The sequence below is a fragment of the Melitaea cinxia genome, chromosome Z, assembly GCF_905220565.1.
Source record: "Melitaea cinxia chromosome Z, ilMelCinx1.1, whole genome shotgun sequence".
NCBI classification, from domain to species: domain Eukaryota; kingdom Metazoa; phylum Arthropoda; class Insecta; order Lepidoptera; family Nymphalidae; genus Melitaea; species Melitaea cinxia.
In genome coordinates, this window is record NC_059424.1 from 16,424,430 (window position 1) to 16,568,608 (window position 144,179).

Consider the following 144,179-nt stretch of genomic DNA (forward strand, 5'->3'; position numbering starts at 1 on the left):
CATAATCCTGAACAACTTTGAACTTTGAGAAGTGCACAATCGACCGGTACCGGTCTCGGCATGACTTGGTGGTTAAACATAACTATTTCCAAGTTCGTACCGTGACCGACTCATCGGTATGATACATTTAGGCTGTCCGGCATTTGGCCTACGTATCCGCAAAGATGACGATATCGTCGGTGAAACGAAAGTGAAAGATGTATTCACCGTTGACGTTGATGTCTCATCCCTTCCACGATTTTAAAGAAATACATTGGTAAACAGTTTCAGTGATATTATTCCCTAGCTTATACCGCGACGAATGAAAATGGGTCTAGTTTGCTGCTCTTGGATATGGACGGTCATCATCGCCACGTCATACATAGATACATCTCAGTGTCTCGATATATCGCCAGTCGATATCACATCTCTGCAGAGAAACCTGGATAGCTCAGATCTCGACAAAGTCGAAGCCCGAATGAATGAATGTGCAATACGAAAAAGAAATGTGTGGTTTTATGAAACTACGATGCAAGTGGAACTTTATTTACATTAATACACAGATCAAAACACACAAATAACGCGGAGCACTTGCGACATGCGATAGATGAACGAAAAATTTTGGGGTGATAGTATTCTAGTTTCACTTTAAAAGTTTTTGGAATTTATGGTTTGTAAGTGTTCACTAGTTAATTTGCTAACCTGAACAATAAGACAATGACATTCGCCTATTCCATCAAAGCCAGCATGTACTAATTTTTAATAACTGTTCAGAAAAAATCGCTGATCTTATATATGTATACTATCGATTATACATATATTCGATAGACTAGCCCGTTGGCGCAGTTTGTAGTGACCCTGCTTTCTGCTCCGGGGGTTGTGGGTTCGATTCCCACCCCGAGTCTGGGTGTAATATATATACTTATTTATATATGTATTATTTATATGTAAGTTTATCGAAAAAAAAAGTAGCTATACCAGTCGGCTGTTACCTATAACACAAGCATTAAGTAGCTTTTTGTAAACATTTATTTATATAAAATTCTCGTGTCACTATGTTAGTTAAAATACTCCTCGGAAACGGCTGGACCGATTTTTATGAAAGTGTGCATATCGGGTAGGTCTGAGAATAGGCCAACATTTATTTTTCATACCCCTAAGTTTTAAGGGAGGAGGATTAAGGGGGCTTATAACATATATTAAAACAACGTCTGCGGGGTCAGCTAGTATAATATAAAAAGATCAAACAAAAAGTAGGTGTATGTGACAGCTCCGACACGCGACTGGAGTTTACTCCTTAAGAACGATTGCTATGATATTTAATAATTGAACGTGTCTTTTAAATAAATCTAAGTCTAAAAACAAAAGCAAATTAATAGTATTTATATCTTACAGCTAAAAGCGCTTTAAAATGGCACTCTCAGCGTCACAGAGCGTCAGCGTGAATTGTTTCGTATGATTTCACTCTTCATATTTTTTTCATACCACGAGTCTCTAATCGTTTTTAAGGAGTAATCTCAAAATCACACTTTTTTCAAAAGACAAAACCTTAAATAAAATTTTACTTGTTTTGGCCCATTCGGGTAAAATTAAGAACTATGTACAACTACAGTGTATTAACGTATGTTTTAACTCATCCCTTAAAAACACCCGTAAATTAAAAACTACTTAACTAAACTACTACAACCTTTTGAAACGTTCACGATTTGGTCAAATTTAGTTGGCCACTTCGATAAAATGCGACCATTTCATGAAATACTTTCTCATTTTATGATGTAACCAGTTTAACGACATGGCCACGACATAATATATAAATTTTATTTTACGTATAAAAATATTTCAAATATAAAATAAAACTTCATAATATTTCGGAACATATTTATTTTTAATTCCAATTTTTATAAAACAGAATGACTAACTTACCCACTATGTATTACGAAAGTGCATTACATGCGTTACGATGTAACTGTTATATATAATTTAGTAACAAATTGGTAGTTTAACGTTAGTAAATAAATAAATATTAAAATACTGACAACATTATACAAACTAATTTGTGTTCTCAAATAACACTGTACAAAATCAACAGGGGAAAATATATATTGATAACTTACAATGCATATGTACGTTAAATTTGGTTTTAATTTAATGTTATAAAACGGCGATTAAACTCATTTTAACTAATGTGTGTAAATGTCACGTCATTGTTTAGCGGTGGTAGTCGACAAACCTCTTATCGCACTATGATTACCCTATTTCGTTACAGGTAAATGAGAAAATATATTTTTTAAAGCGTCATCGGTATATTCATATAATTTCAGTAAGTTAAATGCTACATTTCAAAATAATTTTTAACAAGACGAACTTAAAAAGCGATGTCAAGAGACGTCATTAATTTGTGATTTTACTTTTTCATTCGTCTTTTAATTAACATGAAATGTATCTTTTAAACTTACTTTATTTTGATCACACAGTTAATGTTCAAATGCTCGATATATTAGCGACTTAATATTTTATCGATTAATTTATTGCTGGGAATTTACCTCAAAACGTGCCCCAATTATGATCTATAAAATATTGCCAATAGTGAACACAAAGAAACGGTTCAAAATCGTTACATTAAAATAATATTCTTTAACATTTGCGTCACTAGTTTGTTAGACAAAATTTAAAAGATTATTTGAAGGGGACAATAATATTGAAATGGTCTTATTTCGACCGCTCATTCCTTTAAATAGGTCTCGTAACACCTATATTGATAGAGGGGGAGGGGGGGGGGGGTTGTTATTTCTCCCTATATTTAATTCGAATGAACTCGATAGCCTGATGAGAAATAATTCATATCACTATCGCCTATTAAAGTCAAATCGATTACGGCCGCGTTGCTCGTTACCAACAACATTCATGTACACAATTATTGCTAGTCCCTAGTTTAGTATAATAATATCAGGTTGTTATATTGTTGTACTTTCACTTATCTTTTTCTTATATTTAATAGAAAATTCTTCAAAACAATAATAATTTGCACGACACACGGTACAACAATTAATTAACTTGAAGAGACAAATGACGCCAATTATTCTAAAGCATAATTATGTTCTTAACAATGTATTTAATAGTACTTTTGTATATACGTACGTGTCTGTACACGTTTGTAGAATAATACCGGCCTGGTCAATGTTCAGAGTTGATGAAATCACTTGTGTTTGAATTAACGACACTAATTTTGTGAATTTTCGAAGGTTGAATATTCATCTTAATAAAGTGTGATTGTACCTATCTTTATTTTAATGATGCTATCTCTTAAATGCTAGACTATTTACTCAGTCGTGCGTTTTCTAAACCTACAAACATTACTTACATTATCTGAGTATTTTAAATGTATTGCATTTGTTCACTTTTAAATTAGTTTATAATATAATATATTGCACACGAGCAAGGCTACTACGATTCTGTCCTGTATGAGGCCTTACATGAGGTATCTAGATTAAGCATATTTTTTTACGGCAAACTGTAACTACTTTTAAGGCCGGCTTCTATAATTAAAAACGATTCATTTTGTTCACGAATGAGACGTCTTTTGAATATAACAACAGGGTTTTCACTATATATTTAAAGGCATTCTGCATCAATATTGCTAATGTGTCATTAACATTAGTTTAGAATAACTATCATCACGATTCCTTACTTATACTATTTTGCATTAAAAATTTAATGAACTGTGTAACATTTTAAAACTTGTTTATTTGTCAACTGTAAAATGTTTATAATACAAAATAAATAAAAATTTCAGTAACACATCTGTAATTGTCTAACAGTGGCCACATGCTTATATATTTATTAAAAACCAAAATAATTTTTATCTACAAAAGTTCAGAAACACCTTCCAAGTCTCAATACATATACATATTTTTTAACTTTGTCTTATAATAAATACTCTTTATGTGTTACATGCCGTGTGGTGCCGACCGAGTAGAATAGCACCACCCCCTTTCTTCCCGTGGAGGTCGTAAAAGGCGATCGAAGGATAAACCTGACCCAAAATCATCAGGGACCTGAAGAAGGAAAACTTCATTTGAAACCCGGAAATTTCTATCAAGTATTCGTGGCATAGCTCTAAAATGCGAAAGACTCCTGCAGGCGAACTGGCTCCACACGCACATGTCGTTCCTGTAGGCCTTGCCAGTGAGGTCGAGAGGGTGGCGCAGAGCTTATTCAACTCTGCGTTTTCCTTGAAGAGTGACCTAGGCGACACAGTGTCTGTCTGACACTGTCTAAATCGTCTGTAATAGACGGACTAAGGCCAATGAGATGTGTTATAACAGTCCGTTCAGTACAAACTTTGAGTTCATCATTTTATTATGACGCGATTGCACATGTTATTTTTATTAAAATAAATAAAATGTAAGACTACCATTTTGCAGTTGACATAGTACTTAGAAAAACATTTTAAATATCATGAAAGTATTTTAGGGGTCATCCATAAATCACGTGAGGTGTTTTTTAAATTTTTTGCCCCTGATGAGTTGTCGTGAGATTTTATTCAACCCCTTCCCCATCCCCCAATCTCACGTGAGATTTTTCAAAATGTAAGTTTCTTACATATAACGCGTTGGATTGTTATTGTAAAAAGAAAAAAAAATTGCTTCGTGCTTTTATTTACGACTAGTAAGATCAGACAGTCAGTAGATGTATAACGTCGAAGAATGAACGAAATTATTTTCTTTCGAACGAATTAGTGAATGATCCTAATCGTATTACGATTACGCTTAAGATTAAATCTTAAGCATGTACAATATGGATTAAATGGACCAAAATAGTATAATTTTTTTTTGTTTCAATCAGAAAAAAAAATTGCGTGATATTTGCCGAGGCCCCCCTCTCTCAAACGTAAGATTAGATGAGATTTAACTCGACACCCTTAAACATCTCACGTATTTTATGAACGTGCCCGCATTTCTAGTGATACATTACATTTTAACATGTTTATTACTTTCATTTTAGTTACGATTGACCGCAGTCTACGTGTAACTGTATTAATAACATTAAAATGATTAACGTTATGCTTTATTAAAACACATCTAATAATATAATTACTTAGTCTTATAAATACACATGATTTGGTGTTATAAGTTACCGACAAGTAAAAATACCACGCCTTTTAAGTTCAGATCCTAAATTCAAATAATTATTCGTTTTTGACGGACCGTTAGTTTTCAATTATTTTCTAATGCGTTAAATATGTTACGGGTCGTGAGAAAAACGAATTCTTTTTTTTAATATAACATCCGAGCTTAAATTATTTAAAAATATTTATTATTATGAAATTTATACCAACGTTCATTAGTTTGTTGTTAATGAGATTAACTTCTTTACGACGTAGAATATTCATTTGGTGTATGATGAATATCTTGGTATTAAGATGTTGAAAAATATGTATAGATTAATAATTTGCATTGCATTGTATTCCAGCGTATGCGTCATATAGTATATGTATATAGCATATTAATTTCCTTGTTTCTTCAATATCCTTTAGTATATTGAGACCAAACCAAACTAACAGTACGAATTAGTATGTTTGAATGAAATTAAATTATTACCCGACTGCCAAGGAAGGGTTGTGTTTTTTTTAAATGACGTGTTAGTCTTTCGTTGATATAAATTCGTAATTATTTTTAACTTTTAATTTTTGTTATTGCTTCAATTATTATTAATCATACGATACGGTAAGATTAATATCACTTAGACATGAAACTGCTTATAACTAGAATACCTACGTTTAAAACACAGTAAATTGTTCATTTGAAGATATTTAATTTGACTTGTAAGCGTAGATGCAGCGCTGTGAATAAACCTTACCGATGCTTTAATACATATTTTACCAAACTACTTATATAGCTGCCTGCCATTTTTATTATATGATATGAAAAACAACAAAAAAAAATGTCTGTAAAGTCGGTTTACGGACGACAGTTTTACGTGATAACGTCATAAAGAAAGATTGATGAAAAATCGCATACTTTTCTCGAACTCGTTCGAGTTCGTTCGATATTCGAACTGCTAACTCTGAAGTCACGCGAGACGAGAGATAAATTGTATCACAAGCTAACGTTTCGGCCGATCGTGCCTTTCTATCGCTCGTTCCGCGCTCTCGCTTGTACGCTCAGGCTCAGGCGGAACGTGACACTTTTTCGTACGTGCAGCCGGTGTTACGTGTTCACGTCAAAAAAATTGATAATTATTATTGTGTTTTCTTAACTTTAATTATTATATTAGATGAAATTATATGTCAGTCAAAACAAAATTGAAGCCAGAATTCTGATATTAAAATTATTATTGTTGGATACGTCCCTTATGCGAACTATATTTGAACCATCGGCGTGTAATCTTCACTTTCCCTACGTCCTTAGAACAAAAAGTATTATATTCATCAATCAATCGTAAAAAATAGTAATTTACTTATCAAAACTATGACTGCTTGTATAATTGTTTCTTTTTTGAAATACTATACGAAGAGGGCTAAAGCATTATTGAAAAGTTATCAAATTTTCAAAAATTCTAGCCACAACTATTAATGTTTAAAAAAACATTTACAGTTAAGAAAATTATGAACTAGTTAGATATTAGCTCATATTTATTAAAATATTTACTGGATAATGGGCTTGTCAGTCTAACTAAGCACTTTAGTATATTCTTACTTAATCTACATATCTATAGTAAAAAATTGTTGTTATTTTAATCACTTATATCAATAGGTACAATCACTTATTACTTAAAATAGCATTCTTTATTAAAAAATTTCACCCAGAGTCGATATGTTCAACTTTAAACTTTCTTACAAATTTTAACCTTCTTTTTTATGTTCTACATGAAGTACACTTGACTGTACTCACGTTTCACCAAATCGTACAAACAACAAACAGCACAGAGAGGAAATAGATGTAGCATTATTTAATGTAAAATGAATTCCCAAACTAAATTATTAACGGTATTAGAAGCCACAGTACTATTGTAGTGTCAATTGCATTCAATAGACAAAATTTTATTTCGATAAAAAAACTCAAGTGATAACGTATTTGTTTTTAAAATATAGCCGAAGAATAAGTAGCAGATTTGAAACATTTCAATATGATGAATTTTAAGTTTATTTCAAATTTATCACGCAATGTAACAGCGCAGTATAATTCCGAAGCTAAGGATGTGATTTAATTGTATTAAAATAAATTTCGCTTAACGCTATCTTATTATTATTCTCAGTCACCATACACGTAACACAAAGTGCAACGGATCTACGAGTACACACAAGCATCACTGATAACGGAAGTCAACCGAGTCTACAATGTACACTGTATTACGCTATTTTGGCAAGAATCCTATTTGTACTCATGTGCGTAGTGCTCGGAATTACTCAGATTAATACCTTGGTGAAGACTTTGAAATCAATTCCATGTTTTTATATCGGTCGCAAAAACTTATTTTATAGATATTAGTCCTAAGATTATTATCGCTTTAAGATCCCTTCTAACACCGCGTTTTCATACAAAACTATTCATTATATTTCATAAACGCTTAACATTATCGATGTATATTTGTGCAAACTCTGGTATAAGATTACGCGCTAACAACTTCGACACATTACTTGGGTACTAAATTATTTTGTACAGGTATTATTTAGAATTGATCGCGCACATCGCTAAATGTTCGCGGCTAAAGATAAGAGCACAATGTTATCGTATTTATAGTACGGATTTTACGTTTTCTTTTTTTTTTATCGATACAAACAACTATACTATTGAACATTCACAGTTTTTCAGTGACCACAACACCACAGCGTCTAATAATGTTTCGTATGAACATAAAATAAGTAGCACCGCTACCCGGTAGGAGTTGTTATATTATAGATGTTCAATGAATTTTATTATAAAATGATCAAAACTTGTTACAGAAAAAAGTATTAAAATATCAATTTTATGTACTTTAAATTATTCTGGCCGGAATTTGAAAACAAAAGCAAGTTTAATACCACAATTATTCTTAAATTTCTTACTGCATTTGTATGAATAAACAAATTTGAATCATTTCATAATTAGAACTGTGGAAACAAAATGAAAGGCGAATCTCAGCGCAGACGCTACAATCAATCGAGGACCAGCGAACATTACATTACATTGATTACATTAATTAAGTATATTTTATATCAATTACTTATTTCACTTACAACAAACGTGATATGTATTATATTACATTACATGATCGTCGCTCGAGAACAGCAGACCACGAGTTACCAACAAATATTTATAAACATTTTAGACGTCAACAATAAAAAATAGCAATATGCCAATGAGATCTCAGAGATAAGTATTTTATATTAAAAAAAAAATATACGAATCGTTGCATGAAAGCTATTTCCACACTTCCATTATAATATAATCCTAAGTTCGATGCGATTTACATCTTTCGAAACAAAGCCTCAATGTTTGAACCACACATTGATGATTTTTATTTAATGAGTTATACCTGTTTAATTTAAGGAAATAAGAACGTATGTCACCCCCTGTAATGAAAAAGAGATTTTATCTCACATGACACAAAAACTTGAAAGCACTACTACTATACCAGGTATTAAAATTTCGAAAACAATTGGTTTTTGTTACATAGGAATGACAAGTCAAAATGTATCAAAATTATCGAACCTACGGAATGTTGTAATTTACATTAAACGACGAGTTACACATTCTCAAAGTTTACAAATCTAATAATTTGAGCAATCCATTATTGTTTCGTTCAATGGTCATAAAAATAAACAATGTGCGTTACGTCTTCAAAATGGCGTTCAAAATTAATCATCCAAATCATAATGTGTTAAAACATTATTCTATTGTAATGTTGATAAGAAATACAATGACACAAAACAGATACGGTCTTAATAATAAAATTCCAGACGAAAACAATTATAGATTTTATTGATTGAATTCGAAAATGCATCACGTGACTCCGTCGTGGAGGTAACGATTATTAGTAAGACCGATAACACATTTGATTAAACATCGAAAAAACAAAAACGATTATTAATTAATATTTTAGTTAGATTAATTTCACAATCAAATAAAGATAATTTTATATTTAATAAAGTAATAGAAGATATTTACATATGATGCACACATCCCGTAACCCGATTAGGTGGAACAATTGTTCCGTACAAATAACCATTTATACATTAAGAAATTAATGCCGTTAATATGAATTATGCGACCCAACTAAAGCTGTTACATAAATAATATTGTACATATTTATATTACTGTTATATTTAAATTCATAATCAGTTTATCTTTGGTGTGATAATAACTAATAAAGAAAGTTTCTAAATTATATAAAACAATAGTAATAATAAAAGCTTAAATTAAACCACAATCTTATTTCTACTCGTATAAGCATCATTGTCCTAACTTATAAGAATACATAAATAAAAATATAGTTCATTTTAATTATACTTGTACAAACTACAAACACAACCGAGTGAATAACAGCATCTGAAAACTGGTTAAAACACTCAATAAGCAGCCAAGTAGATTAATCACTAGTGCTTCATGGCATCCGTCATTTAAAAGTGAAACAGAATCGACGTCACCTGTCTATAATTTGTACTTTATCAAAATGAACCATACCGAAAAATGTACAAAACGACTTTCATATTCATAAAATTTACATGAAATTATAATATAAGATATACATGTACAAAATATTCACAAACACGCAAACACAGTGCCGCCTATACAGAAAATAATAATTAATGATCTACTCTACTATAAGAATTAAAATATATTTCGTTTCATTTAATGAAATTATAAATTACTTGTTAGGTATATTTAAGCCCAGTCTTATATTTGAAAAACGTATTGATTTTCCAACGAACGTTCGTTGGGAAAACTAATCGTTATTGAATATAAGAACAGAGCTTTAGTTAATATAAATACAATAAAGTACAGCGTTTAATGTCACATTGCATTCATATTATGCATTGACAAGTATTAGTCACAAACAGACGCATCAATATAGAAGTTTAGACGTACGTCCGATGTCATCTCTTTTTGATAACATGTCAAGACAATGAAATAACCTTTCTCGATAGTTACGTACGTTTCCTAATATATTAAAGTCAAAAAAATTATTAAAGTCAAAACTTTTATTAAAGACAATTATATTCAACAAAATAAAGTTATTATTTTGTTGGTTGTATTTTTAAAATATTTACTGCATTCTAAGTGCTTTGAGATTCCTTAATGAAATTAACGTCTTCAACTGGGTAACGCGTGAATGACGCGTTCAATAGTATTTAGATATTTCTTCTGATATTTTTGATCAGAATGTTGGGCAACGAAAGTGACGGACGAAAGAAGAGTGCACGCAGCCGAAATGAGAATGCTTAGATGGATGTGTGGAGTGACGAGAAAAGATCGGATTAGGAATGAGTATATAAGGGGAAGTTTGAAAGTAGCACCCGTGACAGAGAAAATGAGGAGCAATAGGTTAGCGTGGTATGGGCATGTAATGAGGAGGGATGAACGCTATATCGGTAAAAGAATGTTAGGGATGAATGTCGAAGGACGAAGAGCGATCGGCAGACCGAAAAAGCGATGGATGGATTGTGTGCGCGAGGACACGAGAAAGAAAGGAGTAAGCGCTGAAGTGACGAATAATAGAGAGGAATGGAAGAGGAAAGCATGTTGTGCCGACCCTACATAAGTGGGATAAGGGCAGAGAGATGATAATCTATATCAGTACGGCAAGAGATTGTATTTATGAATAGAGAAATTATTACGTTAGACGTTTAAAACTTATCTTCAGCCAGAATTTTGTTAAAATTTTATTTAATGTGATTATAACTTGACGTGACTAATGAAATAAGATTTAATAAAACGTATAATGTATTTATGTTATATTCTTCAAACTGAAATTGTATAAGAATATACTTTTAAATTGCTTCTACTAAAGCGAGATTAAATTTGTGCGATTGTGAATAAATATAGTTATTTTGAAAATGTAAGAAACGAAATATTAGCAGTATCAATAAGAACAGAAAAGTTCGTATAAATACATTTTATAATATCTAATTAATTTGACCTTAATAACAGAGCTGATATAGTTATTATGTATTCGGTAAAACATGTATTTTTTTTTAAATAAACCAACATTCATAACGTCTGTTTGTATCTAAAACAAATATAAATTAAACATAAAAAAATTTCATAGATTATAAGACAGCGTCTATTTGACCGTCACTGGCATATCAATGAAAGAAATATTAATTTTTAAAATGAATCAATATCGGTCTTTTCGACTTCAATTGTTTTAATTTCATGAAATATATTGCAAGTATTAAGATTAATCGACATTGATTACAATATAATACTGCTTAGTTCACACACAGCACAGCCTGTTTGTAATATAAAGATAAACCGAAGAAGGTAGACTATTAAGGTACAGACGGAATACGCAAAATTTATTGATGCCCGGTACCTTTTCTTAGCAAACTATTCGTTTGGCTTACGAAAAATTAAATTTTGAACACGCATTATTTTAACAAAACGATTCGTGAGTAAAAAGACTCGTTTTCTGAATGTAGAAATCTGTTTTCAAATAATTAATATTCTACTATTAGTCTAGATTCCTCAAATTGGACGTTAAATTAAATGGGAGAAGGATTTCGTTAATTAATAATACGTTTATATAACATACAGGAAATATACGAGTGTATATATATATATATATATGTACGTAAACATACGTACATATACATATATACAAATAAGTACATATTCATGTGTGTCAAACATGTTATACGTCATATATACATATTATAAACATTGGAGAGTTACAAAATTATGAAGGTGCCGTTTAAATACCAATAATATAATATTCTTTTTGTATTCCGTCTGTTTGTATGCAATTAGTGCTAGATGATCATTTTAATGTTTTATTGAGGTCACTATCTTATACCACTCAAGTAATATACAAGTTACAATAGACTACTACAACGACCGGTTTCTATATTAACGTTAATGGTCTGTTTCGAAATTTTCGAAAAAAATATGAAATATTCTAAATTTAACGGTTCGCAAACAAAGTGGGTCGTTTTGGAATATAGGAACCGGGCTAAAATAAACATTTTTACAGTCGTCAACGACTCGTAGTTTGTCATTTCGAGGTGTGTCGATGACGATGTTTTATTCATTAATATAGGAACCGGACATAACTCATCGATAAAGAAAATATATTGGACGTATCGTGAAAGCAGGTCTTCGACGAAGACCACGGCGTAGCAATGATTCTAAGGGGGGTGGTGGAGTGATATGAAGGGCTTTACATGATGCCAAAATTCTGAGCACAAAAATATGTTTTATAAGCTATACTTCTTCTAAGGACCTGTTTCACCGGTTGTGGACAGCGCTATTTGACGGATGACGGTACCCAACACGTAGAAGTTTTTGTAATATTATCCTTTTTTACTATCGAATCCCACTATTTTTCTGAGATATATCTCTATTCTGCCTATTCTATCTTCTGCTGTTAAATTCTATTCGTAACTTATTTGGGGATAAAAATTTTCCTCAATCGGTGAAACAGGTCCTAATATTAAAATAAACGTCACCTTGCAAATTATATATCACAAAAAGGAAAGACAAACAGAATATTGTTAAGTTTTCTAATAATTCAAGTTAGTACCGAAATGGACTTGACCACCTGTTTACCCCCCTTTGCTAAATTGACAAGACTCGTTTCGTTTACGTACGGAACACCGGTCACGCGTTAACTTAAATTTCGGCTAGAAGCTCCGAGTAGTAGTGGGTGGCGCTCAAGTAATCTAAGAGCCGCCTGGGGAGCGGCAAGCTGCTTATCAGGTCACGCCTCACGTACTTCAAAATAACAAACCTGAAACAATTTTAGTGGTCACGTTTTAATATATTCGACAAATGTATATACAAATAAATTGTAAATCTAATTTGATATTTTGATTTTGAAATTTGAAGTAACACATTGGACACTTGACACAAGGATCGAAGGACAGTCTTTCAGAGTTTGTAACTTTTACACTTTCAATTGTGTTATGTGTGTTTCAATGTGTAATAAGTCTCGTATGAATTACTCGAACAATTAAAACAGCATATTTTTTAATAAATATTGTTTTTAATTTTGAAATTGTCAAATAATCACTTTGATTGACACTTACAAATAAAACCCTTCGAAATGCAGGAAATATCGAAATGCAGCATCGAATGCAAATTCAATATTATTTCACACATAAAAATATTCGAATCGATAGTCGTCAGCTCGACACTCATTTACGAGCTGTCTTACACATCCAATGTTACTTTTTCATATTGCGGCCGATATTTCAATTTACTGCCCTGGTCATAGACCAAGAACTGACAGTAGACTATGACACACGTTTCAGAGACAATCGTTTTAAAAGAAATAACCATCAGTTGAATAGTTCCAAGTATTGGACATTGAAACGTGATGTTCAATTTAAAATCTCATTAAAATCCGTTCTGCAATCCTCTCGACTTATTAACGTTCATATGAAAGCTTTTATCGACGTTCAAGTAAACCTATCAGGATTGCAGTTGTATTAAATGTTACTGATTTTATTCGTTCGATTAATGCTTTTCATCAAAATTTTGTCAAGGGTTACTTAGCGGTGTACAGATATATTTTACACTAGCTTTCTCACGCGGCTTCACCCGCACGAAACAAGGAGGAACGTTGTTTGTACGTCTATAATGCTAGCGGGCGGTGTCTCTCTCTTGCAACATTTTTCATTTATGTATGTATAGCCTATCCTTCCTTGACGAATAGTCTATCTAACCCTATAAAACTTTTAACTGAATTGAAAAAAGGACGAAATTCTTAGAACTTTAGACAGGGTGGACCGATTGCGATTTTTTTTTTTCGAAAAGTAGTGTGTCATGTGCTCCCATGTAAATTTGATCGAGACAAGTGCTTTTTGAGTTATCTCCTAAAATGCGAATATAAACGAATGTAACAATATTATATTACTTAGTAAAATTTATTTATTTATTTGATTTGTTGTTACGAATTTTTCATTTACTTAAATTGTTTGGAATCTATGAAATTCGGTAGGATCGTAATTACCATATATTTTGAATATTTTCAGGTTTTGTATTTAAACGTAAGTAAACCGTTTGCGTTATTTATAATTTTAATGAACCCTATGTAGACGTTTTTACGTTAAAATATATTTATAAATAATTGTGTGGATGTAATAAAGTATGTGATGTCATGTGTAAACCTTGCACTTGGCTACTATTTTAATCCAAATGAAATATATTTTATTTGTGTTTATTTTTAACCGACTTCCAAAAAAGGAGGAGGTTCTCAATTCGACTGTATTTTTTTTTTTTTTTTTTTTTTTTATGTATGTTACATCAGAACTTTTGACCGGGTAGACCGATTTCGACAAATTTTGTTTTAATCGAAAGGTGGTGTGTGCCAATTGGTCCCATTTAAATTTATTTGAGGTCTAACAACTACTTTTCGAGTTATATCTAATAATGCGTTTTTACTTGACGCTTTTTTCGTCGACCTACGTTGTATTATACCGCATAACTTTCTACTGGATGTACCGATTTTGATAATTCTTTTTTTGTTCGAAAGGGAATATCCCTAGGTTGGTACCGTGATAAGGAAACCAGGATCTGATGATGGGATCCCAGAGAAATCGAGGGAAACTCTCGAAAATCCGTAATAACTTTGTACTGGGTGTACCGATTTTGATAATTTTTTATTTAATCGAAAGCTGATGTTTATCATGTGGTCACGTATAAATTTTATCGAGATCTGATAACTACTTTTTGAGTAATCTTTGATAACGCGTAATTGCTATTTTTTCGTCGATCTACGTTGTATTACTTGTCGATGTAATTGAAGTCGGTTTTTTTTTCGTTTGCGAGCAAACACAATTATTTGTATAAAATTTTATAGACGTAAACAACAATAATAATAATAATTTATTTATTAACTCCTTTTAACATAATATGTTACAACATTTCAATTATTCATACTTCGAACAAAACACATGTAGGTGGACGTTGATAGCTATAATAGTATAAACTGTAAAAATAATTGTAGTTTGTTGACATAAAGATTAGTTTATAGGGTGGCACGACCTCAGCAGTGTCAACCTACATAGAAAATTGATGTAGTCCAAACAAATGCCATTTAAGATGAATTTTATATTTAGGAATTGGACTTGTTTGATGTAATATAAGTTCGAAGGATATGAAGACATTGTATATAACATTAGTGCGTTGGTAGAACGACAGGCACGGACTTTTTTTAAATAAATTTAGTACTCCAACTTTACAAACTTATAATTGTGTTTACAAGCAAATGAAAAAAAAACGAATTCAATTATGTATATCGACAAGTAATACAACGTAGGTAGACGAAAAATTAGTCAAGTAAATACGCATTATCAAAGATTATTTCTAAAGTTGTTATCAGATTTCGATGAAATTTAAATGTGATCATACCCATAACAAAAATCGGCTTTCGATTAAATTAAAAATTATCAAAATCGGTACACCCAGTAAAAATTTATGCAGATTTTCAAGTTTCCCTCGATTTCTCTGGGATCCCATCATCAGATCATGGTTTCCTTATCATGCTACCACACCAGGGATATATATCTGGGTTCATAAACGACGAAATTATCCCCGAACATACATAAAAAATATATATTTATTTTTATACTTTATTGTATACCACAAATATGTATATTAAAAACAGAGCATAAAGATAGTTACAGACAGTGAAGTACATTGGGCGGACTTATGGCTAAATACGGTCGAATTGAGTAACCTCCTCCTTTTTTGAAGTCGGTTAAAAATGAAATTAAAGTCTCAGTAGCTCCGTTAGTTATTAAGGAAGAAAAATTTGAACATATAATATGTGATTTTAACTACCACTATATTATATAAAAATATTTATTTCTACGGTTTACCGTAATTATGTTATTATCAAACACTCGTTTCTACAATGTTCTTCCAATTGACTGAACTATACACTTGCGGCAGATACTGAGAGTAAGATAGCCGGAAGTTTTTAATTGACCACTATAGAAACGTGACACCTTGAACTAATCAACACACATACCCGTTATGGTTGACAGATTTTGATCAAATAATTTTCACTAGAGAATACATTAAGCCGTTGCTTCGAAAATTTACTTATTTAATAGTTTATTGCACATTTAAAATGACATAAGGTAAATAACAACACTCTAACTTCAAGAAAAGTGCAAGGGCGGTTAAACAAGATACTATTTATAATGATAGTTATTTTATAGAAAAACGTAGGAAAAAGGGTACAAGAAAAATTCAGTTTTTTTTACACATTTCGAAAATGTTTTTTACGGCGTCAGTTCAAGCGTTAGACCTACCTTCAATATTTAGCCTCTCGTGTGCACTATATCTCGTTTACCGGCAAACTCAATTAACTTTCACATTCGTATAAAACGCACTTTTCGTACCACGCAAAGCTGATATCGGTAACGGAGTACACAAATAAAAAAAAAAAATCAAAGATAAATGGAGTGAGAAATATCTGTTCCCGTGCACTGAGTTGTTTTATAACCAATGAGTTTAATTTAATCGAGAATGAATTCTATTAAAGCTGTTGGAATAATATTTGTTTGTAGGTTTTGATTGAGTATTTTTTTTTTTGTTGATTAGTTTTGTAAATTAAATCGAAAAATATTAAAAATTAAAAACAATTAATTCTATCACTTGAATGATTTTGAGAATGCTATGATTAAAAATCTATGTTTTTCAATGGTATCGTTGACTAAAATTAAAGTTAAAAATATTCAAATCAAACCAAGTCAATTAAATAACTTTATCGAAATAGGCTTCAAAAGCACTTTCGAAACGTCAGCTAAAAAATTAAAATTTTAAAGTGATTATTGTTTTTGAAAGTGAAACTACCACTGATTAGGAATGTAGATTCTGCAGAGAAGAATCTGCAAGAAATTTCGCAGGTACTCTTTTGAAAATAATGTATAAACTGTGTTTTAGTACAAAGTATCTTGCGTGAAATACAGCGTTACTAAGTCCACACATCTTTATCGTCTATGTAATCCTATACCGAATAGCTTTCTCTATTAATTAAAAATAAACATATTAAAACAAGTTTTACCTCAGCATTACTATCATAAGGTTGTACTTGAATAACTAATTAAAGTTGATTCTATGTATATCAGTATAATTGTGTTTCCTTGACAACGTAACTATAAATAGTTAAGTAAATGGGCATTATCATTACATAGTATAAAACAAAGTCGCTTCCTGCTGTCTATATGCTTAGATCTTTAAAACTACGCAACGGATTTTGATGCGGTTTTCTTAGGTAAATAGAGTGATTCCAGAGGAAGGTTTGTATGTATATTACATGCATAATATAGTAGAGGAACACTGATAGTGGTAAAGCTTTAGATTAGGTAAAACCGAATTTCGGGACCGTGGGGGGATGGGGGGGGAGAGGGTGGGGAACGCTACCCCTGGTACCACTGTCACACCTCGGAACCCCATGGTTATGGAGATATCCATGGTTAAAGTTTTGAGGTTAGAAGAAGAATTTCGAAAGTTAGAGGAACGCTTGGCTCCGGCGCTGCGGGAAGTGCAGCCCTTCCGCTCTTGCGTGCGAAAGCACGCTCACTCATGCTCCGTTCCGCAGCGGAGGCTGGTCGCCCTCGGCGACCAGCCTCAGCCGCTCCTCTACGTATTCGTTCGCGCGCTTTCGCACGGCGGGCGAGGGCTGCCCTCCCTCCGCGCCTCCGCGGCACAAAAAAAAACACTCTAGGGGTAGGACAGACCAAGACCACGTGGACAGTGGGGTGCTCCGATTCGGTTTTGGGTATTTTTCGAATTTCTAAACCTATATTCTAGCACGCAATGTTACTAATTTTATTAGAATATTATGTCTGACGCGTTATTTTGTTTAAAAATGTCGATTTGTCAGTCGTTAAGCGTCAGTTCGTATCGTTTGTTGATCTTGCAATCGAGATCGTTTTTACGTAAATTTGTTCGAAAATAAAATGTGAAAGTTGGTGAATGGAGCATATGAGTGCACTTCCCGCTGCACCGGAGTTAAGGTGGAGTCGGACACGGAGCTCTAAGGTATTGTAATATCTCTGAATCACGTAAAGTTAACCCCAAAACTTCAAACACGATATCTTCGAAACCACGAGGTTTACGCGAAACGCACACTACGGGGGGCTAAAAAACCCACCCTCCCCACCACCCTTTACCCTCCCACCCCCATTTCACCCCATAAATTGGAGGCCACTTAACTAACAAATGACCAATTCTTCTTCTAACCTCAAAACTTTAACCATGGATATCTCCATAACCATGGGGTTCCGAGGTGTGATAGTGGTACCAGGGGTAGTGTTCCCCACCCTCCCCTCCCCCATCCCCCCACGGTCCCGAAATTCGGTTTTACCTAATCTAGATCTTAGCCCTGATAGTTTTTGTAACCGTACGAAGCCGAAGCGGGTCGCTAGTTTTGTTTATAAAAGTGAAACGTTTTTTAAGTCGTACAGGAAAAGCTTTCCATTTTGTTTGTTACCTTTGAAACTATTAGCATTAAGACGATAGACTTTTCATATCATTATTAGTGATTCCAGTGTCGATGTTAGATTGAAACTCGCACTCTTTAATACGAGATTTTGCGATATTACAAGATTTGAAGATTTAATTACTAACTAGCTGTGCCCGCTACTTCGTCCGCGGGGAATTTAACAAAAAAGTATTCAGTTCGCAGAGTAATAAAATATATACATTTCTAAAATAAAAGTAGCCTAAGTTACTCCTTTTACATCAGCTATCTGACAGTGAAAGTCACGTCAAAATCGATCCAGCCGTTTCAGAGATTAGCCCGAATAATCAGAAAGATAGACAAACAGGCTGACAGAACGACAAAAAATTTAATAAATGTTATTTTGGTATATGTACCGTGTATACATCCATATGCATTTAGTAAAAAGCGGTTATTTTAATATTACAAACAGACACTCAAATTTAATTTATATGTATAGATTAAAATAATTGTTCGTGATGGCTCATATAGCTGCAAGTAAGATAGTTTAGATGATATAGTGATAATTAGTAATCCTAGTTAGTTTCCTTCTAACCTTGCCTCGAAGGACAGAACAAGGTATATCTCAGTTGTCATCATAAACAACTAATAGACTCCAAAAAAGGAGGAGGTTCTCAATTTGACTGTACTTTTTAATGTACCTCATAATTATTTACTGGATGTACCGATTTTGATGATTCTTTTTTTTAATCGAAAGCTGGAGCTTGTCGTTTGACCACATTTCAATTTAATCTAAATCTGACGAGTACTTTTTGTGTTAATCCTAATAATGCGCATTTTATGGACTGTTTTCTCGACTTCCTCACGTTGTGTTGCTTGTCGATGTAAATGATAGTTCAGTTTTTTTTCGTTTGCAAGAAAACAAATATATTAGGACAATTATCCTCCAAAACCGCAGCAGCGTGGTGGATGGACTAAGCCAATGTAATGAGACGAGGGCTTTTGCTCTACTGTACTGTGGTATGTTTACAGACTAGTTGAGGTTCAACTAAAATTTAAAGATTTTTATTTGAGGATATAGATTAAAAAAGAAATACTTATTTATTATGCAATTTATCATCACGTAAGATATCAGCTGATTTCAAAATTTCGACAGAAATTATAGCAACGTATATAATATCGTATATAAACTATATACGATATTGATGTATACTTTGTGACGATCATAGAAGAATTCTGTTACTTAATCATACATAGTTTTAAATATAAAAATAAGCTGTATAAATCAAACCGTGCAAAATGTAAAACAGCTAATAATTACATTAACGCAGTCTGAGTAAAAATCAATATTTTCTACGCTTTAGGGGCGAAAACTGACATAACGAAAAAAATCAAAACTTTTGTACAGACGAATTGTAAGCTGTTATACAACTTACAAAAAGATAGACGACAGTTTTCCGTTATCCGTAAAACTATATGTTATATGCAAGCAAAGATAAAATAATATTTATGCAAAATAACACACATTTTTATACGAAACATCAATTATTTTGATGTGAGTGATTTTTCCCTGTTTTAAAAATGCTAAGAAGGGTTTACGTAAAGTTTTATCACTTTTTTAAAAGGGACAGCGAAGTGATCCTTGTAATTATAGACCCATTTTAATCCTAACGTTCTTAAGTAAAACTTAAAAAAAAATATACTAAATCAACTTTTTTACATTTTAAAGTTAAGAAAATTTTCACAATGGTTTCACTTGAGGTCGCTGTACGACAGATGCTGGTGTGGCACTACTCAAACTACAGTCTACTCGAGACTCGAGCTTCATGATCATAAATGCCGCGAATAGCTCTTTTTGCAAAATAAATACAGTCTCAATATCTATAGAATTACCCCACAGTAACAGACCATAAGACACTATGGAAATAGCTAAAATATTTTAAACGTTCAGTAGCACCGTCGGTCACTTGTCGTACTTTTCTAACTACGAATGCTGCGGAGCTGAGTATACCATTCAAGGTAAGGAAGGAGTTAGGAGTTAAGTACGAAAATTTGATGTTTACACCTTCAAATTGACGATTTTTTTATCTAAACCCTATTTCATCCCTTTGAGAGTATCCACTAGTGCTGAAATGCATATTTATTGATTTTAAATCAATAGTGCAAAATTTAAGTTTCATGTTTCTAATTTAAAAAAAATATGACGGTCGGTTGGGTTGTATAACAAATAAAAATTTTAAACTCCTATTTGACGCCCTTGAGGTTTATCAAAATCTGTTCTTATTGGATGTCTCTTACAATAAATATGTAGAATTTGTAGCACGAGAACAACTTTCATACAAACTTGTACGAGCCCTTAAACCTTTGTCCAGTTCTGTCGGTAACAACAGTATATCAGATATCACGGTAATTGTAATATCTCTAGATATCACATTTTATTCAGTATGTAATTCACCTACCTAATACATAGTAAATCTATATATAGCAATATGTTCATATATAAGCAAGACAAATAAACCCTTAAGACTAGTCATCCACAATAATCCATAACAACAACATACAGTCCACAATCATCAAGATCGAATTATTAATACGATAGTTTCACTTTTTATAATTTTTTTATTTATAATTTAACTTTTTCCAATTGCGCACTGAAGCGACGAAAGGCAATTGGAAAAAGTTAAATTAGTGAAATACGTTAGGGAACGTGTTTAAATCTGTTCCACCTTAACTTTTGATGTGATTGCAAGTTCACAGCTTCTGTTTACCTCAGTGTTGATGTAACACTACAGTACATATCGTACTAATATTGTAATTACGAACGCTTCAGGTTTAATGAATGTTTACTACTCTTTCACAAAAAAAAAAAAAAACTATGTAAGTTATTTATTGTAAACAAGCTCGGAACTTAGATAACTAGAGATCTAGAACAACATCTAGGCTACTTTTTTATTAATATTTCCACGAAATTAGGCGCGTGAAACCGCGAAGCGCAACCAGTGTAATATATTTTTTTTACTCTAAGGTATTAAACAAAATTAAGTAACTCTCATGGATTCCTTTGCCTACAAATTTATGAACATACCGAAACGCAATATAGTATTCTAGCTTCCTAATTGCACCTTGAATTATTTTTTTTACACTACAAGGTCAGCAAACAAGCGTAAGGCTTCCCCTGATGGTAAACGATTACCGTAGCTTATAAACGCTTCCAAAACCAGAAGCATCGCAAGCGCGTTGCCGACCCTACACTCAATCCCCCCAAAAGCTCTGGTCCCCTACTCACTACAGGAGCACAACAATGCCTAAAAGCAGTATTATTTAGATATGATCTTCTGTAAGGTCGAGGAACTTCCCCAGTCGCGCTGATCCTGATTTTAATAAGGATATTTCCTGCTGTACTCTTCATCAGTAAATCGATAGTATCATTTCACGATCAGATACCGAATAGTACTAATTGACGTCGTTAGGCGGCTTAAGACGTCAATTTGAATGTCAAAAGCATTGTATGCATGCCATTCTATATTTAAATTCAGAGCATGCCTAAAATACACGAAAAAATGTTTGTTTTTTTGCTTTTGGATTATCTTTAAAAAAACTAGCTTCTATCCTCTCTTAGTTCGTATACTATACATATAGTGTTTTTTACATAAAAACTTGAGACGACAAACATTTGAAAATTCTGACGAACAATGTGAAAATAACAATAACGAACTTAGAAAAAACCTACAATAGTTTTGTAGATTTTACCAAACTAATTGGGTGAAGTCGTTCGGAAATTTAGTGTAAGCGTTTACGTTTCGTGGATCCATTTTTAGAAATGAAGAATAAAACTAAATAAATTAAAAAAAAAAAGAGTTTGTACGTTACAACATAGTACTCACACTGTGGAGCGGGTAAGCGGAAACGCACATCTCTGAATAAACAAACCAGCTAACCTCATTTCTGTTCGTCATTCCTCTTTTCTATCATATATAAGATTTACTTATAAATATTAAATAATGTACTTACATAAGTAGAAATAAAAATTCGTGCATACACGTTTATGTTGCTCATGGGTAATTGTTTTTATTTGTTGTACCTACATTCGAAATAATTTACAAACTAATTAGTCGTTAGGATCTAATTTATAGTATAGGAATCGGACCTTACAATAAAACAAAATCATTTCTTTTAATCAAGACTAACGTTTGTGCTTTTTATTAATAAAATTATTTTATTTTGTTTATTTACCTGAAATAAATAATCAAAAACTATGGTCTAACAAGTACATAGGCTTGTCGTTATACACAATATTGTTCTCTACGGAAATACACAACCAATATACTAAATATCATAACTCCATACACCATCTCCGGCTATCACCACAAAATTGATGATATTCTAATTTGCGTCACATACACAGAAGGCATTGCTTCTCAATTAGCGTGTCCTTTGCACATAATGCTATCTTCCAATCGTTTATACCTATTATACGTACGGAATTAGTAACAGTATAAACGAAGTCCTTTTAGTTTCAGGAAACATGACTACCTCAAAGGAATTGAATCGAATGTTCTCCTATTTTTATGACTTCAACAATTCGTTTAACGCCACTGGATTCTAGATAAACGAGAAAAATTGTTTATTTTTAGAACTGTATTGTATAACTTGGAATTTTCAGTTGTGGTATACTTATACGGTTATACCTATTGAGTTATTAAAAGTTAAATCACGACTATTAACAACTTATTTACAATGTACTTATATTATTTAACAACAGTAATATTAACAAAATTTATAAAAACTATACTTTGCGACTTCCTTAGCGGTTGTCAACTGATTTATTAAGCATATAAGATAAAGTATGTACGCCCGTTTGAGCAGAGTCGTATATTCAAAGGTTTCTCTACGTTTCAGGATTCAAGATATTTGGACAATTCGCTAATGGCTAATGTCTGTAATTTAAGCAGTGACGAAACAGTATACGCTGTTTGAAAACAGCGTATAAAATGTCTCGTGTTTTGAAAAAAAAAATATAATGAATTCAAATGGTAAAAAAGAAAAAGAAAAAAAAAAAAAGAAAAAACTAAAAAAGATTCTCTAATTAATTATATTTATAGCCTTTGATATTTAAAGGCACATGAACTACATTTATAAAATCAACAGTTACATTTTATTTGACTTTACAGAGTCGTATAAATAATACGTTTCTCATTTTTCCTTAAAGTTAAAAGAAAAAGTAGTTTGAAGACTACATGAAACGAGACATTAATCAAGCGTTAATAACAAAAGAATTTTATTGCGAAATTCAAAGCGAGCGTCGAATATTAAAAATGGTCAAAGGGACTTTATTTTATAACTTTTTTGCATCCTCAACGTAACCTGTAGAGTTTTTATCTCTGGAGTGCATATTATATTGTACTACACTTTTTGTTAAAAGTTTAAAGGTGTGTGATGAAATTTTCATAATATAGTGAATGCAGTGTCATGTGTACTTCTATACCTACTAATACTATGAAGAGATTTGCATTTTCGTTTGTTAATGGGTCAACTCAATAACTACTGGTCCGAATTTAAAACTTCTTTCACCAGTTGAATGCTAAGTTATCACTGAGTGACACTGACGTTATTTAACGGGAGTAAATTGAACAGCATAAAAATATAGTCCACGCGGACAAAGCCTCGGTAGTTATACAACTAATAAAATAATCGATATTAGATTAAGTTGTATATCTGAATCCATTTTGTTTTATTATAATATAAATCAGGCAGTCAGTCAGTCATTAAATTAAATATATAATCTTAAGGGAACTATAAGAGACAATTTGAATTAGGTATATGCCTAAACAAATAAAAAGTTGCGTTTGCTGAATGTGGAAAAGTTACATGATTTTTATTTCGTATTTAGTTCATATTTGTTTGAACGGAAAGTATAATACACTTTTTATAAAGAATTCCTCCCCATTTCAAACAATTTAAATGTGTAGTTAGTTGTTAGTTTGCTTGTTATTCGTAAAATGCAGTTCAGACACAGTCGTTTCACTTCTCATGTACTTTCCATAGACACCCTGACGTGTTAAACTTACTTTTAATTATGGGAATTTAATTGAAAAGCATGAGTAGAAAATTATACGAAAAGCGTTTGAAAATTTTAAAATAACTTTCATTAATTTATTACACTCGCAATTGTGGCGACTAAAATTTAATTTTAACCGACGTCAAAATAAGAGGGGGTTGGGTCTAATAATATTTATGACATGTAAGTAATTTAATGCAGAATTACTATAGGAAAGAAACTGCTATAATTGTTTGTACCGTTCGTCTTAGGAATTAACATTAATTAATTAAAAACTCGGTTCCCTATATTGAAATAACAATTGGTATTTCATACAGAACGTCCAATTTTGAAGATGTCGTGTTCAAACAAGAGCAGTTCGTGACCAATACGAAGGCATATAGGCATAAGGAATTGAATATGAACCGTCCTTAACTGTTGAACTGAAAATTTGATAACAGATTGTTTAAATTTATATAAAGCTAAGTTTACAATCATACAAACAATATTCACGAAAATACCAAGACATGTGATTATAATTAAATTATTTATTTTTTGGTTAAATTGATAATGTAAGTAAACGGTGTGCGTATAAATTACTTTTAATGCGTACGTTCTATTGTGTATTTAATTAAATATTATGTAACAGTTTAAAAGATAAAACAAACGGTTTCGATAATGCTTATCGTAACTATACATTGTTACATAGACAATAACTGTAACAATAGCTAAAGATAATTCTATATAATAAGCCACTTACATGCTATCACACGAGGATTAAGTGCTACCTATACACCTTAAGACTTAATAGTTCTATTCATATTGCGGCATACCTATAACGAGCAATCAATACTGCTCTTATAAGCTTTAGCAGTGAAAGTATCATTAACATGAACTTGAACTTGTACAATAATAATAAAATATAAATTTACAATCAAACTTGCAACGTTCGTACAATGGTTGTTGAAATTATTGCTGCGATCGTGAATCAAGTTACCGATGATAAATAGAAAAGCATTCCTAAATTATGTTTGTAGCAAATATTAAAAAAAAAAATATCATTCACGCAACAGCGTAAATATTTTGCAAAGATGTCTTGTCAGTAAAAGAAATATAACGTAGAATTATTTTTGACACACAATTATAACACTAAAATGATCAAATACGTTTACGCGCAACAGATTTTATCAATTGTTTCTACATACTAATTGTTTGAAAGCTTTATTTTTTTCAATAAAAAATAAAATATAATAAATAAGTTTATATAAATAAGTTTTTTTCTAAATTAAAAAATAATAACTGTGTGTTTTTATTTTTATAACTAACAAAACGTTGCTCCACAATTGACTACATTGTAGACGTTTCTTACGAATAACTACCATTTATTATTTAATATCTTTAGTAGAGGTTTGAAAAATTTATACGTTATAGAAATACACAGAATACTCATAAAGATCACAGGATCTCTGTATCGTAATGATAAATTAATTTAAGTAACTTTCTTTAAATATTTTTTATAGTTGTCTCTAATTATATTGCCAGGCCTTTAAAATTTTTTTTTAAAAATTTAATACTGAAATAGAAGAATTTTATTATATACACACAAAATAACTTTTAATTACATTTCATCAATAATGTCAACTAGATTCAAACGAGAAAAACCATGTTATACGATGGGACTGTACAGCGCTTTAGCTTTGAAACAAAACGATCTATCAAGCGAATGGGAATCCTTCATTCGTATAAAAAAACTCCTTTAATTAAAAACTTTTTGAAACATAATACTTCTCATTACATCAAAAGTATTCGTTATTTTAACCATATCCATTAGAATATCGAATTCGTTTTATGTGACAAAGTATGAACACTGAAGGATCAAACGTGACACGAACTGAAATGCAACATTCTCAACAACGATTATACTTGAATACATATGAAATAATATTGATGCTCATACGATTTGTTTTCATACCGAGATACGAGATGGATGTAGTAAATTACCTACATTCGCTTGTCCTATCTCGAAAGCGCATTTATAGCATGTTAATTATTATGCAGAGTAAAGGACGGTGACGGTAGCAGAGATTGTTTTGGTTTACATATTTTAAATTGAATGCAATTGGTTTCTAACTTGTTTATCTAAATCCAAATATCAATCGTCAAAGCCTATGTAGTGAACAAAATACTATGTAAAACAAACTGTTTTTATCACAGAATCGAAGTTTTACGAAAGAAAAATAATATATCAATATGCATGTGACGCCGCGTTGGCGCAACGGTTACAGCCATGGATTGTACCTGTTGCGCTTGGCGGTTGCGGGTTCGATCCCCGCATATGACAAACATTTGTATTAGCCATACAGGTGTTTGCCGTGGTCTGGGTGTTTGTGCAGTCCTTGTGGGTCTCCCCACCGTGCCTCGGAGAGCACGTTAAGCCGTCGGTCCCGGTTGTTATCATGTACACATGATAGCGATCGTTACTCATAGTAGGGAATATATCCGCCAACCCGCATTGGAGCAGCGTGGTGGATTAAGCTCTGATCCTTCTCCTACACGGGGAAAGAGGCCTATGCCCAGTAGTGGGATATTACAGGCTGAAGCGTATGCATGTAACATGTAATTACACCATTATATATACAAATGCGCACGACAAAATGACGCCTCGTAAACAACGACATTGAATATAATATTTGTACAAAGACTGCAATATTTATTAAAATAAAAATAAATGGCTGAAAACGTTTCAAGGTTTTACAATAATTGAGCTTTTTCGTGATTCGATGACATTATTCGAACTAATATATTAAAAGGTGCGGGATATGACACATTATACCGTACTATATACATACTATATACATATTATAATATGTATATAGTACGGGGAGTATACAACTACCAATAACAAAATTAAAATTTGAAAAATTACTTGATTAAATTAACTTTATCATTAATATAAATTATATTTATTTTATTAAAATTTTAGCCATCTGACTGTAATTAATATTTGGACGGGGGTTTTAATGGATATTTCTGTAACAAGGAGGGTCGATGTTGATAAATCTCCCAGCAGTAAACGTTTCGTCCAAGGGTTTGCCGAGGCTTTAGTTACACAAGAGTTCGAATAGCACGCTCTTTGAACGGCGCGGACTGTTTATTCAATCTTAATGGTTGAGGATTTCATTTTACTAACATGGAAATACATTTTAAAAGCTTTTACACACTTTTAAAATTCTTACTCACGATCGTACATCGATTTAATTTTGAACATATTTCCGTTTATATACCGTTTCGATTTGCGACGAAGTCTGCTTGTGGATGAGACAGAGCGGTAACGAAATTGTATTTTGAATAATGCTAATGCTCTAATTAAATATTTATTTTATAAATAGAAATTTAAAACTTATATACCTAAAAAAATATAACATCAGTAAAATAAAAATTCACCAACCCGCCTGCCCAGCGTGGTGACTATGGGCAAAACACATGAGTTCACGTTATTTTTGGCGTAAACTTGTGGAGGCCTATGTCCAGCAGTGGACTGTATAGGCTGTAATGATAAAATAAAAATTGTAATCGCATTATAAACACGTCGCAGCGATCATGATAACTCACACGGAAATGTAAAAAAATTCAAGGGTTACTTTTTAAACTGTTCAGATTAAAGAGTCAAAGCTAAAAATAAGCACGTTAAATGATAAGTTTAAACGTTTCATCCTTTAACAAGCGCTCTCGTAAAATTTATATGTTTTATAACATCACGTACCATAATATCTTATTTAGTTTATTTGTGTTTGAATAAAAATCCTTTTTCAATTGACATAAAATTCGACAACGCAGCGTTCGGTGTGAGCGTGTTGAATTTAAAAAAAATGATATAAGAGTGTAACCAGTAATTCAATACGCTGAAAACATTTTACATACATTTTTCGATAAAGAATTTGGTATAGTGTAGTAAATATTTCAATAGAAAGAAACACAAGGCACAAATTTCGCTATTTAAAAAGACTGGCAAGTTTAAATTATATTATAGTCTATATAATCTTAATATACAGTGACTCCACAAAGTATTCGTACCCTAATAAAATTTATGATATCTTTATATAGAATGAAAATTATCCGTAGCTACTAATATCATAGTGGTGTTTCAGATAAATGTAAATGAAATATACAGTTACTTAAAGTTTATTTATATTTTATTACGTGTAAAATTTTTTTTACAAAATTATTCTCACCATAAAGTATTCGTACCACGACACAAAACGAAATAATTTCACTCTAATATTTTATTAATACTTTGTAAATAATCCATTATTATCAATTACTAATTGTAAACGTCGTGGCATTGACCTAATTAAATTTTGTACATATTTACTGGATATAGTATACCATTGTGATTCCAAGTGTTGTTTCAGTTCATTTTTATTTGATATTTTAAATGTTTTAATTTTTTTGTGAAGAAATGACCACAAGTTTTCTATGGTATTTAAATCCGGCGACTAGGGTGGAGTTTTTAACTGATGTGGAACTTTGTCGCGAAGCCAGTTCTGGACAATTTGAGCAGTGTGCTTCGGATCGTTGTCTTGCTGAAAATAAAAATTGTCGCCAAGTCCCACAATTTTAGCAGATTCAAATAAATTATCTTGCAATATTTTCAGGTACATTTTTGCATTCATTATACCCTCAATGAAATGAATTTTTCCTACAGCATTGTTTCCCATGCAACCCTAAACCATGACAACACCACCTCCATATTTAACTGTTGGAATAACATTTTCTTTCAATAACGCCATAACTTTTTTTCTCCAAACTTTTCTTTTGCCACTAGAACCGAAAATTTGAAACATGCTCTCGTCTGAGAAAATAACAGATTTCCAAAATTCCAATGGCTTACTGAGATATTCTTTAGCGAAATTTAATTTTTTTTTTCTGTTAATTTCACTAATGTACGGTTTTTTAATTGCAGTTCGTCCCTGATATCCACCTTTTCTGATAACTTTCCTCACTGTCTCAGCACCGACACTCTTTCCTCTTAATATTGCGAGGTCTGTTGCAATTGTTTGTGCGGATACAAAAGGATTGGCTCTCACTTCTTTCATAATGTGTCGTTCATCTCTGGTACTTAAAACTTTTGGACGTCCTTTTCTTGGTAAATTACTAGTAGTACCAAATTTTTTCCATTTTTGTATGGCTTATTGTATAGTCAACTTACTTTTATGAAGCATTTTTACAATCTTTTCATAGCTATTGCCTCCCATGTGAAGTGAAATAATTTTTAATTTTTCATCACTAGAAAGTTCTTTGGTTTTCGCCATTATACATAAAGTATACTTACATTTTTTTTTTTTTTTTTTTTTTTTTTTATTTATTTGTAACATTAAGAAAAGCATACATCAAATTATATTTACTTGCAAAAGCCCATAAGCTTGTCCGCAAGTAACAGTCTCTCACATTTTACATAAGACTTGTAATATATTGCTATAACATTTACAATCTACAGTGGTTACAAAAAACATATTTATACTACGCTTAGATAATTTTTGCTAAACAAAGTTTTACGTCTACCCTACTTATTAAAAATAGTTTTGTTTTTATTAATTAAACAATACTATCATAGACGGTATGGTCACAAAAACGATTACAAAAAACATACGGGTGTAAGCGAGATAGTTAATTTGTTTTTATTTGCTCAGAATTAGCTAGCAGTATACAGGTTGTTATGGTAAATTAGTTACTATATTCATATATATTTTACTTCTATTTATTAATTATTCAAAAACAGATAGCAATAAAATACATATTATTCATACATAGATATATCCATTTATTAAATTTGAGTTTTTTAATATTTCTCATTTTTTTGCAGTTGTTCACAGAAATATTTTTTAAATTTGTATTTGTAATTATCTTTTGTAATATCGAAAAGTACAGTTCTGGGTATTTGGTTAATTAAAGTGGGTATCAAATATCTATTTGTGCGTTTACCGTAATAGTTACGAACTTTAGGTGTAGCGAGTTTGTTTTGTGTAATTGTTCTTGTTGTGATTTTATGGTTAATTTTAATTTGAAATTCCTTTTTGTGAAATTGTTCCATTAATAATAGCATCTGAAATTTCGTATGCACAGGTAATATTTTACAATATTTAAATATTCCATTTAGGTTGTTTTCATTGTACAATTGATTTTTAACTTTTTTGGGTATTATAATTTTTAATATTTTTAATTGTAGATTTTGTATTTTATCTAAGTAAGTTTTAAATGTTTTACCATAACTCGTTATTCCATATGAAATAAGAGACTCAGCAAGTGCATTAAAGAGATTCATAAGAATGGGATACGGAATTTTGTATTTTAGAATGGCAAATTTTGCTAACACAGCCCGTAGCCTGTCACATACATACTCAACGTGTTTACTCCAATGAAATCTTTCGTCCACAATTAAGCCTAGATATTTATATTGATTGACCTGTTCTAAAGAAGTACCATAGAAACTGTGATTAAAACCGTTTGATCATCGACGTGTCGTGACATGCACTGGTTTGTGTGACGCATCGGGATCGGCAGCTTATGTTTATGGTGAGGTGGTGGAGGTACGAATATTTTGTGGTGCAAAATTTTTACATTTCATGGTCTTTTTTCTTATTTTTATAGCTAAACGGTAAATAAATAATGTGTAGTGTAAAAACTAATGATGTACAATATTTCACAAATATTAAGTTTTATTAAATGTTACATTAATAAAAATAATATAGTATTTGCCATCGTACGAATACTTTGTGGAGTCACTGTATATTAATTACGTGTCACGTTGTTTGTCCGCGATGGACTCCTAAGCTCCTTAACCGATTTAAATCTAATTTGCACACCGTGTCTGTTTGGCCCAACTTGAAAGATAGGCTTTGTTTTGTTTTGAACTTTCGATTAATGACTGCGATATTTTTATTGTAAAATTTAAAAAATTATGGCGGTACGAAGTTCGTCAGGTCAGCTAGTATCTATTAAAAAAATATTAGTTAAGCTGCACCGACTAGATATTAGGAAAGTAGACATCAATGTGATACCTATTTCTTGCAAATATTTTTTACTCGACATTATTGAATGTTATTCTCGTTTATTTTACAGACTGGCTCCTACTATTCATATAAAATAGTTTAGTTGAGTTACTTATTTCAAAATGTGTAAATCTATACAAATAAATAAAATTGGAGTGTCTGCTTGTAATATTAAATTAACTAATTTTAACTAAATTCAAATGTACACATGTCACGGTACATATACTAAAACAACATTTTTTATAATTTTTGTCTGTCTGTTTATTCCGGCTAATCTATGAAACGGCTAGACCGATTATGACGAGACTTTCACTGGTAGATAGCTGATGTAATAAGGAGTATCTTAGGCTACTTTTACTTTAGTTTTTTTTTTTAATTTTATAACTACTAACTGAACAATAATTATTTTGTAAAATTCCACACGGACGAATGAAGTCGCGGGCACAGCTAGTGTTACATAATAATCTTTATTTCATAAAATTAGTATTTGTTTCGACATTAGTTTAAAGCTGAAATCGTAACCACTCTCCATGAGTTACAATTAAATATTACTAATTTTCAAATTTTAGTTTGACTATGATCTCCTATATAATAATTCTCGAATTGATTTTTTTTTATATAAAATGTATCCTTTATGTTACTTCTAATACCTCCAAGAATATGTGTACAAAGTTTCATGATGATCGGTTAAGTAGCTTTCGCGTGAAACAAACTTACATTCACATTTATAATATTAGTAGAAATTACTTACTAAGAATTTGCAACACAATGTATGGAATTTGGGACTGTACACGACGTGTCAGGTAGTTCACTGTTAATAGGATACTCCGTGAAGACTTCGAAAGCGAAAATTAATACTTTTTTGGCACGTGCAATGCTTAAGACCCTTTTATTCATCTACATACATCTTGTTTCCTTTGATAAATTGGACAAAATTAGTATCATATCTAGTATTGAAAATTCTTATTTTTAAAATACATACAACCCGTGTTCTAAAAAAACTCGGTGCACAAACTTAACTAAAAGGTGGTGAGCGTGGCGAATATAATTTTCGTGGCATATCTAAAGATTTTTAGAACTATGATTTCTGTTCATCAATTCAAAAATTAAAAAAGTAAATGGTGTCACTCTGAATTATGGTTTTCTAGTCTTTGCTATTGAATAGCGAAGAAACCTACTGTCAGTCAGCTTTACAATACACTGGTTATACCCGTGCGAATAATTCGTACTAAATAAGGTGAGTTGATTTGAAATTGAACAAGAAATTTACCAACCGTCAAACATGTTGACATTGTTTCAAAATTAAAGCCGTTATAATATACATAATTTTAATATTTAATTAATTTACAAAAACAAAAGCTATAATAAATTTTTTAGTTGTTTATGCCAGTAGAGCAAGCAAATATCTATCAAATAATATATAGATTATGTGAATCAAACATCTTCGCGTTGTAATATACATGATTCTTTACTGGACTTCATCTCTTTTTAAATATAGAAATCGCATATGACCCGCCGATAAGTCTCACAATCTTATAAAATTGATATTAAACTTTTAAACTAAAATATTAAAATAAATATTATTTTTAATCCACTGAATTTAAAACCAAAATTTCGATATATTATTTATAATTTTATCGATAATTCGATAGAGTCGGATTAAAGGGGTCTAAGGGCTCGTACAAGGTTGTATGAAAATTCTTAATTTTTTATTCTACAAGCTTGAAATTCGGCAGGGAGATAGTTAACAGTTAGTAAAAGTTCGCTAAGAACGAATTTTGTGAAAGGACTGGATTAAGGTGGTCTAAGGATTTCGCTCAAAGGAGGATTTTCGCTCTCACTTTGGATGAAATAGGAAATGAAAGTTTAAATGAGAAATTCGTCATTTTTGAAAGTGAAAACATCAAACTTTATTTCTGAAGTAACTAGCAGTAATTAAAAATGAGTGAAGAATCATTTCAGTTTTTGTGAAAATTCTAACTTTAAATGAATGTAATAAGGGATGAAATTTGTATCGAAATCCGTTATTTCTGGAGTTATAAGCTTTAAACTTTTTCCATTCACTCACATCAAAATCATTGAGGTTTCGTATGTTATTTTTGCATAAATATTATTTTACCTTTTATTTTTAGACCCAGTTAGGTATTGATTCAAAAAAAAAAAATAAGTAAATTAATAAATAATTAAATGTAATTTTTGTAGTATTGATATAATTTTTACGCCTCAATTTATCTTAAAAGTTTTCCAGTCATATCAGAAGTAGAAATTAAAGAAGCATGCATTTTTATTTTTAGGTGATTGATTGCATATAACGCAAATAAGTATCTCAGCGTTAACAGAAATTCTGTATGGTAAAAAAGGAGATTAGTTAATATTACTGAAATTGCCTAAATAATTGGCTTGAGAAATCTAAGGGAAGACTGTTTTTCGCACGAGTTTTCCATGAAGCGTAATTGAGAGCGAGCGTTGCGAACAGTAAGGTATAAACGCATGAAAGGTAAATCATAAATGTGTTTACAAAGAAAGAAGGTTATGAATTGTTGTAATATAATGATGATACGCTGTTTTAGCTCATCGTATGTAAATATTATCAATTCCTACAAGATCGGACAACTGCTATTAAAAATATAAAATTATAACAAATGTCTTCTATTAAATTTACAATAACTGACAGTTATTTTCGAAGTTTAACTACGGAGTTTCTAGCCGATTCTGCTTTAGCGAATCTACATTTCAAATTGTCGGTAGCATCACATTTACCATAGCTAATTTACCAAATAATAGCACTATAATTTGTAACATGACGAATAACGACTAAGCCTAATTGGATTGCATGTCAGCATTACACGAACAAACAGTTAATTATTATTTCAATTGAAAATATTTAGATATTGAACTATAGAATATAAGATTCAAGACAGTCAAGCGAACGAAATAAATATCTAAGTTTGCTAACTATTAATATTTCAGTTGTCTGAATAAAATGTTTACTTGTGTACAATTCTAAATGCTCAGTTTGTGTAAATTTCCATTGAATAATTGTTTCTGAGGCTATTGCAATAATAATATTACTACAGACGAGTCATTTGATGTAGTCGATAACGAAGACAAAGGAATATATACCAAGTTATGGTTTACAATTTTTACACAATAGTGAGCTATTCGTTGATAATAAAGAGAATTTATTTCTTGAACGAAGTTGTTTCTATACCCAGCAATGCAAAAAGTACTAAGCTCATTATCTATTATGTATTGCTCATTATTTTATAAAATAAAACTTGTAGTATTCACAGTTATATCAATAACACAGCTTACATTATAATAATGTAATGTTCTGCCGGAGGGCTACTTGTTCATGTAGCTAATCAATTTATATAATAAAAATGTAACGGGTCGCTAAATGTACTTTAAAGATTTATGAGAAAAATATTATTGGGACCTTTATCAACGCAAATAGCACACAAAACAATTGTTGTCAGAATTTTTGTCTGTATGTCTGTGCGTTTGTGCAGGCTAATCTCAGAAACGGCTTATCTTATTCAGACGTGGTTATACTAATATATTGAGGCAAACTGTGTTACTGTTGTGTTGTTATAATTATGCTACGACTTATTTTTTGATATTGTGAGCGTACGATGTCGAATGCCGGTGTGCGGATAAATCAACGATGATTTTTGTCACACCGTTAAATGCTAACTTTTATTTTTGTAAGATTCTTTGTATTTTAAATAAAAAAAAAAAAAAAAAAAAACTTATCTTAACATTTAGTGTTTGTTTCACGTCAATCGGTTGATAAATAAAAAAGTTATGCCAATTTAAAGAATCACGTTGAACATGTAGTCCTATTCCACGCGAACGAAGTCGCGAGCACAGCTAGTCTAAAATATGGATGTAAATAATACTAGCCTATCGGCGCGATTTCGTTCACGTTGTTTGTTTATTATTAGATAGAAAGATAGAATATACTTTATTGCACACCACTCAGTTTTTTTTTTACATGAAACAGTTATTTACACATAGAGATATTTATTATTACGCCATAATTTTTTTTCTTGTTGACCCTAGTAAAATTCCCGTCAAATCGCTCCTTACCTTAGGACGTGCACGACAAAACATTTTTTTTTAAATATCGACGTGACTAAAAAAATAAAAAATGGCAAGATGCAGCATCACTCAACTAACTACTTCATGTCCACAAATTGTCAGACGATATTGGGCGTTCACAAAATTATCATAGTTCATAATCACTCCCAAACACAAAATTAAATTAAAAGTATATGTATAACGTCAAGCTGTTCTTTGCGATTTTCATTATTTTTACTTTACGGATTACTACTTTTACGGATATCTATTATAAATTCATAAAAAAACAGATAAAGGGTAAAAGCAACTTGCATTATATATGTTTTGAATTTTTTTATTCAGTACAATTTTTTCGTTCGTTTCGAAAAACCGCGCTGAGGTTTTACGTGTACGTTTTTGTGGGTTAACTAGCGAACAATAGCGACGCAGATTGATAGGTAGGCCTTAAAAGTCCAAGTTGTGTTTGACATCGTCCAACGAATTCCACTTTAATTCGTAAAACGTTTCGAACGGCAATTCCGGTTTATTCAAACAATACAAGAACAAATAGAATAAAAATATGCCACAATTACACCTTAGTGTATTAGAATTATTGTTTTATTTTTGTATATTTTAATATTTCAACTGGCGTCATCTTCAAAATAAAGCTTAAATGTGCAGTGAAAACTCTGAAGCGTGTTTCGAGGACGAATTTCATAAATCTATCTGGTCTCCGCGAAAAAATTTAAAGAGCAAAGTCGGAATTATTCTAGTTTAAGTTTCGTCTAGCTAGTTATTACAAAAAAATTACTTCCACTTTTATGTTCTACATACAAAACGTACTCTGCACTGTACGACTTTCGGTAACTATTCTATTATATTCGGTAGCTATATTTAAAAATTAAACCTTATGACCATTATTGCATTTTATGAAAAAAAAAAAATTCACTTGTTATTTTCTATCAATTTCTCTACCAGTATCTACTAAAGCCAATAACAAGGCTGAAACATATGGAGTGGCGTAGTCCTGATGAAATTAAACTCCTTAAATAAAGAAGAAAAAAAAAAAAACATATGCACGGGACGAACTCTTGTTATTTATTTACAAGCTAATTGTTATTGTGCTTTGTAATCTGTACTATAATGACAAATTGAGTTAAACCATTAGCACCGGTATTTTTTTTGTATATTACGAAAATTTTTGAAAGACATATTCATTAAGATATAATCAAAGCAAATGTGAAAAAATTTCCATGAAAAAAAAAAAAAAAACTTTTGTAATTACAACCCGTGATATTATATATGGATAGATCATTTAAAAAAAGTTGTTTTTTTTTTTTTAATTTTCATATTATACGTAAAAATACAAAAATTAAATTATACACTAATAGACGACAAAAGCATCTGGTACTTACTTTTATTAGCTACACATAATTTGAAGTTGGAAAACGAACAGACCTTATTGTTGTTGATTATTTATACTTTTCTAAATAGGCAGTAACAATATCACGGAAATAGTATTTCCATTTTTTTTATGTGAAACTTCTTTAGGCGCATGAGGGTAAAATTACGGATATTAATTAATTACGGATAAAACGCCACGAAGATGTGCGACGTTTTGATGTGCAACGTTTTTTTATTATGATACCGTCTAATTCGTCCGGTACAGGCGTCACCCGCCTCGTGTCTCGCTTCACCTTAGTTTTCTATTTGTTTTTAATTATTTTTTTTTTTCATTAGTTTGGCAAAAAAGTTTCACTTCTGACATGTGTAATAGCCGAAGAATTTACCATAGTAAGATCCAAGTTACTGACGTGCCAAACCACAGTCAAACCGCAGTCGTGTACATGTGTAAGCAATGAGATAGTAAGTAGTAAAGAGTTTAACAGTAGCTTTTAGCTGACGCCTAATCATGTTGTTTATAAGACCACCTTCATTTACTTCTACATTCTTTATTTAATACATCGGAAAGTTCAAAAGTTTTAGGTGCTTCTATCTATGCTTCGAAATTACAGCTTTAATTATTCTCTAATACATTTATCAGACCATAACTTCATAACCCTAAAACCAAACAAAAAAAATATTTTTGAAAAATTTGCATTTTTACTCTGAACGCCTATCGTATTCATGTGGACATACGATCTAGCAGTAGCTATGAAAGTCAACACATAAAGAAATTTGAGAAATTCTTAATTTCGTAGTCCCATAGTTTTTTGAGAAGAAGCTAAAAAGAGAGAGTCATTTTGAATAAATTAATTTTTCCCTAATTGACATTCCAAACACGTTCAAAGCAACAAACCACTTGTTCTTGGTTTCATTGTTAACAAAAAAACTAATAACCCCATGAAACCCCAAGTCCTAATGAATCATGTCGGTCATTAACCTAATCATATTTACAGGACGCGCTTAATAAGAATTAACATATATTCGTGCCCGTTACGTAGCGAGCTTAACTCGCGCTCGGGGCGCAATACCTTTTAGAATTCGAAATCGAAAACCAACTCGAAAACCAAATAATATGTCCAGCAATTTTTTGTTTTGCTGTCCATTTGGTGCCCCTTTGTGAGTAGCGCCCGGGGCATGATACCCCATTTGCCCCACCCCAACCTGGCTACGCTACTGACCCGTGCTAGCCATGATCACACGAATACGCACGGCGCTAATGGGTTAACCCAATTAACGACCATCATAAGTGCGTAAGGTATGTTAACTAGCCTTTCAAAATTAGCGCGTTGATGATTCGATGGAATGTTTGTTAGTTATTTGTCAACGTATCTGCAAATGTTAGATTTATACGGAATTAAAGCAAACAACCAAGTTCGATTTTAATGTTAAACAACGTAATTGCTAACATTACTAATAATACCGCGTCCTTAAAATAGCTTTGGTTAAGAAGCTCCAAATGTTAACAAATTTACGGTTACAAATTTGAGGCCAATTACTAATGTTGACTTAGTTAATGTAGCCTATTGCTATAAATTTTAACATGACACTACATGTTTGTTTTATAGTGACCGTGAAAGTTTAAAAGCTTATCATATATAGATCCATATTAACATTTTTGAATTGAGTCAAAACTATTTTAAACAATTTATCATACCGCCGTAAAGTTAATAATTCTGTTTTAATGATAAACATTGTAGTAATACTAAACAACACACAATAACTATAAGAACAATGAAAATAAAATCATTTGTTCAATAGCTTCGTTAAATTCGGTTTATATCATAGTGGTAGAAATATTTTTCTTTAATAAAACTTGAAATTGAAGATTAATTGGAGAATGTGATCGCTTTAAATTTAGGTATATTAATGAGTGTAGTTCACATAAATTGAAAGACTTAAATGAGTAACTTCTGATTTCACGCCACCTTTTCTTGATAGAAAGCTAGCGGTAGCTTCACTTGAACTAACAGGACAGACTTGTGAAATGACGATTCGGAAGGGCTTATATAAACCAACTTGAATGAAGTATAGTTGAGTTTGAGAGTTTGAAACTGTTGCCAAATAACTTTACATAGACAAACTTCTAAAAGGAAAATTCAATGAAATATCACAAAAAGGGAATACTATAAAATGCAAACAATGTAAAAATATTTTTGTCTAAAAAATAATATTTTATACGTTTCCATATTCGTGCGTACAAAAGAATGCCCAAAAGTAAATTTAAAAAATGTGCAATATTTAAATACGTACTGAAAAATGTATTTAATATCGATGATTCAATAGTGCTCGTATTAGATATGAAAATTTCATTCATGCCTTTGAATTTTTTTCATATTTTTTTCTTAACGTTATAAATAAAACATACATTAATTTTATAAAAAACAAAATAAAAAATAAAATAAAAATATTGACAAAAACAAGAATCACCGCCTCTAGTTATATTTAAGGCTAGCTGCGCTAGTGCCCGCGACTTCGTCCGCGTGGAATTTAACAAAAATTATTATTGTTCAGTTTGCAGAGTTATAAAATAAACATATTTCTGAAATAAGAATTTTATTAAAAGTACCGAGTTACAACAATCGATATGGCAAACAACTACTACAATATCAAATACCAAAATTAATAAACGACCTAGCTTCACTGAAAAGTGAAATTACGAAAACAAACATAAAATATAAATTAAAACAATATTTCTTATCGTTAATAAAAATAAACATTAAACAATATCGTTCAATGTAAATCACCCCGTGTGTATCCACAGGCTACTGCGACTGTATTATTTTGTGATTGATTGATTTGTAAAACTTGGAGGGTAGTTGTGCAAAAATGTAATGTACGATCACGTATTGTTACTGTTAAGGTGTTATAATTATGCTATTGACTTATTTTTGATATTGTGAGCGTACGATGTCGAATGCCGGTATGCGAATATTTTCTGGGAGCAAAATGTGATAACTTTATAATAAAATCCTATACAAATTTACTACGTACCCATTGTTAGCTATGAATACATACAAATCACGCCAGATCAAATTTTACTGAATAACGAAGTTATTTTTTATCTTTTTTCCCCTTGATTTCAGCTACGTGCTGTTGTGAATTAAAAAAAAAGTTATTCCACTTTTTATAACTTTTTCAACTACGTACCGTATTTTACCTAGTTTCGTATTACAAGTTCTGCTAATTTAGCAGCTCTTTGTCTAAATTGTTATTTCAAATTTATTCAACTACATAATAGTAGATTTTAATTTCCATTTAAAATATTTTACGTCGTTTTACGTTATTACGCCTATCTAGTAAGTCTAATGAAAATTATTAAGCTAGAATATAAACGCCAAATCAATTGTTACCCGTAAATCTAAAACTGCTTACTTACAGACAAAGTTTATATTTGGAAAGGCAAAAGGTATAACTTCATCGTTTTATTTTTATTTCAAAAAATCCGTTTGTAAGTTCATGCATATCTCACACTAACACATTAAAACTTCAAGGCGCTGCTTTATGAAGTTACACAGTTGCGGTCGTGATATTGTTCCATAATTACAGCGGCAGAACAACTTGATACGAATTATTCAAATAGTTCTTCACAGAGCTAGATCAGTACAATTAGCAAAGCAGACAACAACGTTAGAAATTTTTCAGTATGCTGACACTGTCGAAGTAAATTGAACTATAAAATGATTTGTATTTTATGAATGTAAGAAAGCTTCATTGCAGTTTTTCTTTATTAGTGTATTTGTTCGATAACTTATAGAGAAACTAATAAATGTAGTTAATTAGCAATAGCAACAAATCTACTTGGGAAGGCCTACGTCCAGCAATGTACTGCGATAGGCTGACGTGACTAGAGCACAAAACAGACTGAGTTCAATTAAAACTTAGTGACCGGTCTGAATTTCAAAGGGGGAAGATATGGGCGAGCCTACCTTACCAATTCAAGTGCACGAGAGTAATGCTGGATGATTGGATACTTGAGAAGGTAAAATCCATATCAGGCGTTGTAGTCAAAGATCACTTCGGCCACCAATATTACCAGCCGGTAGTTACCAAAACCGACATGGAAAAATGGTATATCGGGGTGCGGAAAGATCACTCACATATTCAGGAATTTCGATGAAAATTTAGAAAAATAGCTATATCACGATAGCTGTAAAAGACTTGAAAGTTTCTACTAAGTATGTATTGCAAACCGAGCGATAAATTGAAATCACATCATACCACGTATTTATTTTCGTCTATTTTACGTAGCTCTACAAAAGTCAATAAGAAGTTTATTTTAAATTATTATAAAAATAACAAGTAGAAATGGTTATAAGAAAATATTTACCTGCACATATGTTGTAAGCTCTGCACGCGTTTAAACCTGGAGACAGGATACAGCAGCTGCACCCTGACGGGGCCGAGCACTGGCCGCAGATTTAAGAAGAACAAATAACGCCCACTCCTTGAAGTTTCTACGGCGTTCTCGATGAATTCCACGATAGTCTGCGCTTTGAACATTGTGCACCCGCCGAAGCAGAAGTTACCTACAGTTACAAAATTATTATTATATTATCAATCTTTTTCGGTAATACTGTCGCCTATAAACGCCTGCACCACCAGAACCATCGCAAGCGCTTTGTCGACCCTACCCCTGACCCTCCCCTAGGAGCACTGGTTATCTTACTCACCACAGAAACACTGGTTGAAAGCAGTGTTATATATCATCACCATCATCACCTTTTCAGACTATTTCAGTCCACTGCTGGACATAGGCCTCCACAACTTTACGCCAGAAATGGCGTGATCTCGAGTGTTTTGGCCATAGTCACCACGCTGGGCAGGCGGGTTGATGACCGTAGGGCCGGCTTTGTCGCACCGAAGACGCTGCTGCCCGTCTTTGGCCTCTGTATTTCAAAGCCAGCAGTTGGATGGTTATCCCGCCATCGGTCGGCTTTTTAAGTTCCAAGGTGGTAGTGGAACTGCGTTATCCCTTACTCGCCTCTTACGACACCCACCGAAAGAGCCCTCTCTTCTGTGGCTATATTCTTTTCAACCGTAGTCACACATCGTTATATATAATAGTTGTAATTTTCTGTAAGATCGAGGTACTAAATCTATCGGGCTGCTCCAGAGTTGATTTTTAACGGACTTCAAAAAAAGAGGGGCTCCCAATTCAATTGTATTTTTTATGTAAGTTATCTCATAACTCTTTACTGAGTAGTACCAACTTCAATTATTATTCTTTTTTTATCAAAAGTTGGTGTTTATCACATTTTAATTTTGATCAAGATCTGGCGAGTACTTTTTGAGTTATCTCCATTGTGCATATTTACTTGACTATTTTTACGTCTACCTACGGTCACTTGTCACTTGTTGCCGATTTAATTGAAGTCGTTTTTTTTTTTTATTTGTGAGCAAATACAATACTTTTGTTGTTGTTTTTTCTTCGATAAAAACTAAAAAAATAATACATATACGACAGTCAATAAACGAAACATTTAATCGAAATTAGGATACAATAGTAATAGTACCAATGTAAATAAACGTATCCAAGTTAAACGCCAAACAATCAATGTACAAAGATCATTAAATTTCGTTAAATTAAACTAAATAATCTAATCTAATTAACAATGCAACATGAAATCTCCAGCGATAAACATTAACATTCCAAAAAACACGCTCTTCGCACGACTCGCAACCACCACTCGCAACGACGTATCACGTGTGCCCGTTCGGGTGTTGTCTCGCTGACATTTGATTGTCTGGCGCCGACTCAAAATTACTTAGCTATACTAACCTTAGTTTAAGAACTTAGTTATTAAAGTAAATTAAGAACTCAACTATTTACAAAAATATATACTTAGATATAGTTTCCATTACTTTACGAAGTTAGTTATTACGGTTAAATAAAAAAAGGTTTATTATTTGTTGCTTTTCAGTTTATTCGGCGGTTTAATTTTTTGTTAAAAAGTTTTTATACTTAATAATGTCATTAAGAAACGTTGAAGAAAAATTGCATACTTTTATAAATTGAATTGAATTATTATCATTGAATTATTAGTTATAATATGAATATAACTCATATTAGATCTATATATATAAGAGATTTCCACCTATATATTTACTCATCACGATATCTCTGGAACCATAAGGCGTAGACTTGAAATTTGGTAGGAATATTCCTTTCGCCGAGTAGAGGTCACTTAAGAACGGATTTTAAGAATTTCCACCCACAAGAGGGGATTGCAGGGGCGTTAACAATGGGAAATTTTCGTTTTCAAAGTATAGCTCCTATCGACTACAAATTTGGTAGAAATTTCCTATGTGTAATGTAGAAATGGTCAATGAGTGGATTTTATGATCTCACGTCCCCAATAAGGATTGCGATAAATTAATTTGAAACTACAGAACTAATTTTCATCAAGTTTTTTAAGCATCTGTAATTTGGCCTGACTTGGAAGATAATTATGGTAGTTTTTATCTCAATTGGACCCGGTAGGTAGCTCTGCTATCGGTATGTAACTCCGAAACTACTGAACCAATTTTTATCAAATTTTGTAAGCATATGTAATTTGGTCCAACTTGGAAGTTAGGGTAGGTTTTATCTTAGTTGGATCCGGTAGGTGCTGCTGCTATCAGTATCTAGCTCCGAAATTACTGAACCACTTTTTATCAAGTTTTGTAAGCATTGTAATTTGGTCCAACTTGGGAGATAGGGTAGTTTTTGTCTCAATTGGACCTGGTAGGTGGTACTGTTATCGGTATGTAAGCTATCAAATTTGGTGGCTGTTTTCTGGGCAGAGCAACGTCTACCGAGTCCGCTAGTATTAGTAGTATTATAATAAGATTTTTTACTTTCAGTCACTAAAACCCGATTCCAGCCAGAAATACCAGTATTTAAAAACTAGTTAAGTTGAAAATTAAACGGCTAATAAATGAAATTCATTGTTTTTTTTTAAATATATATAAATATAAAACCCGGGTTTAAATTAGATTTATTTGGAAACTAAATAAGAGGACTAGTTTGTACCAATTTTAATGCATCCGTGATCATGATGGTTGCAGTAGTACTGAAATATCGAGAATGCCATGATCTTATTTTTATCGAAATCTGACAAGAACTTCAGAGCTATTCTTAATAATACGTATTCAATTGACTGTTTTACCGACTACCTACGTTGTATTACTTGTAGAAGTAATTGAAGACGGTTTTTTTTTTGTATTTGTGAGAAAACAATTATGTTTTCACGTTTTTACAAAATCGACCAATTTTTACCCAAAGCTGAATATGCAGGTCTATGCACTCACTTCCTAAAATTAAAATTATTTGTAGCAATTTTAATGTTTCTTTAACTCAAATTTTTTTTATTGAGTATAATAGCGTAATAGTTAATAAGGCTTACTTGCTTGCTTATATATCTATGCAAACATTACATATCTTACTAACATATGTTTGTCGTTAACCCTGGCTCCTGTCATAACTTTCCGTCATCTCGGCCATGTACGCAAGAAATCAGCTACTCCCCGCGACTAGTTAAATGTCGTTCGCCTATCTGATACTATTTATACCGATATTGATCTTTCCGGTCCTGACTCGCGACGTGTTGAACTTTATCGGTGATTTGGATTTTTAGTATATCTCAAGTGATTTCTCAAGTGATCTTCTTGGATGATAATTTATTGCTAAGCTTTCCGAATACTGTACAGTCGAGCTTAAACTGGCGCTTTACATCTTCCTTGAAGTAAGACTCAACTAATTAATTGGAAAGTGCGTTCTAGATACACTTGACGAATTCTGAAGCAGTTTGTAGCGATTTTTGAAAGAGAATATACGATATGGACTCTTATTAGTTTTCGAAATGTATAAGAATCGTTTATCTTTTTAGAGTCCGACTTTTTTGAGAGGCAAATAGGTAGAGAAGCGATAAACGAGGCTTTATGAGGTAAAATAGCATAAATAGGTGAATGTTGTTACGATACACGTGCTTTAATACCAAACATATAAGGCGATCATCGAGAATAACATAGACACTTTGAGACAGATCGAGGAAATCTAATGATAATCAAAAACCACTTTGTCTTTAACGGCGCCTTTGTCATATAGGCCGTATCCTATTTGAGGTCACATTGGTGGTAAATCGCCATCACTTTCACGTGCTGTAATATCACTACTTCCCGATATTTTTTTCATGATATCATAATATCCCGATATCATTTCACTGAAATTTTTTCAGCCTAGCTTCTACGACCGTTGGAGTAGACGGGTCCTGGAGTGGAGACCGCGTCTTGGCAAACGCAGTGTGGGATGTTAATAAAAAAAAAAAACGAATACTACAAATATGGGTATCAAATTAAAGGGCTCGGTACAAGGATTTCAAAAATGTATCATCATCATCATCATCATCATCATCATCATTTCAGCCTATTGCAGTCGACTGCTGGACATAGGCCTCCACAAGTTCGCGCCAAAATTCGAAATCATCGAATCAATCGAACTGTGTGTAGCCCATAGTCACCACACTGGGCAGCCCGTTATCATTACCGTAATACTAATGAAAAAATACAATAGAACGTTTAAAAATGTGGACTTTGCTCATTCCCATGCCTATGCCAAGCAAGCTGGAAGCCGCGCTTCTTCCTCGCATCTAGGCGACGATCAACTTCGGGGTGTAGCCTTTCCAATAAAAAAAGAATTATCAAATTCGGACTACTCTGTAAAACTTTTGAATGGTCAAACACAAAAAAAAAATATACGTGGCGACTTTAGAATTTCCTCTGTTTTTTTTTTTCATCGGTAAAAAATTACTTAATCAACCACATGATGTAAAATTGTAAACTCACTGATCCGAACCGATCACTAATTTATCTAACTAAAAATAAACGATGTAACATAAAAGTTCGAAGGACTACCGTATTGATATTTTTAAGTGTACATAATATTTGATAATGTTATTACTAATTCGCCCAAAAACTAATCAATGAATTAAAAATTTTCATACATAGACGCGTACATAGATAGTCACAGAACGTTATCTTATGTATTATATAGTATTAGCCTCTGCCCGGAGCATAACCGATGTGGATGGAGGGATTTTCCATTTGCATCCCGTTGCATGTAAATCCGCTCTTGGGATGAAACATCTTTGACTATCCCATTGAAACTTAGTTTTCAGTAACCACAGTTTTGGTTTTAGCTCCGCTTTCATAACGTAATAAATGACCAGAATAAGCTAGTCTACCTAGAGCTTAGTGAACTAACTTCATCTGGTTTTATCTCAAAATCATATTTCGGACAATGTTATTGTGTATACTTTAACAATTTACAAAAATTAATTCCAATAAAATATCATTTATGAAAACTACAGATGAAGAATCAAATTTAATTATATATATATATATATATATATAATAGTTAACTCATAAAATGTACATTTTACTACCTAATAATAGAAACTGAAAATACTAATGCCTTATACAAATATTTATTATATTTGAATGTCAGTAATATATTTGTAACGAAACCGTACTGTAATAATTTAATCGTTTCACTAATTGCACACAATAGCATAATAATTGACGATTACATTATTGTATGTATTCTGTTCATATTCAATACCTATTTGCCTCAAAAAAAATAGACCAGACGCCTAAGAATGAGATAGCTAAAGAGCTCCAGAAATTTGTACTCAAATTAATAAACCTCGGTCGAAATCTGGTGTGGTGACTATAGTCCTGAAACAGTTGCGTGACGCTAATTTATGTAGTCGCGGTGCTGTCCGAATTTTTTTGTTGAAACCACAAAGTAAGAAGAAAAGAATTCAGCGGACCACCCTTTCAAGGGGTCACTCTTATAAAAGTAAATTGGACTGACGAATTAAGATATTAACTACTTAATTCAATGAAGAAGCCTGAGAAAATGTTTTTTTTTTTTTATTTCCCGAAAAACAAATAATATAAAAAAATTAAAAAATGCAATTCTTTCTGAACTACGAGTATTGATAATTTATTTAAATTAAACTGAGGCGTACAGCAAATATGTAGTTAACAAGTGCAATCCGTTAAGTTTGATTTCATATAATATTTATAAATCTATAATATTTAAATTAACGTGCTTTGGTTTTGTCGTAATTTTTTGACTTCAAAATTAACATGTTAGATAATTTTACAACGTGTGACACGTTTCTATATTTTTTCGTTAGTTATTTTTCATACAATATTTTTTAGTTTAAATTGCAATATTGGTTTTAAAAAGTTCTTTAGTGGTAACTTTAGGCATCGTCGCGCGGATTAAGCTGAATAAGTCGACGGATGCCCTTTTGCGAAAATTCTACCTAACCTAAATCGCATGCAATATTTTACTGCTTACGTTTCTTAAGGTTCAATCAAATGATTCGTTACTTGAAGCTAATGAAAATACTTTATCTCACATTACATCAAAGTCATTAATATCGAGTTTAATAAACAGTCAAACCGAGAATCGAGAATTTTGGAATAATGAAATGGAAACTGATAAATAGTTCGATTAAACTTAAGTTATACCCGATAAAACATTTTCATGAAATGAACGAGCTGTGTACCTGGCACACAATAATCCTCACTCAAAAACGAATGTATGTAACGTGAAGAAACTCAGGAACCATTATATATTTTGCAACCCATAACATTGATTTGAACATAGAAAGTAAGAATTGTACTAATGAACGCTGCTAAATTACGCACCATTTACAATTCGGTAAATCAATACAAAAACAAAACGGATACATCATTCTCTTTTGCAGATTTTGAATAATAATAATAATATACTTTATTGCACACTATTAAAAGATACAAACAAAAGTAGTACAGGAAGATGTACAAAGGCGGTCTTATCGCTAAAAGAGCGATTTCTTCTAGACAACCTTTGGGACATGGCAGGATAGGGCATAGAGAAGCGATTAGAAGTGAGCAAAAAATAATCTTATATATAAAATCCTCGTGTCACAATGTTAGTTACAATACTCCTCCGAAACAGCTGGGTCGATTTTTATGAAATTTTGTTTGCATATCGGGTAGGTCTGAGAGTCGACTAACATCTATTTTTCATACCCCTAAGTTAAGGGGGGGGGTGGATTAAGGGGGTTAATAACATATATGGCAAAACAACGTTTTCGGGATCAGCTACTTGTAATATAAATTAGAATAAATTACAGTAGAATATAAAATCATACATATATACATATATAAATACATACACTGATTACTAATTTAACTGTACAAATTTCGAGCTCATTTTGTCATAGCGTTGCGCTTTTGTGTTTGTAAATATAATATTTGATCTTTGGTTGCCACTACTATACTAACAAATTGATTGATAAAATTAATACTCTTCCTGTACAAGTACCTTTTTGTTCCATAAATTATTATATTAACATTATATACGTGTTGTATACTGTGGCTCAACATTAAAAATCATGATACTATTTACGTAAATTTAATGTTTGCGTTTAAACAAGCCATAAGAAAATCTATTGTAATAAAAACTTTTTCCCTTCTTTTAATTTTAAATTTTCTTTAGTAAGGCTTCCGGGAGTGAGAAATTTTTAATTTTTTCTTGTTCAAAGCCTATGAAATTACTCAAGATTAGAAAGCCTGAAACATTATTTTTCAGGTCGGTTCAGTTTTTTTTTATTATTTTTTATTATTATTTATTACAATCGAGACTTTTTCAAATCAAAATTTATTTTAAGCTCACAGACCCGACGAACTCGTATCTGATTAGTAGGACACTCTAGTCAGAGTGGTCTTGGTTGCGCTGACGAGGACCATGGTGGGGTGTTCGGTGGGTCAATAACGTTCCCGAGGGTAGCCCTCCTGGCGATTTGCTTTCATTTTTGTCTGTTAGAGACGTCGCGAGTACACTGGACTATCCACCATAGGGTGGACTCAGTAGCCCTTGTGATGACGCCTTATTATTTATATTTAATCATCATATATTTTACTTTTATACAAAACTTGTCACAACAAAAAATAAGTATTAAGAATTTGTTGCAGTCGTCAGAATTTATGTAAACATAATACACCATCGTCAGCATGCTATTACCACCTACGTTACGGGGCCCAGGCAAGAAACTGTAGGTCACCGTGTTCCTTCGCGTCTAAAGAAAAGCAAGCGGAAAAGTAGAAAGAACGCTGGCAGATTTCGGCAATTTATTTTTATTCAAGTATAGATAGGTTAGATTATAATTTTTTTTTCTATGAACAAACATTACTCGTAAAGGTTTATAGGAGGAGGTAATGAATCTGTTACTTGATACCTCTTGGACATGACGCGACTTAATTGATGTTTACCCACAACGCCTCTGATAACGTACGAAGCGTCGGCGTACTTAATTATTGCCAACACTCGGTTGTGACCGGATAGTCAGGGAAAACCATTCGAAAGCATTATTAACTCAAAAACATTTACAGTAAAACATTTATAAATTACACAATGTCGTCACAAAATAATTGTGTTTGCTCGCAAACGAAAAAAAAAACCGACTTCAATTACATCGACGAGTAATACAACGTAGATCGACAAACAAATAGTCAAGTAACTACGCGTTATCAAAGATTACTCAAAAAGTACTTATCAGATCTCAACAAAATTTATATGTGACCACATGACAAACATCAGCTTTCGATTAAATTAGACAGTAAAACATTTATAAATTACACAATGTCGTCACAAAATAATTGTGTTTGCTCGCAAACGAAAAAAAACCGACTTCAATTACATCGACGAGTAATACAACGTAGATCGACAAACAAATAGTCAAGTAACTACGCGTTATCAAATATTACTCAAAAAGTAGTTATCAGATCTCAACAAAATTTATATGTGACCACATGACAAACATCAGCTTTCGATTAAATTAGAAATTATCAAAATCGGTACACACAGTAAAAAGTTACTGCGGATTTTCAAGAGTTTCCCTCGATTTCTCTGGGTTCCCATCATCAGATCCTGATTTTCTTATCATGGTACTAAACTAGGGATATCTTCTTTCCAACAAAAAAAGAATTATCAAAATCGGTACACCCAGTAAAAAGTTATTGCGGATTTTCAAGAGTTTCCCTCGATTTCTTTGGGATCCCATCATCAGATCCTGGTTTCCTTATCATGGTACTAAACTAGGGATATCTCCTTTCCAACAAAAAAAAAAAAAAGAATTATCAAAATCGGTACATCCAGTAGAAAATTATGCGGTATAATACAACGTAGGTCGACGAAAAAAGCGTCAAGTAAAAACGCATTATTAGATATAACTCGAAAAGTAGTTGTTAGATTTCAAATAAATTTAAATGGGACCAATTATAAGGTCCAAAAAAAATTTATCAAACACATTCTGTACCGAAGTCGACAACCGTCCCTATCTTATTCTGAGAATTGTCACCTAAATAATCTTCTAACACTGGAGGAACGTCGCAAAATGCTTAGTCTTTCTTTATTGTATGACATTGTCCACGGCCGCGTGGATTGTCCCGAGCTTGTAGGAGCAATATCATATTGTGCACCCAAGCGTCGTACCCGACATACACCACTCCTATATGTGACCAAATGTAGTACCAATTACTCAGCCAACTCTGTTCTGTCTAGACTGCCGCGTCTGTTTAATGAGATGTGTAAGGATATGGATATTTTCGTAAACTCGAAATCTCAATTAAAAAAAAAGTTTAATAAAAAGTTTAATAAAAAATTTAAAAGAGTAAATTAGGAATCTCATATGCAATCATTATAAACGAAATAAATGTAATAGATACATTCAAGTTATAAGTCTGCATGTAGATGTTGTTGTGTTTGTTATATACTACAAAGTTTTGTTATCTATACAGATGAATGGAATTGCAATGTCTGTTGTTAAGTATATATAAGGATTATGTTACATTGGCTATTTGTATACGTTTGGACTCACTGTACTTATTCTACGTCTTGTTGTTAGTCTTTGATGCTTAGTGTGATGGGTCATGTATCTTTTATGTTACTATCATTTACGTGGCTATCTTATTAACTTAATTTTGTTTTATTTTTTAAGTCGTTTTAATGTCGGCTCTTAATACTGCCCTTTTGTAACAGTACTAAGATGTATAGAGACGAAAACCTATTACTGGCCTTATTATTGTTAGTATTGTGTTAAATGTCATATATATACGAATTGTAACGCTGTTGGTTTTCGAATAAATAAATAAATAAATAAATAAATTGACACACAACACCTTTCGATTAAAAAAAAATTGTCGAAATCGGTCCACACGGTCAAAAGTTCTGATGTAACATACATAAAAAAAAATACAGTCGAATTGAGAACCTCCTCCTTTTATGAAAGTCGGTTAAATATAGATTAAAACGTTTTATATAAAATTTAAACGAAGTTTTACTAATTACGACATTTTGATGTTAGTAAGCTAGCATAACAACAACTATAGGAATTGATAATAATTACTATCAGTCACTGATAAATAAATTGTAGACGAAAGTAAATGATTGATTGCATTGTTTTGAAACTATTCACAGTCATGGTCGATAAAATAAACTACTCTTTGAGCAAAAAGATTTTAATTAATCGACGAACGCCGTGTACGGCCGAAAACAAACATTTGCGTGCCGTAGTTCGACCATGAATTTGAAAGCACGACAAAAATATAAAAGCGCAAACGTTGCGGACAGAACTTGCCAGGCGCATTTCCATGCACCGGATTGGTCAATGTACATAAAATTGCGTGTAAGGTAATTAAAACGTTTTATTAGTACTATTAAATTTAATAAAAATAAAATAATTTATTTATTTATTAATTAATATTATTACACTACGAAAAAACGGCTAATTTGCAAATTTGTTTGATCAATTCAACGAGTCATTTGTTTAATTAAGCGCAAGCCGTGAAAGCGTTGTTTTAAAAAGTGGAATAGTTGCCTGTAACTTCTCTACTGTTGGTCTACACAGCTGTTCATTAGAGAAAAAAATAGGGTACCAATTTTAAATGTAGGGACACACCAATGCCAGAGGGCTGGGACTACAGTAGGAATAGATTGTAGCTAGCATGTAATTCTATTACTACTGTTGCATCGTTAGTGAGAAGGATATGAAATTAAGTCCGCAACGCTTTTTTGCAGATTTTATGAGTTTCATTCCGTATTTCTAGGTTTCCTCGCTATATTTCCCATCAAGAAACTTACGAATTTTCGAACAATCAAAACGAGCACTGTGTGTCAGTTTTATTTTGTGATACGCTAGCATTCGCCCTATTCGGGTGCATGTAGTAAAAATCATATTTCAGGAAAGCAAACAAAAATAAATTACGAATACACTGTTCTAATCTATATATACTTGGTTAAAAGCGTAATTTTTTGTTATTTTCGGTAGCCACTTTTTTGCTAAATAAATCTTTCACCTTTCAATTTATATTTGAACTAAATAATACAATTAGATCAACAAAATTGAAAATACCCGTATGATTTCGATAGAGACTGGAAAATGAGCGTATCGCGGGGTTATTTACGCTCCAGTGACAGTGACCAGGAAAATTAAGCGCATATATAAGCTTATGATGCAAATGAGTGAAAAAATTATCTTTCACGTTATCAACAATTAAATTAACAGTATTAAATAATAATAATAATAATAAAAGAAATTAATTAACGATATTTAATACGTCACGATTCCGAGAATAAGAGTATTTCAACGAACTTAATACGTTTCTATTAAAGCATTTAAATGCACTATTGCATTTATTAAGTAGCAATCTAGATTTTTTTTTTGTAACAATTTCAAACAAGTTAACGATGCCTTTGTTAGTAATTGAGTTATCTTTATCTTTCAGTGTTTCAAAGTGTAATGGGAATCCTGTTAGGATCTGTTATCAGATTTGGTCACACTGGGCGTATGATGTATTGTACTCAGCCACACTAACGGAACCAAATATCATACTTTGGTAAATTTATTAAAAATCTATTATTCATAAAAGAGTATATTAGTATACTTAATACAATAAATTATCTATATAAACATTGCCTTATTGTTGTGAAGACTCGATAACGGCTTGTTTTTTTTTTTTTTTTGGTGAAAATACTGTGTAAATAAAATAAGAAAAAACCGAAAAATTTGTGCGTACTACTTCTTTGGTATTTGAATTTTAAAAAAAATCCGTTGATCTTCTTTTGTTGCTTGGCATTATTATTAGCTTCTATTGCCGGGGTCTGCCTTCTAACTAACGCATCTCCACTTTGCGCGTTTGTTTGCATCCTTCTGAGTTACACCATTGGCTCTCATTTCCTGCTTCACGAAATCTAACCATCGCTTTCTTGGACGTCCGCGAGGTCTAGTTATTTTTATTTATTTATTTATTTACAAAAAAAAAAAGATACAATTTATGTGATAAACAGTGCAGCAAAAACAATTAACAGTTTAACAGTGCACTGTGTTTCCAAAGTAATAATACTAAAGTACACACGATATTATATAGTAATGTAAAAATCATTATCATTATATATAATAAAACTTAGTTGATAAAATGTGCGTGCCGATAAAATTTAAAAAGGAGTCCCGGCACGATAAGTATACTTATATAGTGTGATAGCCTTTTATCCCCCCTCGAACAAGAAAGTTCCCGTTTTAACCCAAAGGGTGTGTTTTTAAAGATATAAGGGGTTTTCCACTTGGAAATTAAGTGTAGTGGCGCCATCTGTTGTCGAGTATTTGAACTTCATTCAGAACAACGATTATTTGGGTTGCATTTCGAAAGGCGCCGCGAGCAATTGCAGCATGTGTAGTAATGGCGCGAAATTTAAAATTCCAATTTCGATAAAGTCTTAAATTACATTTGGTACTATAATAAAGTTATTAAATTTTATGTATTTATACAGCAGTAGCTAACTTTTATTTATGTATATTTTATTTTAGTATGTATTGGCATTACTTTGCAGTAGTTAAATAATTTCAAAGAGTTGTTTTTGTATTTATTTCTTATGTATATGGGTACAATTGTTTTTAAGATTCATAATTAGAGATGATTGATTCTATCGAGATGTGATTTAAATGTAAGATCGTAGGTGCTTAGTCCATAAGATATAATAGATTCACCTAAAGATTATAAGTTTATTAGTGTTTATTTAGTGCCAGGAAGAGACATGTCAAGGCGCTTCTTGCGTAGTCCTCAGACCATCGCACAACATGACTATACCACCCCAGGCGCCGCTCTTGGAGTTTAACAGCTATGTCACGGACCCCGAGACTTCCTTGGATAAAGGAATTGCATTTGCGGTCGTCTCTCGTTACGCCACTTATCTACCGCAGCATCTTCATTTCCATGACATGAAGCTCTTGAGTGAGACCGGACTACCGCAAGTCATTTACTCGGTCTTCCTCACATTTAGCTTAAGACAACCGCTTTCAAGCGTATCCTTCTAGAGATTCACTTTACACTCCAGCTTCAACCTGCTCTCATCAACATAGACTATATCATCGGCATGAATCATTAGCCATGGAGGCTGGTCCTGGATACATTCCGAGAAAATATCCAGAACTACATTGAACGAGAACGGGCTAATGGCGGAGCCCTCATGTACCCTAAAAGTTATCTAGGAACAGGTTTCGCCAACATGTCTCTGATTATGTCAATATAGATTTCAGGCAAGTCTTTAAATCGTAATGCCCACCAGGTACATAGACGCGGCACACAGTCAAAGGCCCTTTGCAGATCTGTTAATATCCTGTTCTGAGTCTGGAGCGGCCCAACTGGAGAAGTACCTCGACTTTACATAAGATCACATCCAAACAATACTGCTCTCATACAACAATATCTCTGTGGATGGGATGGGGGGTAGGGATGGTAACGCGCTTCCGATGTTACTATAACCGCTTACTGTCATCAGGTGGACCGCATACTGGTATTGACAACCTAGTTGTATACAAAATAAAAATAAAGTGATAAAATCTAGACGTATCACTCACCCTGGTCGTGTTCTATCCTGACGTGCCTTAGGCCATTGAGCTTGAAGGTAAGCGTGAAGATGTAGTGGTCATCACTACTATCCCTCACTATGAATGACCCGTCAGGCTCGTTTGAGAGAATTTTCTCCGCAGCCTCCACTGATATGGGTCCCCAGTACCACCCATACTACAGAAAAAAATAATACTATTTCAAAATCTTTTGAAAATAATACAATATCCTTATAATAATGTATTTTTAAGTTGAATTAAAAATGACTAGGAAAACGTGTCTCTTACATTTTCTTCCTTCTAATTTTTAATATCCTTACATATTAGCCAGTTTTAAGTGTTGTGATTGAGCTTTTATATTCAATCATATGAATGGAAAATGCATTAATAACGGGTCGAAGTAATATAATAACATTAACGCGCCCTCGACTGAGAAGCCAATAAAAAAGATTACTGAAAATGCAATGTCAAACAATCATTTATCGAGAAAAAACCTCGCAATACTATGGACGCCCTAAGGGAATAAGCGACTTTGCAGATTAACTGAACTTTTGTAATAATTTGCAATTCATTAGCCCTCTGTTTGAAAACCGGAGATGCCGGGGCCCTGTTCATTCAATAAGAATCGACTTTATATTCAATAACGTTTATCAATCCTTAGGTCATATATACTGCGGACAGAGTATTTGTGTAAAATATTGTATAGTCACAGTCCAACGTATTAGGTTGATCCATTAGTTAATTAAAACAGAAATATTCGTTTATTGTAGTAAATAATAGAAATCATTACGACAGCATTTTACTTATATCATCATCAGATTTTTATTTGATATTTTTTGTTAGCTAATAGGTGCTACGAACTTATTAAACTTTTTTAAATGTGTTATTTTCTAAAATGTTACACGAGCGTATTTACCCGGTAATAAAGTCGGGCCCATAGTGCGATTAAGCGGACCGAGTAATAGTCGGTATTCGTCTATATTTTTCGAAAAACCTTAGTTGAGTATCTCTTTGAGATACTACGATGACTTTTAAGCTGCTAGTTATTTGTTGAAATATAGGAATAACAAATACATTCTGATAGGAGTTTAAAAAAGTTCGTCTATAAGCTTTGTCAGCGTTGCCTTTCGAACCGATTATATCGGATTGAAGTGAATCTCTTTGATATTCTTCTATGCATTCTATAGGTATTCTGTAAGCTTTGAATATCTATTCGCTTTGTTCTTGTTACGATGCAACGCGTATTTGAAGTGAGCTATTTACAATTACTATCAGACACTTAAAATATATTATATCTTTTATTTAAAACTGCCATACAATGCATTAAAACCAATTTATGTGTAGTGTTTTAAGAGACCGCACAAATTTTAATGAGAAATACCAAATGATATGCAATAACATATTGGATGGAATATGCAACTCGAAAGTAGTTGCCGTAGGTTTAAACTCGGCAGCACCACAGAATATGCTTAATGTGTCGAATTCGTTTTTAGTCCGTAGAAGATAATTAGCAGCTTACAAACTTCATACTTCAGAGTAAAATCTATACTTCGAAGTATAACGTTATAAGCTGCTAATGATCTCGGATTTTTATGAGATTCCGAATTGTGGATCGTTAACAAACTTTCGCATTAATTACTTGATTATGCTACTACTGCTCTCGCTTAATGTCTCAACATAAGACAACTTAATAAGTTTATATTTTACTAGTAAGTTTTATTAGTGAGTTTTGTAATAAGATTTCTTATTTAAAAGAGGATGTTAGCTAGGGAGGACAGTTAGTTTTCATGACATTTACCGAACTCAGAACTTATGTTACGGTGTGATATAAGGGTGGAAAAGTACAAGAGAGGGTCTGAAAAGTATGAACCAATCAATTGTCAAGTGAATCATAAAAGATAATTACTTACGTCTTTAACTCTCTGGATCGATGTAGCGAAGTCCATGATAGTATCTTCTTCGTTTGCTATACGGCGAGAATTCGACTGGTGTGGAGATTGGGGAAGAGGGGGTAGAGCCCGCCGCACCGCCGCCGGGGGTTCCCTTCCCACCCTCTCTACACTGTCACTGTCACTCGACTTCCTCCACCGAAATAAGTTGCAAAAACTCTGCTTCAAGTTCATCGACAGCATCCTAACCGGAGACATCTTCACCTTCGAACCATGACTCCCTTTCTTGTCCTTATTCTCCTCAATCATATTACAATCCTTTGGAATATTTTCTTTATGCTTCTTACTTTTCGAATTCATCGTTAATGTATTCTTATTCGCTTTCTTGTTATTATTGTTCGTTTCCACCGCTCGCGATATCTCGTTACTCTCTTTTAGAAACACAGCGGTGCCCGTGTCCTTGTTGCCGTGTCGCATATGTATGCCGACGTTCGTTATTATTGTATTGCTTTTCTTATTAATAGTATTCCGGCATTCGGAGTCACTGGAACTAGAGTACAGAGTGTGGAGGTATTTTCTCATCTCCCGTAGGGTCAGGTGGAGCGAATCTGTATCCGAGTCGGTGACGTTCTTCTTGCAAGACGAACTCGGCAAACTGTGTCTTTTAGTTTTCGTGTCCTTGTGTCTCGCCTCCTTGGACTTGTAGGCTCTGTCGGGAGCGACGCTGTTCACTCCTGTACTCTGTGAACTGCTCTTACCGCGCCTCCTATTATTCCTTAGCGGTTTCTTTCCTTTGCCCCTTACGTTATTGTGACTGGGTCGGACCATGTCGATGGGAACCGCATAAATGTCACTGTCGAACGGAACATTGTACATGTCAGTTATGTCGGAAGTTTTTGCGGACAGGGTGTCGTGCGATATTGCCTGCGTGATAAAGCTAGAGTCGTCCGCTTGAAACTGAGTTACAAGGGAGTTATGACTACTAGATAGGCGCGATGAGAGAGAGTTTCTAGAAGAAGGTCTATTGATTCGACACGGACTGAGATGTAAAAGTCTCGGGCTTGCGAATCGGTGATTGATACATTGTCTGCGCTCGTAAAGCGACTCGGGTTTTAATTTCCTTGGGTACAGTGGCGAAACATGGCTAGTGGTCATGGCAACTTCTAAGTTCGATGATTTATTTTTATTAATATTATTCGTAAATAAAACCGATGGAGGCACGCACACAGCCAAACATTTATTTGGTGAGCTCACAAAAGCAGGTACACAATCTACACTTGTGACTGGGTTATCCTGCAACAATAAAGCAAATTTAAATATTTTACGTCCCATACATTTATTAGGTAATAAATAGAAATTTCTAATATTCCAAATATATGAATACTCTGAAGAATAGTCATTGACCTCAATGATTACAATACGTATATGATGATCATTAATATAGCGAAATAGATTTTATTTCACGATGTCGGTACAATATTCTACACAATTTTAATTTTTTTATTTTAACTGTACCACTATACAGTTTAAAAACTAGGCATATAACTGACATTCTTAATAATTTTAAAGAAATTAGTTGCATTAAGTATTTTTTTAATACTATTTAATTCCAATTGTAATTTTTGTTTTCTTCTAACAACTTTACCTTTTTCACGCTCACACTAAAAATGATTTTCAAATAATATTTGTTTTAAGACAAGAATTTGATAATTTAAAAAAAAAAAAAAAAATATTAAAAAAATTCTACAAAAGAAACAATAATTATTCTTGATTTGTGAATAAGTCCCAATAAAGTAGGTATATCATCCCTTGTCCAACGACATCTTGGAAACATTAACGATCGAAACAACGTTCACAATAACGAAAGACAGTTACGAGTACTTCTTTTTGATATATAGACAATTCAGTTCATAGACATTTTCTGGATACTGTGCTAGACTTTTAAGCGTTATTTCCTTTTAATAATTAAAAATAATTACGATAAAATGATTTAACGCAATTCAATATCATCGTTATCAAGATGTTAACGAGTCATTCAAAATCTTCAATTAATACGAAATACCTATTATTAATAATTATTTCAATAAAGAAAGAAATCGCAGGCAAATGTATAAAGCCCATAAACGTTCCAATTTTATCGTTATTTGAAGAGTGTATGTAATATTTTTGAATATTTTTTTTATGTATGTATAATTTTTGAATATATGTAATATCTTTGATTTTTATAAAACAGGGTTATGCTTAAATATGAGTTAAATATTATTTTAAAGCTGTTATTTGATAATTTCATATTATTTTTTCGACCCGACGCAATACGATTCCGTTTTATATCGTTGATTTATAATTTTATTTTCATTTTATTGTTTCAAAAAGCAAATAGAAATATTTTTATATTTTTTACATTTTAATACATAAGTTAAATATTTTTAGTCCGGATTAGTTACTAATGATTTTTAGTAATCCAAAAATATATCCCCTGCATTTTATAAATTCTGAAGCTTTTATAGGATTTTAATTAAACATAACGTAGAGAAATTCGCAGACACTATAAAACTGGATTTATTTATTATATAAAAATCACTTATAATATATTAATTTCTATTTTATATTTATTCTATTTGTGTTTAAAACATATATATATATATATATATATATATATATATATATATATATATATATATAATTACAAAAACTTCGCAAAATAGAAAACAAAACTTTCTAAATGTTAAAAAAAAGTATTTATAATTTTTAAACCCACCTGAAACTCAGGAGGAGGTTCGATGGCGGTGACGATGACTTTTCCTGGTCCTTTCTTCACCGTATTAAAAAAATCACCGCACATGCGTTCCGAAGTCTCCGTTGACTCGCAGAGCGACAACGACCGCTCATCGAAATCGCTCTCTTGCAACTGCATATCAAAGAGCAACGATGTATATGCGCTGTGTAAAACAGCTCTTAATATCGTCGGAAACAGCTATAATCTAAAGCTGTCTATCCGGGAAATTCAAATGTCCTTACACAAACGCAATTTTTATAACACTGATGAATTATGCTATTGAAATATTATTTTTGTTGACGTTTTAAAACGATTATTCGCCGGCGTGCTACTGTATTACTTTCCGAGTTGTGTTTTTGTAGGCTTTTTTTGATGATTAATTTAATTTCAATGGTACCGATATAAAATTAAGGTTTTGTGAATTGAATAATTTGAAATCGAATACAACGTATTAAGAGACGTCACAGCTTTTCACTTTGAAATTAAGTTGCGCACTTTACAAGTTGTAACAAAATTGAAAAAAAAAAAATGGTGCGAAAATTGTGCAATTTATTTACGGATATATCGATTTGCTTCGTGGAATGTTAATTTGTAAGTTCGGTTCGTAGGTATCGATTATAAGGTAGGTATTCAGTTGGCCAATTATCGACAGTATTACTGACGCTCTACTGGCGATGTCAGATGTTGCATATCAACACTTGTAATTTATCTGGATCAGTTACCTTTCACACTATCTTATAACAATAGAAGCATTACTGTTGGGCAGTTTAGATAGATAGGCAGACAAGCTTAGTGCACATTTAAACTAACTTAACGCTTGCATTAACTATATTAAAATTTAACTATTAATATACTAACTTTTTGGATAAATACGTACTGAAATATTCCTATAACATAAAGCTAAGAAACAGCTATTTCGGATTTTATCGCAGTTTATTACTGGACTGTTTAGGACTGGGAGAGAGTCCACTCGTGACCATAGTTACTGTAAAGCATCTGAAATGTCTGGCATCTAAAAACATTATTAATCGCGATAAAATGCGAAAAAGTTGTTTCATTATAAAAAAAGCTAAGAATATTTCTCCTCACTGCTGAGTGTAAGGTACTCTTTAAACACAAATTTATTAGCCTATATCTTGGTACCATAAGCTTAGAATAGAATCACCTGTGACTCTCTTAAATCAGACTACTGAGCCATTTTGGTTCAATTTTAACATAAAACACATTAAACAATTTTAAAATAAAATTTCAAAATTCACACATAAAAATAAATACACATAAAAAGCAATTATCAAATTTAAATTAAAACAAAAACAATAATAAACATAAAATGGGATTAGTGAAACTACATTGTATAAACTTCTTATTACAAGATATTATTATATCTTTGGTTAAGACAATAAAAAATATTTGCCTTAAGCATCATCTACTTATGAATAGGTATAATCAATTAAGAGAATGCAAAAATCAGCCATTTCGCTTTTTATAATATTAATTAATTTATCATAATAACAGCTTTGGAATTGTATAACTTTTATACTAATTAAACTAAATCTGTATATTAATATTTTAGACATATTACATTTATAACATAGACTACATTATCTATAAAGCACTGCAGTATTTATTGTTTTCATTGAAAATGGCTTTGCATTGAACATTTCGCTGTAGCAAGCACACTATCACAGACAATACAAATACAATAGAAGTACTGACATTAACACATAGGGATTAAATAATATAAATGAATAATGTGGTGTTAAGGAAAAAACAATGAAAAATGAATATGATTCAAGTTGAGTACCCACTATACCACTACCTTTAAGTAAACTGTATAGTATATTATATGATGTATTTATATTTTAATGAGTCATCAGCTAATTAGCTTATATCTTAATTTCAAAAGTATAAGCTTTAAGATATTTTAATTAATGTTATTTCCATTATGATTTATCATTTTTTTATATTTTTCATTGCTATATTTGATTGATGACAAATGTTATTGAAATATAATTTAGTATCTTGTTTGATGGAATGGTATTTATGTCAAGGAACCAAAATTATTTACAAATGTATATGGATGTTTTGGTTTAGTAATAACAGTAAAATTATGTTCCAGCGTCACATCAATAATTAAATTTAATGATACTTGGTGCATTAACAACATTAATGAAACAATCACATGGCATCATAAATTAATAATAAATTACCTGTATTTATAGATGTTTAAATTCTCAGGTGGAAATTTGCTGAAATTTAAATTTTATATAAACATTTGAATTCCTTGAAACCTGCATATTACAAATATATCAAAATAAAATAATTTCACAGAATTTCTAAACACAAAATTAAATAACATCAAATTAGTCAAAATAGGATAATTTAAATTAAAGCAGATAAGCTTAATTTGTTTTTCAACATGTTTTGAAGAATAATAATAGTAGAAACAATCAGAATGTTTTACGTAAAACGATATTTTAAATCGATTGGCACTGTGTTATTGTTTCAAACTTATGCATCCTGTCCATGTGAGACTATTTATAACCTAAATACAAATGTAAACAATATTGTAAAACTACAATATACACTAAATAAAATTACGAAAGTTGTAAAAACGAAAACGTAAACACTTCTGCTACCTCTTTAGTTGTGCACTTTGTAAGAAAATTACGCAAAAAACTTTTAAAATGACTAAGAAGTAGATTAAGTCAAAACTGTATTATAATACATATTATGACGCATCAGTGATAGAACTCACCTCGGATGTAATGTGATGCCATCCACTCGCGGAATCACTAGAAAACGAGCCACTTGTAATCAGCAGACCACTGTCTTCGCTCAACAGAGGCGCTTCGGAGTGAGTAGAGAACGACGGCGGTGACTCCATCTCCTCAAAGTCACCAAACTTGTATAAAAGTTTGTTGAGAACATATAACGAACGCAAACCTTATAAATTCCATAAAATTAAGAAAACTAGACTTTTATATTACAACATTCAACACTAAAGATACAGCTAAAAACGACAAAAATACTCTTTCTCGCTCACTCAGTTACTCATCGTCGCCGTCGCCATGGCACTTAACTTTTTCTTATTGTAAGGATTCTTGTCTTTTCAGTTTTAATTAATCAATCCATAATCCAACAAATATCGAACATAATGTCTAAGCCTCTGTATCATATTTATATTGTAATGATAAAATATTTTAAAATATAAACTCGTAATAATATACGAACATCACCTACTGAACAGAAAGTAAAATAAATGAAAATAAATGAAACCAAACCTTTATAATCTGTTGTACTACAAATCGTATAATGAAAATCAATTTTTATTTATATCGCAAAAGAAGTTGTTTTTTCACAAAAAATAAAAGTTGCATAAAAGTCAATAAAAGCTCTGACAGCGTATGTTTATATAGTAAAAGTATTAATAAAGTAATAGGCCACGGTCTTATACACAGGTCTGGCAACTATACTGGGTATGTCGGCTTAACGGCTTACAGCTGCCAGAGGCATTACGATCGCTGGGTGTGCTGTGCAATGAAGACAGAATAGCTTGCTGTCTTACGCATTTATGTTTTAAAATATAACCAATTGCGTCACGTTAGCGTCACTCAACCGGTGTGCCCAGTGCACACCGCACCAGGTAACCGCACACATCGATAGCAGTGACGTACAGCAGCGTTGACGTGACCGAAAACTTATGACATTATCGTACTAATCTCTCAACATTGAAATTGGGCTTAGTTTCCCGATCTGTATATAAGACCGTCTAATAGCCATTAGAGATTGATTTTCTGACGGTATGACTATTAGAGAATTAATTCATACGATTCAAACCACAGTCTTATACATATGTCGTGCAACTACAGTAGTGGAGGTACGTGGGCTTAATGGGTGCGCTTTTCTTTTCAATTTATGGCTACCAGAGGCTTGAACATAGATTTAATTTTAAAATAAAACCAATTACAATGAAACATCACTCAACTGGCGTGCGCAGTGCTCGTGGTGCGCAGTGCAGCACCAAGTAACCGGACTCGTCGATAGAAGTGACGTACAGCGGCGTTGACGCGAACGAAAAGTTGAGACACTATCGTACTAATCTCTCACCTCGTGCTCTCACCATTGAAATTGGGCTCCGTTGTACGACCTGTAATATAAGACTGTGGGTTCAATAATTATACTTGCTAAAAATCGATTACAAACTTTCCACAAAATTGTTTAATTAATGTATGATTTTTGTTTTGAATTTTTATTTTTTTTACTTCTTGTGAGAAAATTGTTCTGGAGAATTCAGTGATGAATCTATCTTAATTTTTGTTCGAATGAATGTGAAACTATCTTAGTTTTTATTCCTGCTTAATATTTTATTTATTTCATAAAATTATTATTTTCCTTAAAACCCTTACGTAAAGACCTATATAATTATTTATTGTTCTTGTGTATAACAAATAATGCACATATATATATTTGAAATTTAGCATTTTAAAATTTGAAATTTTTTAAACTATATTTAGAAAAATAACTGACACCAGACGACCATGGAGCATAGAGAGGCAGACGACTAACCGATGTGTATGTCAACTGTCAATTGAGTTTGTTGTTTGGTGTGTGTATGTGATTTTTCAACATTCGAGAAATTATGTTGTACGTAGAGTAGGATACTATCTATCTTTTTATAAAATGTAATATTATTACTTATACATTGTGAATGTTTTGTAGAACAACAACCAATTTTATTTATACGATGGGCGATTCTCAAGTTGCCAATATTGTGAATGAAATTTTGGTAAGTAGTAAGTTTTTTTTATGTATTAATAGTGTAAATGCTAATTTCAAAAAATAATATCGCATGCTTCAACCTCTAATATACCAAAGCTAGGCGCATCGGCCTATTTCCCCATGTGGGAGAAGGACCAGAGTTTAATCCGACGCGCTGCTCCAATGCGAGTTGGCGAATATATTCCCTACTCTGAGTAACGATCGCTATCTGGTGTACTTGATAACAACCGGGGCCGACGTCTTAACGTGTTCCCCGAGGCACAGTGTGGAGACCCTCAATAACTGCACAAACACCCAGACTACGTCTGTATAGCCAATACAAATGTTTGTCATGTGCGGGGTCGAACCCGCAACCGTCAGCGCAACAGCCACAGACCAGTGCTGTGACCGTTGTTCCAACCCATCGAGAAAAAGAATATAATATGTATATTTATTTTTAGCGAGTGGAAACAGTAGAAGAAGCATTCAGCTGTTTTTTGGTGCACAAACAAGAACAAGAAAATGAGAGGTTATCTGTATATCAAAAGAAATTGTGTGCTATCATGAGTACTCCTAGTGCAGAACTGCAGGATTCTGCTATACGTCAATATTTGACTCTGACTGCAGTTCTCACTAATAGATACAAAATGAAACAACTGTTGGGGCTTTTAGAAAATTTAGTAAATAATAATGTTCTTCAAGCAAGGTATGGTATTTAAATTTGTATGTCTTATTGTTTTGCTCTCGGAAAATAATGCTATATCGACAATCTCAAAGGTACATGTAATACCATCTTTATTTATAAAATCTTTTATAAAAGTAAAGTCCTTTTTATCATTATCCCTTGTATTGATTTCCCGTAAATGTTTTGCGAGGCCATATCTTTTTTTGGGTAAAGTATTTTTTTGCTTGATAACTAAGGACACTGTTTTTATAAAAATAAAATATTTCAACTTAATTATTGAATGTGGCTAAAACATTTCGTCGAGTCTTCACTTCGAAGATTCTGCAACGTGTCCTACCTCTGTTAGAGCTGAGACATGGATACTTACGAAGGGACTGGTCCACGAGCTTAAAGTCGCTCAACGTACAATGGAATGATCTATGCTTGGGGTTTCTCTCAAAGATAGGATTAGAAATGATCCTATCGGTCAGAGAACAAAAGTAACCAACATAACCCACAGAATTAGCAAGTTAAAGTGGCATTAGTGGTCACCTGTGTCGTAAGATGAATGACCATTGGAGCACATCTGTCCTGAAGTGGAGACCGTGTCTCCGGAAATGCAGTGTGGGACGTCCTCTGGTTGGATGGTGTTGTAGGCTGGATGAGGATTGCGGAAAACCGGGACATCTAGAGTGAACTTGGGGAGGCCTATGTCTAGCAGTAAACTGCAATAGGCTGAACTGACTGCTTGACTAAAACATGCAGTAACAAAATAAAAACTGTAGTGTAATTAGAAATGACAACATTTTTAATTTTTCTGTTGCATTACTAATATAGCTTTAAAATGGCTTTAAAATAGCTTTTAAAAGTGCTTGCAACTGTTCTAAGACTTTGAATTTATTACGTATTTATTTGTTTTAGAATGTTATGTGACTGTATACTAACAAGCGAGAAGCTTGTTTATAAAAATAGTGATTATTGGATTGAATGTTTTAATTTGATCAGAAGAATTATTGGTGGTGTTGACTATAAAGGTGTTCGAGAAATAATGAAGGTTTGATTAATTTTATTAAGTTTTAGGTTATTTAACCGAAATTCTGTTAATACACCAATAATTTTACTTAAAAGGATACTTACTATGATTATGATTTCTTAGAGAGTTTCCTAATATTTCAGTGAGTTGCAGATGCTATGGTCATGGGTGATTCTACTTGTATATTATATGAAATTATATTCAAAAACAATTATTTTACACACACCTATCGCAGTCCACTGCTGGACAGACCTCCATAAGTTCGCGCGAAAAATGGCGTGAACTCATGTGTTTTGCCCATAGTCACCACGCTGGGCAGGCGGGTTGGTGACTGCAAGGCTGGCTTTGTCGCACCGAAATGCTGCTGCCCGTCTTCGGTCTCTGTATTTCAAAGCCAGCAATTCGATGGTTATCCCGCCACCGGTCGTCTTTTTAAGTTCCAAGGTTGGAGTGGAACTGTGTTATCCCTTAGTCGCCTCTTACGACAACCATGGGAAGAGATGGGGTGGCTATATTCTTAATGCCTTAACCACACGGCCTGCATGCAACACATTATTTTATACTATGCTTTTGATAGTAAAATGATCTTCATACAGATAGATGAGTTAGTGTAGCGGTCGTACACTGCATTTGTATAGGCCATACGGGTGTTTGCGGTGGTCTGAACTTTTAGGCTAATGTAATTGTTTATTATGTCTTTTATCTGGACCTCTGACTGTCTGTCACAGGAGCATATCCTAATGGGGGCTGTTGAGTGGGGGTTGAATGTGTTGCTTTTTTTATTATTTAACTATTTATTGATAATGCTTGAAAAGTGAAAACTCATATATGTATATTAAAAATTAGTCATGCTTATAGGCTTGTATGTTTACTTTGATATGTGATGATGATGTATACATCATGCAGCATAAGTGTATAGACACATCTCTGCCTTATCTTGTATTGGATCTTTAATGGCAATATTTCAACATATTCTCAATGTAAATAGACTAATTCTTTGTTAATATGGTAAATTATTTGTTATTTATTCTCAATAAATATTTTATTGGAATTATTACCAAAAAACATACTTTTTATTCAGGTTTGCCGTGAAAAAGCTCAAACACTGCCTGTTAGATTAAACTCGAGCACCATGCCACAAATGAAAGCACTGTATAATGTGATTGAATATATCTTCGACCGTAATGCTTCGCTACTGCCAGCGTACTTTATTGTTACAGAGATACAAAAAGACTATCCTGATAACAACCACTGGCCACACTGGGTAGGTGTTTGATATACAAGAAAATATTCATATGAGCTTGTTTTTGGATAACATATTACATTTCTTCAATACCAATGTCAACTATCTCAAAAGTGGCTTCAACATGTAATGATACTGAAAAAATTAACTTTCTCTACCACATGAGACGATGGTGTTGAACTTTTTTTATAATGATAATTAATATAAAGAGTTATATCATAACACTATAAAATATATGGTAAATTGCTTTTAGTTTAATCTTTAAATCATATATATAACATTTAGATTAAATGTACATAACCCTATAAAAATTGTTTATTAAATGAATTATTTTATTTTTGCAGCAACTCGCAAAACTTCTTACAACATTTGTTGAAAGTTTTAAACCATGTGCTCAAATGGTGTCCATAATTGGTCACTCACAAATGCTTTCAGTGGTTGAATTTTCTGGATATGCTGATCACCTTATCAATCCATGGAGATTAGACCCTATAACTTTAAAATTTACTTTAAAAGGAAATTTGCCTTACGATGAAGAATTGTTGAAACCACAAATAGCTCTACTGAGACATGTTTTACAACAACCGTATTCTAGAGATATGATGTGTTCAATGTTGGGTTTACAAAAACAACACAAACAGCGTTGTATTGCTTTAGAGGATCAATTGGTTGAACTAATGATTTTACCGATGGAGAGAAGTGAGCAAGAAAATGAGGATGATGAGATGTCTTCCACTCACTGGTGCTGGCTACATTTATCGTCTCAAGTTATATATTTGATACTTATAGGTTTTGCATCATTTCCTAATATTGTTATGGGTCTTCACAACAAACTGATAGGTTACGATTTGAAGAAGGGTCGAGATCACCTAATGTGGGTTCTCCTGCAGTTTATATCTGGAAGTATACAGAGAAATCCGCTGTCTAACTTCTTACCTATCATCAAATTGCATGAATTGCTTTATCCAGAAAAAGAACCTCTTCCGGTTCCTGATTGCACAAGAGCACACTGCACACACCAAATGGCCGTTGTTTGTATATGGATGCATTTAATCAAGAAAGCTGAATCCGAACATAAAACAATGACAATGCCTCAAAATCTGAAAGTTCAATATGAGTAAGTCAGACATAAGCAGACATAATTACTTATATTCTGTTGCTACATATTGTTGCTTTTTTTACTTTTTGATAATTTAATTATGAAATTAACACATTATTTGTAATTTTTCAGATTTCTACAACATCTAATGACTTCAAATAACACACCTACCTTAATGGGTTCGGATTACAGAATAGCTTTACTATGTAATGCCTATTCAACCAATCAGGAGTATTATTCCCGCCCGATGGGTATAATTATAGAGACATTGTTCGGAAGTCAGAAAGCAATGCCAAATGGAAATCCAGCTACACCATTGCCAACTGTTCCACTGTCGATGTGTATATTAGACAGTTTGACTTTACACTGTAAAATGTCTTTAATACACTCTATTGTTACTCACGTGGCGAAACTAGCTCAAAATAAGACCAATATACCAGGAAGTAATATGATGGCACCGGCATTAGTAGAAACTTACAGTCGTTTGCTTGTTTACACTGAGATAGAATCGTTAGGTATAAAAGGATTTATAAGTAAGTAAATTTAAACTGTTATGTTAATAAGTTGTCAGAATAATCAGATATTGGAAATTCAAACTACGTAACAACAAACATGGTTAATATCCCACTGTATATGTAAAATAATGTTTATTTTGTCTTTTGAATAATTCAACTCTAATCTGATTATAAATTACGAAGAAGCTTTTGATTGAATAAGATGTTAAAATTACAAAAATATTTAAATTGAAAGAACTACTATTAAAGGATAGATGCGGGCGTTATCTTTAATCTCAACTTAAGCTCAATAATTAAATTACTTGCGCATTAATAATTGTAATTTAAATTTTAATGACATATAGTGTAAAATAATTTTTAATGTTTCATTTTAAATGTTCTATATACTACAGTAGGTAAGTCTTTTGGTACTTATTATGTCAGTGTGAGTGACACTGCCTATTTCAATCAATAATTCGAAATTTAGGTACAATAAAAAAAATTTAAGATAAAAGTAAATTTACTCATAACTATGATCTCGATATTTTGGACTAGAGTCTAATTAAACAATATCTGTCAAATTTCAGATCAACTACTGCCGAATGTATTTAAATCCCACGCGTGGGGCATTCTGCATAACCTGCTGGATATGTTCTCATACCGGATCCACCACATCCAACCCCATTACAGAGTGACTCTTCTATCGAATATCCACTCGCTTGCAGCTTACCCCCAGGCTAACCAGAATCAACTGCAATTATGGTTTGTATAACTTGTTGCCTTTTTAAACAATATTGTTTTGCTGTCTAATGTATTAGTTTTTATACAGATAATTATATTTCTATACTGAAATAATGTATTATGTTGTAGACTGGTGCATATTTTTTTTGAGTTGCATAAATTTTATTAGGGCTTGTTTCATCAGTTAGAAAAAATGTTTATCTTGAAAATAAGTTACTGATAGGCTCTATTAGCAGAAAGTATAACAGGCCAATAAGATCTTTTTTGTCTCAGTTAATAAACTGCCTATAAAATATTTAACTAATAATGTTGGATGATAATAAAAATAAGGCATACATTTATCGTTTGGATTGTTGATACGTCGTACAGTATTATCATCAATTGGTGAAACAGGTATTTCAAAATAATGCTGTAACGCGCTAACAGAACAATTTTCATAAAACTGAATATATTGTTTGTAGCAGATCAAGAATAATATTATGTTTTACAGTTACCTCAAATTACACGGCTGCTAATCATTATATTGTTCAAATTTCAGCTTCGAAAGTACGGCACTAAGGCTTATAACCAGTCTTGGTAGTTCGGGGGTACAATTGCAAATGTCAAGGGTCGTCTCGGAGCCAAAATCTCTCGTTTCTAGCGAGAGTGAAGAGCTCAACCGAGTTCTCGTTCTCACTCTAGCAAGGGGGATATACATGACTGGAGCTGGTAAGAGTCAATGAAACAGTATAAAAATGCAGAAAATCTATCTAGTGGCTTTATTTGCCTAAAGGAACTAGATAAATTTCCAGTTTTTCGATATGGGTTTCTATTTTAATATATAAATCAAATTGAGCCCATAACCCCAGCGCAGAACACAGTTGCAGTAGCTAGTCAATGGGTTTTGGTCGCCTACCAGGTCTTTGATTTAGACAAGACTGCTTTTATTGTAATGATTGTTTGTATACAGTTTAGAATTGGTTATAGTACATATGATCATGTACTAATATATAGTATAACTAGCTGACCTGGACTTCGTATCACCTTATTTTTTTCTGAAATATAATAGTAACATAATATATCAAAATAAAATATAGCCTATCTTTTAAGTTGGATCAAACTGCACACGGTGTGCAAATTTGACTAAAATCGGTTAAGTAGTTTAGGAGTCCATTGAGGACAAACATTGTGACACGAGATTTATATATATTAAGATATAACTAGCGGACCCGGCAGACGTTGTCCTGCCCGGAAAACAGCTACCAAATTTGATTGTTTACATACCGATAGCAGCGCCACCTACCGGGTCCAAGTGAGATAAAAAAACTTTCCTATCTCCCGAGTTGGACCAAATTACAGCTGCTTACACAATTTGATCGCTAACTTACATCGTGGCATGAAATCTTTATATAGATCGAGTGCCTCTCTCTCTCGCTCGTACCCGCCCCATATAATTATGAGCTCTCTGTTTGGGTACCGAATTAACCAAATTTATTATAATTTTATAGGTAATGACGGTGCAGCAGTTAAAGAGCTACTCACTACAATAATGACGAATACGCCTCACCTGTGGTCTCAACATACACTACAGTGCTTCCCACCTGTCCTAGTGGAGTTCTTTTCACAAGTATTAAAGTGCTATTTACTTCATAAGTATGGGTTCAAAATTAGGAGGACTTTGTAAAAAAAATACTTATTTTCTAGCACTATTTGCTGATTTAGGCTATAAGGCATATAAATATATAATGGTATATTATGTGCTAAGTATACTTTGTACAGTGTAGAACTTTTTATATATATTTAATTTTATAAATTTAAGTATTAGTACTGACATAGAACTCGAGCAGTTAGACTGGGGAAGTATCTCAAGGTCACAAGATCACAGCTAAATAATATTACTCTCAAGCAGTGTTGTGTTCCTGTGGTGAGTAAGGTGAACAGAGCTCCTGGGGGATTAGTCGCAGGGTTAGCAACCCGTTTATGATGCTTCTGGTATTGCAGGCGTCTGTAGACTAGTCACCATTTACCATCAGGTGGCCGTACGCTTGTTTGCCAACTTAATCGTATATAAAAATAGAAGTGTAATAACGCTACTTACTCGCTTAGGAAAAATTTTCATATTAATAAAATCCACATAAATCAATTTTGGATGCTTAAGACATTTTAAAAAAACGCGATTTCTCCCAATCTCGCGATTCCAATTGAATTGGATATTAATATTTTAGTTAATCGAATAGAATTTGTTGGACCTTAATTTTCCTAGTCGACTGCTAGAGTATTCACAGTATTTTATTTTACAAAACACTACTATTATTTCTACACATTGAATGTTACTCCGATAAGCACTAATCCATATTTTAATACGTGAAGCAAAAACTTTGTAAGCCTTTTTTCGAAAATTGCGTGTACGGAGGAGTATGAAATTTCGCACACTTATATTTTATATAGAGAAGGAGTGCAAAATGCTAATATATATTTTTTTATTATGCATAAAGAATGCATTAAATCAATAAAAAAAAAAAAAAATACACACATACGACACACACACGCATATATATACTCTTTTGTTTATTGCTCAAAATTATAATTTAAATTAATTAAGGTCGAATTTCGTCCACTGGGCGACTACTAGTATATTATTATCTAAAATATTTGCAAAATAGAATCCAGCGCCGAAGGAAAACAAGCAGTTGCTCAAGAAATCCGTAGAGGAAGAGTATCGCAAGTGGACCTCAATGGCCAACGACAACGATATCATATCACACTTCTCCGTGCCCGGGACTCCTCTGTTCCTTTGTCTCTTGTGGAAGATGATATTCGAGACGAACAGAATCAATCCTATTGCTTTCAAGTAAGTTTATAATATAGATAGCTAGGTAAAAAGAGAAAGAGCGATACGCTCGCGACGTAATAGGCGTTGTGTGTCGTTGTGGGCTTAATGGTTTTATAGGTTTATGCTGATAAAGCTATCTGACATGCAATCCATCCAACAGATAAAAGTTTTTTCACTGTCAATGTTTACTTATCTGTCGGGAATTTCGCTTTGCTACTTTTAAACATAAAAATCGTACTTTATCATTTAAGATAATGATTACGATCCATTTGACCTCTTCCCGATAAAGCTTGTCAATAACTTATGTACGAGATAAACTTTATCAATATTTACCAATCATTGATTCTATCTCGCTTATACCTAAATTGTTCGTCCATATTAAATACTGGGCAACCCCGGAGACGTCTTTCAAACTTTGAAGTTTAAATAATTTAGGTTTTTTTATATTTTTTTCGAATATTCTGCGCATTTTTTCAATTTTTTTATTTCGTAAGAAGTTTCTAAAAAGTATTAAAAAAATAATAATAATAATAATAATATCAGAATCAGTCAAGTCGTCTTCGAACTTAGCATTTAGCAACACTTGTCGATTCATTTTGATTTATATAGGTTAGGTACCTAATTGGTATATAAGTCCATTTCACCTAGTACTGCGACAATCGACCTATTCTACTCATATAAAACATTTGCTTTAGATATACAGTAATTTGGAATTTCAAGTAAATTTAAACATTTGTTCACTTAAATATTTTTATATGATTCAATCAGAATACTAGATCGTATCGGCGCCAGAGCGTTATCCGCGCATCTTCGTAAGTTCTGCGACTATTTAGTCTTCGAAGTGACGAATCCTGCAGGCGGCCCACATATAAACAAGTGTGTGGATGCGATCAACGACATAATATGGAAGTACAACATAGTCACAATTGACAGACTTGTTTTGTGCCTCGTGAGTATGTTACCTGTGTTGTTCAGCACGGTCTTGCAATTACAGTAGGGGGGGGGGGGGGGGGTACGTCGGCTTAATGGTTACGCTTTTCTTTTTAATTTACGGCGATAAATTATGTTTTAAAATATAACCAATTTTAATGAAGCGTCACTTAACCGCTGTGCGCAATGCGTACCGCAACACGTGACCGCACCCACCGATACCAGTGACGTACAGCGGCACTGACACGAACGAAAAGTCATGACACTATTGTACTAATCTCTCACCACTGAAGTTGGGCTTAGTTTCATGACCTGTATATAAGATCATGTTGTGCAGTTTTTTTGACGTTTTGTTTTGTCACTTAAAGATATTTATAATTATACCATGGTCACGGAGGGGATGGTTGTAGTATCCGAAACATCGGGCATCTAAAAAACTTAATAAACCGCGATAAAATCCGAAAGATTTGTTTAATTATAATCATCACATTATCATCATCATCACAGCAGCCTTTCGCAATCCACTACTGGACATAGGCTTCCATAAGTTCACGCCAAAAAATGGCGTGACTCATGTGTTTTGCCCATAGTCGCCACGCTGGGCAGGCGGGTTGGTGACCGTAGGGCTGGCTTTGTCGCACCGAAGACGTTGCTGCCCGTCTTCGGTCTCTGTATTTTATTGCCAGCAGTTGGATGGTTATCCCGCCATCGGTCGGCTTTTTAAGTTCCACGGTGGTAGTAGAACTGTGTTATCCCTTAGTCGCCTCTTACGACGTCCACGGGAAGAGAAGGGGTGGCTATATTCTTTGATGCCGTAACCACACAGCATATACACACATTATAATAACGAATTACAATTTTTTTTGCCTACATTAAGAAAAAAGATAATTCAATGCAAACTTTTATAATCTATATTTTTGAGCTAAAAAAATACTTTCACTGGCCATAATTTTTACTCGGCAATGTTGAGTCAGTCCGTAGAAATAGATTGAGTTTATTAAGAATATTATTAAAAAATAGAAGATTCTGGATCATTATCTAAACATATAAATATGATGAATATATAAATACGTATTAATTTCTTAAACAGGTACTCCGTCCGAATCCAGACGGTAATGAGAGTCAAGTGTGCCTCTACATCATACAACTATTGTTGTTGAAGGGCTGCGAACTAAGAAACAGGGCACAAGACTTCGTCAAAGAAAACTCGCCTGAACACTGGAAGCAAAATAACTGGTATTGTATACAAATTGTAATATGTACCTACTCATAATCCTAAAACCTTTTTTATAGTACATAAATATAACCTAGTAATATGAAATGATAATTTTAAAACCAATTTCTCGAGTACGAAAGAGAACATTGCAAAAAAATGATATAGCCATTTTACCCATATTAGTAGAGGTATAATTAAAATAAATGTCCTTTCGCTAAGAAGCGCTACCATAATATTTATGATGATTTTAAAACATTACAAATACTTAATTACAATTTATCTATTGCTATAACCCACCAACATACATTGGAGCAGCGTGGTGAATTAAACTCTGATCCTTCTCCTATATGAGGAAAGAGGCCTATACTCTGCAGTGGGAAATTACAGGCTGAAGCGAATGCGAGCGAAAAAAAAAATGTTATAAATTATCCTAATAAATTAAATTAACTTATTATTATTTTCATTTAGATTTTACTTATAAATTTTAATTATTTAATCTAACTCACCAATTCACCTGCATATAACTGTTTCTCTACAGTATCAAATGTTCATCATCATCATCATTCCAGCCTATTGCAGTCCACTGCTGGACATAGCCCTCCGCAAGTTCGCGCCAAAAATGCGCGAACTCATATGTTTTGCCCATAGTCACCACGCTGGGCAGGCGGGTATCATATGTTCAATCAAACCAAAATATCCCATTCCATGATTTAATGAAAAGTACCTAATGATATATCGTATCGGCAGTTTTTAAAAAAGCACGAAGTGTAGAACTCCAAATTTCACACTTAAGAATTTTCGTAATCGAAATTTTATATATATTCGTTTCATATTGGAGGATAATAGTAAAGGGATGTATGTTCCGAAACCCTTTCCATCTCAGTCTCAGTCAGTTCCGTCTCAGTCTCCTTCAGTCGTGGCCCAGTATTTAACAATGTATAAATTAATAATTTAGTGATAAAATAAATTAGATAAAAATAAGTTGAATAAATTTGTAGCTGTGTTTTTTATATCTTATTTATCTTCGCTATTAAAAGCTAAACAACATTCTTACCAATACATAATGGATAGATCTTGCAATCTACGTGCGCACGGCACCGTTAGCTGTGTGAGTGACCAATCTGTATACGCGTCAATGTAGGCGTGAGAGTGACCGTGCGTACGGTTAGCAAACAAAAATTCATTCATTCAAATTATGGATTTATCTATTGGTGTCTAATATACCAAGTTAAAGATCTAAAAAGGGGAAAATAACCAGTTTTCAGCTGTCCTTTATATACTTAAATTAATCTTCACTTACATTAATATTATCATGTTAAATTTTAAAATTATTTTCTTTTGGAACAAAAATACAAAGATTCTCAAAATACATATCTGCATTAGTGATTTAGTAGACCTACACTGTTGTTACATAATTATATACAGTAACTTTAAATTTTTTATCTAAATTTTTTTGAGTATACCATATAAATATAAATAAATAAATATGAAACATAAATCAAGTTCAATTTAACGTTTTAATTAAAATGTATATATTTATATGTTCCAGGTACGAAAGACATTCAGCTTTCCATCGTAAATACCCAGAAAAGTTTGCCCCGGAAGAAGCAAGCGGGACCTATGTTGGTCCTATACCAGTTTATCTAAGTAACGTATGTTTGAGATTTATTCCGGTTATGGATATCGTAGTGCATAGATATTTAGAGATTCCGCAAGTTAGCAAGAATTTGGAGCAGTTGCTGGAACACTTGGGATACTTGTACAAGTTTCATGGTGAGTTATTAGTGATTATATTTTGTTAACATTTATTTGACACTGACATTGTCTTGTCACAGTATTTCTTTATTATTTAAAAATATTACTTTTTTTTATTTTATGGCCCGATTGTTACTTTTTACCTAATTTTTTTACAAATATTTAGAATAAGGCTGTGTAGATTTTAGTAGTTCATATTAAATACTGGTGTTGATTTTATAAGTTTATCAAACTATTGGAATAACTTTATATTTACTTTTAAAAACTTAATCAAAACTTGGATTTTACGTATCACGACATGTGAATGGATTTTACTAGAAGATTAAGGAAAAATATTAATAGAACGCAATAGCTAGTTTATAAATAAATAAAAAGTTATTTTTGTATATCATATACATACATACGCATATACTTGACTTGAAAAAATCTTCTAAATAACAAATTTTAATAATAACTTTTTAGAATTTTTAAACTTTAGTTAATTTGTTTACTATAAAATATTTTTATAACATAAAAATCTTCATCTCATTATTTAAAATGTAATTTAATTACTATAAGCTTAAATCTATACATATCTAGCTATGTTGTGCTATTTAACGAATGAAATGATAAAATCTTCGATATCTCCACCGACTTTTTAATAAAACTAAAAACAATGTTCACATGGCAAAAAAATATAATCGACTGTATCGTAAATATAAATTTTAATTTCAGATCGTCCAGTAACTTTCCTGTACAACACTCTCCACTATTACGAGTCGAAGTTGCGTGACAAATCTCTCTTGAAGCGCAAATTGGTCAACGCAGTATTGGGCTCTTTAAAGGACGTTCGCCCATCCGGCTGGGCTACCTCAGAGACATTCCAGACTTATCTAGCTAAGAACGACGTTGACGCTACCAGCTGGGCACCAGATTTGAATTATTATTTGAGCTTAATTAACCGTATGGTTGACAGTATCCTTTTAGAATTTAAACATTTTACGTTAAAAGTTAGTATACAGTGCCACTGCTAAAGGTAAATACGCTCATTTGTTTGTTGTTCTAGAAAACAACTTCAAAATAACAATCAAGTGATTAAAAATATTAATATTTTATTAAAATTATAAAAAAAAACATTTCTTTAATAACACACTATTTTTATGAAGGTATGTGTTAGCCTTACCATAAGGCTTCTTTCTATTCTAAACAATCTCCTCATAATGTTTTGTAGCACTACAACATTTCTAATTTCTAGCAATAAAATTCATTCATAGCTGACGATGAATTAAACTAAATCTTTCTTTTGTAAATAGTGCAATAAACAAGAATCAATTTCATTATCAGAAAACAGATTTCCTTAACATAGTCGAACAGCAATGATGGGCACTTCCCACTTTCCAAATACTGATTGGCGTTTCAACGAATATCCGAACCCGTCCGCACATTGCCTTTACATAACTTGCGTTGAATTGATGTCGTTACCGGTAACACCAAATGTCGTCGGTAACAATTTACTCGACGTCGTGACAAAGGGTTTTGTGGTTATCCCGCCAACCAAAATTCAACTCTGGATTAACGCTATAGGTATCATAATGGCGGCACTACCTGATCCATATTGGTCGGTTATCCATGATCGTATTCTGGAATTAATATCTAGTACGGAAATGGTGGAATGGTCTTACCAACATACACCGTTCCAGTTGTTTAATTTAACGACCACGAATGACGCCATGCTGGAGAATAAGTACAGTTTGACGTTGGCTCTAGCTCACGCTTTTTGGTACCATGCGGGCGCGGGACAAATAATGCAGGTTCCTACGTGAGTTTGTATATATTTTATTAATGTTTTTAATATATGAAGTTCAAAAATATAATAACATATTTTCAATAAAAACTTGTAAAACTAAATTGTTCTCTGATTATGTATATTTGGAATTTATACATAAAATACATATGTATATTTGACATATCATCGTTGAAGTTCTAATACCTGAGGTAAGGCACAGCAGGAAATGTCCTCCTCAACATATGGAGCAGCCCGACTAGGGTAGTAACTTGACCTTACAGAAGATAACAGCTTAATAACACTGTATTCAAGGAATGTTTAATTTATTTTGTTAAGTAAGGTGACCAGAGCTCCTCGGGGGAATTGGGGATACAGTCGGCAACGCGATGCTTTTGGTGTTGCAGGCCTCTAAAAGCTACGGTAATCGCTTACCATCAGGTGAGCCGTACGCTTCTTTGGCGACCTAGTTGTTATTCAGTTGCGTAGCGAGCTTAACTCGCGCCCGGGGCACAATACCTTTTTAGCTCCACCCCCCATTCTAAAACCATATAATATGTCCAGAAATTTTTTGTTTTGCGGACCATTTGGCGCCCCTTTTTGAGTACCGCCCGGGTCATGATGCCCACCCCCCTCGCTCTATCCCTGCCCCCTCGCTATGCCATTGACACAAAACTCCACATTTGTCAAAATTAAAAAAAAAAATAGGATAGTGACTAAAGCATTTTTTGCATTAATATTGTTGTACTAATTATCATTTTGTTCTGTAATTTACAAGTTTTTATAGAAAGACGCGTGCATGTCTCTGCTAGCTTGTTAGAGAGATTTATTGTTTTAGACTTGCTGAGAAATAGAGATTATAGTAAAATGAGAATTTAAAATCACATTTAAATATTAGTATTTTAAATTTCATTTTGTTATTTTCTATCAATATAAGTTTTATAAACTCAATTATTCAATAATTCCTTACTTTAATATATATTTAATCTATACAAATAAATAAAATTGGGGTGTCTGTTTGTAATATTAAAATAACATGATTTTTTTATTATCTTGTGTATATGTCTACATTGTTTGATATTTGTCGTTGTGGTTAAACAATCATTGCAATACATTTATTTATATATAATTTTTTTGCTAAATAATAAATAGTTCTGTAGAATCTACACATATCAATAAAATTAAACTGTGTTTGTACTATTGAAATAATCGCTTTTTACTAAATGCAACATTTTTTACAATTTTTTTCTGGTTTTCTGTCTGTCTGTCTGTCTGTTTGTTTGTTTGTTCCGGCTAATCTCTAAAACGGCTGAACCGATTTTGACGGGGCTTTCACTGGCAGATAGCTGATGTAATAAGAAGTTACTTAGGCTACTTTTATTTTAGAAATTTGTTTATTTCGCGAACTATACAATATTTGTTTTAGTTCCACGCGGACATAGTCGTGGGCACAGCTTGTTTTCAAAATAAAGTTATGTGGTGTAATGGGACACCAGGGTGGAACGAAGTTCCTTCGGGTAGTATAGAAGCAACACAATTTGAAATAAAAATGTTGAATTTTATATATATTTCCTAGTTCTTGATTTTTTTTATTTTGTTGATTGGTTTTTAATTAAGTACATAAAAGTATTTAGGAAATTTAGTATTTTAGAAAATAACAAATACTGTAAAATAAAATAAATCAAACAAAATAATAATAACAATAATAATAATAATTCAAACTATTAAGTGAAATAAAAAAAAACGTGTCTTTATTTATTTTTGTCGACAGTATAAAATCACATAAATAATTTAAAAAAAAATTTACTAGTAATATTTTAGTTTTACAAACGTCATATTAGACAGTCGTGTGTGACTGATATTGTGACTTCCGTTATATATTTTTCTTACGGTTGTAGTATCACATGTTTTTCAGTTCGGTCGCTCAGCCAAAAGTCAAGCCTGCCGTAAGGAACTTCGTTCCAAAATACACAAATTTGAACAGAATTGTGTAAATGATTTATTAATATACAAATTTCAACAATTTCAGATTCGTCAAGGATAAATTATCTCCCGAGATTCGTACAGAAATGCAACTGATTTTCCTGTGTCATCTTGTTGGACCATACTTACAGAGGTTTAATTCAGACTTGTCAAGGGCAGTGATGGATATCACATTGTCATTGTATGAGCTGTTGGCTCATATTGATAAAACGCAACCACACTTGGAATATATTGATCCGATATGCGATTTGCTGTATCCTTTTAAAACACAAAAGGAATATTTATTTTATTTTATATCAAGAATAAGTAAATATGCTTAACATACACTGTTGTCTGTTCCTACGGCAGGAAACGTAGTTCCTGTGGTTTAGGTAACAGCTGGCTATCAAAGATATTTTTAATAAATGTTTATATAATATTACACATACAAATAAATATATAACGCCCAGACTCAGAATAAGAACCGAACCCACAACACCCAGAATAGAAAGCGGGGTTAGTGCAAACTGCAGCAACAGTCTATTCAAATTTAAAATCTTTAAAAATGTAACCATATCTCAGCTTTTTTCAGTTTTAAATTCTATTTGACCAAAGATCACTAACTTAAGTGTATCATCTGGAGCTAATCTAAAATTAATAGTATTTCTTTTTCTCTGAATTTTATTGTTTATAATATAAATTCTCTAATTAAAGTACTGAGATAGTAAAAAAATCATATTCTGATTTAATTACAATTTACCTTAACTTATACCCAGATATCACATTAAATACATGTTCGTTGGTGACACAATGAAGACCGAAGTCGAGACTGTCATTCGCAAGTTGCGTCCCGCTCTACAGATGCGTCTGAGATTCATTACGCATCTCAACGTGGAACAAATAAACACCGCCTAGCAGAACGACTACTACAGCTACACGCCTTCGAGCTCCAGTTCGAGTTCTGAGTGACAGGGGTAGTTCTGTAGTGATGTACAAGTGACTTAAATTGTTTAAAAGTGAGCCTAGTGATACATTAGTGACTGTTAAATAGTATTGGTGTTAAACCTGGAATTATTCAGCTCAGTGATAGTACCATCCACTAGTTTTAATGTTCGTGTAGGCTGGATTTACATGTGGTTGTTTTACCACTTTCTTTATTATTTTTTACATTTCAGTCTAAGTGTAGTAAAATGTAGTCTTTTACTTTATTAGTTATATGCAAACAAAGGTGTTAAACGTAATTGCGAAAGCAATTAATATTATTTTTTTATTTTTGTGTTATATTAACATTAAAATGAAGTATAGAAAATATGATAGCTATAACGTAGCTATTTTCTCATTATAAATAATTTTACATATAATGATTTCTTTGTAATACAAGGTCAATTGTAAATTCAAAATAATATTCTATATTTACCATCACCAGAAATATTACACAAAAAGAAACATTGTCATGTCAATCACAAAACTTAACAATTATCCTACCTCTGTTCATGTCTTTTTGCATCAAAGGATGTTTTTTAATAAAAAGACTTTAAATCTCTAAGGTGCAATTCATATTACAGTCATATTATTAGAAGAAAATAAATTTAACCAAACTAACAGCACAAATATATCACAAAGACATGTTAGAATGCTAGATAATCGAAATTAATTAAACTTTAAGGGTTTTTTCACAAGACAGCTTAATTGAAACAATATGTTATTGTAGTTTAAGTCAGATGGAAAGGGAAATTATTAGAACAAATTATCTTACAGTAAGTACAAAATAATATGAGTGACTTTTTAAACTGTAAACATAACATATATACTAATGTAAAATTCTGCTTATTAGTGAGTTAAAGCAATAATACAATGTACTATATTTGTTATATTCAAGGGATAAATTAACTGACAGCGCTTGATTAAACACTAGTGTCTAATCGTTTAATTTTTAGAACAAACAAATATAAATATATTTTTTGATATATCTAATTGAAGCTACCAAATATGTGAATTGGATAATATTTGAATATATGATAATATTATAGAAATAAACAGTGAGATAACTTGTTTTGTTCATCGGTTAAGTGTAAAATCAATTGGAAAAAACTAACGACAGTTTTTACATGTAATCATATTTTATTTTATTTTTTTATAAAGATATGTCAACAGGCTTATAATGCCCGTGCTTTTGTTATTCTAATTTTTATTTTTGTTAGTGATCGTTACTTGGTACACTACTGCAGCTTACATTAAGAAAACTAATTAGTCTGTCTTAGTGTCATGTAATCATATTACAAGACGTAACAATATCATGGTGCCTTAAATGCAGTTGTTTCGTTTGAAATCTACTTAATTTGTACTGCTCCAAATAGCAAATCTGATATTTTACTCATTTCGTTTAACAGTTTTTTCTTATTTTAATGTAATATTGTTAAAAACCTTAAAATATAGGTGCTGACTGAATTAGGATGTAGACAATCCCAGCAATTTTAATGTGCACAATAGTTTTAAATACGAACTGAGTAATTATGTAAACTATTATAAGAATGCAATCTATATACAATCACAATTTATACATCACAAAAAAAAAATACAATATAAGCTAATTATCGTTTTATTATACATAAAATATAGTTTTAATTATATATTATTATATGTAATAACTGTCATCGAAATGGGAATTAAAATCTCTTGATAAGTCAAATAGCCTTCAATGTGTTAGATGTAAGGGAATAGTTTCATAGTAATCACGGTCTTATGTACAGGTCATGCAAATAAGCCCAATTTCAATGGTGGGAGATTAGTACAACAGTGTCATAACTTTTCGTTCGTGTCAACGCCGCTGTACGTTAATGCTATCGATATGTGCGGTCACATGGTGCAGTGCGCACTGCGCACACCGGTTAAGTGACACTTCATCATATGTGGTTATATTGAGTGACGTTTCATTGTAATTGGCTATATTTTAAAACATGCGTTACGTGTGGTAGAAAAAGAGACAGAATACGAATCTGTCTTTGTTGTACAGCACACCCATCGATAATCATACTCCCGATGGCCGTAAAACATTAAGCCTATGTACCCCTACTACTGTAGTTGCACGACCTGTCTATAATACCGTGATAGGAATATGTGCTGACCTATTTAAGGTTAGTTGGACATAATGTGAAATGTGAATTAAATTATTTGCTATAATACTATTTAAAAGATTTCATAAAAGAGAATCTTTTTTATTTTATTAAAATATATAGTATGAAGTAGTATTTAATTTTGATGTACATTAAATAATGTTATGTAATAATTATTGGTATTGTAACATGTTGTATTGATAGAAACAATGTTAATGATGTTGTAATTAAATTTCTTGCAATTAATATTTATTGATGAAACAAGAAAAACATTAATTAGTGTAATCCGTACTAAGTAACCCAATGTTTCTAATAGTTTGCTAAGATTGAAGAGTGGTTTAAATAAGCATAGATTAATTTTAAATTTTGATATTTAGTAGGTGCGGGTGTTAATTTTTTTTTTGTTTAAGTACATTGAAACAGTCTAAATTGTACTTAAAATCTAGCAGGTATCTATAGTAAGAAATATCCTAATTTGCACATATAATTTGCATTAATTAATCACAAGTAAAGGCAATAATTTTATTAGTCATTACAAATGAAGTGACAGTCTAATATTTCTCTGTAGGAAATGATAGATTTTATTAATGAAATAGTTAATTATTATGTAGAAATCATAGTTTTATATAAGAATATTGAAATAATAATGAAGCTAATGATCAGTTTCTCCAGCAATGATTTTTCATGAACACATTTTTCAGTACATTTAAATAACACTGGTATTTATTATATTTAGATTGAGAACAAAAATACTAAATTTCTAAGCATTATTAAAAATCTAAGCTTGATGATTAGTAATAACAAACTGCCACTGATTATTTTTTACAAGTGTCCGTAGTTTGTCTTTGATGAAACACTTTTGAAAAGCAATAGTCAGTCAGTCAGTCAGTCAGTCAGTCAGTCCAAAAAGCTTAATTTATTAGATGTAATCGTTAAAATACCTTGTTATTTAATATGAAATAGAATTTAAATAAACATCTTTAAAAGGTTCAGAAATAATGAATTTTATTTAAATCATGTAGGAAATTTTGAATGACATATTATGCAGATATGTTTTCTTTTAATTGATTTTTAATATAAGTTATCAATAATTTTTTGACGTCTTAAATGTGTTTTCTGCTTTTTTAGCCTATGAAATTTTTACTTTATATGAAATTTTGTATCCCAAACTTAGGAAGGAAACAATTGCAAACTTAACGTATGTTCTTTTTGTTTTTAAATAATTGTGCCCATCAATCATTTACTCAAGGCCTGTTTTACTGGTGTTTAATAAACTTTACATTTTACATAAGTTACAAATAGGCTTTAACTGCAGAATTTAAAAAAGGTTATAATTTAAGAATATAAAACTTGGCAGTTATACCTCAATTAATAAACTACAACTTTTTGAATTCACAATTAAGAACATAAACTCCCAAAATTAATCAGGAGTTCAATAGTGAAAAAGAAAGTTACAGCGTAAACTTAAAAAAAATCTTTTGGAGACCGTCATATGTCAGTTAGTTTTAATAACACCGGGTGAAACAGGCCCTTAATTAATTTTATGTATATTGACTATGATATAATGTAGAGCTGACAAACAAACAATGGGAACTAAATTATAGAAGACTCAAAAACGAATACAAAAGTTGTATTAATTAAAAATATTATCCTCCCCAGCTCCTTGATTATGTTTAAATGTTTTATTAATTCATCACTTATTTTTATCTTGTATAATAGCCAAATAATAATATTAATTTTATACTATCAATAATTAACTAAATTATTATTGAGTTGATTTTAATATAAAATGTAAGCAAAACGATCTACTTATGTAATACTTACAAAAGAAACTTAATTACTCAATTAATCATATTTTAAGGAAGGTTGTGTTCAATAGTTCAACAAAATGTATAGAATATTTTGTTTTTCTACTTTGGTGAATATAATTATAATTTTACTATTTTTTATGTGGACAATGTATTTATTTTACTGTAAGTAAATAAACAGTTAATAACAGACGTGTTTGTTGTTTTATTAACTAAAATTAATAAGATTGTTGGAAAAATTTGGACTTCTTTATAATAAACATTCCTCGCTGTTGAAGTACGTTTATTCTAGACGCATCAACAAGTTTCTCAATTATTATTATAAGTTTTTGACTTTAACTTGACTGTGCATTCGAGTGTAAAGTCAAATCTTATGGACAATAAATATATAAATGCATATTATTTATTAATATCATTAACATTGATATTAACAAGTGTTTCCTGTTTAAAATTTATGTTTAATATATTAATCTAAATACATTACACAAACACTACAGAGTACATTTGAAATTCATAGAAACAAAAATTATATTAATGTGCACGAGTTGAGGAAAATTATTGGACAGGTTTCAAGTAAGTCTTTTAAGTTTTTTTTTGGGATATTTGAAAAATTGGCACAAAAAGTTATTGCGATACTTATATGCAATAAATATAGTCATTAATAATAATTTACGGAACAACGCTTTTTATATCAATCAACGCTTTTTTGATCGATTTGATTTTGTTCCTCTGCATATAAAAATCACATTTTTAATAATATAATTAGCAAAACATAAATATTATAATATATATCGTAAATTGTGTGTCAGATAGTTTCATCGTGTCACACAGTAACAATTTTGTTTCATGCACGGTGCAACCAAAGTTCAAAATACCTGAAGAAAAAGAAAATAAACACTTTCTTTTTTTTCTGTTACAACTTTTATTTGATTTTCATCAAGGAGATAAGGAGGACATGATATTCCAAAGTGTCCAATCTTAAATATTAATTTTTGTAATCTAAAACAAAATTACCAGATATGGGTATTTGGAAAATTTAATTAAACAACACGTGATTCGAAATATATCATATAAAAAATATTTAATAAAGTATTTAAAAAAAAGAACAATTATTAACGAATTCTTAGTCAATAGTAAAGTGAAATTATGAAATATTTTTCAAATAGCTTTTTTTTGCATCAATTTAATAACAATCTAAAAATATCGTTACAAATCAAATATTTGAAAAATTATTTTCATTGAGTTTTTCTTTTAACAATTGTGATTTATAATGTGATTATTTAAAATGGATACTTTGGTATATCCGTTATCTTTAAGAAAGCCGCCATTTTGTAGTCCAGTGCGGCGTGAATATTGAATAGCGTTGCTTGGCAACCAGTTATTCAGTCAGTTGACTATCTGTTGGACGGCTTTGCGGTAGTCAGTTACATTGCTAACGCTGCTAACGCGCCCTGTGTTAGCGGTGGTGAACTAACGATATTTAAATTAAAAAAAAAAACGGGATTCGATTGTGTGTGAAGACTTATGTAAATTACTTTCACCATGGCTACAGAAGTAATAAATAACGTACCAGAGAATACAGAAAAAGAGAAAGAATTAAAAGACGACGCTGCGGCGGATAATGGTCAAACAAAAGAAGAAGCTCCGGCTTCTGGAGAAAAGATAGAAACGAAAGTAGCTGAGGAAAAAAAGGCTGAGCCCACTCCTCCTAAGCCTACCGTGCACAAAGTTAATTTCGAAAAAGATGTCGTATATTTGTATCAGTTCCCAAGAACTCCATTGTTGCCGTCAACTTCGCCGTATTGCTTGAAAGTTGAAACATGGCTCCGATTGGCTGGTATCAAGTACGAGGTATGTGCTAGATGTTGTGACTTATAATAACTAATGAATTTTTATTTTCGTTTAATAACTTCTCACTGCTTGCGCATCGATCGATCGTTCCATGTTTGAATAACCTAAGTTACTTTACAATAATGCGCCAAAAAATTACACGTTTCATAATGATATTTTTATACCATAGTAAGTAATCGATATATTTATGGTAAGTTTTATTCATTACATGGAATGAATTATTTTTCACCCCATCGTTTTTAAAATAAGCTTTGGAAGACGCCGCTGCCGCGAATTGCGACTTGCGAATGACATTTTATCACGATTGAGTTAATAATTATATTAGTTGATAAATAAAAGGATTTATTTGCGACGAAACACTTTAGTTTTCGTATTTTGAATCATAATTAAATATGTCTTTTAAAAATATATTCAAGTTTTTTGGCTAAGCAAATCTTTTGTTTGACAAATATTTATTTTTTCAATCTATAATAATGTTTTTTGTAACTGAGAATTTATATTTTAAATACTTATAGTATTTTTTAGTAAGTCAAGGCTGCTCAACCTTATTAATAGTCAAGCCAAACGGTGGATTCGGGCATTTACCATTAACAAATCCTATTTTAATTACTCTCAGAATATGCGCCAATATTAAGAAATGTAATAAATGGGAAAGTTAATATTATCTATAAAACAAAATAAAACATCGTATGCTAAGTAAGGAAATAAAATTAATTATAGTACTAATGGTACATTTGTATCTTCTCAAATCTAAATACAAGGTAAGTCGTTACAATCAATGTGCTATTTCACTTTTAATTATTTTTATGTTAGGCGACAAGTTCGAAGTTCACAGTAACAACAAGTCATAAATACTTTGCTCGTATTTTTTTTTTACATTATTAAGGTCTGAGAAAACCTACTACTTAGAAACTGTAACGGAATTTGGTGGGTATTTCAGAACTGACTTGCGCGGGTCATTTAAAAATCGTTCGTGGGCCATAAATCATAATCTGGCTCGCGGGCCTCGGGATGGGCAGCCTTGGTTTATTAATTATGAAAAAGTCCATATTACACAGCAACTACAAATATATACCTATTAGAGTGTCTTACAGAAAGGAAAACTGGATAATTCGAAATTTAATTTAAATTATTTTATATAAAACGGATATATTTATCATTTGAAGTTCGTTTGCGCATGCGTCGAGTCACCGCTAATTGCACGGTAAAGTTTTCGAAACTGCGCATGATCCAAACCAAAGGACGCTTCTACAAACATGGAGGTTCTTTGTTCAAATATCATACAACTTACAAATTGGAGGGGATGCGTTGCCGCATAATAATCCACGAGAAACTATTGATTTGATTACATCTCAAAAATATTAAAATGTACATAGGTAATATATCGCATCTTTGCGCGCGACGTTCTGATTTATCGTTTATACACTGAATATAAATTTACGCTACAAAATATATTACAGTAACTTTCAAAATGTGTATAATATAAAAAAAATAGCACGATGTAAGCATCGTGATATTTTTCAAATTTTAATAAAATTATACATGTATTTAAAGATAATATTGTAAAAACTTCAATTCAATTCGCACAAAAATACATGTGATTTTTTGGGTGGGGTGGGAGGATAGTCTAAAATATCACCAAGAGCCGGTGCTCAAAACGTTCATAAAGTATCACGTGATTAATAGACGACTCCATTCAGAAGGAAAAAATTATTGATTCCGTCTAAATGTTGAATTCACTTGATCTGTCTACACCAATTTAGTTCTTTCTCTCTCTCTTTAATGCTTTCTTTTTTTCTTGTTTCAATCAGTCGCACAGTAACTAGCATTATTATTAATGTTTTTAACATAATTTGAAATTTTCTGCCAAAAAAAAAATCCGGTTTAGTCTAATTGAAACATAGTAAACGTTTCAAAAACCTAAAATTTCTAAACTGTCACTAATTACTACTTGATTCGGTTTCCGGATGTCGTATACATATTTTATTACCTTCGCCCGTGAAGTTCATTTAAATATTCGGTATATGTATGGTTACTTTTTACTTATATACAGGACGAAAATATTTTACTAATTATAATAATTTCACTAATTATAATGAAACAACTATGATTTCATCGCGGTTTATTAAGTTTTTTAGGTGCCCGACGTTCGGATACTTTACAGCAACCATGGTCACGGGAGGGACCTAACGTGGAGACTAATAGCTTAATAAACCGCAATAAAATGCTAAAAAGTTGTTTAATTATAATTTAAATCTTATTTATAAAATCCTTGTCACAATGTTCGTTAAGGTACTCCTCCGAAACGGCTGGATAGATTTTTATGAAATTTTGTGTCCTTAGCGGGTATGTCTGAGAATCGGCCAACATCTATATTTAATCCCCCTAAGTTACAAGAGGGGGGGGGGGATTATAGGGTTAATTACATATTGGGCAAAACAACGTTTGCGCGGTCAAGCTAGTCTTGTATATTTAAAGTTCTCGTGTCACAATGTTAGTTATACTCCTCCGAAACAGCTGGATCGATTTTTATGAAATTTTGTGTACATATCTGGTAGGTCTAAGAATCGGTCAACATCTATATTTCATACCCCTAAGTTACAAAAGGGGTGGGGGGGATTAAGAGGGTTAATAACATATGGCAAAACAACGTTTGCGCTGTCAACTAGTATAATATAATTCAAATTGCCTTAAAAAATAATATATCACCTGTCCATCAAAAGAAGACTTATTTATAACTTCTTGTGTTGGTAGTGCTGTTTTTTCTTTGCTTATTCAAATTGGGTAAATGAACCTTTTTCGTAGTTCGGTAGTAGTTCGGTTCGTAGTTTTTTGTGTTCGGTAGTTGAAAATGGGGGCATATCGTTCAGTATGTTTTTAGTATTGAAGTAGAGTATTGTATGAGATATTTATATAAATTTTCAATCATTGGTGGACTTATTCTGATGATCTAATAAGCTCCTACTTACATAGTCAGATGGAAATGATTAAAAAATGAGGCAATAAAAATGTGTGGGACATAGTGAAGATGTGCTGGGTCATAGGTCATACCGACATGAGTTTTTACAAGTTTGGATAAAAAAGGGAAGAAGTTGTAGAACGAATCTCTTTGTGGTAATGTAGAACCCAGTGAAAAAATCGTCTTAACAATCGTTGACCCAGAAATTGAACTGGAACCTGCTGTACGTAACGAACAATCAATGTGTCAAGCACGCAATGATTTTTTTGGATCTAGCTATGATAATTTCTTAGATAGTTTACAAGAAACTTATATCAGAAAAACCTGAACGTAATGAGGAGATTATCATCATTACAGCCTATACAGTCCACCACGCTGGGCAGGCGGGTTGGTGACCGAAGGGCTGGCTTTGTCGCACCGAAGACGCTGCTGCCCGTCTTCGGCCTGTATATTTCAAAGCCAGCAGTTGGATGGTTATCTCGCCATCGGTCTGCTTTTTAAGTTCCAAGGTGGTAGTGGAACCGTGTTATCCCTCAGTCGCCTCTTAGGACACACACGGGAAGAGAGGAGATGGCCATATTCTTTAGTAGCGTAGCCACACAGTACGAGGAGATTATAATATATAGTTACATAATACCTTAATTTTTTATTTTTATTTTTTGAAAAAAAAAGGGAACACGAAATTCTTCTAAAGAGCAGAGAAAGTTCAGGCAAAAAGAAGTGCAGTGTTTCCAGGTTTGCACCAGTAGAAGATTTTCGAGCAGACTATTTGGTTGGCCACCAACCCTGTGGCCAGGTTCAGTGACAAAAGTAAAGGCTGTAATATGCCTGATTGTACTGATTTTACGCAAACAATATGTAAAAAATGCAGTTTATAATTTCGTTTAGTCTGCATCCTACCGAGACAAAATCGTGAATTTGACGAATGGCTGAACATTCTCTTATATATATATATATATTTTTTTTTATTTTTTTTTCAGTCACACCTTAACGTAAAATGTCACGTTTATATTTTTAAAAAAATCTAAAAATTTGCATTTTGTGGTTAAGTAAGTAGCATACGTTTTATTTATAAGTAAGGGTTTGAAATGGTGAATTATGTTTGAAGTTATACGTTTTTTTGCTATTCAACTCGAAAGTAAACTGTCAAATTGTCAAGCAGTAAAAAAAGTCGAAGTATAATTATGTACAATTGTAATCTTATAAAACAACAATAGCGGCTTAACACGGTAAACAATAGCGGGTTTCATTTACCGATCCTGTACTACCCACGGGTACGAGTATGTATTGAGGTCTGTAAGATTATTTCATTTCGTTTTATGTATTTTTTTAAACATAACATTTTACTAATAAAGAAAAAAATATAGATAAATTGATGCACTCTTACAAGATTTGTTTCCCGGTTGCCGGTTGCTTATAAAGTTATTTGACGTATAGCGTTAGTAATCAGATAAAGGTTTATTATAATTTTCTTTGTTACTATCAAACTACATTATGTCTGTTAGATTCGTTATCTGTGAATCAAAAAGGTGTAGTTTTTTTTAGTTGAGGTGAAATATGCCTTGAGGATATTCTTCCTGCTTTAAAATTATATCAGTAACCAATGCTCGGTATAAACTTTGCCTGTAACTGGTGAAATGGCCTGCCCTTAACTCATTTCATAATTTAAATAAAATGATACAGAACATTTTTGTAGCTAATTTGAACTTTCGAAATTCTGAAGTAGGTAGCAAAATAGACAAAATAATTTTAAACGCAACATGTCAAGCGCTGTACTTTGCTGAAGCCTGTTTCACCGGTTGCCGTTAATGCTGTTTGATGGATGACGGTATCCAACGGATGCAAATTTTTTATTTTTCACCATCGAATTAATCTAACAGTTGTACTTTCTTACTCGGGGCGAAATAGGCCCTAATGGCCTATTCCACCTCCTGCTGTTTAATCTGTCTATTCGTAACTTATGTGTAGGATAAACCTTATCCCCAAGCGGTGAAACAGACCCTAAATTTGAAGATAATAAAAATGAAAACAAATGAAAATGAAGGACATAAAAAAATTATGACCTTTATAATAATAATGTATTCCGGGTTAGCCGTTTTTAAAACTTGACATCCCTGCCCCGAAGGCTACCTGTCCATAGTCCATTCAACTATGCTGTCCGCTGCGATATTATTTATATATTTAAAACATGCATCGGTGCAAATAAGTAAATGGTTCGATTTCAAATATGCGTACCTATAATGTTTTGCGGTTGACATATCGATGGACAATGAGATACTGAATATTTTAACATAATGTTCGTTTGTAACATGTCCGCGTTGATGTCTGTCTGATTGACATGATAAAACTGTATCAAAAATTACATATAACACTGACTTCATATAAATTACGTCTAGAAGTAAAATTCTGAATTTAATTTTCAAAACCGGTCAAGTTATTTTTCACAATTCCTTCTACAATATTTAAAAATATAATATTTTGAAATGGAATATTTTTTTTATAAATTTACTTTCTGTTTGGTAAACTTGTTTAAAAATAATAAAATTGGCTCCACTTAGTAGACGCATCTAATTAATATTGTCAAAATTTGATTATAAAGATAACCACTTGATAAAAATTAACATGTAAATAATAGGACACGTTATTTAGGAGACGTACGACAATAAGTTGCCTTTTCTTAGGTTTTATCGACGGGAAATCGGGCCAAGACTAATAATTTAATAATATTCTAATATGCTTTACTATTCTGCGATAAATCTTATTTTGTGTTATGCTATGAAATTATAAAATCCTACGCTTTCATGAACCAAGATTTGATTTATTTATTACTTATGTTATTAAAATTTTATCAACATTTCTGGACATTTTTTTTTGCTATTAGAAATGTGGTTATTAACAACCTTAGGCTATATCAACTAGGATATTTTACGTGAAGTTGACTGTTTTCTCTTTCGTTTCACGTTCATTATGTATCGAAGGCTTTGCAAACAACATTGACTGGAGAAAATACCGAAATTTTTTATCACTATATTACTGTATAGTTTGATAATATTATAATACTAGCTGTGTCCCCGACTTGGTCCGCGTGGAATTTAACAAAATAGTTATCGTTTAGATCGCAGAGTTTTAATTAACATAAAAAAATAATCTAAAATAAAAGTAGCCTAAGTTACTCCTTACTACTTTAGCTATCTGCCAGTGAAAGTCTCGTCAAAATCGGTCCAGCCGTTTCAGAGATTGGCCGGAACAAACAGACAGACAGACAGATAGACAAAAATTGTAAAAAAAAATATTTTGGTATATGTACCGTGTAACATTCTTATGAATTTAGTAAAAAGCGGTCATTTTAATATTACAAACAGACACTCCCAATTTTATTTATTTGTATAGATAAACAATTTTTTTTTTCTATACTTTTAAGCAGTAATCATAACTCTCGCATTGAGGACAATGATAATTGAAAAAAAAAAAAAACGCTGCACATTGTCGGTAGCATGGTCGCCAGATGTTGAGGCATTCTCTTATTATTCATAAGGCTGGTTAAACACGCAGAGAAAATATACACATCCCAGGTTTATTGTAGTTATTACTAGAGTGGAGTTGAAAAAAAAAAGCATTTGTATTATATGAAAACGAGTAATTAAAAATGAAATAGGTACTTCGTCGCGAGAGAAGACTGTCAAGACCTGAGGATCCTGTTACGGAGGTGTAATTACTCGTTGCACAAGTCGCTTTATTAAGCGTAAAAGTAGTAGCAAATTAAGCGATTGGCTCGCAAGCTACAATTACTGTGCTACTAATAACACTTTTTACGATGAGCAACTCATCACTGCGCTTTCCGCATTATTTTCTTGGTGCTAGGTCAAAAAAAACATCGTGGAAAGGCAACAAAACGAGCATCTATCCTTACGGAGGAAACCTTTAAGCTATAATTTATCATAATGAAGTATATTATTCTGTCTCCGGTGCCTATGCGTTGCAAAAGACACTAATGTGTGGGTTTTGTGAATAGTCGAGCCGCTTTAAACACTACACAGTTGCGCTGTTGTTGAGTAGGTACTTATAAAAACAGGGCGTCGAAACTTGACACAATAAAAATTAAAAGCTTATTGGAGCGGACATAATTGGGTGGACGGGTTTTGGTGTTCACTGGAGGGGAAATTATAGGTTGTTTATTTTCGAACATTTACATAATATTTTCATGCGGTAATAGCGTTTTTAAATATGAATATCAGTTTGAAGTATTTGACTAGATGCTGCTTTTGACAAAATTCAGTTCAAACTGAAATGTGTTGTGTTTAAAAGATGAAATTTACTGTCTAATAAATAATCTATACGAAAGCTTTCAACGATTTCAATTTCAATATCTCAGGTTTTAAGCGGCGTAATAATATGAAACATGCGCCAGTTTTTAAATTAGACCTCCAGCAAAACGACTGCGTACAACGCATCAAATTTCATTCTTTTTAGTCTTGCGTTATTCGGAGATGAACATACATACAAACAGACAAAAATCGATTTTTTTGTGGCTGTTATTGGCCCCATGAAGGCCGTTCATATAAATTTTTTTCTCAAATGTCTTCTATCTACAGAAATAAACCAGTTACAATTTTATTTTAGATAAAGTTAATATAAGTTTTGTAATTAAATAAGTCACGAAAAGTATTGTAGTTATTTCCTTTTAAGCAGAAAACTAATTTCTTTTTCTGATTTCTAAACATTTTAAGAAACTGTTATTAATTTTTTTATATAATTATATCAAAAGCATTTTTAATATTATATCAATACAAATAACGATAGTTCTGTTAGAATAAACAGCTTTATGACACAATCGTAATTGTAATGTGCGGTTAGGAAGGATCCCATGTGTCAGGAGGGAGCTCTGCGGCCATTGCCCTCACTAACCTTGTACGCTATCAACTAATAAATTCTTGACTCTCAACGCAACACTTTCGTTTTATGCTGCAATATATTTGTAAGTCGTAACAAAATTAATGCGGATCAGCTTCTGCGTGATGTGACAATTATAATGTATACTTCCAAATTATTAAGCGAAAACTAGTTAATTTTATTAATATTAGTGGCCATTCAACTAAATATTTGAACAAATTAAAGTAAGATAGCACTTGTAGATTTTTAAATTTTTATATAATGCGATAAAGCAGGTACAAAAATTTAGGTAGTGTCAGAATGTAGATAGAAAAAAAAAGTTAAAGAAGATAATTATGTAGATGCAACATGATACCGTTACCGACTTATACAACTTAATAAGTTGAATTAATTAGGCAATGCTTTCAGCTTCGGTCAATAACCTTATGTATGGAGTTTTATTACGTCCATTATTTTAATTATTCACACATGTCACATCCTCGCCCTAGTATAATGGAATAAATTAATGGTCATATTACTTCATCTCGCCCCCCATGACAATTGTGTCGTGTTGAAACCTATTAGAAACAAAATGTACACTCGGGGTTCATAATTTCTTAGTAATGTTTGAAACGTGATGAAATTAAAGAAAACTAGTATAGACATTTTTTACTGTAGTTGTTATATAAAATATCAATGAAAAAAATTTTAGGCTAATACAAACATGTTTGACATCAATATGAAAATTGTAAAATAAATTCCTTCAAACTGGTTATTTTCTAGGTAAATATTGATAATCAATTTCTAAGTTATACTTAGTGACTAAATAAATAATTTCTTATATTTTGTGAAGTAGCTTAATCTATACAAATAAATAAAATTGGAGTGTCAGTTTGTAATATAAAAAAACCGCTTTTTACTAAATGCATATGGGTGTATACACGTTACGTATTTATACTGTGGCGACATCTATCTCTTGAAATAAAAATTAGAGAAAACTGACGTACCCTACATCGCGCTATCAAAGTAATCAGAGTGATTGAGTATATAGGTATACAAGAACCCAACAACAACCCTTGGGGCGGTAGCCCACCAGACACAATATCCGTCTGGTCGGAGGATCCTCTCTTTGCGAGGGTGGATGAGGAACTTTATACCCTATATCATCGCATCCCCAAAATACCAAAATAACATGTTTTTACAATTTTTGTCTGACTGTATGTCTGTCTGTCTGTTTGTTCCGGCTAATCTCTGAAACGGCTGGACGATTTTGACGGGACTTTTACTAGCAGATAGCTGATGTAATAAGGAGTAACATAGGCTACTTTTAATTTCGAAATGTATTTATTTTTTAACTCTGCGAACTAACCATTTTTTTTTATCATTCCACGCCGACGATGTCGCGGACACAGCTAGTTTGAAAATATGGAAACAATTTATGTTATCGACGATAATAAACGGTATATTTTATGAAAAGAAGAACGATTAATATAATCGTAAACAAGTTTCAATCAATCATGATTCAAGCGCCCACGCAACACGTGCCATTGTAATATTTAAGATATATTTACGTGAAAAGGGATAAGTAGATTACGCAGTCTACGTAAATAATTAGCTTTTATTTACCCTTTTGGGTTTATCCCTAAAATTGTGTACGATTAGGATTATTAATTTAACGAGTCCCAACTCTATTTTTACTTTCAAACAGACGTCATCAAATAATTCGAGGTCTTTTTAGGAGCTTTCTTGCTCGTAACGAATAAACGAATGTAAAAATAAAATAGTTTTCTGATAATACGTTTCACTTTTATTCGTTTACAAGAGAATTCGTCAATGCGAACTGAATAAAAATTTATGAATATGTCATCATAAAATATTCATTAGTGTCGATGCGTGTCGGCCAGCTTGCATGCTCGTGCATGTATAATAAAAACTATGCTAAGAATGTATTGGCATCACAAATGTGAGTTATGTTCAATTGATATTGCTACGAATGCTCCTTATTGTTTGCGTCGCTCACTTCTGTTACATGAAGAGCCTTAATTAATCATACAATGCGCAAATTACTGTTGTTATCGTGTTATTATTAATTTTTTATCTGAACATAAAACATTGCCTCCTATTTGTGATAAACAGGGATATGAACTGAATATTGTCGCAAAGTAAACAAAATTGATAATTAAATGATAGAACTTAATATTCCAGTAAGTTTTAATTTAAATTAACGAAACCAACATTACTTACAACGAGAATACTTGGTATACTTGACATAACATTTTATTTTTTAGCCATGAGATGTAAAAGTTATATCACAACATTCTCTCGTTTCAAGTAAAATGTTTACATGTTCTTGTATCATGCATGTAACCATGTAAATTTGTGGTTAATATCTTGTGGTGGAAGCTTTCACAGAAGTGTGTGCGGAAAACATCACGGCAACATAGTCTGCGACATACTTTCATCTGGTTTTACGCATTTGATCCACAAGAAAGTAGCGAGAGCATTTCTGTAGAAACATGTCTGTGCTCGATTGTAGATCACCGACTTGTCTCCCACTATACTGGTGCTAGTAAAGTTTCAATCAAAACACTTCGAGTTGTGTGACTTAACTAGACCTCATTTAAACCCTGTTTCACCAGTTGTGGAAATCGCTATTTGACGGATGACGATACAAATAGACTTCGACAGCGGGTGTTAGAATAGACCTGTTTCTTCTCAACTGCAGTTTTAAGATCATTATATACAAATAGAAATATCTCATAAATGTAAAAGAAATAATGGGGAAAGAGAATAATAGATTAAATTTTTTACCGTCGGGTACTTATTATCATCAAATAGCGTTATCCGCAACTGGTGAAACAGGCCCTTAATGTCTTTGTCGTTAAATTAGGTTTATTGTTTTACTTATTTTTTCATTATAATATATAAATTCATAACCATCCGAAATAGTTATTGCGATTGCATCGAAATGAAACATTATATTTATATGTATTTCTTTACACTTTAAAAGGATAAATTCTAGTATTATAGAGTTGTCCAGAACGTCGTTTTGTAGAATCAGTTATATTTTATCATTTAAATAAATGCTATACATATAACAAGCTCTAAATAAATTCGCGTGATTGTCGCTTCCTTTAGGGGATACAAAACTTAGTCTGGCCCTAAATACCGTCACGCGATGTCTCGTTTTTTGGTTCACGCCATCGGTAATTAATTAGGGGACATCGATTATGGCATCATAATTATGTTCGTGTCAAAAGCTACTTAGTTTATGGCAACGGTGTCATACTAATTTCGGTTGACACGTCCGTCTGTGTAGACTTACTACAATCGCCCTAGATAGGTAAACGCAATAATTTATAGTTAATAGCTATATAATTAATTGTTGCGATTGAATTTTTGTGATTATTGACTTTTGGTACTTTGTGCCTTTTAAACGACTTCAAAAAAGGAGGCGGTTCTAAATTCGCCTTTTTAATTGGAACGAAGTTCCTTACGGTAGGCTTGGCATTTGGCTGGGCGACCGAACTGAAAAAATGTGATACTAAAACCTAAGAAAAATATATAATGGAAGTGACCTAATATTAGTCACACGACTGTATAATATGACGTTTGTAAAACTAAAATATTACTAGTAAACTTTTTTAAATTATTTATGTACCTAATTTTATACTGTTGACAAAAATAAATAAAGACACACGTTTTTTTTTATTTCACTTAATAGTTTGAATTATTATTATTATTATTATTATTTTGTTTGATTTATTTTATTTTACGGTATTTGTTATTTTCTAAAATACTAAATTTCCTAAATACTCTTATGTACTTAATTAAAAAACAATCAACAAAATTAAAAAAAATCAAGAACTAGAAAATATATAAAAAATTCAAAATTTTTTTGAAATTGTGTTGCTTCTATACTATCCGAAAGAACTTCGTTTCAACCTGGTGTCCCATGACATCACATAATTTTTTATTACCTATTTGTAAAAATAGCAATCAAAACATCTATTTGTGATAGCAATCAAAACGTTAATTTATTTTATGTCAAAATTTTTTACTGTGTGGGTCGATTTCGATGATTCTTAATTTAATCAAAACCTGATACTTGTTATCTGGCGCCATTTAAATCTGATCGAGATCTAATGAGTACTTTTTGACTAATCTTTGATAACATGTACTTGACTATTTTCTCGTCTAACTACGTTGTATTTCTTGTCGATGTTATTAAAGTCGGTTTTTTTCGGTGTACTATTATGAATAGCCATTACACTTAAAATGCAATAGAAAACTGGAAATTTTCTAAATCATCACGCGAAATTCTAATCATCTCAAGTTCCCATCAAAAGTGAATGCGAACTTCATGCTTTGTTTCGTAGTGCTTAGATCGTTTGAGAAAATCAACTCGTAAACCATTGTGATCAAAACGAATATTAACCACACTAACTTAGAAATAACAATTATTCTTTACATAAAATTATTATAATAGTATTCACTTATTATTTAAATGTGATGGTTCGTATCACCTATGGGAAAACATACGATATTTGCCCTGGTTTTTTAAGAAATATTTTTTCTTACAGCTCTTTAATAATTCTTTACATATATGCATGGTGACCAAATAGGTACTTTACGTTTTCGTTTACAGATGTTATCCTTTGTCAAGCCATCAAGGTAGCCGATGCATTTATTATTCCTATCGGGATCTTCGTTTCGAGCTGACTTATTTGGCGATGGAATGCGGCCCGGTACGCATCGACCTCAGACTTTGGTCCATCACGACGGAAGTGCGCATTGCTTGCTTAATCGTAAACTTGCTGATTCGTATTCGATACAGGCCCTATAATATAACCGACATGTACCGTTATGCATATCAATAATAATGCAATACAATCCAGATTAGGTGCACTCAAGTTCGTCTGTTATCTAATTTTTCATACTAGTCACGAAATTATGCTAATTGGCTCACAATTGTTATTTTTACTCCTTTATTATAAACACGCCTTGGCGTTGTAGTTGAGTTGTCATATCAGCTACCTGATATGTTACGGGTTTGACCCAACGCTTATGACAAATGTTTTTTTAGAGACCATAATGTTTGTCGCTGTCCGGGCGTTTGTGTATGTAGTATGTGATTCCGGATCCCTGACACGAGAATTAATTCTATTTGGGGAGCATTGAGTGTGTGTTATCACATGATTATATCTTACGCGATTTTTATTATTGCTATCCAGTCGTACGATCATTCTAAAAAAATCCAATAAAGGATATACCTAATTTTTTCTTTTATCTTAAGAATTTGTTGTATTATTTGTCTATTTTGTTTCTATTCAATAGATCAGTAAATAATGTACGGCTTATATTCGAAATGAGAAAACCCGAGCAGGTTGCCACTGAGCTATGAAGTCACGCCACGGTATGTCGGCTGCACTTTCTCAAGTCGCCGTGCTCCGGACGCCAGCGCATGTATAGAAAGAAACAGCAAAATTACAAACGCTCAACTTTCAGCTGCTGTTAAAAAATTATCATCCGTTTCTGCCTTTAACGGTTGACAGTTTCGCTAAGATTGATACTTGTTACATACTATTAGATTTATATCGTATTTTTCTCGAGAAATCAATTGTCATATATTAGATTTTAGTGTAACTGAACTCTATTAAGTTTTTTTAGGCGCCCGACGTTTCGGATACTTTACAGCATCCATGGTTTCAGGAGGACTCCGTGGGGGTCGTGTTAAATTTAACCGTCTTTATCATTGACATATATATTTTTCATTTTTGATTTTTGTTTCTTTTTTATTGGTATTTGTCAAAAAAAAAAAAAAAAAACATGTAGAACAGAAGTAGGTAAATCAACTACACCTTACCATCCAATATAATGATTTCATAAAATATGTATGTGAAAAAAGAAAAAGTAGAAAAAAAGGTAATGCTGTTTTTTATTACTACACAGCTCTTCTTGTAAAGTGTATCATTACTGCAGCAGGGGTCTTAAGAACCGCTGGTACGTTGGGAATACAAAGAGAATAAATTCCGTCGAACGGTCTCGGTTTTTGTCACAGGAAATGTTAGTTTGCACACAATTGTGTTTGAGAACAGATGTAAAAAACGCTTCTTCATTTTAAAAGATTGGGTGAAGTAACATCCAAATAAGTAATGAGATTTTTATGCAACGATTTGAGAGTGCTGGGAAGGTTCAAACTTTGAAAACTAGTATTTTCATGTAATATACATATATAAACTTTGCTTCGAACTTATATGTTTGAACTACATTACATTACAGTAGTGTAATGTATACTCTAAGGCTTGAACTTTACAGGCTTTTTCATAATACGATAATAGTAAAGTGTATGCTAATTATTTTCATACTTCCGTTTTGATGACTATACTTCAAAAATAGTACAACGTTTTGTTGTCTACCTAAAATGGCGCGAAAACAAACATATCTGTAAACTCATGCCTAAATCCAATTTTTAAGGTAAAGATTTATCTTATATTATTGTATCTAAACACATGAGTTCACGCCACTTTTGGTGTGAACTCTTGTGTGTGGAGCCTTGTGTTTTTGTTGCTTGGAGTGAAAAACATTGATCTCGCACCATAGCACAATTATGTAAGCCAAATTAAAACTTAACAACTTCTGTTTTTAATTCTAATATGTTTATTACTTGTTCAAAGGTTGAGTTAAGCTGAAAGCTTTTTTATGATTCATCCTTTCAGATAGTGTAAATTAAACCGAATCGTAACCTTATTAGTGTTAATTGGAAACAACACTGGTGTGAGAGGATTAATGTAATTCTCAAGTTACACCTGAGTAGGTAATGCCCAATTCCTTAAAAGCTAAACAATTATTAGTCATGCATTAAACCACTTATCAATGTCAATTTCAAATAGTGTACTTTACATACATAATACCCATAGATAGACGTATTCTTACGCATTCCTAGTATTTTTTAAGTTAAAATACATATTACTGATCGTTATAAAGTTTGAATCTAAATATATTTTAAAGAGTTTTTGAATTTGAATAATTAATAAAATGTCATGCCAACATTCGGGCCACCATTTTATCTGGTTTGGACTGGTGCAATTAAATTTTAAATGACTAGCCGATTGATTACATCGCCGGGCTTAAACTATTTAGGTTTAAAATTTTTTTTCGCTATGTAGAAGCTGTGACAGGATAAAATTGGGAATGAAAGCTCGCATATAACATTATTTATGGAATTTTACCTGTTTTACTACCTGTTGTTTTTTGTATTTTTGCGAATTTCGTTCTTAAAGTGGGATTAAAAATATGTACGGAATTATTAGCATTTTTCTAGTTTAACGAAGTTATAAAAGTAGATCCACTAGCAACAGAGTAATTTTTAGCTTATATTGATATTCTTTATAACCGGAAATATATAAAATATGTATGAGTTATTTATATTTTATGTAGATAATGTTTGTCAGTTAATAATATTCTAAAACAGATTCTTCCGAAACCCGATCACCTTGCATGAAACGTGAAAGATAACCGACGCCGACTTCCCTTCATTCAAGTGATCAGTTAAACAATGAACAGAAGTGAGAAGTGTATGTAGGCTGGGTAAACCTTTCTTTGATACTTTAAAGGGGACAATCATTTCATTACATGTCATTAGAAAGCAATTGATTTTAATTTAGCCCTTCCCTCAATTTATTGCACATAATAGAGAAAGAAATATAGTCTGACTTCGGTGTGTAAGCACCACACTTCACTTTTTATTGAAATTTTTCTATAGTATCTTTTTTTTATTAAAATATTTTTTGCACTTCTATCTTCTTCATCAATGTGGTTTATAAAAGCACTTTCAGATTTAAATTGCTTCAATTTTAAAAGGGCACTAAATAACGTTGCCTTCAATTTAATGTCTAGACTTGTTCGAGTACTGAGAACAGTTTTATTCGGTTTTGCGCTTTCATCTGTTAACTACATTACTTTTTTAGTTTAATATTATTTCATATCGTTCAACGTTTTTACACTTTAAGCATGTGTTTTTTTTTGCAAAAATCTTAACTAATAGATAAAGGAAGTATGTTATGAAGGTGTTGAGAATTATGGCCGATATCTTGTACGAAATTTAGTATGTAGGTAAAAATTATTACAGTAGCAGTCAAAATAAATACTTGCGGTAATAATAGTTACTGCATGTTTATTTAACTTTCCTTTAAAATCAATAGAAACAACATTTCTGTTATTATACTAAAGAAGATTTATTAGAAAGTTAAATAACATAAAATTAAAACTAAATGCAACCTTTACTTCTTAAAGTGAATGAAAACAGTAATACGCATGATGACAAGTTTTTTGATTTTGGAAACTATTTGTAAAGTTCAAAGATAAAGGAGAGATTTTTTACAAATCGGATCACAGCTGACTCTCCAGACGGAAACTATTATCTCGTGTAGGCCTATTTATTGCTTTATTGCATTCGTAAATACACATCCTGTCACTTCTAGGTACAGATAAGCCTGTCTATACACACGCTTCGTTATTTGTTGACGCTTTTGTTAAGACTGTTTATTGGAATTTGCAGCGCTAAGCGTATATTGTCCATTGTTTTAATTGATACTATTGTACTCTTTACTTTAGTTATTTTTTTTATGCATAAAAATACATTAAATCAATAAAAAAACATAACACACACTACCTTGCATTTGACACACACAAACACACGCATATTATACTCTTTTGTTGATTGTCAGTCTATAGTCAAATTGAAAATTTTTAAAAATGGTTCTTTATTTTCATAATTTTTTGGTTTCCTTTAATTTAAATTTTTAATTATGGTCGAATTTCGACCTTTGGGCGACCACTAGTTTTGATAAAAACGACTAATTTTCAATTTACTGACATAACTGTTCTGAATATAATATGTACAAGTATTAGAGTATAAATTACCGAATGTAATATGAACTTTAGTAGGTATAATATAAAAAATATATATTGCTTTAGTGTGAAATATTTCTGTAACAGTCGATGTTTAAGTAACGGTATCCATTGTGGTGCATTGTTTACATTTATCGCTAACGTACGATGGTAAAATTAACTCGGATTCAGTGCTTGTTGTCGCTACCAACTAGCGCGGTATCTGCGTAATTAGTAATGTTATGTTAATGCAGGCACAGAGTTGCGTTGTTGGGTTTGAATACTGATAGCGAGGTCAATGGGCTCTTGTTTCAAATACCTTGCGTTGAGTTCGCGAAGTGATTCGCACTAATTTTGTTTAGTTCGATATTGATCTATCGATGATTGCATTAGCTATGTATTTTTTTTGAAACATTTTTTAAAAAAAAACCTGTTAATTTTTTAAATATTATTAATGATTATTTTTTATAATTAGCGTGTATATTGATTAATATAACTGTCTCCTACTTACTGAGTAGTAATCATTAGAATTTACTGAATCTTTTACTCCAAGTAAAAAAAAAATATTTAGCCCAAAATGCAATACATATAGGAAGCTACGGTAACAATACTGTGTGTGTTATTTCCTGTTATTTTGCAATTTAAAATTTTAAATGTGCAATAAATTATTAAAGAAGAAAAAGAATTTTAAAGGTACAAAATACTCTTGTTAAAACAGCATTGTTATCATTAAAAGTAATGTTTAAAATAATCAGGTTACCAAACCGCTAAGGGAGAACATAAGTTTAAATAATAAAAAAAAGTTTGAAACCTTATCATTGTCGTTAGAAAAAGTCAGTATTCATTGAAAGTAAACGATGAATACGATATAGAATCACGATTGGATTAAATGTATTCCATGGTTTGGATTAAACGTATTCGATGATTTGCAAATAGCAGACATTTCAGTGTCGTTTGAGTTAGTCGTTACATAACGTAGGTAGATAGTCAGCAGACATGATCAGTGTCGTGTCCCGGGCGCACCCCGAACCTCCCATCGGGGCTGGTCGATGGCCGGGGTCGCGCAGGCGCGGGACGCGGGTCGAAGCACTCTCGGTTGCCGACCCCCACGTCTACGCGCCCACATTATGTTACATTATCCGTCTATACTATTTACAATAAAGGAACTTTATTAACATAAGTATAAATTAACTACTGTATATCTGTTGCAATTATAAGCTACAAAACAAATTAAATTAATTGAAACAAAACTATTATTTTTAACTCATACAATAAAACTTGGTTAACCTAATAAGTACTAAATGTTATATTCACATTTCTAAATGTTATAATCACATCCATCCAGAGGTTTATTCTAATCTATATTTAACCCTCCGACGATAGAACTTTTTAATAGGGTCGGGCGCTGTCTATTACTTTCGCGAAAGCTCTTTAAGTTGACGATGACAAAGCACATAATTGATAAAACTTTGTTTTAGGACAACTTTTGTTACCTCGTAACTTGAATGTTCTTAATGATGTGAATTGAAGTATTCTCAATCACAGAATAGGCATAAGTTAGTTGAATGGAAGTATTAAAGACAAGTTTGATAATGAGAATAATTCATTGTACTCTTTTAAGTCAAGTTCTACAAAGTGAGAATAAAGCGAGTAGGCCAAATCTACTGCGAATTCCATAAACAGTTAAAGTTACGAAAGACACCAATCTCAGTTTTAACTTTTATGTTTAAAAAGATGAAAACGTAATGTGAATGATGAAAAAGTAATTTAGTTTGTTTATTTATTTCATCATAAATTGCCTGCGGTTGGTTTTAGAACAGTTCAAAAAGAAAAGAAATTTATGACCCATTTTTATTGAGCATAACTAAAACGGTGTTGACTTTAACAGCAACAGCACGTCACCAAATCCTGCGACACTTAAAAAAACAAACAAACTTAAATTATGTTCGACATTCCTTTCATTTACCTACCTCGGCGAAAACCCTCTTGTGACGCCTCGAACTAGGTCGTGGTATAGTAATGCTTCGCCTATTCATTAAAATAAATTAAAAATGCTAGCGAAATGCAAAACCTTTTCACATTACCCAGCTAGGTAGTGACAATAAGTATAATAATAAATAGTTATACACAAGATACTCATTCCTCATTTCTCTCACTGTGCATCACCGTTTTTTAGTGTCAACGTTAACTAGGTATACCAACTTATCATTATCATAAACTCGTTCGCAGTTTAATTATGGTTCTACAAGTTTAGTTGATTAAAGCTAGCTTGACTTGCTTAAATATAATGTAGTTTCTGGAGTCATTTGCTTATAATCGTTGATATTTTATAATAATTAAAAAATATATCAACGGTAGTCTGAACTTTGTGTCAAATTTTATAACAAAGTAAAGATTAATTTTGTTAAAAATTGTTATTAAGAAATTTAAAAACTTAATTATTTTATAATCTATATTATATAATCTTTAAAGCAAAGTATTTTATCAGTTTCCGAGATAGATTTTCAGTGGAGATCAATATGTTATGTGTATATATTCGATTATATATTAATGAAGTTTCTCTTTTAGTCTGTCCTGTGAAAGACATAAATTAAGTAACTGTACCTGAGATCAACGCAATACATTTCTCATGTAGAAAAAGAATTTTAAATGCTCCGACAGAAAACCGGTATTAGGGGACATACGTCCGTGGGATGTTATTCGGGCTCTTGTAAAGTGCCGCTTCATCCGATCCTTCGATTATATTATTAGTCTAGTAATTTTGAAATTTAATTTATGCTCAGTAGTGGATTATTTAGTTTTCTTTTTATGTTCATTTGTTGCATTTATCACAGTAATACATGCTAATTAATTAAAAATTATTTGACAACTAGATCTAAAAATCAGCTACAACAAATTTATCCTCGAATTTGTAAAATTAAGTAGTAGGTATATAAATTTTCTTTAGTAGTGACTTTGCTAAAAACATATTAATAGGCGTAGTGGTATTAAGTAACCGTTAGAAAAACAACCTCAATAGTTACATGACAATCTCCCCCGGGAACATTTGGATTCAGGAAGCTCTGCGCAAAATATGCTAATTTGCTATTAGGCCAACACTTGCGGAATTCCAAGTTGATCCGTTCACTGGTCATCGTTGTTTGCGTGACTATGTTAATATGTGATAAAAGCACATTACATCGGCACAACTGCCTTTCATATCTTTTATACGTTTTCTATTGTACGAATAGATTTGTTTGGAATATTGACATAAAACATATGAAACGAACGACAGAAAATGTTTCTTTTAGATTTTATACTAATAAGCTTAATTCTATAATTATTTCATATCTAGATTTATTTTTATAGTAGTTAATTTATCGTCGTTCTCCTTGTGTTAAAGTTTGATATTTGTCAGATTAGTAAATATTTACGGTTACTTCTTCCGTCTTGAAATGTGTTGTTAATTTATGATTTTATTTTTTCAAGCCGCCTAAAAAGATAAGTCAATGTTTAACATCTGTCAAGTGTCATATACCCTTACAAGAGGCAAGAGTATACAGGCTTGATTGTGACTGTGGTCTCTCATATATAGGCTAAACCAAAAGATCGATTAAAACTCGCGTTAATAGAACGTATAGTTGACCAAAACACCGTCGCTACATTAAGTCCGCAATCTGTGAACATAGTCTAGACAAAGCTCGCCATTATATTAGATTTGATAAACCACAGGTCCTCGCAAAAGAATACCGATTCCAACCGCGGCGGATCCGTGAGGCTATTGAAATTAAAGAAAAATTTTAATAGAGAAGATGGATGGCCATAACCACCTGCTTGGGACCCCATTATAATAATTAAATCAAAACAAAATAATTGAATCAAAATCAAGCATAAAATATGCCACAGATTAAAGATTCAATTAGCTCTTTCTGCGTAAAAGCAGGACTAATTAAAATATTGACTTATCATATGGTAGTTTCGAATAACTTTGTAACGTTATTACGTCTGACATCTCAGTCCTTACGGATAAAGTCAATACAAAGTAAATTTTACTAAATGTACCTCGCTTTCTACAGGTCTGTAAATGTTTTTTTTTTTTTTTTATTTATATGTAAAGAAAGGAATTCGTTTAGTATGTTGCAGGTGATAATAACTTGATATAAGTTTTTTTTAATAGGCAAAATAAATAAAATACGGCGTTATAAGAGTCCGAATATATCCTGTTCAAGCACCGCTTATCAGACAAATTATTATATATCGTAGATTCTCGAATTTGAAGATTACAATTTTATTCGTTTTCGAAATATTTATTATTCAAACGAGTTGATGAGTTCATAACTTCGGTTGCGTGGGTAAATACATTTGTACCAATTTATTTTAGTTTTGGTGTTCTATTTTAAATTTTGTTAATATTATATTTATCTTATATATAAATTTCTCGTGTCACAATGTTAGTTGCAACAATACTCCTCCGAAACGGCTGGACCGATTTTTACTTAATTTTTAGTAATTTTTATTAATATGCATATCGGGTAGGTCTGGGAATCAGCCAACACTTTCATACTCTTAAGTTATAAGGGGGGATTAAGGGGGTTAGTAACATATACGGCAAAACAACGTGTGTCAGGTCAGCTAGTAACAATATAAAAGATCTAGTAAACCTGCATTAACTATTGCTGCGAAACTATTTTTACTCGAATATATCTACGAATTCGTTTTTTGACCCATTGGAGTACATTAATGCTTTCGGTTATTAGAAATCTGTTTTGAAAGATGTGAACTACTTGGGCCTGTACGCAACGCGTTAAACCAGAGCTATGTCAATATTGATACATATTTGAAATACATTTATACAAAAAGAGCTCAGTGATTATTTTTAACTACGAACCCTTTAATGTTTATTTTATTTTATTTTTAGTATTTGTTGTTATAGTGGCAACAGAAATACATAATTTGTGAAAATTTCAATTGTCTAGCTATCGCGGTTCTTGACATACAGCCTGGTGAGAACCGACAGCGAAGTCTTAGTAAGTAATAGGGTCCCGTTTTTATCCTTTGCGTACGGAACCCTAAAAACGTAATATGAATTGTAGAAAAATCTAACAATATGACTAATGACCTTCTATCTAATTACATATTATCTCCTGTCTTCCACCTGTTTTTTTTGGAAGTATTAATACTCGTACATACTTAGGTACTTTAAGATTGAGTTTCTTTAATTATTTTTTACTTTTTAAAGGCACCTCAGGTTATTGTCGGGTTTTTTTTAAATTTTTAATTTAATTTTTATTTTATACTTTTTATAAGTACACTTATTATAATGTACATTTTGTTTCTCCCCACCACATATATTTGCAGATATTGGGTATTTTCCCCACTTTTATCCCCAGAGTTTTTTCAGGGCGTAAAGCGCTTTTATTTGAGACCCCACTAGATTATATTTGCAGACATTCGGTTATTCTTCCCCGCTTTCACCCCCCACAACTTTTAAACGGCTCAACCGATTTTCATCAAACATATCTAAAAACACTCGCCCGTAACTCACCTTTCATATAAACTAAATTGAAATCGCTTCATCTGTTCGCGAGCTAGGGAGCCACAGACAGACAGACAGACACGTCAACCCCCTCTTTTTGCGTCGGGGGTTAAAAATAAAATATTATATTAGAAATTTGGAACCTGTCATTTTTATATGACAGATTCTTATACATTTTAAAATATTTTGTGATATTAAAATGGAGTGGAGTGATAAAGAGAACCGAATAGCTGTCATTTCATTCCTCTCCATACGCCTGGTATTAGTCAAATGTTTTTGTACCGGGCTTTTATTGATCGGCACAATAAAACATTTTCTGTTTTTGACAAAAAAAGATCTGGCCCTCCACGTAGTGTTCGTACGAAAAAGACGATCGAAGCAGTAAGGGAAAGAATTCGAACAAATCCTGTCCGAAAGAAAAAGATTTTATCTCGGGAGATGAACATAGCACCTAGAACCATGTCGCGTATTTTAAAAGTTGACTTTCAGTCCTAACTTGCAGCCTATAAGAGACGCTCTGGTTGTTTCTTAACTGATAATTTAAAAAAGAACAGAGTGGTAAAATTAAAACAACTACTTAAGCGGTACGCAAAGGGAGGTCACAGAAACATTTTGTTTAAGGATGAGACTATTTTAACAATTGGGTAATATTTTAACAAACAAAATGACCGTTTTTATGCTCAAAGCTCTAAGAAAGCTTCCCAATTAGTCAACAGAGTACAATGTGGACATTATCTGACTTTAGTAATGGCTTGTTGGGGTGTTAGCTATGTAGCAGTGACTGAGCCATATTTTTGTGAAAAAGGTATCAAAATACCGGCACAAGAGTATCAAGATTCTTAGTAGGTATTCTATGTAGTTAAGCCCCTTAACAACATCATGTCCAATAACCAAGAATGATCCTTTCAGCAAGACTCGGCACGGGGTTATAAAGCTCGATTCACCCAATCTTGGTTAGAAACTAACGTTCCGGACTTGATTATAATTTATGGTCAGTTTTAAAGAGTATGGCTTGCTCTAAATGCCATGATAATTTAGAATCTCTAAAACAATCTATACGATTGGCAGTGAATTTCTCATTTGGCAAGTAATTTTCTCATGGAAAGACTGTGTGCTTCTATTGATACTACCCTCAGCGTTTAAAGGACTATAGAAGTCATTGGATAGCACTTCAAATAGGTTTTATAAATTTTTAATGGTATATTAATGTATTAAACTAACACACTGTTATAGTAATAAATGTTACGTGCAATAGAAAAAATGTTTTTTTTTCCGTTGTAACAATATTGTGGGCAAGACTATGTATAGTTAACAGGGATAATAAGATACGGTAGAGTTATAGAAAAGTATAAGTTTTTCTTTCACATAAGTACTTTAGTGTATCACGCAGATGTAGGTAAATATGTATACGATGTATACGAAATTGAAAATATAAAATTTGCATAAAATTGACTACACACACACTTAAATTAAAATGCTTATTTATATCTTATCTAAATGTAAATAGCTAAGTATGTGTTGAATTATTATAGTATGGTTTCTGTGTCACCGTTTGGTATTAAAAAAATATTTTCAAATCTGATAAACCGAGTACTACGATTTTTTATGGCGATTCTTTTGAGTTTTTAACCGACTTCAAAAAAGGGGAAGATTCTGAATAAGATTGTATTTTTTATGTACGCTACCTCAGAACTTCTTACTGGGCTGGACCTATTTTGATGATTCTTTTTTAATCGAAAGTTGATGCTTGTCTTACGGGGTCCCATTTAAATTAATCGAGATCTGATGTCTATTTTTGAGTAAGATTTAGCCTGTAACGTCCTACAGCTGGGCATAGACCTCTTTCTCCATGTAGGAGACGAATTGGAGCTTAATCCACCACACTGCTCCACTGCGGGTTAGTGAATATGTTCCCTACTATGAGTAACGATTACTCATCATCATAATATGACAAAAACGTATTTATGATAACGATCGGTATCAATGGCTTAACGTGCTCTCCGAGGCACTGTGGGGAGACCCACCCACAATTAAGGACAGACATCCAAACCGGAAAGAAATGGAATGAAAACAACACTCGAAACACTTATATTTTATCAGGTTTCTTCACTCTCGTTGTAGTTGTTTTAGTTTGTTTCCTGGTTTCTATATGTGTAGCGACGCTTGGGACCCCGGTAGCGACCGAAACATCACTTGAGATTGCATCCAGTTCTGTCATCGTTGTCACACGGTGTCTGTGTCCATTATCATCCAGTACGACAATAATGCTATCTCTGGTCCCAACACTTTGCAACGCCAAAGTGCTGCCTAGCAGCCAATTTTTTTAACACATAGGGTATACATTTAATTTATACTTTGGGATCATTTTATAAGTATGAGTAAATTTAAGAGCATATTATATATATATATTTTTAAATATTTTCCCCAAAAGTAATGTTATATCAGTTACCGTGCATTGTAATTTGTAAGTCATCCGGTTGAGCAATTTGTGTCCATCCTGGAAGTCACAATTTTCATCTAAAATAAATTAATAAAAAAATATATTTGTTTTATAACTGCTTCTTCTATTTGAACCTCGAATTCACAAAAGAAATGAAAATTAATATTTGTTTGAAGAATGTTAAAATTTATTTTGATTGTCAGAGTGGTAATAAAAGTAAAATTTAGCGCAGTACTAAATCAATTTAAATAACTTACTGTTTAATCAGTTATTCCAGCACCATATTGCAGTCCTTCTCAGCTTCATATTCTACACTGTCCCTAGATATATGCGTCGATTTTGTTGATCGTTATAGGTATCTTCGCACCGATGTCCATATAATTACAAAATAAATTCAAACCTCGATAAACCCTCAAGTGACGCGTGATAAATACTATTCGACGATTTATTTAAAATCCATTGTTAATTAAATGACATGGCGGGAAGTATTGTAAACCGCACTTACAAGTGATAACCAGCTGGAACCCGAGGCCACGTGTCCTTGTTTCAGCAACTTGTGTGGTCTGCTTGAAATTTTTACTTACAATTATTACCGAAAAAACCATGAAGACAATAAAAAATTCGAAGATTCTATAAGAATGTGTACCCCGTGGTTTACAATAACACTTTCACTCAAGTTATTCAAGTTTTTTGGCATTCTACTTTCTAATTTATTTTCACCACTCTTTGAATCACTATTTATATGCTTATTTCCGTAAAATTATCTCTTACGAGATACACTACTGCAAGTTGAAGTACCATGCTCGTTCTTTGGATATCCACAGACATTTTAACGTCTTCGATGAAGATCTTTGATGATCTTGATCCTTGGAACTTAAGAAGCCGACCGATGGCGGGATAACCATCCAACTGCTGGCCTTGAAATGCACAGGCCGAAGACGGGCAGCAGCGTCTTCGGTGCGACAAAGCCAGTACTGCGGTCACCAACCCGCCTGCCCAGCGTGGTGACTATGGACAAAACACACGAGTTCACGTTATTTTTGGCGTAAACTTGTGAGAGGCCTATGTCCAGCAGTGGACTGTATAGGCTGTAATGATGATGATGAATGATGATGAAGATCGGTTTAAAAGTGAATTTTAAAACTTATTCTTCGCCACAGGATCATTAATACTTTGTTTTGTCTTTAATTGTTTTTTCTTAATTGTTAAAAAATAAAAGAACATCTTACTTTTTTATTTCCAATACCCATCAGAATGTTAATGAATGATTACTTGCTTGACTACTCCGTACTTCGTGCCAAGTGCTCATTCACAATAACGCTTATAACTTTCAAAATTCGTGAAAATAATATTGAAGTTTTTGAAACATTTACACCTATTTCTCTCCTTAAAGTAGGGTTCAAAATCACTATGAACACATTTTGACAATATATTATTTAATTGTAGGTAATGTATCCACAAGAATCTTAAAAAAACGTTTTAAATACTCGTAAAAATTCCTCTCTAAAAAATTGTATTTACAATTATTGTAAAAAGTATAAATTTAAAGTGTCTACTATGACCATTCATAGAATGTGTTGTGACATTTTTTGTGCCGACATTCCTAAATGAATGATAAAAAAATCCGGATAAGAAACGGCGATCACAAGTTGATAACACACTATTCTGAGTTTCAAATTTCAATTCGTAATATGGAAAATCTAGAGGAAACCTGCAGGTTTCTTCAATAGGTTTTGGTGGTTCCTGAAAAGTGATAAGAAAAAGTTTATAGGATTTATTTCGATAAGTATTATTTTGCCATCCATTGGTGCTGTCACGTTCCGGTGGAGTTATCTAAAGTATGCGTGCAGTGGAGTAGTAGCGGGTAGCTTCTCCTTCATGGAGAAAGAGGCCTATGTCCAGAAGTGGCGTGTTTAATATCATAATAGGCATGAATGCGATGGATCCTTGGTTATTATGCTATTAAACAATTATTTTAATTCTTTTGCTAAGTGTCGATAGTTTGTTAAAGTGTCGATAGTTTGTTAAAGTTTTTGATTTTTTGTCTTTACTCCCAAAATAACCTTCAAACATACTTCGTACATGTTCAAAGTTTATGAAATCACCTACATATCATGTTTATTGAGTATTAAGAGAATTTTCTACGCGTTTTAAAATTCAAATTAAACGGCTAAGACAGATGCAAGTTATCATTGTAGAAAATTCTTCTTACAATTTTTTTTTTTAATTTATTTTATTGGCTTTAGAGACTTTAGTCCTACAAGGACACGCCAGTCCCATTTCTTACAATTTTCTTACAATCTAAAAAAAATGATTCCGGAAAAATAATTAAAATCAGTCATATTCATTTATATGGTTTTAAACATATTTACAATATAAAATCGTTGCGAACCTTGACAAATTGTAGTATAACATAATTATATCTTTCCCAACTTTTTAAATTTACTCCGTTTTAAAAGTTACGGAGCTGTTATCTTGTATTACAACTATAAAAAATCACTTATCACATTTATGTGTACATACATAGCAGTTGTAGGTTGTAATCGTAGGGCTGTCGCGGACAGGCGAGCAGGCAGGCAACTAGTGGGGTGAGCGGGGTGAGGTGGATGGTCCGGCCGGTGAACTCTGCAAGAAATCAATACAGCTGCCGGCACCCCGCCCAGATTTTGGGCTCGCTCTAGCGCGTAACCATGGCAACGAGACTTACGGCCCGACCACCCGCGCACACATTCACGAACCCGACGAACACAATCGTAATCTTGTGGGACCGAATTTGTTGACTGTTTACTGACAAATAATATTATTAAGTATATTAGTATTATAAAATAATGAAATGTTTGTTTACTGTAAGTTAATCATTATTGAACTATCAAAATTTATTTTGAATGAAAATAAATTGCAAAGTAATATTAGCCTAACATTTTACGTTTATTGAATTTTTAATGCATTTTGAACCGTGTGTGCATATCCATATATCGCCGTTGTGCGATTTTGTCGTGTCCTTAAACGGCAACGCAGGGACGACGCCCCCGCTAGTCACGTGGTCGTTTCTCCCCGTCTCAGGCTCAGCCAATCCTACTCAGACCGCCTAACTAAACCGCTCTCAACATTTAATTTGATCATTGTGGACATCTGTTGCATGTCACGTGGTTGGTCGTATTAATCGTTACGTATACCACCATTCGATATTTGGTGATATTTTTAGTTTGAGACTGAGGTAAAAAACGACATTTTCTAAAAAAATTATCAACAAAAAAAAAAAAAATACGAAGTATTTATTCTACGAAAATTTTATCTTAACATATTTCAGTATGTGTTACTTTATATCGATTGATATTCTAGGAGGCTGAGTATCTACGTGCGTCAACGGGTAGTCCAGGTCAGTCTCGCTGCGCATGCTCAGCGAGCTCGCCTGTTGCTAGGCCGCCTAATAATAAAAATAGTTAATATGTTAATGTAAATAGACGACTACAATATAAAGTTAATCCTTGATACGTTTTACTACCCTATCCTGACTGCCTTATATAAGATGAAAGTTAGTAATACATTCAAGAGAGTAGTTTCAGTTCCAAAAAAAATATTTGAAATTTTTAAGTTAAATAATTAGTCTCGATAAAATAAAGTTTACACATTTAGAAATTTGAAAACGTAATCAGTTATTTTGCAAGCACTGTGACTGTTAAGTGTAGTGTGAAAAATACCTTATGTCTGCGTATAAAGAAAGATGTCAGCGCTTATAATAAACTAGCTGTGCCCGTGACTTCGTCCGCGTGGAATCTAACAAAAAAGTTATTGATCAGTTCGTAGAGCTAACTACGTTAAGTTACTCATTATTACATTAGCAGCTATCTGCCAGTGAAAGTCCCGTCAAAAGCGATCGAGCCGTTTCAGAGTTTAGCCGGAACAAACAGACAGACAGACAACAATTGTAACAAATGTAATTTTGGGATATGTGCCGTGTGTATACACCCATATGCATATAGAAAAAGCGGTTATTTTAATATTACAAACAGACACTCTTAATTTTACTTATTTGTATAGTATAGATAGATAATTTGTTGCTTTGGCGTTATTTAGTTCTATAATTATGTCATACGTTAGTCGGTGTAGGCAAAACATAATTAATATTGTTTTCATGTAGGTCTCACTAAGCTATGCGAATTTTTCAAATTTAATTTGAATCAAATTAATTGATTATTGTATCTGTCTGTTTTAATATAGACTATGAGTTGTCGTATTATAATTAGTATATAAATTTTATTGTAACTCGGTGTGGTCGAAACTACACATATTATTTTAGCAGACTTTTATTAAGTAAAATGACAGACGAAATGTTCATTTCTAACTATCAAAATAACTCGTGTAACTTAACAAAGAATCTATCTTTGTTGTATAGATTTTATTTTGTTGTAATAAATTGCGAAGAATTTAATCGTTTTTATGTCCTGCGACATGTTAATTGTGAAATTTGAGCATCGTAATACCTATTTGGTTCGTAAATAAAAATAAAGCGAAGTTATATTTAGAAGAAAATAATTAAACTATTCTATTATAAATCTTAGAAATGAAAAATATATTTCTATTCTAACTTTTTTTTATTTTGCATAACAAAAGTAGACATATTGATTCTTGTAAGAGCGATATCACAAATGTGTTTTTTGTCAAGGCGATTATTAATTTAGGTGTTATGCGTGCCATAAAAGAATTTTGCTTATGATTGTTCTAGAACGTCGATCACAAGGCAAAATTCCGCTCCAAAAAGGGACAGCTTCCATTCGTGGAGCTCAACGGCGAAGAGATAGCCGACAGCACCTTCATTATCAAAGAACTCTCTGAGAAATACAATAAAGATTTAGATGCTGGTGAGTAGTACATACTTTATTTTATTTTGTTATGTACTATTATGTAAAAGTTCATCCAATACTGAAGTATTAAAAATTAATACATTATATATTACTGTACATTGTATGTACGAGTATTTTAAAAAATATTGTCAGATTCTCCTTCCTATGTATATAATGTAGTCTAGCTAAAAGATATAAATCCGTAAATAAATACGTATCTCTTACATAAGTAACAAAATGGGTACTCAAAAGTGGCTGACTAATTATTATTTCAAATAAATTATATATGTACAAGAATGTCAATACCATTAAAGTTGTTATTGTATCTCGAAAATATGACAGTACCATACTTAAACAAATAACACAGATATAATTTTTTAATCTTTGTTTTAGTCACTATAACGCAAAAAGTTTCTTAGTTTGTGAAATATACATACTGTATCTATCAATGTGAGTAGTCTATTTACATGATAGCTATTGTCCTTAGTCAAGGAGTAAGAGCGATTAAAGTATTAATTAAAGGAGGCACACAATGTCTCCATTATGTTACATGATATTTTTTTTCTGTTTTTTCTTGTCTTTGTTCGAAAGAAAATATTGAAAAATATATTCCATTGGATAGAAAGTAGAGCTCTGTAATTAGGTGAACAAAGATAACGTCGTCTTTGAAAAGTACTGTTTTCCTCGTATGTTTTATTTAAGAATTTCCACGTCTGACTCTTACAGACTGAACTTAGAAATATTGTGATAATTATTGACAGCAAAAACAATGCCTGTAGTTTTACTATAGTACGTAATATCTTACGCAGTTTAATACCTAGTTGAGTTTAATATTGTATTTATGGTTATCCATGTTATGAATCAATACTCAAATCCGAAGCTTTCAGGTATTCGAATGGTCCGGGCGACCTTAAATTCTAGATAGTCTAGAGGCTGCGCATGTGCACTTAATGCATCGAGGCGCACTAAATTAGCCTACATCCTATAAAAATCCGTCTTTCACAGGCCTGACGCCCGATCAGCGGGTAGTCACGCACGCGATGATTTCGATGATCGAGAATCATCTTTCGTGGGTGATTTTGTGGTGGCGCGCCAAGTACCCTGACAGTGTTATCAAAGGATACCAAGTGAATCTGCAGAATGCACTGAACACCCGCCTCCCGAACCCGATACTCAACTTCTGCTATAAATTCACCTCTGGACGCAAGGTAAGGTTTTTGAAATTTTGGTGGGTGCTTTTCGTAAAATAGGAATCCCTCCGCTCTCGACGAAAGAAATAACAATAACAACGTAAAAGTGATCATTCAAATCGCGCGTGCATTGTTACGTTATTCTGAGATATGCTTAAGTATACTTAAGTGTTTTTTGGTCATTTTTAGTTTTTATTATTTTACAGACCAGTGACAATGTCCTGTTCCTTAAAATGAAATTTTTAATTGTTTTGCCATACGGATAACATATGGCATTGAACGCTGGGTCTAAAGATAGATACTATATAAAGTTAATGTATATGTGTATGTTTGAATCAGCTGCGTTAGACTATATCTACGTGACAAAATTACAGCAATATAAATCAGTAGAGAAATGTCTTAAAAAGGGCACCGGCGTGGCGCCGCCATTTCTTACAATATACGCCATTTTGAAAATTATATTTTTTTTGCCTCCCCCCCTTGGTGTCTGCCATAGCAATTTTTATAATAGGAACATCCCACCCCATAGACATAGGATCGTTGTACTCTGTAGCGCAACACGGTGCTCTACGCATCCACCCTCCCTTACCCTTCCTCGCCATGGGGCGTCTGAGTCGCCATATTGCTGTCAGTAGTAGTTAAATATCCGAGCACCTGTTGATCTCCCCTAGTAGATGTCGCGCCGTGTTAGTGGAATGTACATCATGGTTAGTTATCATGGGATATGATTTGTTTTTGGAATTTAAATAACTTATTTCCACCCTACATATCGGACGGTTTTTAAAATTTTAAATTTTTGAGAATGTTTTGATAATCGTTGTTTGTTTGTAGGGGATGAAGAAGGCGAAGGCTCACGGTATCGGGGTTCACACCCAGGACGAGATCATCGAGTTTGGGAAGAACGATCTCCGTGTGCTCTCCGACCTTCTGTCTGACAAACCGTTCTTCTTCGGAGATGAGCCGACACTCGTGAGTATATAGCTTTAGTATACCAACAGGTTCCACGTGTTGCAAATAACATCGTTATCTGCTAGTGAAGAATTGCTAAACCCTACAAGCGATATGTGTACATTGTTAGGTATAGGGGTCGTCCATTTATCAAATGATGTTTTTAACAGTTTTTTAAGGTCCACTCCTTGTGATATTTCATCATGTTTTGCCAAACCCGTCCCCCCTTTCGAGCCTCACGTAGTTAATCGATGATCTCGTTAATTACATGGAGTCCGACAGATATGAATATTATGATTATATTGCTTCATATAATAAGTTTAACTTTTTAACCAACTTGAAAATCAGGAGGAGGAGGTTCTAAAGTCGATTGTGTTTTTTGTGTTACCTCGTTACTTTTTACTAGGTGTAACGATTTTGACGATTCTTTTTTTTAAATCGAAAGATGTTCCTTGTCATGTGGTCCAATTTAAATTTAATCAATATCTATCTAATTCATACTTTTTTTAGTTATACCCAACAATGCGTAGTTAGTTAACTATTTTATACACTTCCTACGTCGTAGTACTTGTCGATGTACTTTGTCGACTTTTTTTTTGGTTTGTGAGAAAACACATTTTTTTACAAAACTAGATCAACAAACAAACTTACGGTTCACATGATATCCGTAGTTTATAGACGCATGTAACACCAAAATTATCGCAAGGGCGTAGCCAACCGAGTTTTTGTCCCCTTACTAACCACAGGAACTCAACACTGCTTGAGATCAGTATTATTTAGCTGTGATTATGGTCGAGGTACTTCCCCGGGCAGCTCCATTTTTTGAGCTGGATATTTTGCTGTGGCCTACCTCAGTTAAATAACTGATAACTAATGTATTCGTTGTAATGATGGACTTAATCGTTATATGTATTAGTTTCACTTTGGATATTAAAAATATTGGCTTTAGACTCGTTAATAGTTTCTTTGTTTGTACAATTACATTCATTGATGGGCGCGGTGCAACGCCGCTGGGTGGGGGTGGCGCTTCCTGCTCGAAGGGGTCGATAACCGATCCTGCATCATATCGAACTTTTAAAAATAGACACGATTTGTATGCACCGCTATAAAAATCTATTCTAAAAAATTAACAAAAAAATTAAAAAAAAAGAACGCTCTAGCGCTTAATTCGAAGAAAGTTAGGGGATAGGTTGAGATAACAAATTTGGCTGAGTTACACATTTTTTTTACTATAATTATTTATTTTTTTGTTATTCGCCATGATAAACAACAATGGCGTCTTTGTTTTTTCATTTTAATGAATTTTTTATATCACGAGCGTTTTTTATAATTAAAAAAATGTAAACAGAATTACGTGAATTAATGAAAACTTCTTGTAATTAAAAGCCAAACTGATTTTATTAACACTTTCTTAGAATAATGCTTTGAAACATTTCTTTTCATTCGTATAAAAACATTATCTGTTACGAAAAAATATGGTTTCGGTATAATATCACTTATCTTTTTATTTTTTATATTATGTGATATCCATCAGAGGAGTGACGTTGATAACTCATAACGATGTGATCGTAGGTGTAACCCTTGTCACGTATTATATAGACCCCACACAATATTATTATGCTTATATTACTTATGTTACATATAAAAAACATATACATATAATTAATTAGCATTAAGTATTTGCGACAAACGCTTTCCTATCGAAATAATTCAAACATAAATTTTATATTCAACTAGCTGTTCCCTGAGCGCGTAGTTATGCTTTTTTTGGTCGTATAACTCAGAAACCTTTGTGGGCTCATGCACAACACTTTGCTGAAGGTCATCACATGATTAAATGCATAGTTTACGATTGTATAAAGGACATACAGACAACCAGTCATTTTTATAGATATAGATAAAATTTTGCATATTTCCATATTCTAACAATAACAATTCTAAAATCAATACGCTTACGTCGCTAAATTTTATGTATTGAATATTAAAATAAATTTTATATTATTTCGTTAAAACCGGTACCAATATATTATTACTTTGATTAACTCTTTATTTGGTCGGAATCGATTGGATGTTAGTGAGGTGATTGGGAGAAGGGATGAGGTGGTTGGTGGCTGTCTGGAATAGGAGGGTGGCGCTCGGGTTATGACCTCAGCTCGTTCAGGCTAGGACATCTTAACCTCTCTGCGCTCTACTCAACCCTACGTGAGCTAACTGTACATTATAAATCAATGTTTTATTGTGCGACATTCGAAATAAACTCTATTGATAGGATTAAATATTAGACAAATATTTTTAGTTTATTTATTGAAAATCATATGGCTATGAAATATCAAAGTCTCTGTCAGCTCTTTATGCGGTTCTAACAAAGAAGCAAACGACTACTAAGAAATGTTCCTGTGGCATAACATGGATTCATAAAATATGTTATGATTGTAAAATATGTTTCGTTTGTTCTATGTCAACGGTTTTCACTAAATTCCTACGTTTTATGATATGCTCTACGTCAATACAATTTAGCGAAGGATATAATCAAAATCCCGGCAGCTCCGACTTTTCTTGTATTCTCAATTCTACGTGGTATTAGAGAAATCTACTTCACGTCTTAAATAATGAAACAATTAATAGTTAAAATAAAATGCATTTTAACAGTCTAATGTAAAAAAAAAAAAATTATTTGCCAATTATATTATTTAGGTCTACTGTTTAGTACGACTTAACCTTGACTCGAAAGAACAAATTCTTATTCTTTGAATATGCCAAATCAATGAATGAATGAAATCAATTTTTTTTAAATTAATCAAGAATGGTTACGTTTTTAAATAATTAATATTACAAAAATAAAATAAAAATAGTCACCAGTCACCACATCCATTCAACACCTAGAACACGTATTAGTATGTACACCTTAGAACCTACGACATTAAAATGTTAAAACATAACAAACCACGTATTATTGTTACAGCTCGACATTGTAGCGTTCGCAAATCTCGCTCAATTACACTTCATAGACAAGGAAGTTCAGCACGCGCTGCGCGATGCCCTAAACGAATCGTTCCCTAATTTAGTAGGGCTCGTATCTCGTATCAAAGAAAGGGCTTATCCCGACTGGGATGAAATATGCGCTATTGAAACTGCCGCTGCAGTTGCTAAGAAGGAAAAAGAGAATAAGGAAGGAACCGGACCCGCTGAAAAACAGGCGATCCCTGATGACGCTGAAAAGGGAAAGGTATGTAAAATATACCATAGCCGAAATAGTTTATTGGGTACAGTCCTGAGTTTTTGTGCATTCACTAGAAAATGAAAATATCCTGAGGAAATTTGCACGTTTAAAAAAAAATCGGTGACATACATTACCATACAGCAATAAAGCAAATGTTCAAACAAGGCACTATCATACTGTGGAAACTTTAAATGAAAACACGGACTGACAAGATAAACACACAGGCTAAAGAAATTTTCTTGTCTATAATAGTCTATACGCATTTTAATTTTAGGATAGTATCGAACAGACGACTAGCTTTAATGGAAAAACCAAATATGCGCAGTTTTGGCTAAACAGTTTATTTGTATGTTAATGGTATTCGATTCAATTTTGCTTGTCACTAATTGTGTCAGAGTAAATATAAAATTTAATACGCCCCGTCAGCTCTATTAAGGAAGCCACGCGTCTTATCTGCTACGTGTTTTTATGAAGACAAAATTAATATTTTCCAATAATCTATTTCATTATTATAATTTATTATGTTATTATGTTATCCAATATTTAATGTTATAGTGTTCTTTAATAAATAACTATTATTCGTGTCGTTCCAGGGTGACGAAAAGGAGAAGGAGTTAGAGAAAGAGCCGGAAGAGAAGGAGAAAGAAAAGGAGAAGGAGAAGTAAATTCGATTAGAGTATACGCTCGATCCCACTACCATACTTACATACGTGTTGATACATTTAGGAGTCAGACTCGTAATACAATCTGTATATTGTAAGCGTGTAAATCCATTTGTCTTTCCCGTTTTATCAGTTGGTGACGCAAGCCCGTCTTTATTGAGCTTTCGTTTGACCGTCAGTCAACAAATACTAGAAAGCAAGTAATATTTGATAGTGGCATGAAATTCGTCTTTAAGGTAGTTTAAAAAAATAACCATAATATATGTTGTATTTTCGTTATTAATATGAAAAATGGACGATGTAAGTAAACAAGATGAGTGAGTAGAAATATATTTTCTGACTGACGGTCTGTAAATTTTGTCCAATGAGTTTAGCTTGATAACTTGATTGCTTGATATGCTATTGCCCTGTAGTTATAATTCGTTGGTGTTATCTAAATTTAATTGTATTGACGTTTAAAGTTTCTCGTAGTTATCTATTGTAAAATATATTATACGATGGCGTTGTCCATAATTTTTCGGTTTAAAATTCCGATCAGATAATAAAAATCCGTTATAGGTAAGGTGAGACTCACAGGAGTTGATAATCATTTGAATAAATGATTTAGAATATTAATTAATGATAAGCAACATTAATATTTTCATTCAATCATTGTATTGCTAAGTATGGAATGTTTAGTGCTTTTACGGTCATCATTGATGTTCGACTGTAATTATTCATCTAGGGAGCGTTTCATGACTTTCAAATTAACACATCAGATAGGCTACATGTATTAACTTATTTATGATAATATACTCAATTCATATAATATCTATAGAAACTTCAAATCGGACATTATATAGTATATATTAAGACTAGTATAATTGATACCAAAAATTGGCAAACGTTTATTAGGCAAACTAAAAAGGGAAGATGAAGCGATAAAACGCGAGGCTCTCACGGTGCCGGCGTTTATTTAGAACCTTTTGAGACTCTTGTACTTTTATTGGTTTTTAGAAAAAAAAAATTAAAAAAAAAAAGAAATTTACAATTTACAAATTTTTGATAAAACGAAAACACCTGGAAGACTGTTTTTCATATTATTGTGTAATTCATAGTCCGTAATTTTTTGATATTATAATTATTAATTATTAGAGTTAAGGTGTATTCCATTTTTATATATTATATATCGTCCATATGTCGGTCCGCGCGCCAGCATTATAGTCGCCGTCGTCGCACCTCTAGCGAACCATCTGCTATTATCCCCTCATCCGTCATCAATAATCAATCATTAATCATCGTGCTCATTCGTCGATCACTATTGATCTTTATCGTTATCATTATATTCATCGTCATCATCATTGATCTCATCATTGTCGTCAAGCCCATCTTTATTTTTTTTCAATCATCATTATGATTTAACTTCATCAACGTCACCATAATTCTTTATAATCATTATTATAATCATTACTATCATTATCATCGTCATCATCATCATCGATACCATTATTATCATCATTTTTACTATCATCACCATCACTGTTTTTGTATATTATCGTCATTTTATTCTTAATCGGCATTGCCATTGTAACGAAACGATTTAGTTTCTAATACTCTAAGACTGTTTTCGATTTAATTAATTCGTTAATGTAAAGTTGTGACAAAAAACATCGATGAATACCATCCGATTTCCATTTTGATAGTTATTTTGTTCGTAGTCACTGAAACAGGCTTTCTCTAAATTAAGTTAAAGTAATTTAAAAAGTCCCCGTTTCGTCTCATGTTAATACTATTTCTTTCGAGCAGTCGTCAGGCCTGTATAGCAGTTTCGGGGTGTTGAAACGTTTTCACCAACGTCCAACGTCGATATCATCCGTGGACGTCGGCTTGAAATAACTGTCTTGATTACATAGGGTCTGCAGTTAAGTGGCGGTGCGTTGCGACTTTGGTCTCGCACGACTTTTTACGTTGTTATGTCCTATAGGCAAAATTTATCAGACTGCGATATTTCGAACGGTCTTAAGCTTACAATTCGTAGATGACAGGTTCGCTAGATGGAGGACCTGTATTTTGTGTAGCAGTAGCATCTTCGATTCTATATCGGATATCTCTAATTAATATTAATAAATTAGTCTAGTAGAATGTACATTTGATAATATGTCTAAAACGATGTTCACAATGAGTAGATATCATACTAAGTGGGTCCGACTTCCCCGGTCCCGAGACTGGGTGCGGCTCACTAAATGATATTAGGTTTAGGTATTAGCGTAACTTAGATAGCTCGTGAACGTCCACCTGTCGCGTCAGCTGTAAACCCAGAGGACGAAGAGAAAGGAAGCTCGTCCCATCTTATAATAATAGACTATAATCGGTGGAATTAGTTTGTATTCAAATTTTGTGTTGACGTAAGATTTTTAATTTGTCATTATTGGGGTATGGTCGACGCTCGCGTCCCTCCCGACAACTGCTGACCATCACTGCCATTAGCCTCGGATGTAAGAGTTAAGGTTAGGAATGTTAGAATGTAGGACGTTGATGGTCACGCCATGCGGCAACCGTACGCGCGGTTCTACCTTGTAACAATAGGTACATATAGGTGTAGTATTGAGGCTAACATCGTTAACGATAGCGGAGCCTGTTTCAGTGCTTCATCAGACTCGAGCGCGAGTACTGCCCACCTATCATCTTAGCGTCACTTGTATGTAAGAACGCGACGGGTGTTCAGCTTCACCCGTGTATCTTAGTTATATTTCGTAGCTCTAAGCCACGAAGACGCACTGTAGACGTCGGCTCGCGATGATGGGACAATAAAGAAACGAATCTCGAACGTACACTAAGCGGACGCTCGCGTCGTAACAGTCTTTATTGTCCCACTTCATAGGATAAATTTCTATTTAATCAAATTCAACTTATTATTATTCAACGATATGACTCAGTTTATGTTGTAAGTTTTAGTGCTATAATACAAATTAATCATAAATAATTATAGGTATGTGCTGTATGTTTTATATATAATAGATTCGTAGAGATACAATTTTATGAAATGAGTTTAATTGAAGAATTGTTTTTTTTCTCATTATAGGTATATTGATATTGATTATTCACTTATGTGGTTTTTTCAATTATCGTGTCAATATCTAGTTATAAATAATATTCATTAGATAGTAATGGTTCGCCATAATTGTACCCTTTAATATAATTGTACGACATAACTGAGCTTTCAGTGGAAATGATTCTCTTTAAGAATTTCTGTATAACATTCTATTGTCATTAAAGTATATATCGAATATGCTAAAACTGCAAATGCTTTAGTTAGATATCATAGCATATCGTGCTAAAGCATGACGCAGGTATTATTTTATTTTATTTTCCTATTCCTTCTTTCTATTCATATAAATTCGAATCCATAAGACTTAATATGTTAGGCAAGTGACATCAATGTATGTTTATTAGAGTTCACTCCTTGATAAACGATAAGACGAACGGTATACAAATCAAATTGAAATCCTTTAGACTGATTTTAGTAGCTCTGCATTGCGATAAACTTCACCACCTTATTCTACTACATAAGCTTTTGCAGAACGGAATCAGACTTTCTTCATTTAATGACATATCGGCGAAAAAAATTAAATTATATTTAGCAGGTAATTAGTTGTATTAAAATTTAGTTAAATGTAATTTTGCTCGACCCGATTTACCAAAAGGCTTGCACTTTCTTAGCGTTAAAAACTATACTTCCACTGATTTTTATTTATCTTTATTTGCTTAAACAAACAGGATTAAAATAGGTACAACATACTCAGAATATATAAAAAAATACTCAACGTAACACCAACACGTTTACCACAGATTACGATGATGAAGCAGCGTTATAAACTTTTTTCTGCCAACATGAAATGTTTAGAGGACGGATAACGAGATCGAAAACGGTTGTCTTAGGTGGATTCTTAAAAAAGAGCAAATGAAACATAATACTTCGCAGTCTCCCCGCGATAGTGTTAGTGTAAGAAAATCCATAATATGAACTATGGAGTGTAGAAGAAAGGAGCATCCTCTTTATACATATATCAGACAGTCCGTTCAGTCAGAACCTGAATAGCTCGGGTTTTTTGGTAAATCGTGTTTTTGAACATTTTATTTAAATACGAATTACATGCTGATGAAATATTAATAATATTTTTCGATCTTACTCTCATAATAATTAAAGAAAAATTATATATATATGACCTGGTTATTTAAATAAAAAAATCAGGAGTGCAATTAGAAAAGAAGGAAAATAATAATCGGTCTGGAGACATGAGGATTTAAACCGACCGGACCGGACCGGTCGCCGACCGCGGTGTCCACAGAATACTATAAACTATTACTCCTACCGGAGGCCGTGTCCTCGGCAGGGCTGTCAGGTGCACAAAAAGTGTGATCGTACGCCAAGTACAAAAAAAATCGTATGCCAAGGAAATTTCGAAATAAAAAGATCGTACAGCCCTTTAAGGCTAAGTACTAAATTTTTATTATAAATTATAAAAATTCGTTTAGTTTTAGAAAATAAATGTAATAAAACTATTTGTTACACTCATACAAAATGTTCTGTGGTCATATTTTTTAATAAAAGAATTTGTTGGGTTAAACTTCGTAAAATTTTCGTTTCTTCTTAATTAATTGCTTAGCTAATGATTTGCCCTTAATAATTGGATAAACTGTTTCTAAGTTTTGTTTTGATTAAATAAACTTCGCTGAATGCTCGTTCACAATCTGCACTGTAATGGGGAAAACAACAAATTTAAAGCAAATTGAGCCAGTGTTTTATAATTTTCAAATTGTTTTTTATTTCAAAATGTGTTTTTTTTTTTCAAGTCGCAATTGTTGCCGAAAGAGTAAATATCTATATTATATATATTAGTTTTGTTAGAAAGCAAACAAATACAGCTCTTATATGATTATTCAAAGAGACTTTATTCAAGAAAAAGATCTAGGCACGCGTTAGGTAGTTCTACTAAATTCATGCTTGCCGGTGGATGAGTTTTTTTAAATTATGAAATATTTCCAGGTAATAGGAATATAAAAATCGTACATTTTGTGTACGATCTTGGTCTAGCGATCGTACAAGAGTAAAAATGCAAAAAAATCGTATGAGTACGATTAAAATCTTACATCTGGCAGCCCTGGTCCTCGGCGCCGACGAAGTGATGAATATTTTAAAAATACATCGACGTTTTTTTCGATTCAATGCATCGGATAGTAGCATCGATGTAATATCGATATATCAAAAAATACATCGATGTTTTCCATACATCGACTGCTTTTCTATAAGTTAGATGTTTATGTGATTTAGATATAAAAAACAGACATCTATTAAAACATCTGACAAAAATATTGAAGACAAAAAAAATCGATGAAACAGTTAGATTTTTCAATATCCCAATACTTACGATAAACCACGTGAGTGCAAATGAATGAATTAAGTAATAAAAGAGACAAAAATACAAAAAATAGTTACCTATTAACCAGTCATTTAAGAACAATTTTTGCGGGTTTGTTTGCCTCTTCGATGCATACAATAAAAAAAACATGGATGTATAGCCGATGTTGAAATATTAACAATACATCGGTTTGATTCAATGCATCGTTACTATACATCGAGTGTTTTTAATACATCCATGTACATTGTCCACTCCTACGTCGACGTCGCGGTGATGTCACTCCGAAGTCGGCTCAGTCAAATTTTGCCCAGTCAAAATTTGTGCCAAGTGGAACGACACCGCACCGTGTCTTCTTTCAACTTGAAAGGGATATAAATCATAATAATTTATTGACTTTCAAAGTTATCTCAAAGTGACTGCTTAGGTTTAGGTTGGTATGTACCAAATGTTTTTCGAACTCTGCATACTTCACATTCTCTGTACTTGCTTACTTCGGACGCATTCCACATAAGGGACAACCCCATCGACCACGGCCGCTGAAAGTGCCGCTCCACTAAGTAAAAAACGCGTTGTGGGGGAATTTTGTAAATGGAACGCATATTTGAGCGCTGTCAGCATGGTGAAAACATGCAGCTGTGGAGATTGTGAGTAAATATTTCGCATGGGTTGGAGTAAAACTTAATTCAACATGGATTCCCGTGAATATATCGTTGCGGTTTTGCCGAATCGAATGAGAGATAATATTCAAAATTTGAATTGACAGTTGTTTTTTAAAATTCCCGTCACCTTTTGATGAAAGCCAACTGACTCACCCATATTTTGTGGGCGAAGTGGGTACGATGTGGTCGCGAACAGTGACGTCATCTATATTGAATTATCATATCCATCACATCCGTGTTCCCAACCACAATCAGTCTCTCCAGATTATCATTGCCTCTGCGTATCGTGTGGCCGAAGTAAACAGAAATGCGTTGTTGGCATATGGTGGACAACCTGGTTTTTATATGGAGCTGGGCCAGGATCGATGCATTAGTGCGTTTCGCAGTCAAAGGCATTCTCAGCATTCGCCTCCAGCACCTCATTTCGAATGCATCAATCCTTTGTCTTTCTCGGGCCAGGATTGTCCATGTCTCAACTCCATAGAGGAAGATAGGGAATACAAGGGCTCGTACCAGTCTGGTCTTGGTTCTGATACCGATTCCCCTTTAATTTCAAATGTTGTTCAGACGCGTCATAGCATCTATGGCCATTCCAATACCCCTTCTTATTTCGGGGACACAACTGCCGTCATTGCAGATTTGGACACCTAGGTAAATGTAGCGATCGACGGTGTCGAGATAGATCGAGATATTTTTAAAATATAAATGCGTGACGTATGATAAAAAAAGAGACCGAATGCTATTCTGTCTTCGTTGCACAGACCATGGCCTTATTCACTAAGTGATCGTCATGTCATTCATACCTCTGGCGGCTTTTAACCATTAAGCCAACGTACCCCCCACCACTGTAGTTTCTTGACCTTTGTAATAAGCCCGTGATAGATACTAGGCACTAAGTATAAATACAAGGCACGAAGTATAGATACAAGGAATCCGAATGTAATATTGAACAAAACTTTCTCAATTTAGGGGACAGAATCTTAATTCTAATTTTTACCGGCACAGAGCGCTATTTTTCAAGAAGTACTCGTTTAAATCCTTGCCAGTGTTCCCACTTAAATAATTTTGTTTCCCTACGTCTCAGTTGAGAAGAGGAAAAATATTAAAACAGATAAATATTATAAGCTTGATAATGAAACAGTTGGATCAATCCTGTGCGTTTCCTAGCTTGAAAAGAACGGGAACAACCCTTGTACAACTAATGAGAAATCAGTTTGAAATACCACACCTTAAGTTTGTACAGTCCAATGAAACTGCAAGCGAACCTAAAAAAATAGACTAAGTATGAATAAAGCATGAAAGTATAATTCAACATTTCTTATTCTTACCTATAGCCTGAGAAGCCCTTTTATATATTTATATAAAACCTGCTGGTGTCGCCACTATTTCTTTTATAGGGTAACACAAGCTTTACCAATGATTTCCCTCGATTTCCCCTTTTCATGTCTTTCTCTTTTTCTTCCCCTCTGGACCCTGATTTCCCCTCAAAAGAGAAATTTCCCCTCATTTTGGAAACACTGTCGGTACGTCCTAAATTCTAGTGCTGCCAGTGGTAGAAAAGAAAACTAAGATCTGGGTTTATTATTTTTTACAATGAATATTATGGAAAAGCCTAAATCAAGGCCTATGCCTTTCGGACTCGTGTCTATAGTTCGTGATAAGTGTGCTAAGTTCAAATATTTGAAATTAATTGTATTGAATTGAACAATTTAATATTTTTTATGACTTTGGTATTTAATTTTTTAAATGTGATCGTACAGTTTTTGGTTTAAAAAGTTTTCAATTCATTTAAATTTACACTATCGCGATGATAGTGCCACCTATTGTGAAAACATTGATTTAAATTTATCCTAGACTACTTCAGCGCTGCTTTTACTACTTTGCCATTTCGACATATGAAGAGAAGCTTTTTCTTACCTTTAGTCTAATTAAGAAACAAATTAATCTTAGGAGCTAGGAAATGCAGTTTATTAACAATAGAGAGCGCTATAGTGTAAATATGTAATTGTATGAATATCTATTAATATCTATATCTATTTAGATGTTATAAAGTGGAAGTGTAGCGTATTAAATTGAAAATATAAAATTCGCGTATCGCGGTGTTTATTATCTTATACTTATGCACACAAAATTTTATAAAAATCGGTCCAGCCGTTTTGGAGGAGTTTGATAACAAACACCGTGACATGAGAATTTCATATATAAGATAAAGTCAGTGCATAGCCGTTGAGTGTTTCAGTTCTGGCTTCTCCAATAGAGTCAACAGAGCTTGATTATGTCACACTGCTGTACGCATAATAATAATATATTTATTAGTTTGGAAGTATGAGGAATAGGTTGTGAAGTTCCTCGTCTGCCGTCGCAAAGGGAGGATCCTCCGACCAGACGGGTGTTGTGTCTGGCGGGCTACCGGCCCCAACGGTTGTTGTCGGGATCTTGTATATATACTTAATTACTTTGAAAACTCTGATAGCGCGATGTAGCATACGTCAGTTTTCTCTAATTACGTAGTTTGTAGTCGTTCGTATTTCGCGCGATAGATGTCGCCACATCACTCCCCTCCGAGACCGGAGGTCGACAGCAGGTTAAAGTCGTCCATTCATCTTGTGATGCTTGCCGGGCCAGTAGAGTGTTCCAGTGAGTCGGAACCAGATGCCGCATAGTTCACGGTGAGTCGGAACTGTCTGCGGTGATGCTGCATATGCTCCAGTGAGTCGGAGTGGTGCAGTGCTGCGTAGTGGCTGGCTGCTGCGTCGACCAGGAGAGAAGTGCGTCTCTGCTTGCTGACCGGCCGAAGTGCAGTGTGCTGTGCCAAAGTCGCTGAGAAGGCTGTGGGCGATGACCAGGAATGCGCGTCCGCTGCATGCTGGTGGTCAGGATACCCGTAGTAGCCGTAGATGCTGGCTGGCTGAAGCCGTAGATGCTGGATGCTACTCGCTGCTCGAAAGCTTGAGGAAGTGATGATGACGATGAAGGTTGCGCTGATGTTCATGCTCGGGGTCACCAGTTTGGTGGTGAGGAGAAACGTGGTGTAAAGAATCACCTCCGCCATCGAAAAGGGAGGATCCTCCGACCAGACGTGATGTTGTGTCTGGCGGGCTAACGCCCCGACGGTTGTTGTCGGGATCTTGTATATATACTTAATCACTTTGAAAACTCTGATAGCGCGATGTAGCATACGTCAGTTTTCTCTCTAATTACGTAGCTTGTAGTCGTTCGTATTTCGCGCGATAGATGTCGCCACATCAGTATGGTCGAAACCGATGAGTTAATGTACACCGAGACACGGCCGGAAGATCAACAACGATAAAAACCTAGATAAGCAACAATCGAAAAAACACATCCAAAACTTTCGTTCTCTTTTTAATTTTAATGATCAGCAATGCTGCATTCCTCCATATAAATTTTATTAATACGATATTGTGGTTATAAAGGTTTCCATAAAACCTCTACTTTTTACATAATGAAAAATTAACATATTTTCATTGTTTAAAATCGGATGGCGATGAACACTGGTATGGACAGCACGAAACACATTTTTTTTTTAATTTTTTACCTTATTGCAGCTGCTAATAAAATATGCCTATAGTTTGTCATTGGACATAGGTATTAATTTCTGTGAACTGAACGCGACGCGGACAAAGTCGCTGGCACAGCTAGTCTCAAATAATTTTAAATGGCACCACATGAATTTCAGTGCACTGTTAAACTGTTCATTGTTTTTGCTGCACTGTTTAACACATAAATTGTATCTTTTTTACTGTAAATAAATAAATAAATAAATAAATGACACGTAAAATCTTTCGAATCAAAAAATTATCGAAATCGGTCCACACAGTCAAAAGTTCTGATAAAAAAAACAATCAATTTTTTGATTTTCATTGTAATATGAACATTTGAATAGTTACGGGTCTCTGTAAAGAACTCAGTATAGACGGCGCCACGGTTCGCTTAAACCGAAAGTAAAAATCATCATATCAAAAATTTCGCTCTAGCGGGTACATCGTTCCATAGCTTAATTGGCTAGAGCGCCGACACGGTCACTCGGAGACGCGGGTTCGAATCCCGCTGGAGCGGTCAATTTTTGATATGATATTCAAAAATGTTTAGAATTCCTAATGTGTGGGTAACACAAAAAAATAAAATCGTACATATTAAAAACAATCAAATTGAGAACCTTCTCCTTTTTTGGAACTCGGTTAAAATTGTTCCTTTTCAGCATCTCTTGATCTATTTAATATAGATCTTTTCTAGCTACGATGAATTTATGTTGCATTCGGCTTTTGAGCTGGTTCTATAGCTTTCTCATTACAGCATTTACGTCTAGGACAGTACATCCATCATTCACCAATGCCAATACAGCCGGAGAGTCGGGCGGAAACGTTTCGCTTCACGAAAATTCGGAACTTAAAAGTATTGTTTTCTAAAATGAAATTGTTTTCGGGAGATTTTTCACCTGCTTTGTGGGAAGTTGGGAGCGTGTACGAAAATTCGGGAGAGTCCCCAAATCCCGACCATCTGGCAACCCTATCTAGGCCCTACTTCAATCGTAATCATTTTATATTCAGGCCAATCTAAAACTTCTATATGGTCACTGTGTTATTATATTTATTATTATACATGTGGCCGACGCGTTTGTTTGTATACAATAGCAACAGTCGAACCTGCAACGTCGCGCGTGAGCGTTGCTCCAGATTAGGCTAATTTCTCATATGAAATCTTTGACTTCGCGTCTTCCTGTCTCTTTCGCACTCATTGAATACAGTGCTAAGAATTGTACTGAAATTTGTTTCATTGGAACGCAATCACTAGCGCTCTACTCGTATAACTTAATGCCAAATGTACGTAATATGATAAAACACTATTCTATCTATAATAATTCTAGATATAATTTAATGTAGTATTGTATAGTATTTAATATAAGGAAATATAGGATTTGAAATTACAAGGGTTTACATATAAGGGAGTGACTGCACCAGCGCTCTTTAAAAAAAGCCGCCTTTGCTTGGGAATAACTATGTTTTCTGTCATATACTACTTTAAACAAATACAAATACATATATACCTACTTCATAGTACAACCAGAAACAATACATGTAACATAGAAATATGCAAGAAAAAAAGTCTGTTTGGGACGTCAGGAAAATTTATTTTTGCTAGATATTATTTATTATTTATATTTATTTCTATTGGAGTTTTTGCTTAAAATGACATCTTTTTCCGAATACGTAGATTAAATTGGGACGGAATTCAGATGCTGTATCTCTCAACTTAGTAACACTACTGCATAATAGGTGGCGCTTCTTGCAGCACGCGTAAAGTCCCTAAGATCCTAAGACGAATGAAAATATCTAATAATATAGGTACATATTTTTAAACAAATTCTAAAAAAGAAGGAGGTACTCAATTCGATTGTAATTTTTATACATATGTTACCTTAGAACTTTTGACTGGGTGGACCGAATTTAATGATATTTGTTTTAATCAAAAGGTGGCGCGGGTCATGTTGTCCCATTTTAATTTAATTGAGATCTAACATGAATTTTTCTGGGGGAAATTGGGGGTATGGTCGGCAACACGCTTGCGATGCTTCTGGTGGTGCAGATGTCCAGGTGAGCTGTACGCTTATTTACCGACTTTTATATATATATACCGATTTTGATGATTCTTATATTGATCGAAAGCTAACGGTTGTCTTGTATTTCTATTAAAATATTGATAAAAGACTGATATCTGATAACGCGCATTTGCTTGACTACTTTTTCGTCTACTTACGTTATATTACTTGTCGATGTAATTGAAGTCGTTTTTTTTTTTCGTTTGCGAGCAAACATAGTTATTCTCTTTTATTTAACCAAACCGTAGTTCAACTATATTATCTGATTTAGAAAATAGTTCAGTAATAATAAAAACGAAATTTTTTAAGAGTCAGATAAAAGAAAAAAAAAATTGTGATCTATAGACCTCTCTCTCTCTTTCTAACTTCACTAACTTATATCTCCTTTTCAACTTCCGTTCGTCTCGCCCTATTACTCTTTTCGTAAAGCTCTCGTCATGTATTTATCACCTTATTCCCCAAGTCAAGCATGCGTAAGAAAGTTTTATTTCAAAACGAGTGTGCTTTAGACCACACAACTGAGGTAAAACTTCTTTAGCTCCGATAGTAACGTTCTGTTAGGATGCCGACCCTGTTTGTCTTTTTAAAAAAAACTATACTACACCGCTAACTGCTTTATTTAAAAAGATTGGACACAATGTTGGAAAACTGACTTCCGAACTTTAAATTGATGTCCGATCTACTCGGGGCTCTGAGTCTAACTGACTGTTTTTTAATAAAAATAATATTAACGAAGAAACAATGTAATTCAATTGCTGAGTAAGGATAAAACTATAGGAAAAATACAGTGTATAATATAAATGCTTATGAAGCTTTTACTGCGTTGTAAAATGGGATATAACAGCCCCCCCCTTTTGACTGAGCTTTTTCTAAATTAAGATGAAGCGAAGTTTCGAAATAGAAAAATCATTAGAGTTCAGAAGTCATTACAAAATATAGAAATAGAAAATAAAAATTATAGTAAAATATTGCAAAATAATTTTGTAACAGTATAAAAATTCGAACAGTTTTACAATTAAATCGTATAAAAGAAACAGAGTAAAATTTAACAAACAATTAGTGTACAATTGAATAATAAAATTGTATAAAAATTAAACAAAATTGTACAAAAGAAATAGTAAATGCTAAAGTTAGTTTTCTTTTTATGAAATAGTAAAATTAGAAATTAAACTAACATGTAAAACGTGTATTAAACAAAAATAATGAATTTTGCAAATAACATAGTATGCTTAGCGAAATAGTAAAAATGTAGCAATTAAATTTATTAGCTTTATTAGCTTATTATAATATAACATTTATTAAATAAGTAAAACAAGTTGTTTTACAAAAGATTTAGGATTTAGTAAATCACATTGATAAAAATGATATAGTAGAAATAGTAAAATAGCATGACATATAAATCAAAATTTTATAGTAATTAAAATTCATTTCTTAGTATTAACAAAATACAACTTGACAAATAAAATAGAACATCAATTAGTTATTAAGATTTCGTACAGAGGAATAGTGAACCTTGCTTACAGTTTTATAAGGTTCATAATTGTTACAATTTGGTAATGATTTTACCGATTTATTATCTTCTTCAGAAGTTGATATATCAGTCATCTCGATTGAATTTGTAATTTTAGAACTATGTTTCGATGACTTTTTATTATGACACTGGTTAAATATTTGTATACAATATCTATCTTTACCTTGACGATTTCTTAAACATTTAAATAGTTTATATGTTAAGAATAAAAATAGGAATACAATTAAAATATACGTGAATGCGGAATAGTATGAGCCATATTTAATAAAATGTGATTCATTTTGAAGATTATTTAATTCTAATTCTAAATTATCCAGCTGATGATTCGCGTATTTCAAAGAATCTAAATTAATTTTACTTAAAGAAATTGGCGTTAAATATGGTAAACTTTTATTAAATATGCTCTTTTTACAACAATCGTCTTTTGTTATATCAAAACTTATATCTATAGCTGATTTAACAGAAAATTGATAAGTAATTGTTGGCACTAGTTGAATAGTTTTAGAATAACCAATACAATTTTCAGTTAATTTGACAATGCCTGTGCCAATAATAGAATGATCAGTGATATCATCATTACATTTTATTATTAATTTATTAATATCGGATTGTACATAAATCCATCTGTTATTTTTTAATTTGTGCCATATATCGATTTGGCCGAATAATAACTTGGCGTTACATTCAGAAGGTAAAGAAAGAGTTACTTCTGTTAATAATTTCGATTCACAATTAGGATTAGTTATGCTAGACAACATAGTAATTTGTTCACAAATAGAATAGTTATTATTAATAAATTTACAATCATTTAAATTATTAAGCATAGCATAATGTATTCTATCGTCACTTAAAGCGGTATAAGAATCAGAAGGTTGGATAAGCGCAAAAGTTTGTACATGTGAGTCATCGTGAGGAGTCGGTAATGGGATATTTTTATAAACAGTGAACTTATCCGGTGTTATTAACGGAATTTGCAAACTGAAAACAATCTTATTGTTATAATAATATGAACTAAGTTTCGAAACATCAATCAATGAATGAATATTATGTATATTTAATTGAACTGGAAAGTCTAAGTGTTTGTTTATTTGATTAATATGCTTAGTTAATTCATTATAAAGACTTAAGGGGCTTATGACACTAGGGTGCAAAATATTTAACTTTGAGAATAAAATAGCGTTTAAAGTTGTATCTAGCAAGTTAGAAATAGAAAGTAAGGAACTTTCAATTACATTTAGCAAATTATTTATCCTAGAAATATGAAGAAGCAAATTATTAGTTTTTGTAACTTGCGAAAATATTTCATTCATGTTATTAATTTGGTTATTTAATCTTAACTCATTCTGGTTTAATTTATAAATCGTGGCGTTAAAATTATTTATTGTCGATTTAATTATGTGAATATTATCTCGAAATAAATTGAATAATTCTGATTCACTTTTCCGACAAGATTCTATCGCGGCGTCATATTTTCTCGCATCATCTGCGTCTAGAGTACCGAAGAAAAATTTAAGGATTTCCCCTCCAAATTCTAGAGATCTTTTAACTTTATTTGACGATTGATTATTAATTATTATATGCTCTAAAGATTGCAGTTTGATGTAATTGTACTTTATTAAAATTTCAACGGGATTTGAAAAATCTTTACATTGGGAAAATTCGTCAGTATTTATTTTTGAACAAAGGTTTAAGATATCGTATAATAAATTTTCAATTTTATTGAGATACGGATTTAAAGATATAAGGTCTATATATGTTATGACTTTCCAATAATCGTTATAAAAATTAATATTCGTAATTGGTTCAAAATAAATTCCAGGACTATGAGATATAGGAATGATACTCGATTCAGCGTGGCTTCGGCTTCCATAGCATAAAGCTCTGAAAAATATTAAAAATGAATAAATTTAAGGTGTAGAAATAGCAGGCTTAATCTCGTTTGTGTGATATTTAACATGTTTACGACCTATTTGTATCGTTACATTATGTTTATTGTGTACTTTTATGATTTTATACGGACCTTTCCATATCGGTGATAGAGCCTTACGGAGTCGGTGATGATATTTTACATATACTGAGTCACCAGTTTTATACGAAATTTCGCGTGAGCTAACATCATAATATTGTTTAGACTTTTCTTTGCTATTAATTATATTTTGAATAGCCTTTTCCCTACTAAGACGCATTCGATATTGCAAAGATCGAATATATTCATTGTAAGTTGTATTATTATTGGTTTCATATAGAGAATTAGGAATGTTAGGTTTATGACCATATAATAATTCATAAGGGGTGAAATTAGTAGTGCAATGAGGGGTAGTATTAATAGCTAGTATTGCGGTAAATAAATAGCAATGCCAATCGTTCTGGTTTTCGTTTACGAATGATTTTAAATATTCTTTTAATGTAGCATGTGTGCGTTCTAGAGCTCCATTTGTTTGTGGATGATAAGGCGTAGTAAATAGAGCTTTAACTTTTAGGATTTGAGTTAATTCTTTGAATAATTCAGACGTAAAACAAGTACCTAAATCCGTTAAAATTGTTTTAGGGAAACCGAAAAGAGACATAAAATGTACAATATTTCTGGCTATTTCTTCACTGGTAGCCGTGACCATGGGATAGGCACTAGAAAATTTCGTTAAATCATCTTGTAGTGTAAGGATAAATTTAAATTTTTGATAACCTGCTTCAGGTAAGGGACCTACGATGTCGAGAGCTAAACGTTCAAATGGTTTAGTGGAAGTAGAAGTTATCTCCATTGGAGCCTTATTGGACATTCTCAATGGTTTATTAATTTGACATAATTGACATTTCTTTACGTAATCTACGATATCAGAGCGCATACCTTTCCAGTAATAGGCAGCTTTAATTCGATTATACATACGATTTGACCCTGGGTGACCTGCAATAGGTGAGTCATGATTTTCTTTTAAAATTTTAGGGATTTCCACGGGAGTAGGATAAATTAGTTGGTTCTTATATATATGAATTTTAATATTAGTGTTATGGAAAATATAAGCAATCATGTTATATATTTTAATATAAGCTAGTTTAGAAAATGGATCTGAGAAGTCGGATAAAGCGATATCTGTAATATCAGGATCCTCAATTACAATTTTATTTCTAAGTTTTATTAGTAAATTGTAAATATCTTTAAATTTAGTTTCTTCATAATGATGAACTTTAGTAAACAGAAAATAGTAAGATTTATTCTTATCATTTACGCATTGAATTGTAAAAGGTTCGCGTTCAGAATTTAATAAGTCCTCGGGCTTTTCTAACTGCGCTAATATTTCTTCACAGTGAGGTATCGATGAGTCGAAATCTAAAGAGACGGGACACACAATGATTTTTTGTTTAGATAAATGTAATCCTTCTGTGCATTCCAAAATTATAGTATTCGAAGTAGAAAGTTTATTAGTAAATTGATCCTTAAAATATTTTTCATAACTAGAATTATTTAAAGTATTAATATTTATAACATTGACGGGACAGCGAGATAACGCGTCGGCGTTAGAGTTAAGGCGACCTTGTTTATAAACGATTTCGTAATCATACTCTTCGAGTTTTAGGCGCCAACGAATGAGTCTACTACCCGGATCTTTAACGTTAAATAACCATACTAATGGTCTATGATCGGTGACAATTTTAAATTTGTTACCATAAAGATAGGGACGGAACGTCTTGACTGCGAATAAAATTGCTAAAAGTTCTTTTTCAGTGGTCGAATAATTACCTTCAGGACGATTTAAAGTACGTGACGCGTAAGCTATCGGCTTATCTTTACCTATAGGACCTTGGGATAAAACTGCACCTACGGCGTAATTACTTGCGTCCGTGGTTACTATAAACGGTTGAGAAAAATCTGGGTATTGAAGCAGCGGGGCATTAATTAATTTTCCTTTCAAAACATCGAAAGCGATCTGTTGTTCCTGAGACCAGTGAAAAGTAGCGTCTTTTTTTAATAAAGAAGTAAGTGGTTTAGTTAATTTGGAGAAATTTTCGATAAATCGGCGATAATAGCCTACTAGACCTAAGAAAGACTTAATTTCTTTAGGATTTTTAGGAACTGGGAATTGTGAAACGGCCTTTACTTTATCAGGATTTGGGGAAACACCTTTGTCGGTGATTATATGGCCAAGGTAAGTGACTTCGTGTCTTAGAAACTCGCATTTGTCTGGCTGAAGCTTTAAGTTAAATTGGCGAAATTTGTCGAATACAAGTTTTAATTTAATCATGTGATCTTGTAAATTTTGACTGTATATTATACAATCGTCTAAATAAATATAACAATGTAAGCCTTGTAACCCTGATAATACGGTATTCATTAGCCTTTGAAACGTGGCTGGGGCATTTTTTAACCCAAAAGGCATTCTAGTAAACTCGTAGTGTCCAGACATGCTTGAATTTGTGCTTACTGTGAATCCTGTTTTTGGAGCATCTTTGGGACATGTCTTTAACTGATGAAAGCCACTTGTAAGATCCAGAGTACTAAAATACTTGCAATGACCTAGTTGGTCAAGAATGTCGGTGATAAGAGGTAGTGGATAAGTTTCGGAAACAGTGACGTCATTAAGGCGACGGTAATCAATTACTATTCTCCACTTTTGTTTGCCAGAAGCATCCATCTTTTTCGGAACTACCCATACCGGGGCGCTCCACGGCGAAATAGAAGGTCGGATAATATCTTGGTCCAACATCTTTCGAATTTGGGAATCGACTTCCTCTTTATGGCACTCGGGAAACCGATAAGATTTGACATGAATAGGAGGTGCTTCACCTGTATTAATAGTGTGTTCAATAGCATTCGTGAAGGTTAAGGGTTCACCGTCTATATGAAAAATATCTGTATATAAAGAACAACACTCTAAGAGAGCTTTTCGCTCTTCATTATTTAGATGTGAACAGCGTATAAGACTTAAAACTTTATTTGCACGATCAAATTTATTAGTCGAAATAGAATTAATATTAAAACAAGATTCCGAATTGAAACAATCACGTTCAATTGGCGTTAACTTTACATGATAATTCTTTACTTCAATATCATTTTCAGTTGTATTTAAAATAGAAAGATTTATTTTCTTATTTGGTTTTACCTTTACTATACAATTAGCGACATAAACACCTTCACTTAAGGTGTGATTTAATACGAGAGCTTCATTGTTATGATATAAGTCGGGCGAGTAATTTGATACAGTGCACTCGATAACGGCTTCAGCACGAGCCGGAATGATATAAGTTGGCTGTGTATAGATAATCGGAATAGAATGATTCATTATAGTCATAAATTTAGAATAATAATTAATATTTGACTTAAAATAATTGCAAAAATCACTACCGATAATTCCATCATAATGATTTAAATTAATATTATCTTTTGTTACGTGAAATTTATATTTAAATATTTCGTTAGAGATATTAAATTCCATTTGAAAAGTTCCTAATGTTTCCACAGGATTTTCAGAACTGTTAATTCCTTTTAATTTGACAATTTCATTCGATAAATTTGGTATTTGTAATAGACAAGAACCTTTTATAATACTGATAGATGATCCTGTATCGACAAGGAAACACAATTTATTCGAGGCAAGTTTCGAATTTAAGTAAATATGAGGTAAAGACACCTTTTTGCTATAATTATTAATTTCATAAATAAGTTTGGATTTGCAATTAGTATTTAATTCACATGTATGTATCGTAGTTTTAATATTAGAGTTAGTATTTTGGGCATTATTTTGGCAATTAATTTTACCACTAGAAATAGTAGAATTAAGTTCATTTGATCGAGAGTTATTTAAGTTAGGTTTGAATGATATATTCTTAGAGTTAGTAACATTTTGACACTTATGGTGATTAGTTTTGCCTTGAAAAATAGTAGGACTCGGCTCTTTTGGCTGAGATATAGATTTAGTAAAGTTAGTAGGATTCAACATTTTTTGTTGAAATTTAGATTTAGTAGAGCAAGTAGGACTCAACATTTTTGGTTGAGATTTAGATTTAGTAGAGTTAGTATGACTCAACACTTTTGGTTGAGATTTGGATTTAGTAGAGTTAGTAGGATTCAACATTTTTTGTTGAAATTTAGATTTAGTAGAATTAGTATGACTCAACACTTTTGGTTGAGATTTGGATTTAGTAGAGTTAGTAGGATTCAACATTATTTGTTGAAATTTAGATTTAGTAGATTTAGTATGACTCAACACTTTTGGTTGAGATTTAGATTTAGTAGAATTACTCGTAATAGGATTCAACATTTTGTGTTGAAATTTAGATTTAGTAAAATTAGTAGAAAAGTTAGAATATGGCGTGTCCTTATGACCTTGAATGGATTTTGGCAGACACGGAACCAAAATCCTTTTTAATTTAAATCTTCATGACGATTAATCGATTGAGAATCATTTATATAATTATTCGGTTCGTTTTCACATGTATGTGCACCGGCAATATTAGAATTAGCATTTGACGTGTCATGTTGCACGTTGCTTGTATTCACACGGCGTTTCATATTAAATTGACGCTTGCGACATTCCATGATCGTATGACCGACGTGTTTACAATAATTACACGTTTTATTATAAAATATATTAGAGTTTTTATTTAAATTATTATTTGGATTTATGTGAAATAGTTTTCGCGAATATTTAGGCTCTTTATTTTTATAGCAATCTGAGGAACTATGTCCTACCTTATTACATATCGAACACTGTTTCTGAGGTCTTGAATTAATTTTGTATAAATTAAATAATTTTTCCTCGTCAGTTGCATATTGTATCGCATCACTGAGAGTTAGAGGGTTTTTACACCTAACGATATTAGAAATTGAAGGGTTAAGCCCTAATAAAAATGAATTTAAAGCAAGGTCTTCCATGGCAGCTATACGGCCTGGGAGCTCGCTCTCGTCTTTACAGCTATAATGGATATCTGAATGTATTCGCGTTAAAATTTGCTCTATCCTTAATGAATATTTTGTTACGTCTTCATTTGGCAATTGTTTAGAATGTTGTAAATCTGACAGTAAATGAGTCGCATGTTTCTTTTCTCCGAATGTAGACCTTAGAAATGTTTTTAAGTCTGTCCAATTTGAAAAATGTTTTAAACTGCATGCAACCTGAGCTTTACCTTCTAACTGCGATAATATGAATTTACATAAAATTTGTTGTTGATCTGAATTAGCCAGTGACATCGCATTCTCACAATTGGTAAGAAATGCAGGGAGTGATTCTCTATCCCCACTATATGATTTGATAAATTTTGTTAAAAAGGATAGTGTTATTTTTTCAGACATTTCGGTTCTTTTCAATGATTCCGCTTTAAGAGACATTAGCTTTAAATACTATTATGTATGCTGAGCTTATAATAAGACAAAAAATACAATAAGTACAATATGAATATATGAAATGCTTAAATATAAAATTAAGTAGATTCAGAGTTTATACGATTTAGAACACTGATTTAGAACACTGATTTATAAAACTCTACTAATTTCAGCACTTTTAGCTGTTAAATTTTCGATTTGGTACTTTAAAAATATCACAAAACACTTACAAGAAAACAGCAATACACACTCGCATGTCGTCGCGTGGGAACCGGTGTCGCGTTGCGGTGACGTCTCTCGTAACTGGAGCGGATGGAACTTTCTTGGTGTGGTGAGCTAGACCTGGAGACCCGGAGACTTGGAGCGGGCTCAGACGATATGCTGAGGCTGACCGTCGTCCTGGATGCAGTAGCTGGAGCGGGCTCACGCTTAAGAGCGGAGGCTGATCGTCGTCCTTTGAGCGGCTGGAGCGGGCTCACGCTGGAGAGCGGAGGCTTATCGTCGTCCTTTGTAGTTGACGCAGGCTTAACCCTTGGTTAAGTCTTACTGTCGGTCAAGAATTAAGGGTGGCTCTGTTCGGATACCAGCGTCTGTTGTTTGACTCTATGTCGTCAGACTTCTCTGGTATCCCACTTCTGACACCAATTTGTTAGGATGCCGACCCTGTTTGTCTTTTTAAAAAAAACTATACTACACCGCTAACTGCTTTATTTAAAAAGATTGGACACAATGTTGGAAAACTGACTTCCGAACTTTAAATTGATGTCCGATCTACTCGGGGCTCTGAGTCTAACTGACTGTTTTTTAATAAAAATAATATTAACGAAGAAACAATATAATTCAATTGCTGAGTAAGGATAAAACTATAGGAAAAATACAGTGTATAATATAAATGCTTATGAAGCTTTTACTGCGTTGTAAAATGGGATATAACAGCCCCCCCCTTTTGACTGAGCTTTTTCTAAATTAAGATGAAGCGAAGTTTCGAAATAGAAAAATCATTAGAGTTCAGAAGTCATTACAAAATATAGAAATAGAAAATAAAAATTATAGTAAAATATTGCAAAATAATTTTGTAAC

The 144,179-nt window shown here is 32.5% G+C and overlaps 3 protein-coding genes and 1 long non-coding RNA gene across 4 annotated transcripts; 3 read left to right on the forward strand and 1 right to left on the reverse strand.

Moving 5' to 3' along the window:
• Positions 1–12,489: 12,489 nt before the first annotated feature.
• On the reverse strand, positions 12,490–62,813 carry LOC123668732. Its single transcript, XM_045602428.1, has 6 exons — positions 62,554–62,813; positions 59,778–59,927; positions 57,041–58,312; positions 55,143–55,308; positions 41,519–41,717; positions 12,490–12,909 (listed from the first exon to the last, which is right to left on the reverse strand). Exons 1-6 carry the CDS (start codon positions 62,680–62,682, stop codon positions 12,792–12,794), a joined length of 2,034 nt encoding a protein of 677 aa, XP_045458384.1. The 5' UTR covers positions 62,683–62,813; the 3' UTR covers positions 12,490–12,791.
• Positions 62,814–64,378: 1,565 nt separating this feature from the next.
• LOC123668669 (mediator of RNA polymerase II transcription subunit 23) lies at positions 64,379–81,289 on the forward strand. The gene is made up of 18 exons (XM_045602379.1): positions 64,379–64,442; positions 64,518–64,584; positions 65,018–65,262; positions 66,142–66,274; positions 67,335–67,517; positions 67,841–68,613; positions 68,728–69,128; positions 69,677–69,851; positions 70,369–70,538; positions 71,318–71,436; positions 72,473–72,660; positions 73,411–73,591; positions 74,663–74,808; positions 76,338–76,561; positions 77,258–77,497; positions 77,897–78,341; positions 80,335–80,541; positions 81,044–81,289. Exons 1-18 carry the CDS (start codon positions 64,438–64,440, stop codon positions 81,180–81,182), a joined length of 4,041 nt encoding a protein of 1,346 aa, XP_045458335.1. The 5' UTR covers positions 64,379–64,437; the 3' UTR covers positions 81,183–81,289.
• A 5,228-nt stretch (positions 81,290–86,517) lies between these two features.
• LOC123669006 (failed axon connections) lies at positions 86,518–123,492 on the forward strand. The gene is made up of 6 exons (XM_045602683.1): positions 86,518–87,039; positions 116,441–116,576; positions 117,564–117,766; positions 118,580–118,717; positions 121,659–121,922; positions 122,510–123,492. The coding sequence occupies exons 1-6, from the start codon at positions 86,731–86,733 to the stop codon at positions 122,579–122,581; spliced, it is 1,122 nt and encodes a 373-aa protein (XP_045458639.1). The 5' UTR covers positions 86,518–86,730; the 3' UTR covers positions 122,582–123,492.
• A 4,143-nt stretch (positions 123,493–127,635) lies between these two features.
• Positions 127,636–134,137, forward strand: LOC123669051. Its single transcript, XR_006745676.1, has 3 exons — positions 127,636–127,740; positions 129,419–129,423; positions 134,128–134,137. It is a non-coding gene; the product is annotated as an uncharacterized LOC123669051 (long non-coding RNA).
• Positions 134,138–144,179: the final 10,042 nt, after the last annotated feature.

Coding starts and splice junctions, on each gene's coding strand:
- LOC123669006 (XM_045602683.1), top strand. CDS start 86,731: ATGGCTACAGAAGTAATAAATAACGTACCAGAGAATACAGAAAAAGAG. Junction 87,040..116,440: donor TGGCTGGTATCAAGTACGAG/GTATGTGCTAGA, acceptor TGATTGTTCTAG/AACGTCGATCACAAGGCAAA. Junction 121,923..122,509: donor ATGACGCTGAAAAGGGAAAG/GTATGTAAAATA, acceptor GTGTCGTTCCAG/GGTGACGAAAAGGAGAAGGA.
- LOC123668732 (XM_045602428.1), bottom strand. CDS start 62,682: ATGGAGTCACCGCCGTCGTTCTCTACTCACTCCGAAGCGCCTCTGTTG. Junction 55,309..57,040: donor CGATCCAGAGAGTTAAAGAC/GTAAGTAATTAT, acceptor TTTTTTCTGTAG/TATGGGTGGTACTGGGGACC. Junction 41,718..55,142: donor CAGGATAGAACACGACCAGG/GTGAGTGATACG, acceptor TTGTAACTGTAG/GTAACTTCTGCTTCGGCGGG.
- LOC123668669 (XM_045602379.1), top strand. Junction 69,852..70,368: donor CAGAATCAACTGCAATTATG/GTTTGTATAACT, acceptor TTCAAATTTCAG/CTTCGAAAGTACGGCACTAA. Junction 80,542..81,043: donor GATCCGATATGCGATTTGCT/GTATCCTTTTAA, acceptor ACTTATACCCAG/ATATCACATTAAATACATGT.